The 141,163-nt window shown below is 44.4% G+C and overlaps 6 protein-coding genes across 9 annotated transcripts; 4 read left to right on the top strand and 2 right to left on the bottom strand.

Moving 5' to 3' along the window:
• The first annotated feature begins 5,338 nt into the window (after positions 1 to 5,338).
• On the top strand, positions 5,339 to 11,819 carry LOC135447510 (T-cell surface glycoprotein CD8 alpha chain-like). The gene is made up of 6 exons (XM_064712440.1): positions 5,339 to 5,621; positions 6,186 to 6,548; positions 7,102 to 7,188; positions 7,564 to 7,680; positions 8,973 to 9,003; positions 11,568 to 11,819. Exons 1-6 carry the CDS (start codon positions 5,576 to 5,578, stop codon positions 11,611 to 11,613), a joined length of 690 nt encoding a protein of 229 aa, XP_064568510.1. The 5' UTR covers positions 5,339 to 5,575; the 3' UTR covers positions 11,614 to 11,819.
• A 3,505-nt stretch (positions 11,820 to 15,324) lies between these two features.
• LOC135447509 (T-cell surface glycoprotein CD8 alpha chain-like) lies at positions 15,325 to 18,039 on the top strand. Of its 2 annotated transcripts, none has more exons than XM_064712438.1 (4): positions 15,325 to 15,425; positions 15,980 to 16,342; positions 16,907 to 16,996; positions 17,459 to 18,039. In XM_064712438.1, exons 1-4 carry the CDS (start codon positions 15,380 to 15,382, stop codon positions 17,635 to 17,637), a joined length of 678 nt encoding a protein of 225 aa, XP_064568508.1. In that variant the 5' UTR covers positions 15,325 to 15,379; the 3' UTR covers positions 17,638 to 18,039. The 2 variants fall into 2 exon arrangements, with proteins under 2 accessions (XP_064568508.1, XP_064568509.1); XM_064712439.1 differs by lacking the exon at positions 15,325 to 15,425 and adding an exon at positions 15,604 to 15,875.
• Positions 18,040 to 23,066: 5,027 nt separating this feature from the next.
• On the bottom strand, positions 23,067 to 52,356 carry RMND5A (required for meiotic nuclear division 5 homolog A). Its single transcript, XM_064711984.1, has 9 exons — positions 52,111 to 52,356; positions 47,438 to 47,580; positions 38,926 to 39,060; positions 38,669 to 38,769; positions 32,288 to 32,454; positions 31,464 to 31,629; positions 28,702 to 28,804; positions 26,249 to 26,403; positions 23,067 to 24,795 (listed from the first exon to the last, which is right to left on the bottom strand). Exons 1-9 carry the CDS (start codon positions 52,250 to 52,252, stop codon positions 24,732 to 24,734), a joined length of 1,176 nt encoding a protein of 391 aa, XP_064568054.1. The 5' UTR covers positions 52,253 to 52,356; the 3' UTR covers positions 23,067 to 24,731.
• A 5,432-nt stretch (positions 52,357 to 57,788) lies between these two features.
• RNF103 (ring finger protein 103) lies at positions 57,789 to 74,648 on the top strand. Of its 2 annotated transcripts, XM_064711990.1 has the most exons (5): positions 57,789 to 58,412; positions 58,732 to 58,987; positions 61,094 to 61,233; positions 70,491 to 70,606; positions 72,629 to 74,648. In XM_064711990.1, the coding sequence occupies exons 2-5, from the start codon at positions 58,762 to 58,764 to the stop codon at positions 74,193 to 74,195; spliced, it is 2,049 nt and encodes a 682-aa protein (XP_064568060.1). In that variant the 5' UTR covers positions 57,789 to 58,412; positions 58,732 to 58,761; the 3' UTR covers positions 74,196 to 74,648. The 2 variants fall into 2 exon arrangements, with proteins under 2 accessions (XP_064568060.1, XP_064568059.1); XM_064711989.1 differs by lacking the exon at positions 57,789 to 58,412 and having other exon boundaries at positions 58,661 to 58,987.
• Positions 74,649 to 78,353: 3,705 nt separating this feature from the next.
• Positions 78,354 to 91,982, top strand: CHMP3 (charged multivesicular body protein 3). The gene is made up of 6 exons (XM_064711991.1): positions 78,354 to 78,495; positions 83,164 to 83,224; positions 85,780 to 85,959; positions 88,317 to 88,438; positions 90,450 to 90,564; positions 91,474 to 91,982. Exons 1-6 carry the CDS (start codon positions 78,451 to 78,453, stop codon positions 91,608 to 91,610), a joined length of 660 nt encoding a protein of 219 aa, XP_064568061.1. The 5' UTR covers positions 78,354 to 78,450; the 3' UTR covers positions 91,611 to 91,982.
• A 1,718-nt stretch (positions 91,983 to 93,700) lies between these two features.
• KDM3A (lysine demethylase 3A) lies at positions 93,701 to 124,899 on the bottom strand. 2 transcript variants are annotated; one of them, XM_064711987.1, is made up of 26 exons: positions 124,883 to 124,899; positions 124,161 to 124,349; positions 121,528 to 121,677; positions 119,098 to 119,208; positions 117,470 to 117,572; positions 116,728 to 116,852; positions 116,173 to 116,245; positions 116,004 to 116,092; positions 113,805 to 113,956; positions 112,257 to 112,828; positions 110,881 to 111,082; positions 108,156 to 108,370; positions 104,586 to 104,738; positions 104,136 to 104,231; positions 103,678 to 103,805; positions 101,833 to 102,019; positions 101,208 to 101,377; positions 100,239 to 100,475; positions 99,658 to 99,829; positions 98,651 to 98,741; positions 97,898 to 98,028; positions 97,012 to 97,131; positions 96,786 to 96,925; positions 94,877 to 95,053; positions 94,661 to 94,795; positions 93,701 to 94,443 (listed from the first exon to the last, which is right to left on the bottom strand). In XM_064711987.1, exons 2-26 carry the CDS (start codon positions 124,329 to 124,331, stop codon positions 94,363 to 94,365), a joined length of 3,981 nt encoding a protein of 1,326 aa, XP_064568057.1. In that variant the 5' UTR covers positions 124,332 to 124,349; positions 124,883 to 124,899; the 3' UTR covers positions 93,701 to 94,362. The 2 variants fall into 2 exon arrangements, with proteins under 2 accessions (XP_064568057.1, XP_064568056.1); XM_064711986.1 differs by lacking the exon at positions 124,883 to 124,899 and adding an exon at positions 124,744 to 124,828.
• Positions 124,900 to 141,163: the final 16,264 nt, after the last annotated feature.

Below are 141,163 nucleotides of genomic sequence, written 5' to 3'. Positions count from 1 at the left end.
CCTTGTGCAGGGTGAACAGCTAAAGAAGATTAAAGTGCCCAGCATTAAAGAATGAGATAATTGGAAAATTAATAGCATTTCAGAGGAAATGGATGTGGGGTTTTGTAACAAATGGCTTCCTTAAAATGACACATTGTAATGAGATCCCACATTTAAGAATATAAAAATGACAGGTTTGGTTCAAACAAAGGTTCCTGCAGACAACCATCCTGTCTCCAGCACTGGCTGTGAGCACATGGCTAAGTAATAATGACAAGAAAATCACATATGGCACTCTCCCTTAATGTTCAGTCTATTTTTAACTAACTAGATTTCCTGAGCCTGTTGCTGTCCATTGAGTAACCCACAATGAGCCTCTCTCCCAAGCATTTGTCCAGGCCCTGCATCCACAGTGTCCTTTGTCAGGGACATCCCAGGGTGGAGGAATTATTTTGCTTTCAGCCTCATCCAACATCAGCTTCACCTGCTGCCCCTTCCTTTCTGTATTGAAAAAAGCAGGGAATAATCAACCCTTCTCCACTCCTTCCCAGCCACTCCTTACCCTGGAGGCCTTTGGTGTAAATCCATTTAAATCAGCTTTTCAGGGTAAAGAGTCCTAGCTTGACACACAAAATCCATCCCAGACCTCTGACCCCACATTTTGTCCTGCTCTGAACCTTCTCTTGCTCTACTATTCTTATTTGAGTCCCCTCTGTGAGATGAGGGGTGAGAAGAGCACACAGCATTCAGGATTTATGCAGTGCATTGGGCCATGCCTTGGCTGTGCATGGACCACACAATGGCAAAGCTGTGCTCTCTGCTTTATATCTGATTTCCTTCCTACCTGCTGACATCCAATTTGCTTTTCCTGCTGGGAAAAGAGTTGATATTCCCATGGTAGTACCTGTCTTAACCCAAATTTTATAACCAAGTCAGGAACTGGTTTTCCTTTCATGCAACACTTCATAGCCACCTACTCCAAATTTCACCTTCCCCTGTATTGTTCACTCTCTATAAAATCCTTCTGCAGTTCTGTATTTGCAACACATAAATGAAAACAAATTAATGTACACAAAAATAAAGTTTGCAGGATTTGTTTAGACATGATTTGCCATTTGTCCTCTGAGCCCAACACTCACAAACAGGGAGTGCAGTGGTGCCTGCAGGAGAACAGGCATGGGAAGAACAATCACACTCTTCTCTTGCAGTGCTGTTAAAAGTGAACTCAACACCAAATCTAGTTTGTGTTGTAATGGCAGGAGAGCATTAAACCAGCTGCTGCTTTTTGATGCCACCATCCCTCCCACCCTGCCCCTTTTGAACAGGGAGTTGTGGCTTAGGGCTGCACCTTACAGGTCTAAATCGACAGAGGGGGTTGGGGTTTTTTCAAATAAATGCAAAATTGAGAAGAAATAAGCTGTATAAGCCAGCAAACACTATTAATAGGACCACAAAATGGATGAAGCAAGTTGTCTCCAGCAAGCCATGGGTTTCCATCCTGCCAGTAGGAGAGGTGGAGAACAGAAGTGGGAACATTTCTTCCATTTCCATTAGCTGTGAGCTGCTGTGGAAATTAGTTCCCTTTCAAAGACTTTAACAGTAAAGATGCACAGCAATACTCTGCTCTGGGGAAGCCCTCCTGCACCACATAAATGGACCCACCACCTCCCTGAGGGTTCTCCACCAGGAATTCCTGCCCAGGATGGCTGGGGAAGAAGGTCAGTGTGCAGCAAAGGAGACCTGACATGACAACACTCTGGATTGGTGACAACAGAACAGCTGTGGGGATTGCACCAAGGCTATGAGAGCCTGGAAAGGAGCTGGACTCAGAGGACAACAATGAAACAGTGCCTTGAACCCCACAGAAATGTGATTGTGAGAATTGGAAATGAGAAAATGAGACCAGTTCATCTACTTGAACAGTTCAGACAAAAAAAAAAAAAAAAATATATATATATATAGATATATGTTAGAGCCAGTCAGAAAATTTACCTTTTCTTAAGTCTATATAGACTTAGAAAAACATAAGGTTCTTTTTTAAGTCTAGTTTGAATCTGTGGTATTTAGATTAAAGAGGCAGAAAAACCAGCCTGTTCACTGTTAACTGCAGCTGGGGCACTGGCACATTGTCACCAGCCCCCAAAAGACAACACCACAAATTGCTGATTTACTGAATGCCAGCACAAATGAGCTCTGCAGCATCAAGAGGGGAAGTTTCCCACGAGGAAAACTCACAACACATCCAGGTCTCCTATCAAACTTTCATCTGAGGTACCAACAAGCCTGGAGATTGTGGAGAGTTTCCACCCTGTGGTCAGTTAAAGGCTGCTCCAAGGAGAGGTGGGAGCACAGAGGGTTTGTGGTTTGCATTCTGGATTTTAAGGTAAGTGACGTGCACACAGAGCACCCAGAGCAGTGGGCAGCACTGGCCACCAATCTGGAAACCCTGGCTGCAGTGGAAAAACAGAGTGAGTGCCTGGCTGGTGGCTGTTGCACTTGACATTCTGCAAAGCCCTTTGAGTGCTGCAGCTTTGCAAAGAAAGGGGGGCAGCAAGGGGCTCACAAACCACAGCTTCACACCGGAAAAGCTGCGTGCTACAGCCTCAACAGGGTCTTTTTCCCTCTGTTCGAAAAACAATGCTGGTAATTTGCCACTAAATTTTGAGGTCTTCATTGAAACTTTCCATTCTTGGTTATGAAAATGGAATGGAAAATTTTAATGCAATCCTCCAAGGGTTAGGAACAGGAAGAGTGAGCGGTGCTGTGGAAAAGTCTGGTGTCACCCCTCAGTTGGCATCACTGACCCCTCACAGGGATCCAAGAGCAGCTGCTCATCCTCAGGAAGGTGGCATCACTGCCTGGCAAAGGGATGTCCTTGTGGAGCACTAGGAGATGCCATGGGCAGCAGAACACTGGGCACAGTCATTGTGGTGTTCACCAACCACGGCAGCGCCGCTGCCCCGTCCCCAGAGGAGCTCCAGCCTCAAAACACTGGGGCACATCCAGGCAGGGTCTGCTACGGCTGGCACTGAGAAACTGGAGAGTTCTTACCCCAGGAAAAGGTCCCTGAGAGCTTTCCACAAAATCAAACATATCCAAAGCTCAGCATGGTCTGGTGCCTCAGCTCCCTCTCGTTTCCCGTTCCTTCTCTGTCAAATGGATGTAAGGAAACAGAGAAAATGAATTCTAAATTCTCCTCCTGCTAGCTCTGATCAAAACCAGGTGAATCCTTGTTACTCTTCTCATCCCTGCATGATTTTGTCTCTTGTCTCCTTGCTCCTGTCTTCTACTAATTATTTGACTTTAATTAAATAGAGATCTAAGCTGGCCCTAGTACATAAATATAAACCTCAGTCATAACCAACTTAGGTTGGAGTGCAAAGCAATCAGAGTCCTGTAACCTTAGCTGTGAGAAAAATAAAACTTATATGTAGGTTTGGGAGAAAAAAGAAATTACTTCTACTTTCTAATCAAACTGTCTGGTCTCCTGACTTCTCTTACATGATGCTCTGCAGAAGTAACTGGTTGAGTATTTTTACTTTTTCCTTAGTCAAATCATACCAGTGACCCTACAACAGAAATTACTAACTAAATTACTAATAAAACAATGCTAGTGTTCATTGACTTGGCTTAAGTCCTCAGTCAAACAAGGACAGTCTATTCTAAAGTCCTGTATAGAGGACAAACAGGCCAACCAGAACATAAAAAATTAAGGAGGTTCCTTAATTAATCTGATTCCCCACCTTCTCCCCCCAGTTTTAGAGCTGGTCATCAGTATAAACTTACATTAACCAATCTAAATTACTTATACAGGTGTTGATTTTAAATCAGAGCTTTTTCCTAGAGGTCTTGTTTGTGTTCTGGAGCTTTTCCTAATCAAGTGATTGTCACTGCAACTTTATTTTTTGTTCTTTGTCACTATGCAAAATAGAAATAGCTTTGTACTACACAATGCCTTATCACAGAAATCAGTAAAAAAGCAATATGTGCCAGGTTTTGCCTTGCCTTTATAGGATATATTCATTAGCAGGGGAAAATGGGGCCTTGCCTGGAAATCAGCTCAGTCTGTGAGCAAAGAGGACTGAGATCAAGAACACCTCCACACAGAGGAGAGGAATATCTGGGCACCACTTTGGTACCCTGGGCTGAGTCATGTAAAATTTACTGTTTCCCAGAGACAAGAAAGAAATGAGATTTCCCTGTTAAGAAAGGCAGAAGCCCTTTCTGGATGAGCCTTTGAATGCACAGGTTCTGCCAGCACATCCAGCACCACATCTCGAGCACATGCACTGTGTGCTCACTCTGCAGCAGAGTGAGAACCCAGAACTGACAACATTTTTGTCCCATCCTCATTGGCCAACACATTCATTTCCATTTTACTTTTATCTACTTAATTTAAGGTAGACATCACAAGTCTCCCAGCCTAACAAAAGCATGAATTTCACATATTTCAGCAGGCCTAACAGTTTTCTTCACTCACCAACATGCATTGAAGACCAGAGAAATAAACCCAGTTCCTAAACTGTTTTCAGTGATTCAGCTCTGAGCCCCGTTAGAAACAGCATCAAACCCAGCAGCACCTACTTTCTGACAGATCCAGGTAAAAGGGGCTTTCTTTGCAGAGGGGTAATGGAAAAAAAATTAGAAAAAAATCAACAGGAAAGCCAGGAAGAAAGAAAGAAATCAGACACCAGCCCAGCCCTTTGCAGGCTGGTAAAACTTGTTGTTACTGTGTGTTTTTAAAGCTCAAGGAAGCATCACCCATCCCTATGTGCCAGTGGTCACCTGGAGGCAGCAGCAAGGGCCATTGAGGCACACAAGGGGATATTTTTGGCAGAGAGGAAACATTTGTGGTGAGAGAAGAGAACCACGAGTTGGTAAAACAAACAAAATGCAAAGCACACGCTGGACATTGGGTTCTCACACGAAGTTTCTGCTCACAGACCACCTGCCCTGCATGAAGAGTTTTGAAATTACAAGGAAGAATTAAACAAAGAAGAATTGCAAAGACAACAGTCAGGCACCTGAAGGACCCAGCTGTGTGCCAGCAGCACGTGTGCTTGGAGATGAATGATCTGTGTCTCTATGCCATGAAACACCTGTGTCCCACTTGCTGGGTAACAAAACAGCCTGGGCTCTGCCATCCACGTGAGACCCCTTGAGGGTGCTGAGGAGGAGGCAGAATCCCTGCCAAGAAAAGCAAAGTGCAGCCTGCACCAAAAGCATGGGACTCATCCATAACTCCTGCAGAGCTGCAGCTGCTGTGGGTCCCCGGAGTGCTGGGCAGAGCAGGCTGTGCTGGCTGGTCCTACCTCAGCCATGAGCAGCATCAATGGATCTCAAGGGAAGGCATCCAGCAAAAAGCCTTGAGGCACCATTAAGAACTGATAAGGATGTATAAACTCTGGACAATTAATTTCTTCAGGAATGTTTTTTGTCCTCGGTACGCCGCAGATGCCGAGCATCACCTCCCTACCCAAGAGGGTCCTGGTGACATCACATCCTCCCCAAAGAGTGACACAGCCTCCCAAGCCAAGTGACAGAGATCTCCTCAGCTGCTCTGCACCAGCCCCAGGCACAGGCGCCCCAGGGGAAGATGGACACGTCTCCTGCCCTGCTCCTGCTGCTCGCTCTGGGATTCTGTGAGTACGGACACGGGGCTCTGCAGCCCCTTCACCGGGAGGGACAAGGAAAACCTTTCTATTGAATCCAACACACTGGGGTAAATGATTAAGGGGGTAAAAAGCAAACCAAAAAGGCTGACCTTGAGGTGTGCTCAGTGAGTTTGGAAGGAAGGGTGGCATCACCTCAGCCAGCAAAGGGCAGCCAGAGGGGCGGCTGCAGCACCACCTGCACTGGGAACAGAGATGGATCCAATGAGGGCTTCCAGAGGGGAGGGAGAAGGGTGGGGAAAAAAAGGCTTTGCAAGAAGTGTAAATGGAGTCACTTCAGAGAAGCTGGGAAGGTGTCACGTCCCTGAGAAGACACTGGAAGGGCAGCACCCATCTCTCAAGCCCGGGATTGCTGAGCACCCTCCATGCACATCCCAGCAAGGACTCCAAGGAAACCTTCACACCTCCAGACAGTGAGGTCTTCCCTTCCCATTTGTACTCCCAGCCCATGGACAGGGAGGGAGGGAGGGAGGTATTCTCAGAGGACCCTTTGACTTTTCCCAAGTGGTTCCAGCAAGGATTTCTCTCCTGCAGGCTGCCCTGGGATCTATGGCCAGAAACTGGAGATGAAGCTCAGGTCTCCCAAGGACATGGGGCAGCTCCGGGTGGGACAGAGGCTGGAGCTGGAGTGTCACACTGACAGGAGCCATGGGGCATCCTGGATCCGCCAGGACAGCAGTGGGACCCTTCACTTCATTGTCTTCATCAATTCCCTGTCCCGGCCCACGTTTGAGGGGGGACAGAAAACGTCCACACGCTTTGAGGCGAGCAAAGACAGCACGATCTATCGGCTGGCAGTGAAATCTTTCACACCACAGGACCAGGGCAGCTATTTCTGCGTGATGAATCTCAACCAAATGCTGCACTTCAGCCCTGGCCAGCGAGCCTTCCTCCCAGGTCAGCAACTCCTTCCCCAGCCTCCCCCAGCCCTGCCAAAATGCCCAGCACCTCCTGCCCGTGCCCTGTGTGAGCAGCCATCCCTCCACAAACCCCATTTCCCTGCTGGCTGGCCCAGGGCATCCTGTGAGCAAGCCCTGCTCCTCCTGCCAGAGCCTCCCTGCTGCCCCCCTCTCCTCCTGCCCAAAGGCAAACATCACTGGGCTGCATCTCCCACCTTCCCCATCCCACCCTTGGCTCTGAGGGGAGAGCATTGAAGCAAAGTCCAGCACCACCCCCTCCTTCCTCAGCACACGCAGCTCCCAAAAGCTCAGGGGGCTCAGGCTTTGTGGGGATGGTGTCACAAAGTGAGAAACAAGCAGGCTGCAGCTCCCTCTTGGCCCTTGGGAGACCCTCCTTGGGGGGGTGCCCCTCCAGGATGGGCTCTGTGAAGTTCTCCTGGAGCTGAACTCGGGAGCACCTGTGCCCTGGCAGGGGTAAGAGAGCAGAAAGGCAGGAGAGATGTGTTCCATTGTATTTCCCTGCATGCTGAATTAACCCATTTCACTTACAGCCACCACCACAGTGGCACCCAGCACAACAGCACCCACCACCCAGGGCAGCACCACTGAGGAGCCCAACCTCACAACTGCTGAGCCAGGTAACCTGAATGCAGGGAGGGAGAGGGGAAGGGCTGGACCCTGCTTCACTGATACCAAGGGGGATCCTGCAGATATTTTGGGACTGGGAGGGAGAGTGAAAATCCACAGATCATCTTTATCTTTAAGGATTAAATGCTAATATTTCATTCAAACTAAGAATGGCTAAATATGATGTAAAACGTTTGAGCATGCCTGGGCACAGCAGGGGTATGGGGAGGGAGGGGAGAGCCTTGGTGGCTGGAGCTGCTTTTAGCCCCAGCAGGAAACAGGAGAAAACTTTTGCCCATATATCCTCCCTCGAGTCCCCAGGAAAACGCTGACACCAGAAGTGTCCTGAGCACTTGGTGGACATTCCATCTTCTCTCTTCCTGCAGAGGGAAGAATGCAGGGAGATCTGAATTTCTTCTGCCACATCTTCATCTGGGTGCCCTTGGCAGGTGCCTGCCTCCTGCTCCTCCTTGCCCTGGTGATCACCATCGTGCTGTGCCAACGTGAGGCTCCCCACACCCTCTCCAGACCCATCCCCAAACCCCTCCAGACCCATCCCTACAAACCCCTCCAGACCCATCCCCACACCCCTCTCCAGACCCATCCCCACAAACCCCTCTCCAGACCCATCCCCACAAACCCTCTCCAGACCCATCCCCACAAACCCCATCCAGACCCATCCCCACACCCCTCTCCAGACCCATCCCTACAAACCCTCTCCAGACCCATCCCCAAACCCCCCTCCAGACCCATCCCCACACCCCTCTCCAGACCCATCCCCACAAACCCCTCCAGACCCATCTCTGCTCTGAGCCCCCTGCCCTGCCCTCAGGGACATGGATGTTCTGGCACTCTGGGGAGGCAGCTGAAAATCAGAACACAGCCAATGCAAGACAAGGAGCACTGCTAAAATCAGTGTCTGCATTTTAATCCTCATCACTAGGGTTAGGAGGAGAAAGAATTATCAACTTAGAATAACACAGTCAGGAAATTATTTATGATGGAAAAGACTTTCAAGGAAGAAAAATAGATTAGAAAGAGACGGTACTTAACTCTAGCAACTGTCTGGGCTTATTTATGGATGTGTCACAGGTTAAAGTGCCAGAGCCTGAAACATTCTGACCTAACAGAGTAAATCTGCTCCAGCACATGCTGAGAGCAGCATCTCAAGCTGGAACCAGATGAGAAACTTCATTACATTATGATCAGTGAAAAGCCCTCAGCTGCAGGTAATTTCTGCAGCAATTGCCAAGCCCTTCAGGATGGATTTTTACCTTAGTCTAAAATTAATGACTGGGCCATAATGAAATAATGAAATAATGAAATAATGAAATAATTAAATACTTAAATAATTAATTTATTTGGCTTAATCTACCCCAAAGTAGCAACACAGAGGCTAGAATGGGGGAGAGCATTGTCACCTTGGGTGCACGTGATGTGGCATCACTGCCACTCACCTGCTGCAGAAATTATTGCTGCTGAGGAATTTTCAGCAATGTCCCAAAGTTACTGGAGACAGAAAACAGAAATAATTCACCCTCAGTGTTCCCAGGCTGACCCTGCTGCTGCTACTCACCTCAAAGATTACTTCATGAAAATGTTTTAAGTGCATTACAGGGGTAACACGAGCTGCAGCACCTCTCCCTGGCATGGATTTCCTCAAAAATAGGCTTGGTTTATCTGTTATTAAAGATATCAGCTGCAGGGGAGCACCAGCCCTACCTCACTGGAGTATTTCTTTCCTGACCTGTCCCTTGGCACCTTTAAAACTAAAACATTTTCTCTCTTTTCTTAGAAACCAGAAGACGAAGATGCAGGTGCAAGAGGTGAGTGACAGGCACTGGCATTTTCCTCTTTTCAACTTGGCAGCATCTCACCCCCAAGAAATGAAGGAGGCAGTGCCAAAAAGCAACCTAAAAATGCTTCATCTGATAGGAGATGGCTGGGAGGAGCCTGAGCAATGACTTAAGGGCCAAAACGGAACAGAAGGTTCTCCTGTTCTCTATTTTTGGTTTTGCTTGGGGTTTTTTATCTGTTTGGGTTTTTTCTTTGGTTTTACAACTATTAAGTCATTCAAATCATTGAGCTCTCACCCAGCAGCAGATACAAAACAGAAGGACAGGAGGTGTTTGTGGCAGCCCAGAAGCTTTGTGCATCACCCAGTGCTCAGAACTCACCACATTTCTGTGCTTCCAATGCACCATTCCCAACTCAACCATATTCCATCCCTTCCCCAAACCATGGCTGCCTATTCAGATGTGCCCATGGTTCCCATGTAAGTTCCTGCACCCCAAATCCCCCTCTGCACCATGCTGCACCAGGGTTCCTGCCTCAGTTTCCCCCCAGGCACTGAGGAGCAGCTGCTGCAGCCTCACAGGAAACCCCAGTGCAGACAGGGATGGATTGAGGGGTAACCCAGTTTCTGGGGCACACAGGAACCTTTTCTTCATGCCTTCCCTCCTGCCTGCCCAGCTCAGCCTGGGTGACCAGGAAAACACCATCAGAATGAGAATTGCAATGTCCTCGTTTGGGAGAGGAAATGCTTTTTGCCCACACACATTTTGCTTCTGCAAATCGACCTCCCTGCAGCTGGTTTGTCACTCCTCCTGCTCTGAATGAAACCACTTCTGCAGACTCCATGTGTTGTCATTATAGTGCAAGAGTTCTGTTGTCATTACATTGCAAGGGCTCCACATTGCTGGAGTTTTGTACTCCTTGATGTTTCTCATAGGCAGCTCCTCTGGACACTGACTCTTCCTTGTCCTCACAGCAGCCAACTGACTCCAATTCCCCCTAACCAACCAATCACTCTTTTATAACACTCTTCTGATTGGCCACAGCTGTGGCCTGTTAACATCAGGCCTGTTCCTAATCTTTAATAATTAACCCAGCTGCAACCTTTTAGGGGGTAAAATTACTTTCTATGCTACCTTTGTTTACCTATACTCTATTCCCCTACATTTGTGCACCCTGGGGCTTGTGGCAAGAGAGACACCAAGAAATTCCCATTACTGCCCAAAGGCAACCAGGGCTGGGCTGGTGCTTGGCACAGCTGGGTGCCCAAGAAGCATTTCCACACCTCTGGAGCCTCATTCTTTGCCAATCAAAGCATCTTTTAAACCAGATCATTCCTGTTCCCTGTTATACATCCATGGATTTTTTAGTACAAGAGGCAATTGCCATTTAGTTCTCCAAATTAATACAGTCCCTCCCCAACATTAGTAGGAAATGGATCCCTACAAATTTATTTTTCTTTCAAAGGCAGGTGGCATTTTTTAAACTGTCTGTAAAATGGAACAGACTGTCATTTTCACAGGGGATATTTATCACACCCAGAGCTTTCCTGATCCTGCTCTGCCTTTCCAGGGGAGAAACGATAAGGAAGAGCGCTTCATGCAGCCTTGTTTAGGAGAATGTTTGCATTTTTCACTTATCTCAGACCCTGTTGCCAGCTCTGTGCAAGGATGTTCTGTCTCTGTGGGGAGAAAAACACCCTGCAGAGCTCTCCCACTCTGCCCCGATGCAGAAATCTTCTCCTCAAGGACGGCTCTCCTTCAGCAGCCCTCAGCTTGACAGAGCTCTGGTTTTAGCTCTTGTACCGTATTTCAGTTTTAGCTATTGTACCGTATTTCAGTTTTAGCTATTGTACCATATTTCAGTTTTAGCTCTGTACCGTATTTCAGGTTTGATTTAGAGAGGAAATTCCTGCTGCTCTGAGCAGCTCCTGCTCAGTGCAAGGGAGCTCTGTGGAAGGTAACAGTGCAATTCATCCCTCACAAAGCTCCCCAGGATCTGCCCTGCCAGCCCTGCTGCCAGCACAAGGATTCATTTCCCACCACCAATTAATATCCCCCAAAAAGGGGCGCCCAGTGCCCAACTCATCAGATCAGCATAAAACTCTCACTTGATGGAGAGCAGTCATTTTTATCATTTTGGGTGCAATTTGGCTGTCTGGAAAGCCTCCTTTCAAACTTCTCTGCAGGCAACATGTTCCAACAAGAAAAAATCTCTCTGAAATTATAACACCCTGTCTAACTCAAAAAAACCCCACAAACCCTTAGCTCTTCCTTCTTCATTCTTTTCTGAATGTAGAGAAAGGCTTAATGAGAGGACAGGAGTGTGTAAAAGTCAGAGGTAAATTTATAAAAGCCCAATTTATTTATTAATTAATATAAGAATTGACCATCAGTGTATCTTGAGAATACCCTTCTGTTATCTGTCACTGCTTGAAATGGAGGCAGGCCTTTCACCTGCACAAGGAGGATTTAGGAACACTCTGCAGCCTCCTCTTGGAGGTCCCTGGCTGCAGCCCAAAGCTAAAGGAGCCTTGATTGCCTTCTTGCTCCTCTCTCTTTATATCTGAATAATCCAAACCCTCTTCTCTCTCCAGACCTGCAAACGGGAAACCTCCCACCAAACCCAGGACGCCAAACTAGCCCAGATCAGCATCTGCTCCTCCTGGCTGCTGGATCTTCTCCTGGGAGCTGTCAGCACAGAAATCCATCTCCTGCCTTATCCACAAGGCCACGGCACCTCAGCCACTCTGCCCTGGCAGGTCTGAGGAGACGAGAGGGAGCACGGACACACGGACACACGGACACACGGACAGGGAGCAGCAGTTCCTGGGAGCTGCAGGGTCAAGCACAGCTCCTTCCATACCCTGAGCTCCCCTGGGCAATGCCAGGGTCAAGCACAGCTCCTTCCAAACCCTGAGCTCCCCTGGGCAATGCCAGGGTCAAGCACAGCTCCTTCCACACCCTGAGCTCCCCTGGGCAATGCCAGGGTCAAGCACAGCTCCTTCCATACCCTGAGCTCCTCCAGGCAATGCCAGGGTCAAGCACAGCTCCTTCCATACCCTGAGCTCCCCTGGGCAATGCCAGGGCCAAGCACAGCTCCTTCCATACCCTGAGCTTTCCTGGGCAATGCCAGGGCCAAGCACAGCTCCTTCCATACCCTGAGCTCCCCTGGGCAATGCCAGGGTCAAGCACAGCTCCTTCCATACCCTGAGCTCCCCTGGCAATGCCAGATCAAGCACAGCTCCTTCCTAACCTGAGCTCCTCTGGCAATGCCAGGGTCAAGCACAGCTCCTTCCATACCCTGAGCTCCCCTGGGCAATGCCAGGGGTCAAGCACAGCTCCTTCCAGACCCTGAGCTCAAGGCTCTGTGTGATTTCCTCCCAAAATGCAGCCAGAGGTGCCATTTGCTACACAAAGCCATAGAAATAATTTTCCTCACTCAACACATCTTCTTGTTGTGGTGCCTCTCTCCTAGGGCTTTTGTTGTTTCATGTAATGGAATACAAGACTGCTTTGAGAAGCTAAATATGGATTCATTGCCTTACTTTTGAGGTTTTTACAGTCCTGGGGGCTAAGGTTCACTGCTCCCCTCACATTTGTTCTGCTGCTACCTCTGATCCCATTTCTGCAGGAGTTTGGCCTAAGTAAGGAAAGTGGGATTTGCTTTCTTGCTGAGGGAAATGCCTGAGTGATTTTAAAAAACAATTTTGTCACTTGCTTTGGTTAAGCAGGTTGTTTGCCATGCTGATATTTTGGGGACATGTTATGGACTACTGTTCTGTTTTTCTCAGATCTGTATTTCATGTAAATATTTCCTTAGAAAAACTGAGATATAAAATAAAATTATTCTAGTCAGATTAATGACCTTTATTTATTTCTTTCTTTCTTCAGTTCCTAGTCTCAGAAAAGCTAAAATCCTTCAGAAAGATAATAAAAAGGGGCTGAAAAAGTCTTGGCTAAGGGAAAAGCCAGTGATTAATGCACCATCCTGAGCATTAGGGTGCAGACTTCAGCTTCCAGCTTACCACAGCCCAGAATCATCTGAAGTTATCTTCCCAGGGATTTGTGATGGGCCCAGGAACACTCCCACATCCCAGGAAACTGCCAAGAAGGTGCCTGAGATAAAGAGTCTGTGGGTACTCTGGAATTCTTGTCACGGGGTTGATAAAAACCTGGCCAAAAGAGGAGTGGAAGAAACCCTTTGATAGTCTCCTGCTCTGTAAACAAGATGGGATGGAGAGAAAATCAAAGAAAAACAAAGTTCTTCCAAACTTACTTGTTTGTAAGAATGAAAAGAAAGAAAAAAATCAGGATTAGATAAGTGTACCTAAACAATAGCAAGCAAACACTGAATGGCAATTCCACAGAACTACACACACTGTGAAAATAAAAATAACAGAAAAGCTCTAACATTGAGGCTATGAGATCAATTTAATTATTGGGTGGTTTCTTATTGAATTAGTGGGAGCTAAAAATTTTCTCTTAAAAAGTTATAACTCCAAGTGTTTCTGCCAAACAGCTATAGGTCTTTCCTCATATTCTCATATCCACATTTCACATTACACATCACACCACGCTCCTGCAGCCCAGGCACAAGGGCAGGGAGCTCCTGCTCACTGACCCCACACCCAAGAGATGAAGGAACAGAAGCAGGATCTGTTTGCTCTGGGAATTGTTATTTGTTTCAGAGGGCTTGTTTGTTATTTCAGAACACACCTGATCTCCTTCAAGCCCAGTGCCCAACTCGGGAGGCTCTGGGAGGGCTCAGCACATCTGCACACTGATCCTGCAAGCCAGCTCTGCAGGGCACAGCTCACACAGCCCCAGGGACCCCCACACATCCCAGCAGCAGCTTCCTCCCCTCATCAGCACACTTTGATACAACCACAGCTCCCAAAGCACTTTCCATAACTCAGCTGGCGGCAGCAGCGCAAAGAGCGGCGCCTGTTTTCTGACAGAGCCAGGAACCAAGAGGCTTCTTGGCAAAGGGTTAGCAAAGAAAAAAAAAAGAAATTAAACAAAAAACCTTACACAGAAAGGTAATCAATAGGAAAGGCTGCAAAGCTCCAGAAATGTCAGCCTTTGCCCTGTGCCAGTGGTCACCCAGAGGCAGCAGCAAGGGCCACTGGAGCACACAGCGGGCTCGGGCAGGACGGAAGGAACCTGTGGTGAGACCAAAGAACCACAAGCAGATAAAACAAAGAAGCAGCAAATCACAAATTCTGGATTATAAACTAATTTCTTCAGAAATTCTTTTTTTCTTGAACGTTTTGTCACAGAGGCCAAGCACTGTCACTTTACCCAAGAGGGTCCTGATGATATCACATCCCCCAAAGAGCAGCACAGCCTCCCAAGCCAAGGGACAGTGACAGAGTGACAAAGTTCACCTCAGCTGTGCTGCACTGTCCCCAGGGACAGACACAGGAGAAGATGGCTGGGTCACCTCATGCTCTGAGTATCAGCCCCAACAGCAACTGCATCAAACTCAGCAGCACTTGGCTTCTGACAGATGAGGAAAAACAGAGCTTCTTTGCAAAGGTGTAATAAAAATAAACCCTCACACAGAAAAGCAATTAACAGGAAAGTTCAATCAAACACCAGCCCAGCCCCTTGCACTCTGGTGAAATGATTCTTTCTAAGCATGCAAAGGTCCAGGAAGCATCACCCATCCCCATGTGCAAGTGGTGACCTGGAGGCAGCAGCAAGAGCCCTCTCTGGTGAACCATAAAAGGGTTTTTTGAAGAGCAGAAGACCCTGTGGTTAAAGAAGAGAACCATGAGTTTTAAAAACAAAGAAAAGGCAGAACACTCACTTGTGCAAGGGGCAATCTCAACAGGTTCCAGTTCCGAAACCATCTGCCTTTCATGAAAAGGCTTTTGCCGAGCAATAGCAAAGAAGAGCTGAACAAAGAAGTGCAACAAGAACAACAGAGAAGTACCATCAGTGTGCCAGAAACCTGTGCTTGGAGATAAACAACACACATGGATCTCCACCAGGAGCACCTGAGCCACTGTGGGCTCTGCAGGCACACGGGACTCCATGAATGTGCTCAGGAGGAGGAGGCAGAATCCCCGCCAAGAAAAGCGTTCCAGGGCCTGCACCAAAGGATGGGGCAGTTCTGTGTCTCCTGCACAGAAGCTGTGGGGAGGGAACTGATCCCACCTCAGCCATGAGCAGCATCACTCTGGATCTCTAGGAAGATCATCCAGAAAAATCCCTGAGGCACTTCTAAGAAATGATGAGGTTAAAGGGACCCAGACTCTGGACTTGAACTGAACGCATGCTGGTGTTGGGGTCCTGGTGACATCACATCCTCCCCAAAGAGTGGCAGAACCTCTCAAGCCAAGTGACAGAGATCTTCTCAGCTGCTCTGCACCAGCCCCAGGCACAGGCGCCCCAGGGGAAGATGGACACATCTCCTGCCCTGCTCCTGCTGCTCGCTCTGGGATTCTGTGAGTACGGACACGGGGCTCTGCAGCCCCTTCACCGGGAGGGACAAGGAAAACCTTTCTACTGAATCCAAGACACTGGGGAAAATAATTAAAGGGAAGAAAGAAAACAAACCAAAACTGCTGACCTTGAGGTGTGCTCAGTAGTTGTGAGGGGAGAGGCAGAATCACCTCAGCCAGCAAAGGGCAGCCAGAGGGGCGGCTGCAGCACCACCTGCACTGGGAACAGAGATGGATCCAATGAGGGCTTCCAGAGGGGAGGGAGAAGTTTAAAAGTTAGTTTGCACAGGGAGCTTACACAGCTTATCACTTCAGAGAAGCTGGGAAGGTGTCATGTTCCTGAGAAGACACTGGAAGGGCAGCACCCATCTCTCAAGCCCGGGATTGCTGAGCACCCTCCATGCACATCCCAGCAAGGACTCCAAGGAAACCTTCACACCTCCAGACAGTGAGGTCTTCCCTTTCCATTTGAACTCCCAGCACATAGAAAGGGGGGTTTCCTCAGAGAAGCCTTTGACTTTTCCCAAGTGGTTCCAGCAAGGGTTTCTCTCCTGCAGGCTGCCCTGGGATCGATGGCCAGAAACTGGAGATGAAGCTCAGGTCTCCCAAGGACATGGGGCAGCTCCGGGTGGGACAGAAGCTGGAGCTGGAGTGTCACACTGACAGGAGCTATGGGGCATCCTGGATCCGCCAGGACAGCAGTGGGACCCTTCACTTCATTGTCTTCTTCAGTTCCATGTCCCGGCCCACGTTTGAGGGGGGACAGAAAACGTCCACACGCTTTGAGGCGAGCAAAGACAGCACGATCTATCGGCTGGCAGTGAAATCTTTCACACCACAGGACCAGGGCAGCTATTTCTGCGTGATGAATCTCAACCAAATGCTGCACTTCAGCCCTGGCCAGCGAGCCTTCCTCCCAGGTCAGCAACACCTTCCCCAGCCTCACCCAGCCCTGCCAAAATGCCCAGCACCTCCTGCCCGTGCCCTGTGTGAGCAGCCATCCCTCCACAAACCCCATTTCCCTGCTGGCTGGCCCAGGGCATCCTGTGAGCAAGCCCTGCTCCTCCTGCCAGAGCCTCCCTGCTGCCCCCCTCTCCTCCTGCCCAAAGGCAAACATCACTGGGCTGCATCTCCCACCTTCCCCATCCCACCCTTGGCTCTGAGGGGAGAGCATTGAAGCAAAGTCCAGCTTTGCTCAGTTGCCTTCCTTCCTCAGCACACGCAGCTCCCAAAAGCTCAGGGGGCTCAGGCTTTGTGGGGATGGTGTCACAAAGTGAGAAACAAGCAGGCTGCAGCTCCCTCTTGGCTCTTGGGAGACCCTCTTTGGGGAGACCCCATCCACACTTGGCTCTACAAAGGTCCCCCAGAGCTGAGGCCTTTGCTGTGCACAGGAACAGCCCTGCCCAGGCTGGAGAGCAGAAAGGCAGCAGAAATCTGTTTTATTTTATTTCCCTACATGCTGAGTTCATCCATTTCACTTACAGACACCACTGTACTGGCACCTAGCACTCCAGGACTCACCACCCAGGGGGGCACCACTGAAGGGGACTCCTGCCTGGAGACACCAGATCCAGGTAGCCTGGAGGCAGGGAGGGAGAGGGGAAGAGCTGAACCCTTGTCCACTGGTACCAAGGGGGATCCTGCAAATATTTTGGGATGGGGGGGAAAGTGAAAATCCACACAGTTTTAACAGAGTTGGAAGGATTAAATTCCATCATTTCATCCCCCATAGGAAAGGCTAAGGATGCTGTAAAAAGCATGAGCATATCCCATGCCTGGGACACCAGGAACATGGGGAGGGAAGCGAGAGCCTCAGGGCCCAGGTCTGCTTTTAAAAAGTCTCATCAAAGGACACAGGAAAACTTTTGGCCACGTGTCTGCCCTCCAGGTGCCAGGAAATGCTGCCAGCAGCACACCATCACTGCAGGCCCAGGGGAGCTCTGTGCCTCCCTGGCAGCTCCCCTGGCTCCACCAGAGCTGGCTGAAACACCAGCTCTGAGCACCTGGTGGACTTTCCTTCTTCTCTATCCCTGCAGACAGCAGAATGCTGAAAGACCTGGATTCCTTCTGCCTTGTCTTCCTGTGGCTCCCCTCAGCAGGGCTCTGCCTCCTGCTCCTCCAGCTCCTGGCCACCACCATCGTGCTGCATCAACTTAAGGTTGCACCTACTCCCTCTAGGTGCACCTCAGGCCTGAAACCACAGCCCTGTCCCTGAGGATGTGCTGCTGCTTTGGGAGGTGTGGGATAACAGGACACAGTGCAATAGTCACTGCCTGGACACCTTCCAACAAATCATCCTGACACTCCCTGAGTGCCCTTCCCCTCCCTGTCCAGCCCTTTCCCATGATTTTGTAGGAAGGAGGTGCAATGATCTGATTGCAGCATCAGGGGTTCCTTCCCAACAAAAGGCCATGTGTTTTGTATGGGAAGCATTGCCTTGAAAATATATTTTCTCTATTCAATGTTGCTGAATGTGACATGTGACACACACCAAATTTAAATGTATGAACATTGAACAGAAAGCTGCTCAGAAAACTGAGCAAAAGCATTCTTCTGTATTGCAATCCCTGTAAACTTTGTTGTTCTTCCAAATTAAATTACTACCTCCTGACCCAGAGATTAATTATTTATTGCCTGTTCTACTGCTTGGGAGCCTACAGAGGACAGTCCTGTGGGGAGAAACAGGACATGGGTATTTAAATTCAAAAAAGCATTTCAGTAAGATGAACACATTTACAACAAAGTCCTTGCTACTGCATGGAATGCTAACACAGGATAAACAGAGAAAAATAAAACCCCAAGCAATAAAAAAAGATATATTTGGGCATTGATACCTGACATTACTAATAGTGATGCTCCACTGTGCAGTGCTGCACTAAGATCCCAATCCTGAAGCAATATTGATCCAGGCAAGATTGATGCAGTGAAGAACTGGGAGAAGGGAATCTTTGGGTTTGGGGTTTTTTTGTCATTTTGTCAGGTTTGCTTGTTGGTGCTTTTTCTACAGTCTTTCATTTACATAGGAAATCAACCTCTAAGAAAGAATGACAATGCTGACAGTGGCAATTACCCCCCTGAACACAGCTCCAAATCCACTGCACAGTGAAATCTTCCCATTTTTGACATCCAGTAGCACTGTAACAGATACCATGAGTTAGCATAAGCCTGTAAGGGAAGGGAGTTGAAAAGCAAATCCAGCTCTCCACCTGTGGATTTTCAGTGGTCCTACATGTTTGTGGACTGCTGTCCATCCCAGGGGGTAAAACTTGTCCTTCTGTCTCTTACACATGGTTTTCTATCACTGAGCTCCTTATATTTTAGTATGTTTTACAAATACATCCAGTACACTGCACTGAACTGCTCTGATTCCACCTTGGCTGCAAAAGGCAGAATCCTCTCTGCAGCAGGTCAGAAGGCTGAGAGGAGCAGAAGAGCTTGAGGTGAGCACCAAAACAAAACCCTTTGGGAGCCACTGCCCCAGTTTCTCACTGAATACCCCAAAAATGACCAAGTTCACCACAGAAGCCTCCAGCAGAGGCAGTGACCCAGCACAGCTCTCCAAACCAACACTGACTCTCCTTTAGCTCTTCCTTCCACACAGTCCCCTGATCAGTTTGTGCTCCAGCTCAGCTCAGCTGCACCCAGCACTGCACCTTGCATTTAGAGGAGCCTGTAAAGATTTCCACCAACAGGTAGACCTGATGAACAATACTCTCTATAATCCACTTACAACCTGGATTTTCTTTAGAAGGCTTTGCACCCCTACTAATAAGGTACCAGTAGAAGGCAAACCCAAAACATCTCTTGCACTAAAATGTTAAGAAGCAATTGCAAATATGAGTGCAGCAGTGAGAAGGGAAAGTGCCAAGAGCAACCCCAGCCCTGCATGCACACACCTCTAGCAAATCATGCAAGTTCAGGGCAAACTGGCTGGGTTTGTGCTTGGGTGGCAATGTCTGGGCAAGGAGCCTGGACTGCTGCTTGCACTAATAAAAAGAGAACTGGCTGAGCTGGAGTGCAGAGCAGCAGCTCAAAGGTGTTGGTTGTCAGTGCCTGCAGGGAGCTGCTGTTGGACAGGCCCTACACATCTGACAGCACATGGAAGAGGCTCCAGTTCCAGCGAGCTGACAGAGCAGGGTGCAGGCTGGAAGCTGTCACAGGGCAAGCTGGAGTCTGGCATGGAGAGTGACATTCAAAGAGGAGCACAAGGAATGCATTTGTTCAGAGGGCAAGGTTACCCAGCTGCACACTTGCTCCAAACTAACAATGGAGTAGCTCATAACTCAGGATCTGAGGGGCTAAAGACAAACAAGCCAGGAGTTAGCACTTCATGGTGGGGAGAGCAAGAGCTGGTGCACAATTTAAGCATAACCTCAACTAATAAAGGAAAAAAAAAGAGTACAAAATGATTGCTGAAAAAGTCTATGAAGATGAGAAAGGCATCAGATGCCCCCAAAACAGAGCATCCAGAATTTGTTGATAGACCCCTGCTTTTAGACCAGAGCTTTAATTATTCAGTGAACTTTTCTGAGAGAGAAAGGATTTTGATAAATTAACTCCAGATATATAATACAGCCAAGATTACCCCACCAGAGCCAGTAACTGGACTGGTCACTTAAAGTCAAAAAGCTTTGTCTGTCCAAGTATTTACAGATGACATGTCACAGGGAAGTAACCTAAGCTCCTCCCAAGCTCCTCAGACTAATTCTGTGGTGCATTTTGTGCAAGTGCTTGGAATCCACCCCCAAAACCATGCCCTTGCTGCTGCTTCTGCAGCATTCAACACAGAAAAGCAAAATAAGGCAGGAAAAAAAGTACAGAAACCTCTGGAAGAGCAGCAAATAGGCAGTGAAAGAACCTCCCTGTAAGCAGGTTTCTTCCTTCATCAGAACATGCAGGGTCAGCACTGCCTATCCATCACCACATTCCCATCCTGAGCTGTGCTGAATAAATTGAATGCCTGTAAATTTTTGTCATGGGAGATCAACCACATCTGTTTGTGTTCCACATTCCTGGAAACCTCCCACATAACTTAGAAAGCTTGGAAAATAGTGGATTTGCTCTTAGTTCTGAGGAGAAAGAATTGTCAGTAAAAATAGCTATATTCATGTATTTATTTCCTCTCCCCACAGGCAAATGTCTCATGGATGATGCTCAAGAACTGAACTGAAACATTATTTACACCTTCCCCATCCCCTTTTTCTCCAGCCAGAGGAAAAGTCCTTGCCATAACCTGACATTTAGTAAGAAGAAAGAAACCAAAATGTCTGAAAATAAACACCAGGCAGAGGAAATGCAGGAGAAAAGGGGATCTCCTGTCAAAAGCCAAGCTCAGGGAAGGTTTGCTCACTGCAGCCCAGGTCACAGCACCCACCAGGCTTTGTTCCAGTCTGCACTGCTGCTTTCAAAAAATGAAAAGTTTTCTCCAGAAAGTGAAAAGTTCTGAGGTGGAATAGGAAGTGGACAACACTTCAGGGCTTTTGCATTTGAAAACACAGATACAGCTGCCCTGTAAAAATAAGTACAAGTCAGTGTGATGTGAAATCCCAGTTCCTACAAACAGACCCAGCAGGACTCAGTACGAGCTCACAGGAGGCTGTGAACAGCTCCAGTTCCTGTATTTCTCCACAGGACTGCTGGCTTAATGCAAACTTGGAGTCATGGAGAAAGATTAGGTCACTCTCATCTCACACAGGTACATTTTTGTAAAGCACTCATCCTTTTTACATATCAAGGCTTGAATTAAATTCAGAGTAGTGATGTAACACCACATTGCTGCTTTACTCACTACAAATCATTGCTGCCAGACTTTTTTTTTTAAATTTCATTTCAAAAGCTTCTTTCCCTACACTTCAGTCTCCTACTCACAGAAGGAAAGGAGGAAGGGGTGGGATGGATTAAGGACCAGGTTATCCCTCCCTGCCCCAGAGACACATCAACCTCTGAAGTGATAAGCACAGAAAGAAAAACTGTACCTTGCAGTGGGCAAACAAACCTTGCAAGCAAAATCTAACCCAAACTTACTGCCTTTACCTTGGCAAGCTGGCTCTGAGTGATAAGTAACTTCAACCTTGGATTTTAGCAGCAGCCATCCTGTAAAGCAACAAAAAGGATTCAAAGCAACAGGATGGAGACAGGTCTAAGCTAACAGATCAGAGATTCTGACTCATTACTGGGAACACACAGCATCCACTTCAGCTTCCCCACAGGAGGAGACTGAAATCAATGTTTCCACAGAGGAACATTGCTTTCAGGAGAAGATTGTTAGTTCATCCATGCCTAGCTGCAATGTGCAGTGCTGAGGTCACAGCAGGAAAGGCCTTAATTAAAAAATACTTCAGAGAGCAGACGAGCATCCAGAGTACTAACAGGAGGTGAGGACATGAACTTTGTGTAAATGACAACCAAAAATGAACAATACCTGTGAAGTTTAAAAGGTGCTACTTTCCTTTCCTACTCTTTTGAAGATTTGATAATGCATTATAACACAAGTTAGACCTGAAACACCACAAGAACACATCACAATACATTTCCTATTTAAGGTATTTGCAAAAATTCAAATCCAAGTCTATTAATAGACATTGAACTGACAGTGCAAACAAGCTGCTGGTATGAAAATCAAGTTATAAACACCCATTACTTTCAAAGCACCCATAAGTTAAGCTTTATATAAGCATGGTCAAACAATTCTTGACTGGGTGCCCACCCACAGCACTAAGTTGGGTGCACTTGCACAGGGAGGAGCAGCAGTGCCAGCCCTGCACAGCCCCAGCAGGACAGGCTGATCTGGACACAGACACAAACACACTGAGTGTCCTCACTCCCACCCTGCAGCACCCAAAGGCACCTGGCACACACAGGGCTACTTCAGGGACCAGTCCAAGGCTTCACAGTCTGCTCCAAAAGTGAAATGGAGACACATCACAGGCCCCACTGCAGCTTCCAAATCAAATCCATTTCTACTGTGGATATTCCCACCCCACTAGGGACACTGCACACGTACCAGATGCCAACTATACTTCAGGTATGGAAACCACAGAGTTTTGTTCACTCTTCCCCTGCAAGCCTGCTCTCCAGTTACCAGGAGCACAGCAGGCAGTAGCAGGAGAGAATCCACATCACCTCACAGGGCAAACTGGATTATTTGTGCCAGCCACAGTGCAGAACTGCTTCCCAAATGCCCAGCAGAGCCTCCTGCGAGGGTGAGCACACACACTCTCAGTACTGAACCGTGAGCAGCATCTGCTGGTGGAGCTGCACAACTGCAGGCAACGATTTTTAAGTATGACAGGGAAAGAATGGCAATGATCTGGTGAGAACAGAGTTTTTGAATTAGCTATGGATCCGTAACATGATATTTAATAACCAAGGTGAATTTCTACCCTATTTCCCATTTCATAGCTGTTCCATCCTTGGGCTCTAAGCTATCAACATTTACTGGTGTTGACACCAGTGCTAAAACACCATCAGTGTAACACAGAAAGATGCAGCACTCAAACTTCAGGCTGGCTGTGTGGGGGTTTGTTATTGTTGGGATTGGTGGGTTTTTAATTACTTCATGTGCCATTTCATATAGATCCAAAGCATTAAGCAATTCCAGTCAAAAGCAAATATTAAAAGCAATTTCAGCAAGACTAGGAAGCCTACATGGAAAATAATATCCTCACCCGTTTATTGTTGATTTCACCACTTGGTAACGCGGCTGTTTGGAACTCAGTGTGAATACAATGGAAGCTTTGCAGAAAATCACACACCTGCATTTTTTCACATGTATCAAACACATCTGAAGTTGAAAATGTGTGTGCCTTGACTCGCTCCTCACTTTGTAGGTTTGTCCATTGTCACTGATCCCACAAGAGTCCGACTCAGTCTCTCCAGTCAGGTGACAGACAAATTCAAAAGGTGGAGATTTTCCCAAAGATGGTCTTCAGTCTGTAGTGCATTGTGCTAGTGCATTCAACCAGTGTGTCAGTGTTCAACCACACAAGCTTGGGGTTGGTTGTTGCTGTTTTTTTAACTACACAATACAGAAATATAATTTTACATGTAGCTTTGCATGCCTTATGGCTGCTTGCCCTACTATAGGACAGTGCAATAAATACAAATATATGCACACTAAAAAAGATTTAACTGCCGTGATCTACGTCTCCTTTATGAGTACAAATTTACCTAGTCAACAATATGACAAATTTAGCAGAGAAAGTGGCAATGGCAGTAATATTCTACTACAAAAACAAGGCTAGAAGCAAAGTGTTCTCAAGCTACAGAAAACTTGCTACCTCCTAATATATGATGTAGGGCCCAGTTCTGCCAAGTGCAGAGTTGTGATCAGTAGATTGCATCAGAACATGCTTTTCCCCCCATTTAACAATGAATACTTCTACAATTTATTTGGTTTTGATAACTGTTTATAAATAGCACACTATAATGACTATTAAACTATACAGCAACATGACATTTATAGCCTAATCCTGAATACAAAGTTCAAAGAACATGACTACAAAGGCCAGAGAGCAAATGGCATCAACTAAAAGCATTTCCACTTCAGAATTTATTGAATGTTCTCTTACACAAAAGCTTGTCAATCGTGAAACCAGAGGAACAGGATTTCCTATTCCCTCTCTGCCCCAGTAGCAGTTTAGCCACACATCACCCTTATAAATTAGTGATGGATTTCAACAGGTAGCCCCTTGGGGCTATATATTTTATATACTTTATATATATGCACATTTACTTTGAATTCTATGTAAAAGTTGAAAAAATGTTTGAAAGAAAAACTCAGAATATATCACAGCATTTTCAGCGAAAAAAATACAAATTAGTTTTATAACGACTATTCAATTTATCAAACTTTTTTTTTCTGAAGTATTTACCTTTAATTATGTACACATTACAGGAAATAAAACTTTGTCCACAAACATTCTCTAAGATGACAGTTATCAATAAAATGATAGAATAATAGCAGGAAGAATATTAAACAAATGGGGGTGATCAATTTCTGCTTTTAAAAAGTAAAAAGTCACCATATAATTAAGTACAAAAACCTGCATTGAATGACAACTGCTGGTGTAGTAACTTGATCAGGTATGGAGACCAAGAGTATAGTAGAGCCCTATGGTAATAATATTTCTGTAGCATTTCCACTTGGTATGTATATACTAAATGTTGGCAAAGTTTCTGTAGCATTAGCTTATACAAACATAGGAGTCCTCAGTCTGCTGCATAAAAGGGAACAAGAGTGTTTTACTTCTCCTGAAATGCACCTGAAATCCAGAGTGTCACTTACAAACTGCATAATGTAACTTTTCTTCAGAAAAATATCTGTTTGGCATCTCCAGGGCTCTGTTCCATTGGACAATAGGGGCATTTTAACCTGGGGACAAAGACAATGTGTTAGAAGTGGGGCAATGGGTGACACCAGAGCATTAAAGGTACTGAGTTTTCCCCCTGCAGCAGGAAACAATTGCACTCCTAAGCCACAACACTTTACCTGCCTCCATAAAAGTCACCTTTAGCTGAGAGAGACCTTACCATGCTTCCCCTTCTAGTTACAGTCTCTCACCTTTCACCCACAAGCCCCTGAATTATTAAATTATCATAAAGAGCATTTTCTCTGTAGTTATTATTCCTATTTGTGGATTTGCTTGTTGCATTTCAGAATCACAGAATGGTCTGTGCTGGAAGGGACCTTAAGGACCATCCCATTGCACCCCTGCTGCCAAGGGCAGGGACCCACTGCACCAGACCCATCCAGCCTGGCCTTGCAGAAATTTTCAATCAGCTGGTGCCTCTCACTGGGGCTTCCTCAATATCCAGTTCATTTTAGTGGCTGGTTCCCAAAATGCTGTGATTTTCCAACCCACTTAGATCAGCTCCTGCAGGCTCTGACTGAAGGGTCAGCCTGCTCTCCCTGCTGAGGTCTCTCATCCAATCCCACCTACCTACAGGATTTTTTCTTTTTGAAGAACCTGATTCTATTTTGAAGCATTGATCCATTTTGCCCCCCATCTCCTACATTTGGGCATTTTCCCTTCTCCCCCCACCCACCTCTCCAGAGTTAATTTGTCAGAGCTGTGCTGTCAGTAAACTGATCCAGGAAAGCACCAGGAATGAGTGACCAGGGACAGGAATGATGCAGCAGCAAGGTTACAGCTTCAAATGGCAAAAGTCACCCCAAGTCACCCACAAAGGCATAGAATGCAAACATCACTTGACATTTTCATTCATAGCCTCACTTATTTTCACACTGGATTTCCCAGAATGATTTAGAGCTCTCAGTTAAGCTGACAGCCTCCACAGCAGCTGTATATTTAATCCAAACTACTGTTCTTCCTCAAGAAAATCTGTAGAGATTTGTCTCTCCCATTTCCTTCTCTCCAAAAGCCTGGAGCACCCCACAGATATCTAAAGAGGAGTATTTCCACAGTTATAATTCCCCTCCCTGCTCAATTATTAAGCCATATTTCCCCTAGAGGTTTAATTTTAGTTTTCAACAGATTTTTCATGCATTACTAACCTTGCTCCCAAGGAAAAACTGTGTGTGTAAAGCCTTGCAGTTTGAATTTAAGACAACACAATGGTGGCAACAAAGTGAAAAATTACTCTGCTTGCTGCATTCCTTCATGCAAGCTCACTTTCAACAACATCACAGGGTTTATTATGTTTTTCTCCAGTGCACCAACCCAGCTTATCCAGTTTTCAAGCCATTCTCCAAGATTAACAAGCTTCCACCATAATTAAGAACTCAGTTTTCCCAAAACACATTATTCTAGTCTTAAGATGTGTTCTTATCTGTATGTTGTTTGAAATAAAAGAATGGTACTTACTTGCTGCCATTAAACATTTTATTCAAAGCATCTCTGGATATAATATGACCACAGACTAATTTCATAGGTGGATTATTATCTGTTGTTTGCTGACGAAGAATGGGACAGGCAAATATTGAATGATACCAGCACTTTTTACCGAGGTCCACTTCAATCTGTGAAAGAAATGAACATAATTTATCTCAGGAAATTACATTTCTAGATAAAACCCCTTTAGGTCATGGCAGTTACTTAACAGATTTCACAATTCAGCTGTGAAAGCAACAAAATCCATTGTGTGGATGCCTGACAATTTCCCAGCCAAAAATACTTGATTGTGATCTTAAAGTGGTGATTTATGTTGGGGATGGGGAGTAACAACAAAACAGCATATTCTGCCAAGGGACAAGTGCAAATTTTGTTGTAAATCTATGCTCTGGCAGGAAAACTGAGCTGGTGAACCATCAAGCCTTTCTGGAACTCACTGGCTAGAAAATAAAAAGTCATTTATAGATTTCATTTTAGGGGGAAATTAAAATAGAGAAAAACTCTTGGATTGACTATATTCATGTTGAACAGCTTCTTGAAAGGCTCTGCCAACACCTTGCTGTCATGTGAATAATGAAGCACATCACAATCACCAATTTTCAGTACCAACACAGAAGATACTTGTGCAGCACAACTCTTGCCATGAGTTATTTCAAAATTACTTCAAAAAGGGACATGTAACAGAGAAGAACAAGTCTGTGACTTCAGTAATTAACTGAGAACTGCAAAAATCACACCAGAGCTCACCTGGCTCTGAGCAGTCCTCTGTTCAAAGGTTTAACCTTCAACAAAACCTGACAATGTGACCTTTTCATGCTACTTAATCTGTCTTTGTACGAGGAAAATAAGGTTTCCCACCCCCATACTGCATCAGCAGAGGACACTGGAGACCCTTCAGTTTAAAATGCAAGGAGACACACATGGATTATGAACTGATTGGCATCAGACAGGAATCTTTTTCCAAATGCTCCCTGGCTGGACAGCAAGGCAGGAATCTGTCACACTCCCAGCATTACAGAAAACACAGCAGGGACAAAACTCAGCACTCCTTACTCTAGAAATGAATCTCTTCCAGCTGCAGTGCAAGAGGCTAACTCAGTTCATGCCCAGTTTGCACTAAATAAGTTTCCTTTCCAAATCAGGAGCAGGTCACTGGAGAGCTGCACACGCTTGGCAGGAGCTATAAAGGGAAACTGGGGTTTCATAACAACTGAACTTCATTTCAAGTGATCTAAATGAGATGTGCTGGGAGCATAATGCACTGGATCCCAGCTCCTGTGTCCCCAGATGCAGCAGTAATTCTTTCATCTCCTGTCTGCCTGATAAAGAGCCAGTGCAAAGCAAGCCCTGAGCTGAAGCCCAGCTAGGGGAAGTGAATGTGTCTCTGTGGGATCCATTTTCTTTCCAGTTTTACAGAAACATCTCTGGGAAAGTGCAAGGTGAGAGCATCAGTTTCTTTAAGGTCATTTATCAATGACCTTTCCAATCTGAAAGGGGATAACAAGTGAAGGGAGGGGCAACAAACAAAACTGAGAGGCACAAACCTGATGGATAAAAATAATGGAGATAATAACAAAGAAACAACCTTGAGAGGTCATCAAGAAACTGCAACCTGTCACAGACATTTCTTCATAGAAATCCTTTCTTTGGGATTTGTCCATCTTCTGGGAAGCAAAGGGCCCCAGAAGAAGAATGTAAACAAATTGTTATGGGCTGTTGTGAGATGTGGCAGGTGATCCTGTGATTGGCTCATTTTGCATGTTTCCAACTAAGGGCCAATCACAGGAGCAGCTCAGGGGAGATTCCTTTGTTATTCATTCCTTCTATTCTATTCTTGGCATAGCTGCTCTCTGCAAGCTCTCTCTTTATTCTTTTTAGTATAGTTATAATGTATTATATATTATATATCAATAAATCAAGCCTTCTGATCAAGGAACAAGATTCTCGTCCTTCTCACCTCTCGTCTAAAGTCACTGCAATAGCAACCAAACCTGGACTTTGCAACAAATGTAAACCTGAGGGTCTCTGAGGAGAGGGGATCAGTAGAACTAAAAAACTGTAGGAAGAAAGTGCAGGGGAAGGAGACTGAGGAGGAAAAGCTGGAAAAGGGGGCTGGGGGGTCGTGCTGTAATTGAGGATCCATGAGCACGTGTCTGCCTGTGAATGTGGAGTCTGTGCTTTCACTGGTGAATGGCAATCACTCCAGCCAAGGAGCAGGAGGAGATCCTGGCTGTACTTGTGTTTCAGGCACTGCTGTGCCTGGGACAGCCTCTGTGGCTGCCTGGGGGTGTCTGTGAGCCCCAAGCCCCAGAGCTGCTGGAGGTGGTGGCCATGTAAAACATCCTCGAACATGCAGCACAAAAGAAACCTGAAAACAGCATTTGCCATCAGAAATCTGCCCCAGGGGTAGCTCAGCCCCCACTCACCGGGAGTTCATCCTTCTGGTTCCACACCCCTGTGCACTGCCTTTGCTCAATTACTGCCTTGATGTTGATTAGAGCTGGTAATGCTACACAACCTGCTGAAAAACTGCAGAAAAAGGCCATGTTAATATGAGGTGCATGTTAGGAAAGCAACACTTTTCACATTTCTATTTTAAAGGTTAACTGGGAGACGAGGTTGTTGTATTTTTTCATTTACACCTTGTTATACCTGAAGGGAGCTTGGAAGTACAGACAAGCAAGAGTTTTGGGGCAGGTTATCAGTTATCCATGTGTTTTAGGTACTACATTCTGGACAGAAAACAACAGTTAATCCCTACTCTGAGATTCACATGGAATTGATTTCTTCTACCACCCACTTTGATTTTGAGCTGTACAGGAGGAAGACATCACATTAATTACATTAATTGATACAGGAGGTTGCTCTCAGCTATGGTGGAGCATGTGCAGCACAAGAGTTTCCATGTAACCCACACACACAACCCATAATCCTTTAATTATATATAATTATCATGTAAAGAAATGTGTCTTTCCACCCTCCCCTTAAACCAAGAAAAGAAATGCAGAAAAAGCAGGTAGGTAAGGAAAGGCAGGAAAGCAGGGCCTGTGACAAGAACAGCAGTATAAAACTGCCCAAAGGCTGTGTCCCAACAAACAGTTCAGCCTCCTCTGGCATTTACCCACTACCAGAACTTAGCACATTATTTGGAAATATTTCAGTATTTTACAAAAGAAAGTATGACAGAGTTTGCCATGAATTAACAGATGAGTTGATGGATTTAATTCAAATGACAGTACTGGAAACCACCAGCAACAGAAACAGGATTTGACCTTGCTATCAAGCCTGCTCTGCTTGCTTGGCAGATTATTTAAGTATTTGTGCAAGTTTTATTGTCTACATAAGTCATGCCTTTCCTCCATGTGAAACCTGTGGATCTCTTGCCTGTGCTAAAATATATATATATATACACATATAAATACATACATCCATATATATATATACACACACACACATATATATATATGTAAATTCTATCTCTCACCTCCTGGCTGTTTTAACCCTTACACTTTGCTTTTTTATTAATTCAGCCCAGAGTAGAAGTTGTGTTAACCCTGTGAGAAGTCTAACAAATAGCATTTGTGTGAAAACATCTCTGAAGAGCCCTTTCAGAATATAAAAACTCAAGTCAATAGTAAATTCAAATTCCTGTAGTCCTTCAAGACCCCAAACCACAACCTCCATACCACAGGAGTTTTTCTGCTGTGTCCACACTAAGTTAGACCATGAGGTCTGTACAAGGAGAAGCCAATCAGCATCAAGAAAGTGCCCTCTACTCATGTTCAATAAAGCAAAATATTTTACAGCAGGGATTTCACTTCAAGCTTGTTTATTCCTAAAGGATCTGCAGCACTCCAAGGTCACACCAGTTGAGAACAGTTCTGTTTATGACAAAAGCATCAACAGCACCTACACAGTAAATACATTCCAGCACAATCAATTCCACACCAGGAGCAGAGCAGATGTCCCACTCCAAACATCAGGAACAGGGATTTTCCACAGCACCAAAAGTCTCTTGGCCATTTCAGTGCTCTGAAAACTGCATTGCAGCACCAGTGCATGAGCAATGAAAATCTAAGGGAGTGCTGGTTATTTGCATGAAACAAGAGGAAGATGAAAAAAACCATTTAAGCTCTAAATACCTATAAAATACTCCAACTGAAACTTGAAAGATTATTGTAGAAAAATAATGAGTCTGAAGTGCTCCCTTTGTTGTTTCTGTTGTATTTTGTGACTGAGGTACAAACAGGAAAAGCAAAAGGCTTAACAATGTGAGAGCTCTGAACCAAGCACATGAGTCTAACAATAGTGAATGGAAACAGTAAAAAGAAAAAAATAAACCCAAAACAAACAAAAAAAAACCCAAAGCAGTGAAGCTTCTGCTAAGTACCAAATCCAGCCTAGAAAGACACATATCATTTATTTTCTGTTCAAGGTTTTAAATGAAAATGAGAACATCAGGAGAGTGTGCTGGGGGAACTGACATGCAAAGGCTAAATAGCAGCTGATCTGTTTTATCTTCAAAGAAGCTGGAAGGAGATTAGGTTGGGTTTTCTTCATATTTCCAACAGCCTCCTACAGATTTGCATTTTGTCAGATTAGCTACTGAGTTTAAAAGTGCCTCTTTCTTCTTTGCAAAAGAGGCCCAGCAGACAATTTGGAAATTTTAGCAGCTGAAACCACAACATAACTGTTAAGCATTCTTTTTAAGAAGATGACTAGTAATGTGTGGAAAAAAAAGCCAAAAAAACAAACAAAATTATCAAATGCTGATGGAATCATGGCCACATTTTCAGGGCCATGCTTTCATGGCCACATTTTCAGGGCACATTTTTCAGCTGAACAGCAGGGACAGCTGTCACACATTTGTTGTGGGAATAACTGGCTGATGGCCATCCCCATCTTTAGCAGTTATGTCTAAGCTATGGAAGATAAATTCCATCCAGGAATGCTTCCTCTTGAGGTGCAGGGTAAAGTCCAGCACACAGGAACCTCAGGTTTTTAATTTTGCAGACTTGTCAAGACCAGCACACAGGAACCTCTGGTTTTTCATTTTGCAGACTTGTCAATTGTAACTCTACCCTGCATTTAAAGCAGCTAGTCAAAAAGTCATTTCTTTTGTCCTTAACAAAAACCAGGAACCAAACCAGGCAGTAGCTGTCTGAAAAGCAAGAGAAAAGCAGCATACCTAACACTGAGAGGGGATTCCACAGAGAGCCCCAGGAGAGCACAGGCGTCCCTGGTGAAGATGTCACAGATGTCAGCCCACTGGTTGGCATCCAGGAGGTGAACGTAGGGCGAGTTCTCGATGCCCTGCCGCAGGTACACCAGGCTGCCCATCAGAACCTGGATATCTGCCAGGGAGCAGCAACAGCACAGTTTGTGAACAAACAGGAGATGGGCTCTGCAGCTGGAGCATCACATGGAAAACAGGCAGATACACACAAACAATGACAGCCATGACAGCCAGGACAGCTCCACTCCTGCTGCTTTTTGGCTGGGGAGTTGCCAGGCTGTGCTGCCTGGGAGTTTGCTTCTAGCAGGTTTGGTTTTTTGTAAGCTTTCTGACACACACAGTACCCTAAAAAATAGGCTTTGTTGGATTTAGCTTGAGATGGTTCATTTAACTCACATGATCTCCATTTTTCAAAAGTTTAATTTCTCTTTGTATTACCCCACGCAGCAGAAAATAGCAGATGACTATTCCAAGAACATTCCTCTGCATTTTTAGCACTTGACTCTGGCAGCAGGCCTATTCTAGATGTAATCTACATTTTATTTAAAGAGTCAAAAACCTTAAATTTAAGCAAATGTGCAATCATTCAGGTATTATTTCTGAGCCCTCTTAAAAAAGACAAAAGAAGATAATTGTAATTGAAAGGATCTGGGTTATACATGATAAATCCAAAAAGAAGCCTTTAACAAACGGAAAATAATGGAGTAAAACATATTTGGAACACGTTTTACTCCGAGGTGCCATATCCCAATGCTTCAATGTGACCACAAATGTACCTTTCTGATGATTCAGGGCAAAGGGCTGGAAGTTTTTGGCATACTGCAGTGCTTCTCTTTGATTTGCTGTGCCACCCATCAATAAACTGATGAAATACAATCGGTGCAGTTTGAATTCCAAGGAGCTGTTCTGTGCCATCAGCATCTCTCTGTTGGAGACCGCCCACCTGCAGGAAGGAGGAGGCACAATGGGATGTGACACCTGAGCAATTCAATGGGAGCCCACAGCACATGAAATCACTGCAATTATCCATTAGCCACAGCTATTCCAAGGAAAGTGGGACTGTTCCTGAACTTCTGAGAGCCTCCACAGAGCACAGAAAATGGCAAGGCCCTTTACAAGGGATGGAGCCACACAGGGTGCACAAAATGTGGACGGTGTTAATGCTGGTGCTGCTGTAGAGGTTGAGCACTGCAAAATTCAGTGTTCACTGCTTGAAAGACAGGACTAAATTAGGCACAATGTAAGGCAGAAATAGCTCAAGTCTATTGTATTTCAATTAATAGTACTCTGAATCTTAACAATGACTGACAGCTCTTCAGCTGCACGTCAAGAAGTTGGACCAAGAACATTTTCCAACATCCTCATACACCAAACACGTCCAAGGCACTGTGTTTGTGTGTGCAGCTGCTGCCCTGGAGAGGGAACTGCATCTGTGGGACCACATTATCAACATCTCACAGTGGGGGAAGGAAATCAGTTTAAATATTACACTTTACCCTGCTTAAACTTTGCTTTCTGAGTTATTTTCAACTTGGATAATAAAAATATTTCTCATTTTCTGTGTCTCTTTCACCATGACAACACTAATGTTTGGCTCCTAAATAACATGAAAGAATTCTTAAACATACAGAGAGTAAAATGAACTGAAATTTTCAAAGCATTTTATGCAAGTTTTTCTTTATTATTTAGAATTTATCCATCCCTTTCTTGGTTTTTTTTAGTGGTGTTTTTTTTTTCCCTTGATTCCATTTAGCCAGGCCTAAATCAATCCAATCTTTCTCTTAAGAACCTCAAGTTTCAATGTCCTCCAGTACATCTGTTTCTCATTAGTGTTAATTAGTTCTGCTATTTTCACTGTGGGGGCCCTATTAAGCAAAAAGCTTTTCACTTTTTAGCAAGGAAGTGAGGAAGTCTGTGCTCCTTAAAAAAAACCAGGGTATGTGAGGCTTCTTTTCAATCAATAGGAAAATGAGAAAATTAAGCATTCTTACTGTATTGGGAAGGCTTTCAAAGCAAGGCAGCCTCCTGCATTAGGATGTAGCATTAATGAGCAAGGATCCACTTGCAGTTTGTAGTGGTGGAAGTGTCAGGAGCCTGAATTCCCTGGCAAGGCTTTGGAAAGACACAGTGACCTTTCAGTAGGGAACAGTGGAAAATGGAGCCTTTGAACTGAAAACAAGCCCTACTGTCCCCAGCTTCAGGCACTTTCAGATTTTCCTGCAGCTCCACCAGGAAGGAGTGTGTGGGATCTCAGGATCTGAGTCCTGAGGTGCCGAGCCACCGAGACCACCCTTGGGGGGCTCGGGAGTCCTGGAATGTTCCAGAAGTGTCTGGTGGCTGGACTTTGATCCTACACAGGAGACGACACCTGTATGAGGATAGGAGGGTTTCACCGGGGTGAATGGTGAAGGGATTGGTTAATTAGAGGGTGAGACACAGGGTTTAGGATTTCTGTACAGGGGGGTTTAGAGAAGTAAGATGGAGGAATTGGGGCGTGTCCTGTCCTTCTTCTTCTTCTTCTTCTCCTCCATCTTCTTTGGCCATGGTGGCACTTTGGGATTGGTCATTACTGAGAGTGCACCGAGTAATAAGAATAAATGGTATTGGGGAAAAATGATAAATATTGTACACGTAACCATGGGTATAAAGATAGGTGGCTGCCCCGGAGGGCAGACAGTGTGCTCATGGCTGGCTGCTGAGCAGAGCTCTGTCGGGGTGAAAGAAAATCTTTTAGATAAACAATTAATAAACATAAAAACCGAAAGAAGAACTGAAGCCTCTTCTCGTCCTTTGATACGCGGGCTGCCCCAAGGCCACTCCGGGCCTTTCCAGGCCCTTCAAACAGCCGAGATAACCGGACAGAGTGAAGAGCACACTCACCAGCCATGGGTGCTGAGTGGTTTTGGGGTGCTTTCATAAGTTGGGGGTATATTTGTATTTTTATGATCAGTGTGCACAGTTTAAACAGGATATCATGGCAATAAAGTACAATGCCAGCTACAAAAACAAGAGCCTGAGGTTAACAACCATAGACTAATAAGCAGATGAAGGACAAAATCTATTATAAATAAACACTAAGATTAGTCCACAAAGAGATATTAATCTCTATTACATCAAAAGAGCCTCCATCCTCTCCCTGCCAATATTTGCACCCACATGACAGAGTGCTTCATCTTGCTGAGGTCCAGTCTATTTTTCCAAATTAGCTTTTAGGCAGGCTTTCCATTTTTAGGTCTTTGAGTGGCAGCACAAATTTGTATCAGAAGAAAGCAACCCCAGAGGCAAGGCCTGAGGTGCTCAGTCTGGGACATGCTGTTCCTATTTCCAACAGAAAAACAAAAAACCAGCAAGGGAGGTTTAAAACACTCAATCCACAGATTCTCTACAGCTGCCCAAAATTATCAGTAATCACATCACCTGTCTTCCTACCTCTTCTCAAAATGACACCCAGTCATTTTCACTTCTGAGACTCAAATCCATCTGAATTTTTTTTAAGTTTACATTGTGCTTTGCAAACCACGGGTACACAGGATTCCCTTCAGCTCCCACATGGGATTTAGATGTTAAAATGAATTTAACAAAGCCTAAAGATTAAATTAAGTTTAAATCATACCTCAAAGGACCCAGCAAATACCAGGACCTGTGCAACTTGCTGTTTACAGGCAGAAGTGAAGAGAGCATCTCTTTTCCAAATTACAGCCAAATCTTTGAACCTCCCAGTCATTTCACACAGAGGCCCAACCTGGGCTCTGAAGGGCCAGAATACACCCTGACAAATAACTGCATTTCTTTTCCCATCACCAAACCACAGTGAGAAATGTCACTGTTAGTTAATGGCACACAGAGATTACACAGCTCAGAGTGCAGGGCCAGACTAGGCCTCTACAAAAGTCAACTTCCACATCCCACAAGGGAAAACAAAAAAGTTATGGCCAGTCACATTCTATTTAAATCTGAAAGGTCCTATTTTGAACTGCTGAAATTTGTATTAGAAAGAAAACCTGGATAACAAATACTGTTAGGGTCTTTTTTTGAGACACAAATACTAATTTCCATCACCTCAGCAGAGTTTTGAAGTCCTTTTGAAAAGTCATTAATCTGACAATTCCCTTCCCATGGCAGTGACCAGGAGCCACCTGTGTTTGTTTTGTTTCCAGCCCTGAGTGAAGCTGAGCACAGACAGAGCCAGAGAAACTGGTTGGCTTTTAATCCCAGCTTTTCCCAATTTTGCATGGATAAAACCTGCTATACCCCACTTCCTGCTTCAGGAGACTCCAATTAATCATCCTTGTGTGCCATTTTGCCTCAACACCACTGTGAGCAGCCTGACCCTGCAAAGGGCCAGTCTGGGGCTGTTCCAGGCTGAACTTTTATTCACTGGTGCCAATTTTAGCCCAAGGAGCACAGTGGCACTTGCTGTCACATGGAGGCCATTCATTCACACAGCACTGCTTCCTATCCCTCCCCTGAACACCTGTGTCTGCCAGGAAATGAAAGGGAAATACCTTCACAACATCAGCAGCTCTGTAAAATTGGGAAAAGCTGGGATTAAAAGCCAACCAGTTTCTCTGGCTCTGCCTGTGCTCAGCTTCACTCAGGGCTGGAAACAAAACAAACACAGGTGGCTCCAGGTCACTGCCATGGGAAGGGAATTGTCAAATTAATGACTTTTCAAAAGGACTTCAAAACTCTGCTGAGGTGATGGAAATTAGTATTTGTGTCTCAAAAAAAAAAAAAAAAGACCCTAACAGTATTTGTTATCCAGGTTTTCTTTCTAATACAAATTTCAACACTTCAAAATAGGACCTTTCAGATTTAAATAGAATGTGACTGGCCATAACTTTTTTGTTTTCCCCTGTGGGGTGTGGAAGTTGACTTTTGTAGAGGCCTAATCTGGCCCTGCACTCTGAGCTGTGCAATCTCTGTGTGCCATTAACGAACAGTGACATTTCTCACTGTGGTTTGGTGATGGGAAAAGAAATGCAGTTATTTTGCATGGTGTATTCTGGCCCTTCAGAGCCCAGGTTGGGCCTCTGTGTGAAATGACTGGGAGGTTCAAAGATTTGGCTGTAATTTGGGAACCCCCTCAGCCAGAGAGCTCAAACCATGACACTGTGTCACATGCTGATTCCTCCCCACAGCCATGGGTTCTGAATATTTTGAATTTTGAATCAGAAAATTCAGGATATTATGGCAATAAAGTACAATGCCAGCTACAAAAACAAGAGCCTGAGGTTAACAACCATAGACTAATAAGCAGATGAAGGACAAAATCTATTATAAATAAACACTAAGATTAGTCCACAAAGAGAATATTCTGAATATTCTGAATATTCTGAAGGGCCAGAATACACCCTGAAAAATAACTGCATTTCTTTTCCCATCACCAAACCACAGTGAGAAATGTCACTGGAAGTTAATGGGATCTTGCAGGCATACAGAGATTACACAGCTCAGAGTGCAAGGCCAGATTAGGCCTCTACAAAAGTCAACTTCCACATCCCACAAAGGAAAACAAAAAAGTTATGGCCAGTCACATTCTCTTTAAATCTGAAAGGTCTTTTTTGAAGTGTTGAAATTTGTATTAGGAAGAAAACCTGGATAACAAATACTGTTAGGGTCTTTTTTTTTTTTGAGACACAAATACTAATTTCCATCACCTCAGCAGAGTTTTGAAGTGCTTTTGAAAAGTCATTAATTTGACAGCAGCACCACTATAAATAAGGCCCCTCTGTGCCCAGCAGCAGCTTCTGCACTGTCCAGCTGAAACAGAATAAACATTATCCACAGAAATAAGATGGGGAGGGGTAGGGCAACACACAAACTGTGCTGACAATACACCCCATTGTCTGCCCATGCAGCTGGAAAATAAAAATTCCTTCGAGGGACGACCATGCCTTCTCCTTTGTTTGAAAAATATTTAACACATTGCAGAAACTACAGGATACAAGTCAGTAGCAATGAGTAAGGCCTAAAGCACTGCAAACTGGAGCTGAAATGAATTTAGAGATTTCAAGGGAACACTCACAACAGCAAGTTACTGTTCCTCAGGGATTACCCTTCACAGCTCTGCTATTATTTGAACTACAAGATATATGTGGTGTAGCTGACAGTAAATCTTGTTTTAGCTGTAATATCAGTGTTGCTTCCCTTCAATTAGCCAATTGAACAGCAATAAACCACCCCAGCTCTCCACCTGGGTAACTAGATTCAAAGCCCAACTATTTAGGTCAAACTTTGCATGACCCAGAGGCATTACCCAGGATTTAGTCAATGAACACCAGGGTTTGGATATCAGAGTGTCCCTGCACTCAGTTTAGATGCCAGCAAATGCTCAGTTAACACACCTATGTTGGCTCATGTAAAAGGGAACAGAAAATGTTCTTATGAAAATGTGCTTAACTGAATAATGCAAAAGAAATCTATCTCAAGTATAAGATCTATGCTCTGGAATGAAAGACAAATTCTGAATTTATTTTGGTTTCACTGTTTTTATTTCTAAAAGCTCACTTTAAAGTCGGTTAGGTTGTTTTGTTTGGTTGGTTGGGTTTTGTGTTTTGATTTTTTTTTCTTACTTTTGAGAGCAACCTAAGTTTAGAAAAGTTTAAAAAAAACAGGATGAGGGGGTTTCAGAGGGTTTCTTATTGTTTTTTCAGGAGGAATCTCATTAAGAACACCCCAGGCTCTTCCCACCCTCTGGCCCCTTGTCTGGAATGGGAGGGTGACTGAAGGACAAGAGAACTTTGTTCTGCTCACCCCAAAGGCTTCATGGTACCCAAAACCTTTAATAAGTCCTGGTATCCTTCACAATGGGACCCCTTAAAATAAGGTTACTAATGATCCAACAGAAAGTCAAGCACCATCACTGGCCAACAACTTTTCCTCCAAGTGATGTTTCTTCCTTAAAGCAGCACCACAAGTGATTCAAGTGAATCCTCAATCTAAGCAAGAGACCCTCAGTTCATCACTTCCCATGGGGAGTGACACAGAGGGGATGGAAAAGGAAAGATCCACTCAGTAAATTCACTCACTACCCCTCTCAAAGGACAAGCAGGGACACATCAGAATATGCTAAAGAGAGGATTGCAAGTGAAAAACTAAAGAACTGTTAAGAGCATTCCTTAAAAAACATGAGGAAAATAAATGAGTGGACTCACTCTAGTGCAGGTCTCAAAACTCTAACTTTTAATGCCTCCAATATTCGATTTAACTCCACAAATGGTTCTTTTTGACTTTGATCTACTGACAGACCAGATTCCTGAAAAGAAAAAACAAAAGGGCACTTTTTAGTTAAAGCATAAAAAACAATGAGTTGGCTGACAGTTTAAATATTCATCTGAAACATTCAAATGAGGAAGCTCAGACAAAGCTTCATTTTCCTCAGTGGCCAACCTTCAACAGCCACACTTGTTACCTGACAGAGCTCCTCAGCCACATCCAGCATGCCCTGCCTGAAGAAGTGCTCCACCATCACCTCATTGAGGATCCTCTGGCTGTCAGCCTGCCAGCAGCCATCTATCCCCACGCTGCTGATGTCCGAGTCAAAATTCTGAAAGGCACAAATTCACAGTTCATAGGCAGCAACAAACCTGCCCACAGCATTTCTCTTTAATCATGCAGGACACCTGTGGCTCCACCCTGATGCCTTCTGCCTGTTACTCACTCGGCCCTCAATTATCTCCAAAGTGAAATAAATACATGGCAGCTTCCTTCATTACCTCCTGTGTAGGAAGAAGAAGAAATCTTTTAGCTTGCTCCTTTTCAAGTCTGAATATTATTCACTACAAGGAATTACAGCAACAAATTACAAGTTTAACTAGAAAGTTAGAAATCGAGTTAGTTAATAAAGGGGTTTGCAGTCCATGTGGATTTCTGAAGGAAGTATCTGTAGAAATGGCTCTTTCCATATATGAAACCTGAAAATGTTTAGAGAACAGAACACAAAATCACCTACATTAGAATCAAGACAGAGTCATCAATGCATCTCTGTCAATTCAGCACACCAAGCTGCAAGTAATGCTTTAACTTAAGGATTTTTACATATCTGGGAACTAAGCAATGCTGAAAAAGCAAAAAAGTCACTTCTCCCCACATCCAAACAACGAAATCCAAATCTCTGATGACCCCAACACCCCAACAACAGGATGAGCTTTGAAGATCCAAGAGATATTTTTTAGAACTAACCCAGCTGATCCCAGAGCCATGTATTTTTAGGCCAGTGGCCTAGGGACATATTCCAGGAATAACTGAAGACATTGTCACGCTGGCTCCTTGGTAGCACTTGGCACTGCTTGGCACTTTGCCTCTTGGCAGCAGGAGAGCAACATTTATTCTAATCCAAGATACAAACCAGGATTTTTAACTGCTAACATGTTTTATGATCAGGGCAAGCAGGTTAATTTTAATAAAAATCCTCACCCACTGCTTAAAAGAAGCCTCTTGCAAAATAAAGAGTCTAGAAGGCAGTGCATTGCCTGCTGCCTGCTCTGGTGACCACAGCTCTGTCCCAAGAAGGAGCTTCAGAGGATGTGAGGATCCACAGCCCTGCACAATGGGAACAGCAGCCTCTCACAAACACAGGTTTCTGTCACAGCAGGCAGGGCAGGTAACACCCAGCTGGTACCAGCTACCTTCCCATGCACAGCTCAGCTTCACACTGCACCTTCCTGGTACTTGTCGGATCTCAGGATCTCAGTCCTGAGGTGCTGAGCCACCGAGACCACCCTTGGGGGGCTCGGGAGTCCTGGAATGTTCCAGAAGTGTCTGGTGGCTGGACTTTAACCCTACACAGGAGACGACACCTGTATGAGGATAGGAGGGTTTCACCGGGGTGAATGGTGAAGGGATTGGTTAATTAGAGGGTGAGACACAGGGTTTAGGATTTCTGTACAGGGGGGTTTAGAGAAGTAAGATGGAGGAATTGGGGCGTGTCCTGTCCTTCTTCTTCTTCTTCTTCTCCTCCATCTTCTTTGGTGATGGTGGCACTTTTGGATTGGTTATTACTGAAAGTGCACCAGGTAATAAGAATAAAAGGGATTGGGGAAAAATGATAAATATTGTACACATAACCATGGGTATAAAGATAGGTGGCTGTACAGAGGGCAGCACAGCGTGCTCATGGCTGGCTGCTGAGCAGAGCTCTGTCGGGCTGAAAGAAAATCTTTTAGATAAACAATTAATAAACATAAAAACCGAAAGAAGAACTGAAGCCTCTTCTCGTCCTTTGATACGCGGGCTGCCCCAAGGCCACTCCGGGCCTTTCCAGGCCCCTCAAACAGCCGAGAAAACCCGACAGGTACTCACCACTTCCTAATTTCCTTCATCAGCACCTCTACATCCCCTCTGATGCTGCTCTGTGTCACCATGAACAAGGGACAGCCTTTGCATCCCTGCCCACACAGCTCCAAAGGCACTGCTTCCTTCAGGGCTCTCAGTGAAACATTAACCTCAGCCTGGCAAACTGACTTTTCCACCTTTCTGAGATGGTGGAGTGAGGTGAGCATTTAAATTATTGCCATTGATTCATGGCACACATTAATAACATTCTCACTTGGGTGTCTTAACCTGTAACTCCTTGTCATGCTGTTCACCTCTAAGCTGTATCTTGAAAAACTTAACACCTTGCAGACTGAGTAATGCTGTTCTTATTTGTGCCAATCAGTCAAATCCTCAAAGGTTCCCCAGCTTTGCTGACTCTGCTCTCAGTGTCCAACCACCACCAGCAGGTAACACAAATAAATCCACTAACAAAGCACTGAAGGATATCAGACAGAGTTCAGAATGCACAAGCTTGCATTTGTTACCTCATTTCCAGGGTGGAGATCATCTTTAATCTAAAAATAATTGACCAGAAGTTATTCTTCATGCAATTCCAAGTCCTAGCAATGACAAAATCCCCTAAGCAGAAACTGGACAGTTCTGGGCAGTTACCAACCAGTGAAGCTGCACCTCTGCCTCAAACATGATCACATCATTCTCACTGCTCAGAGGCAGAGATGATGAACTAATTACCTCAAAATGCTCATTTTCTTTTGAAACAGCAACCCCACCATTAGATCTTTGCAAGCCACATAAAGTTATCAAGTCCCATCATTAACCTGAGGACCTCAGTCATTCTCTGACCAACTCAGTCTTGGTCAGGTTCTCATTCCAATAATCTTTTTTTTTCATTTGTTTTAAACAATTCTGAGGTATTAAATGTGGCATTCTACAGCTCTGCCTCCTCTGGGTCCCGAGGAGCTTTAGGAACTGATTGCACAGATCACAGTGAGTGACTGCCACATGTCAGAAAAAATTATCACTTGCCTTTGGCTTCTATATTTCACAACTGTCAGGCATGAAGGATCTGCTGGTGACTGCAACCCTGGGTTTTGTTTTGTAAATGCTAACAGTATGCTAACTGACAGCACGTGGGGTGTAATAAGATTTCAACAGTTCAAAGCATTTCTGCAAGTTAAAAACTCCAGAAAGCTTAAAACCCAAAAAACACAAAGTAACCCATGTGTCAGTTAGTATTCCTGAGGAACACATCTTTTTTTAAAAGCTTAATTTGCAAGCCTGGGGCCAAACTGTACAGAATTATGTGCTAAATCCACTAATGATACAATGTACAGCACATTACCAGTAAGTGCTAGAATGTGATGACTTCAGGATGCTCACAAATACAAGCTGGACCTTTTCAGCCAACACACAACCCTCCATGTTACTCAGAACAACAGGATATGAGGGAGGATGATGATTAAGGAGTTTGATTCCTCAGTTATTTATTGAAGATTACTTTGTGCATTCCTCCCTTCTGAATTCTTACCCAAAATACAAATAAAAATTTGTTTATCTTCTCTGTTCAATCTGTTTACACATAATAGAAAGTTCAACTTGCAAAGACTGTATTGATGTAGCCCCATTTTTCACAGCACCACAATCAAATGATGTTCAGTGAAGGTTTTTAGTGTGCTCCTACACAAGTTTTTACATGAAATGAACATTAACTTAGGCAAAAGGCTGCTGTCCCAAAACAAAGACTGGATTAAAATGTTTGCCTTATTACAGATATAAAATTCAGGGGGGAAATGGAAGGAACTACCCTTTACTCCACTTACTCCCCTAAATGAAGGCATTTAACCACTACTCAGAGTGCTCCTAGAGGGAAAACATTTACCAGCCTATCAAACTTGCTTGGAGATGAATTCAAACCGTTCCAAAGTGCCTGATTTACAGGGACACTGATGAATGAGCCACCTGATAACAACTGGCTGAACAACAGTGACCTGATGAGTTCTGGAAGCAGAGCAATTGCCAGCACAGTACAGAAAAACCTGGATGCAAACATTTCCTTTCAAAGGAGGAAATGCTCTTTGGAAGACAGGGTAAGCTTTCATGGATCAGAAGCATGCAATCCACACAGGACTGCCCTGAAAAGAGGTTCAGCTTATTGGATCAACTTTCCAAACAACACACAAAGCTCTGGTGTTGTAATCTTTGCTACAGTGTTGTTCTTGTTTTTTTGTTGGGGTTTTTCTCTATTCTCTGCAGTATACTCTTTTTTTTCTTTTCAGGGGTTCTTCTTGGGCTCTTTTCTATTTTCTGTAGCACAGTTTTTTCTTTTTTTTCAGGGGCTCTTCTTGGGCTCTCAACTCACTCTTATTTATTTCAGTTACTTTCACGAGTTACAGCTGCTGCTCAACTGAGGACTCTGCAGTTGCAGCTCGTTTGGAGCAACTCAGACCCACACAGGTCTCACAATACAACATATATTCAGGCCCCCACACTCTGGCATTTCAGAATTTAATGTATTTGATGCCAAACTTGAACTTCATTTTGCTCTAAGGGTATCTGTTCTCAGAGGGAACTCTGCAGGCCCAGCCAAGTTCACAACAACTCCAGTAACTTAAAAACTGACCAGACCAAACTTTTTATGTATAACCCTGTCCCATATGGGGAAAAAAAAGAAATGTAACCTGAAATTGCCAACGGCAGACAATAGTGCCAATGGCAGCAAGTTCTTTCACAATCCAAGCTTGCTAAATAGGAAGTCTATTGACTCTGCATGCAAGAGCAGCTGCCATGTGGCTGTGTCACACAGTGAGCAGCAGGATTAGCACATTTCATTTCCCAACCCCAAACCAGCCCAGGCAGCTGGGCCTGAGCATGCCAGGCCATGAGCACTGGTTTGGAGATGTAAATCTGGCTGTAAAATAAGTGAGGATTTACATGTGACACAAACAGAACTCCACTCTCATGAATCAAGGCAAGGGCTGTGCTCCCTTAAACTCTCAGGAGTGTTTTGGTTTGGAAGCAGCAGGGTTTTGACCAGAATGTGCTGAGAATCAATTCACTACATCAATTACACTTAATTACCACTACTGCTTTAAGCTTAAGCACATTATGGTGAAGGGATGGGGCAGCAATTCCAGTTTGGGACTCTGGGGCCAACAAGGACTTTGCTGGCAGGTTCCAAGTGTGGCTTCCAGCAGCTCAGGGAAATTGCATTAGGTACATATGGAAGATTTGCTTCCATTGTTACAGTCAGGGAAATGCTGAATTTCACCTGGATTTAAACATTACACACATTCATCTGACAAAAAGGCCCAGACCTTGGGGTATAATTTAAAGTAGGCCCTTTAAGATACTAACATATTTGGCAAAATTAAAAAAAATATTTTCATTTATATTGATATTTATATTTTATATATAATTTATATTTTTATATCTTTATATGGTTATGTTTATTCCTAGCAGCACAGGGAAAGTGCATTAGGTACATATGGTAGATTTGCTTCCATTGTTACAGTTCAGGGAAATGCTGAATTTCACCTGGATTTAAACATTACACACATTCATCTGACAAAAAGGCCCAGACTTTCAGGTATATTTTAAAGTAGGCCCTTTAAGATACTACCATATTTGGGAAAATCAAAAATATTTCTTTAATATTTATATTTATTTTATATTTATATAATTTATTTATTTATATCTTTATATTATTATGTTTATATTTATATTTACTTTATGTCCAGCAGCACAGGGAAATTGCATTAGGTACATATGGTAAAATTTGCTCCAAATGTTACAGTCAGGGAAATGCTGAATTTCACCTGGATTTAAACATTACACACATTCACCTGACAAAAAGGCCCAGACCTTGGGGTATAATTTAAAGTAGGCCCTTTAAGATACTACCATATTTGGGAAAATCAAAAATATTTCTTTAATATTTATATTTATTCTATATTTATATAATTTATATATTTATATGGTTATGTTTATATTTATATTTTATGTCCAGCAGCACAGGGAAAGTGCATTAGGTACATATGGAAGATTTGCTCCAAATGTTACAGTTCAGGGAAATGCTGAATTTCACCTGGATTTAAACATTACCCACATTCATCTGACAAAAAGACCCAGACTTTAAGGTATAATTTAAAGTAGGCCCTTTAAGATACTACCATATTTGGGAAAATAAAAAAAAAAAATTCTTATTCTTTTATACTTATATTGATATTTATATTTTATAGATAATTTATATTTTATATCTTTATATGATTATATTTATATTACTTTATATCTAGCAGCACAGGGAAATTGCATTAGGTACATATGAAGCTTTGCTCAAATTTACAGTTCAGGGAAATGCTGAATTTCACTGGATTTAAACATTACACTATTCATTGCAAAAGGCCAGACCTTGATATAATTAAAGTAGCCCTTTAAGATACTACCATATTGGAAAAATCAAAATATTTCTTTATATTTATATAATTTATTTATTTATATCTTTATATTATTATGTTTATATTTATATTTACTTTATGTCCAGCAGCACAGGGAAATTGCATTAGGTACATATGGTAGATTTGCTTCCATTGTTACAGTTCAGGGAAATGCTGGATTTCACCTGGATTTAAACATTACACACATTCATCTGACAAAAAGGCCCAGACTTTAAGGTATATTTTAAAGTAGGCCCTTTAAGATACTAGAGTTGGGGAAAACCAAAAAAATTCCACCAAGCACATATTTAAGGAGCAATCCTAACCTGTGCTCTGAACTTCCCAGAACATCATCCTTTGTTATAAACAGAACTGGGGACTGGTGCAGCTCCCACTGCTTTTCATATTTTAATGGAAACACCCCAGACAAAAAGTGAGACTGAAAATGCAGAGGAACAAGCACACTGCACAGAGCCAGCTGAGCTCATTCTGAGACCTCACTGGAAAAGCCCTTCTGACACTCAACAGGAACAGAGCAGATTCATGAGATCCTTTCTACTATTTTACCATCAACATATTTGAAATTTTACAAAATGCTTTTATTCACATCTCTTATTTTTTAAATAAAAACACTACATAAACTTAGAGCAGCAGAACAGAACACTGGAAAAACTATTCCCATGACAACTGAAGCAGTAATTTGGAGATTAGACTCAAGCCTAAGCTTCATTATGCTTGTAAGCATTTTCTTTGGCTTATAAGAAATTCCCTCACCAATTTCCACTGAACACTGACACCCCCTCCACACAACCTGGGGCTGTTCTACCTCAGAGGATTGGAATGAAAGTATGGCTAAAGCTGGAGGTGTATTTGTACACAGTCCACCTGCTAAGGCTGAACTGGAAAGTTTAAAAACTTAGGACAAGATTACATAGATTTATTTCAGGCTTCAAGCTGGTAATAAGGATGGAATTTTACTCTAGTTAATTGGTTTAGATACTGCAGCAAGGATTTGAGACAGATGAATCCTTAAGCTTTGGATAACAGTGACGTGTGGATTAAAGCTTTTAGTACAAAGTTTGAACTCTCCAGGATGGTCAGTCAGACATAAACAAAAAACACAACTTTCATGGACATTCTGCCTAATAATGCAGCATTATGTCCTTTGTTTCCTCATCTCATTATTGTTAAATTGTGCTTTAGCAGATTATCATTACTACCAAAGTTGAAATGAGATTCCCAAAGGATAAATCAGTGCTGAACAAATGTTTAGACCCTGTCAGAGACACAATCTGATGTGAAGCTACCACAAAATGTGCAAAACTGCAAGTATCAGACTCCCTGTACACAGAACTAATAATTTATATATTATATAATATATATTCTATATAATATATAATAAAAGTAATTTCTATATTACTTTTATATAAGAGAAGAGGGAGAAAAAAGCATGGCCTGAAAGTATACATTTCAATATAATTCCAAAGAATTGTGAATATTTACCTACAAAACCAGGTACAATAATATTCACATCCCAGTTATTGCTGAACCTGGAATTCAGATGTGTCACATGTAAAGCACCAAAGATTTGCTGCCCTATCTTATTTAGACACAGAGACTGAAATGCTGAATCTCCTTTATTGCTCATTAACAGCACTGCTATAAAATTAAGCTCCCAAAACCAGTAACACCCCTGTAAGAGGTACAAAATGCCTTTCTTAAAAAATTCTCTGGTCTTACAGGATCACAGAAGGTTTTAGGTTGGACCTTAAAGATATCTTGTGCAACCCCATTGGACCAGACTGCTCAAAGGTGCTTTGAACACTTCCAGGGATGGGGCAGCCACAGCAAAATGGCACTTTGGAGTTACCTGCTGCTGACAATCAGCTAGAAATACATATACACACATATATAAAAACTAACAGTATTTCTTACTGAGACACACATTGAAGAAAACATTTTGCTAAATTGATATAACACAAAATATTTCTACATGCTGTAGGATCTATAGGGTCTGTTCTGTGAGAAATCAGATTTGAGCTGTCCCAGAGGGAACAGGTTGGCTGCAGTGAGTTCTGAAAGCAAATACTGTGCTGCCCACTGGCTTGCCTTTGCTTCTGCAGCTGACAGAATATTTAGTTCAGATTAATTGTAGGAAAAAATCGAAATGTTGTGTTATATTGTGATAATGCAGTCAAAGCAGAAAACAAATACCTTATCAATGGCTTTTCCAACTCTGGATACACTGCTGTGGATGTCCTTGTGGTCTGAGGCCAGCTTCTGCACTGTGTCTTTTATTCTCTTACAACACTGGGTCATCACAAGGGAAATCGTCCCCGACAAGTCCCCATCTTGATCTGGACAAAAGAGAGGAAAATCACCAACTCTGTTACAGAAAAACTGGAATATCAAATCTCTTAACATGCAACAACATCAACAGACAAAAAGTGGTATTAAAGAAATGCAATCTAGAGAGTATTTGCAAAGGAAGATCAGCTTAACTGCAGGCAGATGTACAGGAATTCACCTGCATGAAAACTCTCCCCTGGAATCAGGAATCCAGCTGGGTGCACAGCAACACTGAACAAGTGCAACAGTTTAAAAATTTAATGTAAAGGTCTCCTGTGTCCCAGTGCCAGCAGCTGAATAAACATCTCAAAGTAACACTCAGCTCCCAAATCTCTAAGCACAGAACAGGAGGACACTGAAGCTGCTGCAGGATCATTTTCTTTAGACAGCCCCTAAAGGGACATGAGAACATCAAGTTTAACTTAACAGGGTGCAGGCAAATGAGGATTAATGATGGCCCAATGAATTCCTGCCCCACCAGCCACCCACTGCTACTGGACTGTGTCTGAGCTGGGTGAAACTGCAGAAGCTCTGAACAGTTCCCAGCTCCCCTCAGTGGATGAGGTGTCCTTGGAGGACCTGTGGACCTTGTGATGAGATTTATTCTCTAGAAATATTCTCTGTGACATTTCTGAGCTGATGTCCAACAGGTTCACTGCTGCATGACCCACTCTGGGAAGGAAATAACAAACAGGACAGGCTTGCAGGCCCTGACCACATCACAGCTTCCACCCTTTGTGCCTCCATTCAAACATCACTCAGAAGCTTGAGTCAGAAAAAAAATTACTTTTTTTTGGTGCTTTACTTCAGTTCTTTCTTCCTACAAAAAAATCTCCCTTCCAGTCTTACCTCTGAAGGTCTCTCCTTTCTCAAAGTTGAAGAATTTTTCCTTTAGGGACACAGACTCAGCAGCCTTCCACTGCATGGGAAGGGTAATTTCAGTGGGAGAGGAGCTCAGAAATGTCTCCCTAATATTCCACACCCAAAGCCTTCAGGTGAAAAAACAAAATCACCAAAATACCTCTTTAGAAGGATTTGATGGAAAACATGTTCACTTTTTAAGTTTGGTCCTTTTTGATTTCATGTTTTAACACATCATTGTGTTCAGCAGCGTTAGAGCCCAGTTTCTGCAGAGAGCAAAGAATCCAGAAAAAACTGCAATCATAGGGAGCAGATAAAAACTTCACAGCCATTTTTCTTCCTTCCTGCACCCTCTGAAAGCTGCTCTGGCACTGTCCCACACTGAGCCACCCCTGTGAGCAGCAGCAGCTCCTGCCCAGCCCCACCAGGGCAAATTTCCACAGCATTTCTGCATTAGCCACAGGTTCTAAGAACAAAAATCACTTTTACCATGCCTTTTTCTCCCTGCAGCCCCATGAAGCCAAGGATCATCCCTGGGCAAAAGGCTAATGGGGTTCTGTGGCTTTTTTTCTAGATGTGTGAGGAGTAATAGGACAGAACAGTTCATTTCATGGATTGTATTCATCCCAAATTAAAAGTGAAAATTCCACTCAACTATTCCAAAAAGTTCATCTCCCAAAATTACTTCAAGAATAATCATTATTTCTTTGTTGCTATTTAAGTTTTATGACAAACACTTGAAATAACATGAAGGATCTGTAACTTTGTGGGTTTTTTCTAGATGAGTGAGGAGTAATAGGACTGAAACAGTTCATTTCATGGATTGTATTCATCCCAAATTAAAAGTGAAAATTCCACTCAACTATTCCAAAAAGTTCATCTTCCAAAATTATTTCTTTGTTGCTATTTAAGTTTTATGACAAACACTTAAAATAACATGAAGGATCTGTTACTGTCTCATGAATTCTGCCATGGCCAAATGAGCAGCCAGAGATTTCTGCAAGCAAAATGGAAATGCTCATTCCCCAGGAAACAGAAAGGCTGAAATGCACTTTCTGAAAGCCATTAAGCCAAAACCCAACCAACCCACATGGGTTCCTGCTTTACCCCAAACAAAGAAGTGAATTATTGGTCCCTGACACTGTAGCACAAACCCAACTGCAGCAAAGCAATGGAAATGTCTGCAGAGGAAAAGCCAGCAGAGCTGCAGAAGGTTTTCCCTCTGCTCCAACCAAACTCTGAGATACCTGCACTAAATCAGCAGGAGGAAATCTGCAGCCATTCCACCTCTCCTGGTAATTCAGGGTTCACAGGACTGAGAGCTTCTCTCTGCAATGTGTGTGCACAGTCACAATTTAAAAAATTCAATGTATTGGCCCACAAGCAGCAAGCACAGAGCAGAGGGCAGTGCCGAGTTTACTCAGGCACACACACTGACACCATCCAAGAACATGCAACCCTTGGCCACTCCAGAAGAGAGATTTATCAGGAGAACAGAGAAGGAAAACAAATTTGTCTTCCCATTCACAGGCCTGAGCATAGGGCTGGTCTGCCCTTGGGCTGTAACATGAAATCAGCCCAAGACATTTTAATACACTTGTGGTGGGGGGAGAAGGAAACCAGTTTAGAGGTTAAGGCAGTTTCTAATAGTTTCTTCTTCTCCACCCACTTCCTTTTTTATCCAGTGCCTATTTAAGGTCTTCTCATCCATCTCTGCTCTCAGATCTTGTCCTAACCTCTTCTTCAGCACTCAGGGCGTTCATTTCTCTTTCCTTTTTCCTTTGAAATTACATCCAGGCGCCAATTTCTGCAGTTCATAGCCCTGAATTAGACTTCCACATTAAGGTGGCTGGCTGCTTTCAATTCCAGCCATTTTCAGAAATCCTCAAGATAGCGTGTAAAAGCTGAAAATACCTGTTCTTTTCAGAAAGTTACAAATAACATGTTAAAGAAAAGAGAAAATAGTAAGAATTTTGACCCCTATGAATGCAGCTCACCCTCAGATGCCAAAATTGGAGTCCCTAGATGTCTGAGGGTGCATTAGCAAAGCACTGGCTTCATTCTAGAGCACTCACTGAAAGAAAGCTCAATTTGGGATGTGCATCACTTGGTAATGCTGAAATTATTCACTGCACAGTGCCAAATCCAACCTGGATGGAAAACCCAATGAGGATCCTGAAGGAATCACACACTGGAAGCTTCTAAATTCATTACAAAGGGAGTAAAAGCTCTGGGGCTGCCACAGGAATGTCACAGCCAAACCTTTACAGCCCAACAAAGACCAACACAAGCCTGAGGGTGACACACACAGCTCTCCAGCAAGGTCAGCACCTCACTTTGTGAAGACACATGTTTTAGTGACTGTCCTCAATGCCCAAGCCCAGGCTGTTCCAAACAGCACAAACAATAGTTACTGAAACACAGTTCAGAACAATGCCAAAAACACCAAGCCTTATTTCTTCCCAAATAAACCCCTCACAATCAGAATTCCATGTTTGCTCTCTACAGAAACTTCTGGGTACACACAGAGCAGCTCCAGCACGCTGGTGCTGGTGTTCCTGGAATTATCCACACTCCTGAGCGAGCTCTGCACCTGTATTTGCACAGGCAAACAACGGCAACCACGATGCCCCCCAACCAAACAAAAACAAAAGCAGAGCAGCAGCACAGTTGGTCACAGTTTGCTCTCAGGAGCCTGCAAGTTCCTATTTTTAATCCCTGAGCCATCACCCGCTTCCTGCATGGCCTTGGGTAAATCACTTCAGCTGCCTCTCCACTCCCTCCCACTCCAGCGAACACGGCGCTACCTCCGTGCCCGGGATTTCGCAAGCCTTAAACGCCCCGTGTTTACAGCTCTGCAAGTGCCCGGCATCAGCCGTGACACACACACCGGCCTTGTTTACCTCCTGCTTCACCGCCAGAGCCGGCCCAGCAAAGGAACACAGCTCAGGGACACAGGAAAAGAGACAAAAACAGAAAAGAAACGGGGGCGGGGAGTGGAGGGGGGAAGCAAACAGGTCAGCTCTGCCCTATTTCCTCTGTATCCCCCCGGGATGAACAAGCCCCCAACAGGGGCACACCAGGGGAACAAACAAACCTCTCCTGGAGGCCCGGGAGGGTGAGACTGATCACAGAAATCTGGAATACGCTGAGCTGGAAGGGACCCACCAGAACCAGCCAGTCCGGCTGCTGGCCCTGCACAGGACAGCGCCAACAATGCCACCATGGGGCTCAGAGCATCGTCCCAAACCTCCCTAAACTGCGCTGTGACCACTGCCCTGGGCAGCCTGCTCAGTGCCCAGCCACCCTCTGGGTGAAAAACCTTTTTGTGATGTCCAACACAAACCTCCCCTGCTCCCACCTTTAAAATGTTCCCTGTCAACAACGCCCCAAAGCTCCGGGGGCTGCGGGGGAAGATCCCCAGTACAGAACCCTCAGGATGGGATCCCTGGAACCCGGGCTCTGCTCAGGATGGGGGTCCCTGGAACCCGGGCTCCGCTCAGGATGGGGGTCCCTGGAACCCGGGCTCTCCTCAGGGGGGCTCCCAGCCCACAAAGCCCGAAGTTTTCAGGGGTGTCCAGCCCACAACGCCCCCAGTCTAGGGGTTCCCCTCGCCGGAGGGAGGAGCGGGGCCGCGTCCCCTGGGCAGAGGGGGTTGCGGGGGGGTCTGCACGTACTCTCGGTCTGCAGGATCTCCCTGCGCAGCCCTCCCGCGTACTGGATCAGCTCCTCCAGGCTGCGCTCGCACAGCTGCCCGTATCCCGAGAACTTCTGCAGCACCTTCTCCAGCTCCCGCTCCACCGTCACGCACTGGTCCATCGCGCCCGGCCCGCGCTGCTCCTCCTCCTCGTCGTCCTGCTCCTCCTGCTGCCCCGCGGCCGGGCCCCCCGCGCCGCCCGGGCCCCCCGCCAGCCCCGGCCCCCGGCCGGCCCCGGCCCCGCTGCCCCGCGGCACCGTCACCCCGGGCCGCCGCACTTCCGCGCAGGCAGCGCCGAGGACACGCGGGGACCTCACGGCGCTCCGCGCAGGCAGCGCCGAGGACGCCTCAGCGAGGGGCCTTGGCGCAATGCAGGGCGGAGCGGGGATTTTCGGTCAGGCGGCGCGGAGGGCAGCTCGGGCGCGCCGCCGGCGGGGGGGGAGGGGGGCGGGCGGTGTTTTCCGGTGTCCCGGGGGGAGCAGGAAGCGCTTCCCGGTCAGGTGGCGCGTAGGAGTCAGCCTGGGGAACGGGGATGCTGTTGCGGTCAGGCAGGGAGATGGGCAGCTCAGCGCGGGGGCCTGAGGGGCGCTGTTGCCATGGCGACGCCGAGGCCTGAGGGGCGCCGGGCCCCGGACGGTCCCTCCGGATCTTGGCTGTGAAAAATGCGGATTTTATGATTAGCTTTTCACACATATTAAAATTAATATGATATGTTTTATGTTGGAAAGTTATGCTGTATTAATTTTTGAAATAGTTTGTTAAGTATCGTTTTAGGTTATAACATAATGTTAAAATAGAAAGTATGTGTGTGGGATATTTTTTTAAAGAAAGGAATGAGGAACTCGCACCAGATAGCAGGCACAGGACACCTAAATCTTTCAGAGAAAAAGAATTTATGGCTCTCTTATCAGAAGAAATGAACTTCTTCCCGCCTTGCTCAGCCCTGAAGATCCCATCAGGATTCAGAGGAAGAAGCTGACACTGCCCAGACAGAATCCTGTGTTTGAATGGGATTTATGCATCATGGATGAGCTGTATGAATGTGCAACAGGCTATTTAAGGGTTAATCCTCTGTTAATGTGTGTCCTTTTTTGGGCTTATTTTGCCCAGAAAAAGGTACCCAGACCATCTGTAACTCCTTGTTTCTATTGTCTCATATTGTCCAAATTATTATTACTCTAATTGTATTACTATTTTTATAACCATTTTATTACTATTAAACTTTGAAAATTTTAAAAACGAGTGATTGGCGTTTTTCACAAGGCTGAAGTGGCAGCATTGGACTGGCAGCAGTTTATAAAAAAGGGCTCAAAGAGATGGCTCAGATGGAATTGCACTTGGTTAACACCAGCTCCAGACAAATTCAGAGGAGATCACCAAGATGAGAGGGATGAAGCACTTCTGTGGAGGCTGAGAAAATTGGGATTGTTCAGCCTGGAAGAGAGAATACTTTTTATTGACCTAACTGTGGCATTCCTGGACCTGAAGGGAATTTACAGAAAAGATGGAACAAGACTTGACAAGGGCAGGTAGTGACAGGACAAGGGAGAATGGCTGCAAAATGAAAGAGGGAAGGTTTAGGTTGGATATTAGGAAAAAATTCTGTACTGTGGGTGTGGTGAGGCCCTGGCACAGGGTGCCCAGGGAAGCTGTGGCTGCCCCATCCCTGGAAGTGTTTGAGGATAAAGCTCTGAGTGACCTGGGCTAGTGGAAGGTGTCCCTGCACACGGCAGGGGCTTGGAACTGAATGGTCTTCAAGGTTTCTTCCAAGCCAAACCATTCTGTGATTTTATGCTGATGGCTCTGTGAGCTTTGGGGTTTGGAGGCAGCAGCTCAGGACACACAGGACTCTGTGTTTTGTGTAGCACACTATAAACAAAGCTCCTGATAAATTTGGACAAAGTTAACTGGAAAACCAGCATTTGGTCTGAGCCTGGGGTAGTGTTGCTTCATCTGTGTCCACAGTGCTGGGCAGGACAGGAAAATCAGGAATTCAGTATTCTCACAAGCACAGAGAACTTGTGTGATGTGCAGTGTCAGTAACTGGTCACATTTTGGCCCAAACTCCTGCTTTTCTATGTGTTTGCTCTTCATCTAATCACAAATTATGCTTAAACACAAACACTATCTTCTGGTTTTTTAGGTCATCAGCACAGGGGGTTTAATTTGTGAATTTCTCCACTGCTGTGGAAAACAGCACACTCAAGCAAGGCCTCCTTACTTATTTATTTATTTTGGATGTTAAACAGAGCTGGTCTTCTCCAAGGGGGCAACAAATAACTTTTCACTGGTACAAAAACAGAAAATGCACACTGCCTAGGAAAAAAGTGTCTTTATTTGTAGCTTTAATTATTTTATTCTGCTCCTAAGTTGGTTTGCCCTGACTGATGTTAATCACTGTGTGTTTACAGCAGGGGGTGACCATCCTCTGCCCACAACACAATAATAAATAAATAAGCAGCCTCCCCAGACAATAATGTCTGGGCTGCTGCAATCTTGCTTTGAGATTCTCATAGAAGCTTCTGTTATTCAGCATCAATTACAAAGAGGCACAGTTGCCTATCACATTTAAAACATGTCAAGATGCACCCATGTTGATAAAGAAGCACATCAAGAATTTCTGTGTTGGGGAATTCTCAGAAATTCACAGAACTGTAAAATATCCTGAGTTGCAAGGGACCCACAAGGATCACTGAGGCCCAGTTCCTGTCATCAAAGTAAATTGTATTTGCAGAGTTGGCTCTTGGGAAAACTCAGGTTGTTTGAATATTAGTTTGCTAAACTGTTATCTTTATAAACTCATTTAAAAATTGTGTGATATTAACATGGTAAAGGATTGAATTAAGATGTTTAATCCCCTGTTTTATGGTCAATCCTCTGTTTTACTGAGTGCAAAATGACAATACTTTTCTTATGTTCCCCCCAGAAGTCTGGAAAGTGGATTATTGTGTGTATTCCCAGGCTGCACAGTCAGCACCTGCCCGTAGGAGAGGATGGGGGAGGAGAGGGAATCCTTGCCATTTACCAAGGGACAGCAGATAAAAACACTGCAGATTTAGCTGTCTGACAAGGAAAGGTGGCTGTCCCAGTTCTCACGATTTCAGCTCATTAGCTCCTAAATGATAGCAAAATTTTTGTGCTGCCAAAATTATTTAAAAGCAGATCCTTGCTTTGAGCTTTTGTTTAAAGGTGGAATTTATATTCTCCATTCTCTTCACATTTGTAATATTTGCTCTGTGAGCATAGGACTGACTGACTGATGACTGTTTAATGATGTTAATTAAGTAGTGTTAACCCTGGGGTCTTTAAAAATGCCAGTGTGTGTCATCCTTGTGTTCAGCCCCAATGAATTTCAATTCACTCTTAAGATATTTAGATTTTCCAGATAATTAAAACTCCCTGAAAGATTGTTTGCAGGTGACATGTCAAAGACATTCTGAGCTGGAACTGGAAACCAAATGACAGCTACATCTAGAAAATGGAACATTTTCTGGTAGGGTCAGCTTAGTGCAGCAGGGATGCAGAGGTGGGGAGGGAAGAGAGGACCAGAGAGCCTGGGGGAGGCACTGGATCCATTTAGGTTTGCTCTGCCAGGCCTTTGGTTAACTCCTCACCTGCAGTTCTTGGTTGTATCCTCCCCTCATCCGGGTGCTTCAGTGTTGACAGCTGCTTTGTTTTGGGTTGTTTTGGGTACTGGCTTGAAATATCATTTGTACTTTTCTGAAATTACTCCAGGGCTTTGAGTTGTGGCAGATGATTGGCTTTGTCTCTGCAGGGGCCTCATTGAGCTCAGGCCATGAGCACTGGGAATGACACGCTGGTGACAGCCTCCCCAGCAGCTGGTGCTGCAAATAATTCAGCTGTGAGCTTGGAGGAGTCATTGCTGTGAGGTGCCTTCCTGCCAGGGAAGCCAGGGCACCCCGAGGAAATTACAGGGGAGAATCAAAGGAAACTACTGGAGCAGGGTCTGAGGTGCTCATGTAAAACAAAGGAAACAAACCAAACAAAAAAATCCCACCACAAACCCAACAATGTTTTTTAAGTAAAGTTAAATATACGAAGTCCTTCTTCAAACTCCCACCCGTCACTTCACACAGGTGGGAGTGACTTCACACTCACTTGAAACAAAAGGTAAAGAAATCAGGCAAAAGTGGCAAAAGAAACCGGCCTTCACAAAGCTTCTGGAAAAGAACCCCGTTCCTGGGGCACTCCAGGGCTCAGAGCCTGCCTGGGGCCCTCAGACAGGTGATGGGAAATGTTTTATTGACTGTTCTTGGCTCCACCAGCTGCAGGGACAAAGCCACTCCCTTTGTTTTTGCCAAGGGCAAAGGATTCATCTTCCTGATGCTTTGCCACCTGCTCATTAGGGGATGGGCCCTGGCTGAGGCAGAGCAGGTTTCCCAGGCTGGGGAGGAGAGAGCAGCACCTGGCTCTGTGAGCCCCTCCATTGCCTGTGCCTCTGGAACCTTCTGTCCCACCTGGCTCTGTGAGCCCCTCCCTTCACCTGCCTGTGCCTCTGGGACCTTCTGTCCCACCTGGGCTCTGTGAGCCCTCCATTGCCTGTGCCTCTGGAACCTTCTGTCCCACCTGGCTGCACCCAGGATTGCTGGCCTCTGGACCTTTGTCACCTGGCTTGTACCGCCTTACGGCTTGCTCACCTTCTTCCAGCTGGGATGGGCCCTGCTCACTGGGTGCCATGATTCGCCATGGCTTGGAGTCCCTGCTTCTGAACCTTCTTCCCTTCAGCCGCCCATTGCCGTGTCTGGAACTTCTGGACGAGGCTTGTGAGCCATGTCACCTGGGACTGTCCCACCTGGGTTCTGTGAGCCCCTCCACTGCCTGTGCCTCTGGAACCTTCTGTCCCACCTGGGCTCTGTGAGCCCCTCCATTGCCTGTGCCTCTGGAACCTTCTGTCCCACCTGGGCTCTGTGAGCCCTCCATTGCCTGTGCCTCTGGGACCTTCTGTCCCACCTGGGCTCTGTGAGCCCCTGCCTTGCCTCTAAACCTTGCTGTACCTTGATTTACCCAGGACTTGCTGCAAACCCAACAGAGCTGCTGAAATCCCTTTGTATTTAACAGATGTTGAAGAATGAAGTTGTATATGACTCACAATGGAAGGGTACAACATTTACCAGCCCATAAGAGCTTTGTGAGTGGCTACTTCTGCAATCCCTCCACTCTTCCCCTTCCAAGAACCAAAAGGAGCCCATTCCTGAAGAACACAGTATCATGAATTTTCTTCTGGAAGAGGCTATGTTGGCCATGTCACAGAATGAGCTGAATGTGGATTGTTGGGTTTTTTCCTTTAAAAATTATATCAACACACTGAGAAACCTTTAAATGTGTTTTAAAGGCTCTGAGGAGTACAATGATTTAAACGCTTTTTTCCAGATCAATATTAGTGTTCCTTTTTGGAAATGGATAGTACAGAATTACAGCATGTACACTCTGGGGGGTTCTCAGTGCTTTTAAATTTAAGCTGTGCTATTTTTGTGCTCATCTGTATGAGCTGCCAATTTTCATGCAAATTATGGATTCTTAAAATAACTGAATATACAGAAGCACTGTTGAGTTTCTTTCAGAGGAGAGCCTTCCTCTCAATGCAGTAACTTGATTTTAGTAGGTTTTTTGTAGCAGGCTAAATTGTATCTTTGCAGGCCAACACTTCTTGTAGAGCCTGGCACGGTTCTTGGAAGATCACTTCAGCGGGGATGCACGCTGTGCCCCAAAATGCTTCCAGTGTGAGCACAGCCCCAACTCGAACCCCTGTCCGAGGTCGGGGTGCAGCTCACGCTTGCCTTTGGCTGTCGCTTTGGCACCAGCTCTCAGTGCCGAGGCCAAGCCGCAGAGTCCCAGCTCCGAGCCGCGCAGATGAATCTCGCTGAGGAATTTTGGAATTTGCTTTCAGAGCCGCGCAGATGAATCTCGCTGAGGAATTTTGGAATTTGCTTTCAGAGCCGCGCAGATGAATCTCACTGAGGAATTTTGGAATTCGCTTTCAGAGCCGCGCAGATGAATCTCGCTGTGGAATTTTGGAATTTGCTTTCGCGCCAGCCGAGGGCTGGGAGCGGGGCTGGCGTGCGGGAATGAGGAGCGGAGGGATCATCCCCACAGCCAGCAGCCCGAATCCAAATAAACTCTGTCCACTAAGCTGCCCCAAAACTGCCCGAACACATCGGCCCTGCAAATACCGGCCCCTAATTCTGGCTCTGTAAATATTTTTCTTTTCATGAAAAGCGTCGGCCGAGTCGGATCCTGCCCTCTCCCTCCCCGCTATCCGAGGTATTTATATATTATTTTTCTCGCAGCAAAGCGCAGCCGCAGGGTCCAAAGTTGCAGCCGGGGACAGGGACGCGACCGCCCCCCGAGCCCGGGGGTGCGGGGTCGGGCCGCAGTGCTGAATCACGGCGGGGGGAAGGAGAAGGGGAAAAGGGGAAGGGGAAAAGGGGAAAAAGGGGCAGGGGGCGGTGCCGGCTGCTCGCGTCACTGTTATGTCTCCGCGGCTCCGCCGGGGCGGGGACAGCGGCAGCGGCGGGCGGGAGGCGGGGGGGCCGCGGCCCCGCTCCCCTGACAGCCCCCGCTCCCCTCCCTCCCTCCCCAGCCCGGCCTCCGGCTCGGCGCTCCCGGGAAGATGTGGGTGAAGCTGTGCTGTTTGCTGCTCTACTTCCTGGCGCTCTTCGTGCTGGCCCGGGTGTTCGAGGCCGTGGCGTGGTACGAGAGCGGCTTCCTCGCCACGCAGCTGGTGGACCCGGTGGCGCTGAGCTTCAGGAAGCTGCGGACCATCCTGGAGTGCCGCGGGCTGGGGCACTCGGGGCTGCCCGAGAAGAAGGATGTGCGGGAGCTGGTGGAGAAGTCAGGTACGCGGAGCTGCCCCGTGACCCGGGGGACGGACGGAGGTCGGCGCCCGGCCACCCCCGCCTGGGCTCCGGCCGCCCTTGGATGGAGGCGCGGGCGCTGCTTCCCTGGGCAGGGCGGGTTTGGGGAGCGAGCTGGCTGCCCGCGGCAAGGGCAAGGGGGTGCATGGGGGGAGCCCAGGGATCTCGGGGGTGACGGTCACGGCGTTGTGAGCCCGAGCGAGTGGAAGGCCTGCGCTGGACGGGGCACCAGCGGCGGCCCTTCCCTTCCCTTCCCGGCCCGGCCCTCCCTTCCCCGGGAGTTCCGCTGCGGGCGCTCGGGTCAGTGCGGGTGGCACAGATAGGACCCGATGTCGTCTGCCGTGAAAAACGAGGAGGAGAGACTCCGAATAGCTGCAGTAGGATAGTGTTTACAGCTGGGGCCGGCTTGTTCCCGTGTATGCCCAGCCGAATGCTGGGTTTATTACAGGTGCGGTTATCAAGATGGGCCCCAAGGAAAGCGATGATTTCATAGCTGAGGAGAGCAAGGGATGGGTACCCAGGGTTGAGATGGTTTTATACAAGGGGAGCAGAACTAGTTGCTGCTTACAAAAATCAGCTCGGAAAAAGGCAGGGAGGCATTTCAGAAGTAAGGAGAACCAGGTGAAGGAGATGGACTTCTCGGGGCTGGTGAAGAGCAGGGGAGATGGAAGAATGGCAGAAGTGCCCTGAAAGTAAGGATGCTGCCTGGAGCAGCCGGAGGGAGCTGGCCCCAAGGACTGGGAGATGGGGCTGATGTAATAGCTGTAGTGCCAGCCAAGCAGGAAAATGTGAGTAGTTGCTTTTAAATCAGTGATGGAAGGGCTGGTGATCCAGGCGAGAGAGAAATGCCAGCAGTCAGGATAGGCAGTGAGGGTCTCTAATGTCTGGACAGAGAAGGATGTAAGAAATCATGAAGGATTTGTATGGATGTAGTGCCTGCCATATAACCTTAAAAATGCTTGTTTAAATAATTTATATCAATCCTGGGCATTTAAATCTATTTTGCTGTTGCTGTTCATTGTTTATTTATGTTTTTATGTTGTTTATTGGCTTTGCTGCTCCAACAGCAAAAAGCATTAGGCACTTTCACTTTTGTTTCCAATCACTTTCACTCCTTGGCTGTCAGGTACTTTAATGATGTCATGATGTTTGGGTTGCATATGCTGCAGGGAAGTGTTTAACTCCAAACAAACTGTATTAACCAACTTCTTCAAATGTCATGGAAACACTTCTCATACCAACAGGCTTTGCAGCATTTTTCTGTGGTTGCGTTTTGTTGGGGTTTTTTTCCCCTCTAAATTTTATGAATATTTTTGCAAACCCCTAAAGGGTTTCAGCTGTTGCACTTATTTTCATATTTTTAAGAAAACTGGTTTTGGACAAGACCTCATTTCTTAAAGCTTAGTAGATTAGTTACTAGAATGCAGGTTGTCATTAACAGTGTTTGTAATGATTGTGAAACAGAACACGAGAAGGAAATGAGATTACGAAGGAAACATAATCAGATGATTTTACCGTGAGCTCTTTATGTCGCTGCATTTGGAGTTCATGGGAACTTTTCCCAACTGTGCAAACAAAAGCCAACAGCTAAATTATTCTGTCTGAGATTTTACTAGCAACAGGACCACAAACACTGGGTTTTGGTCCAGAATTAATGATTGAAATTCTGGAAGTCTGTTTGAATTATCAGTGTTAAGAATTTGCTTGCTGCAAAATTGCAATCCTGTGAAACGAAAGCAAAGATGTACAGGCTAAAATTGCTCTCAGCCACTGAATGTTGTTATTTGCAGAGAATGAGCCTTAGAAGATGTTCTTTTATTCCTTTGTGTGCTCGTGCATGTGTGGTGCATCTGTGTAATCAGAAACAGAGCACTCGTGTCTGCTGTGGTCTGACCGAAGTCAAATTGTTCACAGTCACGTCACCAGAGATAGAATTATAGTATCAACTTGAGCTTTAGCTACCTTTGTACTGAAAAGGTTCTCTGAGCAACCATGCAAATATGGTTCGTTAAACTGTTACTAGAAATCGTGAAGTCATCTTTCTCCAGTGCCATTTTAATTGAATTTCTCCAACTGTCTCTTTTTCAGGAGACCTCATGGAAGGAGAGCTTTATTCAGCTCTCAAGGAGGAAGAGGCCTCTGAATCGGTTTCCAGTACAAACTTCAGTGGTGAAATGCATTTCTATGAGCTTGTAGAAGACACAAAAGATGGGATCTGGCTGGTACAGGTATATAAATTTGACCTTTTGTTTTAATATATATTGATCACACCCAAAATGTGTTTCAAAGGAGGAGTTTATGAGGGTGGTTAACTAGTTGTAAAAATGTCTAACGGGGAGATGGTGACAAAGATAAACTTCATCCAGGAGGTGAGGAATAGAGAAATAAAACAAGAAAGGCTGGAAGTGCCAGAGTTCCTATACAGACAGGAAGAAAAAAAAAAAAAGCTTGTTATTCTTTGGATTGCTTTTTGAAAAGCAGGCATTTTAGAACCAGGAAACAAGCAGAGCAACACACACTGAAGTACCCAGAGAATGCAAGTCCTTGGCCCTGGGTTTGTGAGAGCCTTGTGATGTGTGAAGGAGGTGCATTAGTACAGATGCTCCTGCTGCTGCTCCTCCTTTGGTTGCCTTGCATGCTCAGACCCAGCCAGTTTAAGTTTCTGCTTGTCTGAGGGGCTTAGAGCACTTGTAAAATCTCTGTGGGCTCCTCACAAAGGCAGGAAGGATCTCAGTCTGCCAGCTTCCCAGGCTAGCAGGCTGCTTCTGCAACATATTCCAGTGGCTTGAAGTTAACTTTCTCCCAAGCCTTTTGTGCCCAGCAGTTTTGCAGTCTGTTTTCCAAGGGCTGCATGAGAACAAGGGATCATGTAGGAAAATAAAGACAGACTTTTTTCCAATAGGATTCTGAAGCAATTAATCATCATTCCTGAGATCATAAGTAACCTAGACTGAAATGTAGAAGTTATTTTTCTGTGTCAACTTCTCTGTTGACAAGAGGGTATTTTTTAAGGCATAGTTTTCCTCCTAACACCCATATTAGATGGAATTCACACAGGTGAATTCCCCACCAGGCAATGAATTAATTGTTCCATTGACAGCTCCTACCTGGTTTGTCTGGTCTCACTTCATGTTTTCTATTGAACAGGAAGTCATTAAATCTTGATAAGCTCTTTATTACACCTGTACTGTCACCACATCAGATCTCATCCCAAAATAGACAAGAGGACAGATTCCCTTCAGACTCGGAATGGCATTTATGTTTTGGGAAAGATACATTTGGAGTTTATTGAATCCAAGTTTGAGGTTTAAATCACACAGGAGGGTATTCTTCAAGCAGAGGGAGAGTGTTGAAAGGCAGTTTACATGTCCCCAAGCTAGCTGACAAATACAAGCATGAATATGCTGTGAAAAACCTTCCCTCCTCCCTGTGCAGCTCAGAAGGGTGAAATATGATAGTTCTCTGTTGTCTCTAGCTTACAGGATTTTATTTGTAATGGATTTTCCACTAGCATCCCAATAGCAGGTCAGATAGGCTGTGTTTTGATATCTCCAGTGTGATGAATGTTGTCATCATTCTGGGAATATTTGCACAGCTATTCAGTTGGTCACAATAGCTGTGGGAAAAAAAAAATTAGTGGAATTTACAGAATAATTTACTTGCTGAACACTATTTGTCTGTTTCTCTACAATAAAAACCACAAGAGATGTCAAATTTCTATTTTTCATTCTTGCTTTTCGAGTTTTCATCACTTGGAGTTTTTCATTTGCTCCATTCCCCAGCACAGCTCCTGTCTGGGTAACTCCTGTGCTGGATTCTTCATGTCCTTTCACAGGATTTCCCACTCTTGTTAGACCTCATCTGTGCAGAGCTGGTTTTTGCCATCATTTCCCAGTTCTAGCTCTTGATTCCCTCCCTTGCCCATCCTCCTTTGCTGTTTGCAATCCTGTGGAAAGTTTCCAGCTAATTAAGCAGCTCGATGCTGATGCAGGGGAGCGAGGGTGGGTTTGGTGACCATGGGCAAGGTCAGAGATTGCCCTGCTCTGTTGCTGCTGGCTGGGAAGCAGAAGGGATCCAGATCCTTCTCTGTATGCTGAGCCCTGAATCCCTGTTCTCTGGAGCAGTTCTGCCTCAGCTGGCACAGTGGCTGCTGCCTGAGTTGGTTTGAACACTTTGTGATGGTCTGTGAGAGGGCTTTGAAGATGATTTTTATTTTCCAGACGAAATTTCTGGTGTGGCACAGGCTGGGAGTGTGATAACCATCGCTGTAGAGAATCAAAGGAAGAGAGAGGAAATAATTATTATTTCTTGATATGTTTGACAAAAATTGAGGTGCGAGTTTATGATTTGGAGTCAGCCAGATGAGTTCCTTGAAGAAAGTCAAAGTCAGTACACAGGGAATCAGTGTTTTGTGGCTTTGTTCCTTTATTTTCTGGAAATCCACATGCAAAGCATCCTGCTCCAGTGGTAATTTGTTTACCAGTGGAGCTGTTCACAGCTCCTGTGTGGCACTTCCACAGAGCCACAGACAGCAGCATGTTCTTTCTCCTATTAGCTCATGATCTCATCACCTTTCCTTTTATGTTGTTCTTCTTGCTTGCCAGCTGCTGTTGTGCACTTCTTTGGCTGGCAAGGAGGGTGAATTTTAGTTTCTGGAGCTGCTTCTCCTGTTGGTTAGGGGAGTTATGTGTAATGTTCTTTCTTTTCCAGGCTCTGGTTAGTCTCTGGAAGCCTGTCACATCAGTATTGTAGCCATTATGGCTTTTGAAAATTATCTACAGAAAAAAATCCTCTCTGAATGAAGTTGAAATCCAAATGAATGTATATTTTTATTACTAAAGTCTCTACTATAACATAGTGGCAGAGAGAAGGAAAGGGAACATTTTTCTTGGCATTGAAGTACGAGGACAGACATTTTGATTGTGTCTGGTAGAGCTGCAAAGGCCATTATTATGGATATAAAACTCTGCAGTCTGTTCTGCATCTCAGTTTCTAGTTCAAGTGGTGTAGTCACAGGGCAAGGGATGTGCCTATAGCATTTTGGTGGTGATGGTTTGTTTGTTCTTCCTTTTGCTTGCATGTAGGATGAGTGATTTTCATATTTATTTGCATTCTGAATTTTGCCAGGTGATCAGCTCATGTTGCTAAAAAGAAACAAAGCAGAAACTCTTCTTTCAAAATACATAATTCAGTATTTGTGTCTTTCCCAATAGCCCTTCAGGATCATTTACCACAAGATACCTGATTTTAAGCTTCAGTTTTCTTCTTGAGAGGCTTCATATCCAGTCAGGGGTGCAGAATAACATCAGCTGGAATGGAACAGTCCTTGTACAGCCTCTGTATCTGTGTTAACTCATTGCAGAAGCTCATTTATTCTCAATCTCTGACTTAAGTGACAGCATAACTGACTGTGCAGATCAGTGCATAGGTCACCTCACCTCCCTGGAAAAATTGCACATAACTTTGAGGTGGTTAATTTTTGTGTGCTGTGATGGATGTAGTCCTTGCCTGTTTGGATGTGATTTCTCACAATCTCTTTCTCAGAAAAGAAAGACAAAAAGTCTCCAGATATCTGCAGTCCATATGGATGGATTCTGAATGAGTTGTGAGTTCTTAGGAAAGAGTCTAAGTGGAAATTCAGTTCCATTAACACATTGTCAGATAATAAACAGAAAGTGAGATGTCTCAGAATTAATAGAAGTGCAGACATTCATGTAGAAACTTACTGACATTATCTGGAATAAGTGAGCTTTTTTCCAAGCTTTTAATAAGTAAATTACCAGCCCATTTATAATTAATTGTATTTTTACATCTGTTTTATATATAGAAGCAGAGTTTGTGGCATAGCTGTTGATGAAAAAGGCTTCTATGAGTGGAGTTTTTGAACCTTTTTATCTTTGTGGAGCCCTAGAAATCTTGCAGGTCATGCATGGAATCTTTACAGTAATATTGAGTTTCCTCTGCTCATTTACCCTCTGCAGTCACTGTGCAGGAGTGTCTTAAACTGGAAACCACTGAACCAGACAGACAATTCTCATGTCCATACAACCTTACCAGCTCATTAAATGAGTTACAAATAAGTTTTGTCTTTGGCAAAACTACACAGGCTTTTTCCAGTTGAAATGTCTGTATTCCTTATGTGGAGAGTGACTTTGTGAGGCTGCCTGAGACTGACTGCTCTGGGAGAAGCCCCTGTGTGTGTGCAGCACACAGGGAATGGTGTCTCTTGTTTAATGGGGTTTTGTTCTTCCTGGTGGTGTAGAGTCTGTCAGTGCCCAGAGCTGAGGAGCACTTGGACTCATGGCCTTTGTGGCTGAGCTGTAAAACCAAGCTGTCACTATTGCTGTGGATTGGAAATTGTGTGCTGTTGGTGTGAGCAGGTGTGCCTGACACTCGCTGTCCCAGCTAGAATTGGTTAAAATAATGAGGGCTGGAGCACATGAGGTGTTTGTTCTGCTTTTGCCCCTCTCTGACTCACTGTCATGCCTTGTGATATTGAAACACTTTCAGTTGTGAGCGAGCTTCAAAACTTCCTGAGAACAAATCTTGTTCCTGTGACCTGCTTTGAGATCTCTGCGTACCTGTGTGAAAGAAACTGAACAAAATCTGATTTAAATGCACAGAAAACAGGACAATGCCCAAGTGAGGTCGTTATCATGTCATGCTCAAGCTCTTCAGGGGTACCAGAAAAGGTGTTTGTCTTTGCATATTGCATTGCTACAGCAAACTTTAACATCAGCTGGGCTTCCTCAAGCCTCTTCAATATCAGTTGTATTTTTACTTGTGTTTTAAGAATCTATGTTTCATAAAATAATCTTTAAAATGCTGAATGGTACTTGGAATTTAAGGAGCAGCTGGATCTGTGATGGTTATAAAGTAGCTACTGCAATATTAATGCACCTGCCCAATACACTTTGGGTTTGGATTAGGCAGGAGAGGCAAAGTGCCTTCCTGACTTAGTCCTCTTTTTCCAAGTGTTTGTGTCTTTCTGGCTCTGGGATATTTGCTCTTTGAGTCTGTTCTTTAATGCCATAACTATGACTACTTTAACATATAGATAAAAATATTTCTATTTTTCTAATTACTTTCTTGATTGAACTCTTTGAGGGTAATTCTGTGTAATTCAATGTCATGAGAACTCTTCAATGCAAAAGCTCCCTGTTCCATTGCCTTCTGAAATCACCAGAATCTCAGCATTTACAGTATTACAGAGATGGTAATTCAGACCTGCTGCTCCTCTGGCCTGGGTTAGGTGTGGGTTAGGGAGCAGATCCATTCTGTGGTGTGAGCTTGTTAAATAGCAGGGTTACTGTGATCCTATTGGATTCCCTTAGCCCATTAAGATGATTAATGGATTAATTGAGTTCCCCTCATTGTCTTACTTGTCACTCTGACATGTGATATGCCACAGATTGTGAACATAGCTAATAATAAGCAAAGCTGAGAGGGTTTGTGCTTCTCCAGGCGTGGTGTTTGTTTCCCATCTGTGTTAGCTGATCTCCTCGAAGGTACCTTCTCCCAGGAGCTTGGGCTTTATTTCTGTAACATTAAACAGAGTGTGTGATTGAAAGGGACCTTTCTGATGAGCTAGTTCAGCTTTCTGCTAGACTGTAGAATATGTGTTCAGAAAATATTTTGCTGTCTCTCTTACACTGTAAATTCTTCAAATACTCCTGTTGACTGTTTTCTCTTGGAAATGTGTGTCTGACTTCTGGCTTGGTGTGTATTCAGGGCTGATTTGTTCCTATTGGGCATAAACTGACATTGCCCTTTAGTTTCACAGTGTCCTGATGTCAACCACGCTCTTCCCAGTAAGGGAGGTCAATCACCCAGTTTGTTTTGCCAGGTCTGCTGTTGCCTGCCTTTGCTTGTTGTGCAGCCCGTTGCCATTGATGGCTGCTGTTTGTTTCCTTGTGGAGCAGCTGATGGCCCCGAGCGTTTCCAGCTGATGAACTCCCCAAGTGTCCTGTTCATTACCCAATTCAATTTCGTGTGTGACACTCTGCATTACAAGATTTGTGCAGCTCTTCCTGCATGCTGTTGTAATCCTCTTTCCCACATAGATGTGCTTCCCAGTTTTATGTCTTCTACAAATGGCTTTGGGAGAGTTCAGGTTCCCACAGGAAGGGCATTAATGGGAATATATGCTGAGCTGAGCTCTAAGGTAAATCTATTAAGTCTGTTAGCACCTTTCTGGCATTTTGCTGTCTTGCTGTAGCCAATTTCTTGCTCATTTTAAAATTTTCTTTTTTTTTTTTCACTCACTATAAAAGCCTATGTGTAGCTCTCATGTAATTTTTCCATGTGACACAATACATGACACACTAGCAAACTACAAACAGGGTACTGCATTCCCTTTTTCTCTTGAAACTCAGCTCTTTTCCTTCAGGGAAAGTTTCTGTCAATCAGCAATGATACATCTTTAGTAGCTGCATGCTGGAAAAAGGTGAAAAATGCAACTGTCTCTGCACCTCTAAAACTTCTACAGTTTTGCATCCTATTGAAATCAATCTGGTGGGAATTTTTTTTTTCATTTGCTCTTAAATATAGCTACAGACTTGTTACTGTCGTGTCAAAATGTGAATTGGTCTGACAGGGGTTTGCAAGAAATTTTCACAGGTTCACCTGTGATCCTGTGTGCTTGTTCTAGGATGGAGATACCCTGCTGACTCTGATTTAAGTGCATTCAATTATTTGAGTTCTGCTTTCACATTCAAGTGATGTAGTTCTTCCCATAAACTTGCTTAACTGGTCCATGGCCAGCCACCTCTCCCCTTCACTGAAAACTGAGTCATGGTATTAATTTGACTATAAAAAGAAAATTATCTTACATTTCTGTCCTATCTTCATTGTTTGGTGATCCTGCTGCTTCTCCCCCTCTTCTATTCTTATTCATATGACTGAAAAACCTTTTGGTACAACTTGTAATAGTCTTTGTGTGACCTAACTTGAATAGCTCATTTTTCATTACTTTTTTTTTTTCCTTGCATATCTTTCTTTGATAGCTCTTCTTTTTGACCTTTATTTCAATCCTTGTGGATTGTCAAACTATTTCTAACCTCTCTTTGGAAGTGATTGCTAGGAAGGAGTGCAGGACTTGGCAACCTTTTTTTTTTCTTACTTGAAATATAAAATCCTGATAGCTTTAACACCATGGGCTTGAAGAACTTCCAGGCCTCTTCCACATTCAAATTCCCAATCTCCTCAGTCACAGGTTTTTAAGCTAAATTTCTTAACTTCTCAAAATTCACACTTTAAAAATAAAATCTGTTACAAGTGTTTGCAGGTTATTTTTAATTTAAACTGAAGTACATTTTGATTGCTTAACCTGCAGTGTTTTTTTGGACTCCTCATGCACAGAGGTGGTGACTGCTTTCCAAAATACAAAGCCTTGCCTTGGCATGGTGAACTCCCAGTGCTGTAAGTGGGTGTTGTCTGCAAGGAGCAGCTGCAATGGACACGTTTATTTGGATTTTTTTTCCATAATGACATAAAATAGCACGAGCCCAAAATATTTAATGAAGCTTCAGTATGCAAAACCATAGCAGAGTTCCTCTGTGTAGTTACAAAATACTGACTGCTACTCAGGTCATTGTTTTTCAGTATAAATAACTTTCTCCAGGAGAAAAGACTTTTTCATAAGAAATTAATTAAGCTGGTGTTAAAATATAATGGTGTAAAATATAATGGTGACTGTATTTGCAACAAATTTTTGTCTTGACACTTAAAATGAATGTTGTGGTGCCAGGCAGAGGAAACAGTGAGCAGGATCTGTCCTCCTGCACACATTAACATTCTCTCCTCACTGTTTCTCAGCATGCACACAGAGTTTTAGGAGATGCCAATCTCTGAGTAGTTGTATCAATCCAGTCACCAAAGTTTTACTTCTGTGTTTACTAATAAAACACAGTGGTTCCTTGCCATGTTGGGTGCATTTATCATGCCATAGTAGCTCTGAGGATATTTTAAGGATATTTTATGGCTTTATGGTGTCTTTAGGAATTTGGTCTCCCTTGATTGAAGTGCATGAAAAGAAGGAATTTAAAATACCAAAGCTTCAGTCACATTGAGTGATGTAATACAGTAATACAGTAGATTTCCCAGCTGGTTGTCTCAGTGTGTGATGGTTTCATTTATCTAATCAAAAAGGCTTTTCTATATGATGTGTGTGTTGTAAGAATAACTTGAAGGATTCTTACCTAGATTTTCACCTCCAGTGTTATTTAAACATTTTGGGCTTAGTGGAATAGGAATGTAATCTGTGAGTTCAGTTTGTTTCCCTATGTAGAGCATTCTGCTTGGTGAATTCTTCTATTTTAAGATTCTGTGAGGCTGCTGCTTACCACAAAGCAGATAATATTTATGAGTCTCAAAGGCTGGACACGCTTTCTAGGCTGAATCTCAGCATGTCCACAGAGAACTGTTAATCATGGTGACAGCCCAACTTCCAGGGGCAAGCTGGCATTTGAGGTTATTAAGTCAGAAAACGATTGGGATGAGTTTAATGGCGGGTAAACAAATATCTAACAAATGGAAGTTTCAATATTTAATTTAAAAATATATTTCAAGTGGCTGCCAGTAAGCCTGCAGAAGCATGTGAGTTGTTTCTAAAATAGAAAATGTGATGGCTTGTGGAATAGTGCATGATCAGTCATGTCATTCAAAATTACCTGTCAGCTGGCAGCAGGCAGAGTTCTCTGCTCCTTGTGGGTTTTTCCCCCTCCCTGTACAGATAAAAGTCAGAGGATGAATGCTGCTTCTTTGTCATCTGTGTCAGTGGAAGCTTACAGTGAGGTAACCTGAAGTACAGCTTTAATATACTGGGTTAGAGCAAATTAAACTTGGGATATATCACAGCAAGTGATGGTCCTGAAATGGCAGATGGGACACTGGGGTTGGTGGAACAGTCACATCAAGTTGCAGAGTGAGTCACAGGCAAAGCTGGAAGGAGTCAAGATCCTTAGGCATTATCTGGGGGTTTAATCAGCAGTTTCCACTGCTCAGGAGTGGCTGTTGGCAGTTTAATCTGGTACCAGGTACATGCATTCCCACTGCTGCTTGCTCTGAGACAAGGTTTCTTTGGTGTGTTCTAAGTTCTGAGGGAGAATTGTAATGAAATGATGGTCCTTTCTTATTGCAAAGAAGAGGAACCTGCTGCACCCCTCTCCTTTCTCCTCCACTATGAACTGGTTAATGATAGTTCTGTTATTTTACCAAAGTTTTTGTTAACTGCCACTGATTTTGGTATCTTAGCATGTACTTAACAGGATGCTGCGCTTCTTTCTCTCTGCAGAACCACATTTCCTAGTGCTTCACTCTCCAAAGACATTTACCATGACTCCCAGTTGTACATTCATCCTCTGTGCCCTAAAAGAAGGGGAAGGACTATCAAGCATGACCAGCACTCTGTTTTCTTGAAACTTGCTGTTTATTTCAGGAACCAAGCTGACTGTGATACTAAACTGGTATTTCCTTTTGGCACTAGGTCATAGCAAATGACAGAAGCCCACTGGTGGGTAAAGTCCACTGGGAGAAAATGGTGAAGAAAGTCTCGAGATTCGGCATCCGTACTGGCACTTTCAACTGCTCCAGTGACCCCAGGTATATCCTTCAGGGATTATCTCAATCCCAAGAGTATCTTAAGGCTCAGCTGTGTTCTAGCAGCAGGGCTTGCTGTGTTGTAAAAGTAGCTGTGACAGAAGGTGGCTTTATTCATGTTTTTATCTCTGCTAAAGTCTGCTCAGAATGCTCCATTACATTATTTATCAGCTCTGCAGCTTCCTAAAGCATCGTGTGGGTAATGCATGATTAGGCTGTGGAGAGCATAATACAGCAGTGGAGAGGAATGAGAGAAGAGTTTGGCCTTCCAGTTTAGGCATTCAGGGAAAGGAACTGTGCTTGCTTAGGACAAAGCTGGATAGATCAGTTGGAGTTGTTATATCACCATCTGGAAGGGGAAAGCACAGGTTAGCGTGAACCTTGCATACAGTGCCTGCCTCCCAGAATTACTGACAAATCCTGTTCCCTGACAAATGTGTGTTTATATATAAACTGGCACACACCCTTGGACAACACACAGTGTGCTGTGCAAGAGTCACTGTGTTTGCATATGATTTCTAACCAGGAAGAAGAGCAGAGCCAAAGAAGCTATTAATAATTCTCTGCTGCTGTAAAAAGAGGCTTTTTTTAAACATTTTGTTGGAGGCGTTTGCTTTACATGACAGGAGACTTTGTCTAGAATTCCAGTGGCATGTATGGATACGCACATCTTATGCAGCTTAAGTCCTAAATGTTTACAGAAATCTCAATGTTAATCATAAGAGGAGAATCTTAAGCTTTGTAGTGCTTATGCAAAATAATCTTGTATTTGAACATCTTAAAAATTTGGCAGTGTTTCTCTTTGCATGTCTCCTAAGTAGCCTTCATGTTCTGATCAAATACCATGTTTTAAATGAATTCATTTTTTTAAATACAAGAAATGTTTTATTGAGTAAACCCTTGTGAATAGTTTTCATCAGGTTGCAGCTGAAACTCAGAAGAATACTACATGCTGCAGTAATGAGGATACCTTTATTAGTAGGGAGGTATTCTATGGCTCTTTCTAAAAATGCTGCATTCAGATTCCTGGCAAGGGGAGTTGTAATTGTCTAAATCCATGTTAACAGACCAAAGGCACAGAGGAGCTAGGTAAGATGGCTGGGGAATGAGGCTGGTGGTCCCAATGTGCAGGGTTCTCAGACAGTGCATACCTGTTGGCTCTGTCATAGTTGGATTGTTGAAGCTTGTCAGATATTTCCTTAAAGGAGGACTAAATAATTGGGTGCAGTGATATTGGTGGAAAAGACCCATGAGAGAAGGGATCTTATGAGAGTTACTGTGCTCTGGACAGTTCAGCCATGAAGAGCCTTTTCTTTCAGTTTTGGATTTGGGGTTCATCCCATCTGCCTGCCAGATACAGTGTGGGTATTTTTTTAGCCCAAATCATCCAGCACCATGTGTGTGCTTCCTGCTCTGCTGGTTTTGTGGCCAGCTCTCTCCCCTCACCCCTTAGCCTGTCTGCATCTTGACAGAATGGTCCCAGTAGGAAGTAGATGCTTGTCAGCTTCATTAAAGCAACAGTGTCTGCTCAACTTCACCCCATGGTGGTTTGGCCAAACCAGGATGGAAGGAAGCACTGGGGAAGCTGTGGGATATTGAGTTACAATACAGATATTGAGTTACAATGGGATATGGAGTGGTTTTCTTCTTGCCTGGAAGGCCAAGGAGAAGTAGCTTTTAATACTAAAGCTTTAAAGCAAAGAGTTAGCTTGTGTATTATTGAAATCCAGTTTACAAAGCATCAATGGCTGCATGGCTTTGTTTACTTTAATGACCTGTGAAAATTAACACTATTACTCTTTCTGTTTTATGAATGCATATCTCTTTACAATATTCCTGTAAGATATAAAAGTATTGTGATAATAAATACACTTTGGCAGAGAAAATTGGGTACCTTTATTTCCTGCTATTATATTATAAGGGTTCCCAGGTGCTCAGCATGTCTCATTTTTGGGCTTAGAATAGAAATGTAAGGACATTTCTGGGGTTATGAAAGTGGAATCTAACCTGCCATTTTCTTTGTAGATACTGCAAGAGGAGGGGTTGGCTGAAATCCACCCTCATTATGTCTGTTCCACAAACCAGCACCTCCAAGGGCAAAGTGATGCTGAAGGAATACAACGGGCGCAGGATCGAAGTGGAGCACATCTTCAAATGGATCACAGCCCACGCTGCCTCTCGCATCAAAACCATCTACAACTCTGAGCATTTGAAAGAAGAATGGAACAAAAGTGACCAGTACAGGGTGAAAATTTATCTCTTTGCCAACCTTGACCAGCCTCCGGCCTTCTTCTCTGCACTGAGTGTAAAGTTTACTGGGAGAGTAGAGTTTATTTTTGTCAACGTGGAAAACTGGGACAATAAAAGTTACATGGCAGAAATTGGTATCTACAAGACACCATCGTATATACTGAGGACTCCTGAGGGGATTTACAGGTATGGAAACAACACTGGTGAATTTATATCACTGCGTGCCATGGATTCCTTTTTGCGCTCGTTGCAGCCAGAAGTTAACGATTTATTTGTTTTAAGTTTAGTTTTGGTTAATCTGATGGCTTGGATGGACCTGTTTATTACACAAGGCGCCACTATAAAGCGTTTTGTGGTTCTTATAAGCACTTTAGGGACGTATAATTCACTATTAATTATTTCCTGGCTCCCAGTGTTAGGTTTTTTGCAACTACCCTACTTAGACAGCTTTTATGAGTACAGTTTAAAACTCTTCAGGTACTCGAACACAACTACTTTGGCTTCTTGGGTGAGGGCAGATTGGATGTTCTACTCCTCTCATCCAGCCCTGTTCCTCAGCACGTACCTTGGCCATGGTTTACTAATCGATTACTTTGAGAAGAAGCGAAGGCGCAATAACAACACGGATGAAGTAAATGCCAACAATCTGGAGTGGCTCTCGAGCCTGTGGGACTGGTACACCAGCTACCTGTTTCATCCCATTGCTTCTTTTCAACACTTCCCTTTTGACTCAGACTGGGATGAAGACCCGGATTTGTTCTTGGAGCGGTTGGCCTTCCCCGATCTCTGGCTTCACCCTCTGATACCAACTGATTATATAAAAAACTTGCCCATGTGGAGGTTTCAGTGCCTCAGCGCCCATTCCGACGAGGAAACGCTGGAAACCTTTCCAGACAGCGAAAGTGACTCTGACAGTGAGAACAGAGAGGCCTTCAGCAGCGACAGGGAGCTCTCGGAGGACGATGAGCTGAGCACGTGCCACAGGTGCCGTGAAGGAGGTGTGGATGCCTGTTCCTGTGCCAGCCACTCTTGTCACCACGGGCCGTGGGAGCGCAGAGCCAGGTCCTACAGCTCGTACAGCTCCGCGGGCGACCTGGAGCCAGACTGGTCAGCCTGGCCCTCCGGCATGTTGCACTGTACGGAATGTGTGGTGTGTCTAGAAAATTTTGCAAAGGGCTGCCTGCTGATGGGCCTGCCCTGCGGCCACGTGTTCCACCAGAATTGCATCATGAAGTGGCTGGCGGGCGGGCGGCACTGCTGTCCCGTCTGCAGGTGGGCGTCCTACAAGAAAAAGCAGCCATACACACACCCGCAGCCTTTGTCGAGCGAGCCCCCGTCTTAGCTGTGTGCCCCTGTCTTTTGTAAGCTTTCAGGATATTACTGCTTGCCTTTTCAATGTTAGTCACTTAAAAGATTACGTGGTTTGAAGTTTTAGTTTAAATGTTAGTGCAGTGAACTAAAATATACATGATGCTAATGTTAATGACAGAATCATTTGGTTGCCTTGTATGTTGAACTGAATGCAAACTTACCTTACAAATAATTTGTTCTCTTCAACATCTGAAAACTTGATGCTGTTTTTGTAAGCACAAAAATCAAGCCTACAAGAGAAGCGTATTCCAGCAAACATTTACGAGTTGGGATGTGGGTGAAATTGAAATTCTAATCGGAGACAATTGCTTAATTTAAGTGTTTCTTATTTTAGAGTCTGTTCTGCACATTTTTGTTGAATAATGTATGTTGTAAGACAGTACCATTTAAAAAGAAATCGGTGAAATAAATTATTTTAAAAGGAGATTTGTAATGTTAATTGTTTTGATAAATATTTTGTGTGTATGGTTACGGATGTCTTGCTGGCCTGATTTATCTGTGAAGACAATAAAAATATAACACAACTCTTGTGACTAATAAATCATCTCCTAGGGATGCAGGAATTCAGTGCTCTGAGCCACTGGCCAAGGAGAAGGCAGTGGTGTTTCACTGGCAACTGTTTCCTTCCTAAGTCTGCTGTGTTGAGGTGCTTCTCTGCTGGATGTGGTTTTGCAGTTGATTACAAGCTGCTTTTCCAGATGGAGACCCTCTCCTAGCAGCTGTCTCTGCAGTACCCTCATCTGCAGCCATCTAGGAAGACTTTAGGGCAGCTCCCTCTACAGCCTCAAAGTAAACTGTTGAGAAGGAGCAGAATGTTGTCATGCAGTGACAGAAGTGGCTTGTAAAGGTACAAATTGCCAGCTTCCAACTGTGCTGGTATTCTGAAGTGATTTCTGGTTTCTTTGATAGTTCTTTGGAGCCATAAAAAAAAATGAGTCTTGTTTTCTTGATATTTCCATATGAAACCCTGATTTTGGTTGTACCTTTCAGAAATCATTTGGCTGAAAGTAGAGAGGAATTGTTGGTTGGAAAGAAAAAAGAGAGGGGAAGAGCAGGAGATTGAGTAGAGGAAAAGGCTAAACTAGAAAGATATTTTCAATTGTCTTATTTCTTTCCTAAATCTTGCCTATGTGATATGAAAGGAGGATAATGACATAAAGATGATGATAATAGGAAATTCAAACACAGCTCCCCATTGCAGTTGCAATCCATCTCCCAGTGTCTTTATAGAGTTGGGAGGATGATGCTCACAGAGCTGCTGACATTGTTTCATCTGTCCAGGGTACCTGGCCATGCTCTTTTTTATTAACAAATGTTTCAGGGCTCTGTCACCAGGTGTGTTCCCAAGAGGATATTCATGTAATTAGCAGAAGAGCTGTTTTTAATTTACTGAGTCCTTTTTTCTCTCTCATTTCCTTTTTCCCAGGGCAGTACTGAAGCAGAGAGGTACAAGGGGCACAATATCAGCAACTCTCCTGTGGTCCAGAAAGTCATTTTTATTCTAGTTGAGACCTGCCAGTACATGTCCTGTCTGTGTCATTACAGCCTCAGCAGAGCAGCAGAGAGGCGTAATGAGGGCAAAGATCATTTCTGCTTCCAATTTGTGCAGCAGCACGGCGTATGTGCTTGTCATGAATAGCTGAAATCCACATTGTTTCAGGACTGTTTTGAAATCTGCACTGAACTGAGGCCTTGCCAAGGAAAGGAGAAGTTTTGTGAGTATAAATAAGGCTGCAGCTGAGGTGCTGACACACACAAGTGAGGTGCTGTATCACAGCCCACTGCAGCCTTTCGCTGGTACCTCGGCACTTTGCCAAAAGCTGTGAGTGCTGAGCTGGAGCAATGCTGTGTCCTTGGAGCACTGAGTGCTCGTGGAGTGCACTCTGCTGATGAAGGCTGACCTCCTCACCCTCACACACAGCCCCAGCAGCTCTGCTCCTGTGCGCTGGCTCAGCCTTGTTTGCAAAGCTTTGTGCACACCTGTTAGCTGAAGACTTGTTTTAATGGCCTCAGTTGCTGCACTCATCCTGTTCTTTTGATGGATGACCCAAACTGCTGGTTAATTAGCAGGAGAGCCACTGAGGGCACATCCACAGGAGCAGGTAATTATGACCAGCAGGTAGCTGTGGAGGAAGGTTTAGTCCCCTCGTGTCTGGGTTATATAAATTGTTGTGATGCAGTTCCCAGCAACGCATCTGTTACAGAATCTTGAGCAGCTGGCGTAGTGTGTGGAGAGTCCCAGCAGGACAGCAGAAGCAGTTGGATGTGTTTATTTTATGAAATGCTCGTGTCAGTAGCAGCAGAAGCATCCAAGTAACATTGTTTTCTACAGTGCAGGATCTCAGACAGCCCTTCCCTGACACATTGACAGTTGAACATCCGGAGCAGGGAGCGAAGGAGCAAAGACTGTGCCTGTAACAAGGTCAGCGGTTTCGCTGCTCACATGTTTTGCCTCGCAGGGCTGGGTTGTGCTGGTGCTTGTGAAGTGTCTTAACTGAGATGCTAAACATTCCTAAAGCATTGTTTTATTCTCTGATGTCTCGTGCCTGGAAGCTGGAGAGCAATTGTAAACAGCAAATGTCAAAGCACTGAGGTGAGGGTATTCACTTGTTTGTTAGGTTTAATAAAGGCGATGGATGTTTGGTGCTGCTATTACAAAGGATGGATTTAAATAATCTCTGAAGCTCTTTGTCTCTCGATTTCATCAATTATTGCTTTATTAGTACTGGTTTTCCCACTGCTGGTGCTCAGTCCAAAATGAGAGCTCTCTTTTCCAAAGCTTCTTTAGGTATTTTTTCTGCATTAGATTCTGGAGGGAAAGATGACCAAGGTGAAACTGTACATTTTTGTAACTCATTAAAAAGTCTGTGTCTGGTAATTAAATAACGAGGGTAAGTATAATCATAAGGCATTAAAGAGTTAGGTTAAGTTAATAGCACCTTTTTCTTCCTTTCTTTTGCACTCTGTGCCTCACTGATTTATTTCTAATGCTCTCAGTCTCAGATTGTGCACCGGGGTGTGAAGAGATGGACTGACTCTCTGGAGCTCCAGCAGAGCGGCTCCAAGCTGTCCCTTCATTTCAGCCAGGTGACCCTGCGGAGAGGAGGGTGAGGATGAGCCAGCCCGGCCTCCGGCATTTCTCCCGAAGAGCCCCGGGGCGGGGTGGCCATCGCCGGTATGGGCCCTGCCCTGGCGTGTCCTGGGGAAAGGCCGGAGTGGGAGTCAGCCCTTGCACCGAGACATTATGGAGATGGCGGAGTTCCAGAGAAGGGAGCGGAGCTGGGGAAGGCTCTGCAGCACGGGGGAGATGAGCACTGAGGGGGCTCAGCCTGGGGAGGATCAGGGGCACCTTATTGCTCCCAAGAGCTCCTGACAAGAGGGGCACGGTGATCCCCACCCTTTATTGCTCTCCAGAGTTCCCTGACAGGAGGGCACGGTGATCCCCACCATTTTTGTTCTCTACAGCTCCCTGACAGGAGGGACAGCTTGATCTCCACCCTTATTGCTCTCTAGAACTCTCTGACAGGAGGGGCAGGGTGATCCCCACCATTATTGCTCTCTACAGTTCCCTGACAGGAGGGGCAGGGTGATCCCCACCATTATTGCTCTCTGCAGCTCCTGACAGGAGGGGCAGGGTGATCCCCACCATTTTTGCTCTCTAGAGCTCCCTCACAGGAGGGGCAGCCGGGTGGGGATCAGGCTCTTGTCCCAGGAAACCAGCGACAGGACGAGAGGGCTCAGCCTTAAGCTGGACCAGTGGAGTTCAAGTTGCGCATTAGGAGGAATTTCTTCCCATTGGAATGGGCTGCCCAAGGCGGTGGTGGAGTCACTATCTCTGGAGGTGTTTAAGGAAAGACGGGATGTGGCACCCAGTGCCACAGCGGTGTTCGGTCGTGGTTGGAATCGAAAATCTCAGAAATCTTTCCCAACCCGACAGACCCTTGAATGAGTAACACGCTCAGTGCGCAGGGCCAGCGCTCCCTCAGCGCCCGCCCCTCCCTCAGCGCCCGCCCCTCAGCGCCTTCCCGCCCCTCCGCGGGGGCGGGGCCGTGCGCAGCGCCGTGCGCAGCCCCACGTGACTGGCGGGAAGCCGCGAGGGGCGGGGCGAGCCCGTTCAGGCCCCGTCCCCCGCACGGGGTGGGCGGGGCGTGCGGCAGCGCAGGCGCAGTGCGCGCTCCGGCCGGCCCGGCTGCGGGGAGCCGGAAGCGCCGGGCGGGGCGGCCGCCATGGGGCTCTTCGGGAAGACCCCCGAGAAGCCGCCCAAGGAGCTGGTGAGGGGCCGGAGCCGCCGCGCGGGCCCGGGGGCTGCTGAGGAGCCGGGAGTTTGAGGGGGGAGTGGCGGCAGGGCCGGGTGGCGTTGCTGTGGCCTCGGGCGGGGACTGCGGAGGGGCCGGGCTCGGCCTGGCTCTGGCGGAGGCGGCACCCGGGCCGGGACCGGGCCCTGAGACCTCAGAGAGCCTCCCGGTGTCTGGAGGGGCCTGCAGGGAACCGGGAGGGGCTCTTTGTGAGGAAGTGGAGTGGCGGGACAAGGGGTACAAGTTGATAGAGGGGAAATTCAGGTTAGATCCTGAGATGAAATTCCTCCCTGCGAGCGTGGTGAGACCCTGGAACGGGTTACCCATGGAAGCTGTGGCTGCCCCATCCCTGGAAATGTTCAAAGCCAAGCTGGATAAGGCCTGGAGCAAGCTGGTCTAGTGGAAGGTGTCCCTGCCATAGCAGAGGTTGGAGCTATGTGGTCTGTAAGGCTCCTTCCAGCCCCCTGATATTCTATGATTCGATGATTTTAGCTCCTCTTGCAGACACAGCTTTAAAGTTTGGAAACAGTAGCTGAGATGTTGGGACTTGTGGGGGGAAGATGAGTCTGTAGATAAACCGTGTGTCCAGGAACAGTTTTCTGCTGTCACAGTGGAATGAAATAATCAAGTCACTGGTGGATTTCACTGTTGCCTTTCATAAGTAGCTATGAATGAGTTAGTGAAAAAACCTGCTGTTTGCTGAGAGGAAGATCATACATTAGAAAAGCAGCAGGGAGAAGAATGACAGGCGCACAAGTTGAAGTTTATTCAAGCTGCAGTGTCACAGATGTTCCCTGGTGCTTTGTAGCAGCTGAGTCCAGGGGAGCAGGCTATGCCTGTTGCTGGTGGGGTGAGAGAATCAGATGAGGAATGTGCCTTTGGGAGTGCCCTTCCCCTCCTCCCTGCCTGTGGCAGAGCTCTGTGTGGGCTGGGTCAGAGTGCTGGGCTCCTGAGGGTGGCACAGGAGGAGCTGGGGCTGGGGGCTGCTGCTCTCAGGGTGGGTGAGCTGTGGCACCCACACGTGTGCTTGTGCTGCACTCAGGGGTTCTCACCTCCTGCCTGAGGGCTGCTCTTGCTCTTTTGCCTTCCCTCACTGCTGAGCTTGCCATGTTCTCCAGTAGCACAGAGCCTGTGGGGATCTTGGAGGATGGTGCCAGCCCCCTTGAACCTTCTTTTGGTGCACAGCAACAGGACAAGCAGCAGTGGCCGTAAAATAAACCACAATAACTTCCACCTTTACATGAGGAAAGGCTTCTTTCTGCTGAGGGTGGAACAGCTGTGGGGTCTCCCTCTCTGGAGCCATTCCAAAGCCACCTGGACACGTTCCTGTGTCACCTGCTCTGGGTGACCCTGCCTTGGCAGGGGGTTTCATCTCCAGAGATCCCTTCCTAAGCCAATGATTCTTTGCAGAAAACCCTGCAAAGGCAGCATGGGACAGGTGGAGGGAAGGGTGACAAGAGTCCTCTTGCTGTCATGAGCACTCCCTGGGGGTGCAGGCTGGCATTCACAGGCCTAACACTGATACTGAGACACCCAGTATTAGTTAAAAATTCCTTTCCTCCTGTACCTAAGTGCAGCTGATTTTCCTAACTGCTTTTTCTTTCCTTTTAGAAGGAAGAAGCAGTAGCTGTTTGTGCATCCTGCTGGAGTCTGCCAGCAGCTGGGCTCAGATGCAGTCCCTGAGCAGGGCTAGGGGAGCCATCCAAGCACTGCAGGAGGGGGATGAGGAAGGGGTGAGATTTTGGTGATGGCAATGATTTGCCCTCAGTTCTTTTGTCTGCCCACTCTGGGTGTGAGATAATTTATTTATGATCAATACAAGGCAGATATCTTCAGCCCTTGTGAAGAGCTGGTGATGCACTCCAGCCTGTCTAAAGCTGGGGATTTGTTGTACTTTTAATGCCATGTCTGGATTGTTTGAAGTTAAAAAGTGGGTTTTCCTCCTGTGTGGTGTGAGTTCAGCTGGAGTGCTTTGCTGGCTGATTCTGGAATGGTGCAGTGCTGTGAGGGTGATGTTTTTGTTTAGATCAGGAGTGGAGCAGAATTGTTTCATCAGCCTGGAGCTGTGCTCAGGGTAGTTCTCTCTGCTCAGCTGGACCTCATACATTGCTGCCTGTGCCATGGTGTGTGCATGTCCCTGGGTGAGGTGGGCAGTGTGGCTTCCTTACAGCTCAACACACCGCTGGCCTGGAGCAGAGTCATGGGATTGCCTCCTCCTCTCACACAGAGCAGGAGAAGGGAAGGCACAAACACCCAGCTGTGCCTTTGGGGCAGTCAGGTCAAACCCCTGGCAGTGCTGGGGATGAGTTTGCTGCTGTCAGAGTGAGCAGGTTTTGATGCCAGCACACAGCCAGTCTGATTTAATGGGGTGTTTGTGCTGGGCTGGGCACCCCAGAGACAGAAGCTGCAAATCCTGCTGTGGTTCACTTGGCAGTTGCTGATTGTGCTGGTCCATTGAGGTTTGTTGTGTGTTGGTTTGTTGTAGAATACAAGTTGTGGAGCAAATCTCTGGCAGGTGTGACCTTTGAGGCCAGCCAGAGCTCTGTCGTGTTTCTCTCAGTCTCTCCCCTCTGCTTTTTCCCTCTCCTGTAGTCCACACTCTAGAAGGGACCTTTTCAGCTTTCTGTCAGGCTGAGGAGTGACTCTCCATGATGTTACCTCCCCTGAAGGTAACATCTGAAGAGCAAGAGGGGAGGCTGCACTCAGTTCTGGGTTTGGGGCTTTTTACCTGTAAACCCAGGGTCTAACTAAAGGTACAGGAGCTTTGTGAAACCTGCACCTCTGCAGGGTTTTGGGTTGTATGTGGGGGTTTTTAAGCTGATTTTGTGCTTGGGCACCTCAAATGATGGTTTTTGTCTGCAGTCAAAACATAGTCCTGTCCACCATGACCAAGAGAAAGCCTTTTGAGACTGGTGAAAGTCTAATAAATCTGTTGCTCTGCTGGGTTTGTGCACCAAAGAGAACTTGCTTTACAAGTTTTCATTGCACAAGTTCTCCTCACTCTCTTCCCTGGATGGTCAGGGCAAGTGGAGCTCCCAGGGTGAGCCACAGGATCTGGAACAGAGAGATCTTGGCAGGTGCCAGGAGGGAGCTGCCAAAGGAGTGGCTGTGTTTGAACAGCACCAAAGGCAGGGGAAGGGAAGCTGGAGGGCAGAGAGACCTGAGCAAGGGGGAGGAACCAGCAGGAACCTCAAAATGTTGAGCAATGCAAGACTGGGAGGGATGTGCAGCCTGGGGCTGGCTGGGCACCAGCTCTGCAGGAAGGGATCTGCTTTCCCATGGATAATAAATGAGTTCTGAGCTCCCAGTGCACCTCTGCAGCAGTGAGGGCAAACAGGGGGTGTTGGGGGGCTGTGGGCACAGTGCTGAGTGCTCTGTCACTGTGCTGCTCAGCAAAGAGGCCACAGCTGCACAAGTGTCCCAGTGTGGGCACCCAGCTCAGGGGGGATCTCTGCAAGCTGGGCAAGGGTGGCAGAGGCTGCACAAGTGTCCCAGTGTGGGCACCCAGCTCAGGAGGGATCTCTGCAAGCTGGGCAAGGGTGGCAGAGGCTGCACAAGTGTCCCAGTGTGGGCACCCAGCTCAGGAAAGATCTCTGCAAGCTGGGCAAGGGTGGCAGAGGCTGCAGAAATGTCCCAGTGTGGGCACCCAGCTCAGGAGGGATCTCTGCAAGCTGGGCAAGGGTGGCAGAGGCTGCACAAGTGTCCCAGTGTGGGCACCCAGCTCAGGGAGGATCTCTGCAAGCTAAGGAAGGGTGGCAGAGGCAATCAGGATGGAGGAGGCTGGAGCCTGTGGTGCAGGAGGAGTGGCTGTGGGAACTGGGCTCATTTTGGCTTGGAGAAGGTGGAGGAGGGAAGATTTAAAGCCTCTCACTGCCTCTCTGGGGTTGTGGCCAAGGCACAGACAGGTACCTCTGGGGTGGGGGGCTACAGCCACAGCTGGCCAGAGGAGGGTTTTGAATGGAACGTGAAAGGCCAGCTTGGATGGAGCTCTAAGCAATCTGGTGCAGTGGAAGGTGGAAATTTCACTGGAAATATTTGGTCTTTAAGGTTCCTTCCAAGTCAAACCATTCCAGGATTCTCAGAGGAAAAGTCTTCACCACCCAGGAGTAATTTCAGTGCATCTGCTCAAAATGGCTGTGAAGTCTCTGCCCTCAGACAGTGTCAAAACTCCATGGGTGAGACCTGAACAACCTGTCTGAGCTCTGAACTTGATCCTGCTTTGAGCTGGGCTGGCTTGGAGACCTGCTGGAGATCTGACTGAAATGGGCAGTGGCACCCTTGGGGCTGTCTTGTGTGCCAAAGTCTGTCCCTTGTGCTGAAACCCCCTGGGGCAGTTCCCTGTGTGAGCATCTGACTCCCAGCTCACATCCTGCAGTCATTGAAGAGTTTTGGTTGGAGGGGATCTATAAAGGTCCTCCTTAACAAATTGTCTGAACATGAAGAGCAGTGCAGTAATTGATGGTATCTCTGCAATGTTTGGGGGTTTTATCATTTGAATAATGAAATATTTTAACATCACTCATGACTTGCAGCTCATGCAATTTGAAGTGCTGCTTTTGATACTGAATGTTTAAGTTACATGAAAGTATAAAAGCATAGTTTTGAAGTTGGAATTTCAAGTAACTCTCACTTTCTCTTTTTAAGGTCAATGAATGGTCCTTGAAGATAAGGAAAGAAATGAGAGTGATAGACAGACAGATCAGAGGTTTGTACTTGTGTCTCATGTTCTGTTTTTACTCTCCTTGTGTGTCTTCAAGGTTTTTTTTTTACTTTAATTGAGGCAGGCTGTGAAATTTAATAACTTGGGGTAGCCTGTCACATCTGGAGTAAAGGAAGATAAATGTGATCCTGGGCCAGACTCAGTCTGTGTTACAAAATGATGTTGCTGTGAAATTATCCTAGGAACATTTTCAAAAGAACGTGAATATTTCATGCTCCCAGTAACACATAATGCTCTTAAATCCCTTTGGATAACGTGTGTTAGACTTATTATCCAGAATTTCACCAACACTGATTTAATGAGTAGTATCATGTGGTATATAATTCCACATACAGACAGTTCAGCTGGCATGTACTGGTGTGAAAGTGCACATGCCAAGCAAAAGTAGCTTGCTGTCAGCTTGGAAAAATTGCAAACAGAAGAAAAGAAGGAAAAAAAAAGGATTTTCTGTGTGTGGGTGTTTTGGTATTAAATAATGAGCATTGCATCTGCTGCACTGATAATTGCCCATAAAATAAAGTACAGAATATCTTGGTGCCAGGATTTCATATTTTACCGAGGGTCACCTATGGATTGGTTGTGCTGGACACTTGCCAGGCTAGCAGGCTGCTCCTGAAGGATGGCAGCCAAGAGCCACAAAAGGTTTCCTCAGAAGTTCCTCACTGCAGTTGGATTCTGCCATGCCCTCCTGTTCCACCTGAGCCTGACACAGGAAATCCCTGCCATCTCTAAGGAAGGATGCTGAGCTGGAACCTGTTTTGGTTTCCTTGGGGAAAGCTGTGCTGGATGTGTTTGAACAAGGCAACACTGGATCCACCTGGGATGAGCTGAGTGGGCTTGGATCACTTGAGCACTTGGCTTGAGAGTCAGCAGAGTTACTGAAATAGCAACACACTCTCTGAAACCATCTGTTGTGGGACTCTGGCTGCTGTAGTGATTTCTCTTTGGGGTAGGTTGGTTTTCAGGGCCTGGAAGGTTTGGAGAGATGAAAGGTATCCTTGTTACTTCAGAATTGAAATTTTTGAGTAGATAGAGTTGGAGTAACACAGTAACTTTGTGTTTTGCTGAGCTGTGAGTCCCTCTCAGGTGCTTGGGGCTGTTTTGTGCCTCTTGTGCTGCAGAGGCACTGGGGAGGTGACTTTGGCTCCCTTGAGGAGTGTGGCTGGCACTGCCCTTCAGAGATGGAGTTGGCAGTTCCTGCATCCTTGTGCCACTGATCCCATACCCAGCACCTGCTGCCAGTGAGAGCATTGGGGCAGGCCCTGCACAATCCTTGGGCTTGTTTTCAGCCTGCCAGAGTGAGTGCTGTAATTCTCAGTGCTGCTGGGTTCTTCTGGTGCTTTCTGTTTCCTGCTGGAGCACTTCAGCCCTTTCTTACCTGGGACTCAGTCCCATGTCTGACACACAAATGTCTTCAGCTTTGTGGTGTTTCTGAAAATAATAGTGGGAAAGCAGCAAAGGTTTGTTTTTCTGATTATAATCCTACAGCTTTCTGCCAGTCCTTTAAGGTAAAAAACCTCAGTGAATGATACTGAGAGAATGACTGGTCTTGAGTACAGGGTGCATCAACTCCCACCTGAGCAGCTGTGTTGAGGTCTCCAAGTTAGCCTGAGCCAGAAAGTGTGTGTTGGTGCCTTTGGTTTTATAAAAGGGCAGCTTCTGATTCTTCCAATGTATAACTTTGTCTGGCATAAGTCAAGAAGACTCAAAGCTAAATCTGAGCAGAGGCTTTCTTTGAAAAAATTGTTCTTGTGGTCATTTCAATCAACTCTTTGCAGGAAGGTGAGGAACCCTTACTATCTGAAGTCTTTATTTACTTTAGGATAATTTTTCTTGTGGACTCTGAGATCCACATTTCATCAGTGACTAATTTATTGCTGAGTCTGGAAAAGAAAGGAGATTGATATTGTCCTGCTTACTCTTGCACTTTTTACTCTGGGCTTTTTGGATTACCTGGCTCCTGCTGTTCACAGCCAGTGTTACCTGGCAGGGCAGAACTGTCAGCAGTCACACCAGATTTGCTGGAGAAACCACTGGTATTTAAGAATTTTAATAGTTCAAATCCAGCCATGCTGGATTTGCTCTTTGCTCATGCTTAGTTCAGTATTCCCATTTAACACACTCTTAAAAAAAAAGCTGTTGAACAAAGCTGGATGCCAGGAGAGTTTGAACAGGAAGTTATTTTGAAGTTGTGAGTCAAGTCTTCCTCTCAGAGTGCTGTGTTCTTGCAGGACCTTTTTGCTTTGTAAGCCCTTAGTCAGCTCAGCATCATGGACTGATATTCTCAGACAGTCCTTTAGAGCTCTCTTGACTGCAAAGGAAATTACAGAGCTGGGTGTTCAGTAATGAGAATTTTCCTATTAAGATTTAGCTGAATTAATCAGCTGACATGTAAATCAGCCTAGAACAAGGCAACAGAGGGAATCTGAAATCAAGCAGAAACAATTCTTTGCATTAGAAACACAGCTCAACAAATGGCTGATTTCTCTTCTATATCCTTAGGAGTTGGTCACTGTTTGCTGTGTTTCTCTGTGCTCCAGATATCCAGAGGGAAGAGGAGAAGGTGAAGAGGTCCATAAAGGATGCTGCCAAAAAGAACCAGAGGGATGTGTGTGTGATCCTGGCCAAGGAGCTGGTCCGCTCTCGGAGGGCTGTAAGCAAACTCTATGCATCCAAAGCTCACATGAACTCAGTTCTCATGGGCATGAAGAACCAGCTTGGTAAGAGCAAATTCTGGGCCCAAGCACTGCTCTGGCAGTAGAAGTGAGGTCTGAGGTTTCCTTGTCCAGAACCAAAATTAAATGCAGGCAGAGCTTGAATGTGGGAGCAGCTGTGCTCCTGTGGAGAGCAGCTGGTTCCTGTGGGCTTCAGGAGCCTGGGAAGATCCTCCCAGAGCTGTGAGGCTGCTGAAGTTCTGCCCCCTAACCCCAGCAGGCACAGGCAGCCACACTGTCAGAGCAGAGCCTTTGCCCCAGCCCATAAACACACACAGCTTTCACTCACTCTGAACAGCTCCACCTGCAGAACACACACACAGCACACACAGCAGAGCAGTTGTTCCAGGAGCTGCTCTCAGATGCTCTGTCCAAGCTGGCCAGACCCCTGCTACCTGCCCCAGATCTCCTTCTCTGCCTCAACTGCTGGTACCTGGCCCTGCAGGCCCCTGAGGTTTGTGTGTTCCCTGATCCACTTCAATCCTTCCCCAAACTACCTTTGGTCATTCCCCTAAGAGTCAGTTATGTTCCTGCAATCCCATTAAATATCCATTGCAAGTTTTCCCCGTGTCCAAACATGCTCTTTTCCCCTCCATCCCTGTAAGGAATCCTGCATCCCTGTAGGCAGGATTGAGTCTGCAGGATGCTCTGAGGCTGCTTCTCCAGTGCCCTGCCTGGATGGGTGTCCCACCCCGGGCTCTGAAGAAGTCAGGGAGCTCCCAGTTTTGGTTTTTGGGGTTCCTGCCCCTCATTGTCCCCTGCATCCTTGCTGGTTCCCTGTTTGCTGGGATGAGCTGCTCAGCAGATGATGTGACAGCTCTCCTCAGAGCCTGAGGGTTCCAGTGGGGTGAGAATCACATTGAGCTCACAGCAGCTGGGAGCACATTCTTAGTGTGCATTTCTAACAGTTGGAATGCATTCCTGATACCCCTGTGTCCTGGTGGAGCCTGTGTCCCTGATTGTGACAGGATCTGTCACAGGAGTAGAATTCTCTTCATCTTGTAGATGTTGCTTCCCTAGCAAGAGTCTGGGGGCATTCACCAACACCTGCATGGGGATGGGGCAGCAGTGCTTGATTTCTTAGTCTGGATGAACCCTTTTGCCCCTTGACTTAACACCCATGTTCTGTAAACCCTCCCTGGTCCTTTGTGTTCTTCCAGAATCAGCAGATTTCCCTTGTTCCTTATCCACATCAGAAATCTGTTAAAATATATTTCCTGCAGAGTTTTCCATAGCTGGAAGCAGTCCAGCCTGTAACAAGCAGAGCAGAAAGCTGTAAAGACAGGAGAAGACTTGGTGGAGATGAACAAGCTGCTGAAATGTCAAAGCATTTCCTCCACCCCAGCATCATCCCAGTAGGTTTTAATGTTGGATGAGTGATAAAACAGGAAGTCACACTGTAAGGGTAATTTTATGATGCTTCAAATGTGGCTCCCCGTGCACCTCACTCAGGAAAGGAAGGTTGGACCATCCTTGCACCTGAAGGTGTCCCTTAAAAGGAAAAACTCAAAACTGCCTCCTCCTTATCACCACTGCCAGCATCTTCATCTTCCTGGGAGTGTTCTGATACACTTAGATAGGAAATATGCAGGAATCTAGAATTCAGTCTGGGGTTTGTTTGAGAAATGACCACTCAAGGCAAGGTGTCTGTTAGTTTGTTACAAGTGTAGCCCTTTTAAATTACTAAAATGAAAAATAATATGTGCTGTACCTTCATTTTGCTTCATTAAGGAGTGGCCATTTTATATCCAAACAGGTAAGTTCTCCATGTCCAGGAAGCTGCAAAGCTAGATGGCAGAATTCAAAAAACTTCCAAGCACCCTTAATTACTGCTTTTTGATCTTGGTATATCAATACATGTGAGGAGAGCTTCTAAGTTAGAATAAGTTGGAAAGAGTATTGTTAAATTCAGTTTAAACAAGCTTATTTGTGGCTTGTCTGCTTCAGTATTAATGTTGTAGTTTACTCTTTGCTGTGGAACTTTGCAGCAGAACTTGTGCCAGGGCTGGTTTCAGTGGCTGTGTCAGGCAGGAGATCCTGGTTCAGCAGTCACTGCTGCTGAGGGGCTGGGCAGGAGCAGCTTTTTCCTCTCTTTGCTGACCTGGGTGCAGCTGGGGTGAAATCTCTCTGCAGGCCACCTGGGCTCCTCATATAGCTTTGCTATAAATGGGACTTTTCCAGTGTGGGTAGAAGTTGGGCTTTTCCAGGAATTTAGTCAAGAGTGAAGAAATGCAATGCCTGTTTATTTTTTTAAATTGAATTGCCTAAATGTAAACAAATTTCCATGTAGAGATGATATAATTTCTCTGCTTTCAGCAGTGCATGAATTATTCTTCAAACTGTTCTGTGTCTTTCCTTCACAGCTGTCCTCAGAGTAGCAGGTTCACTGCAGAAGAGCACAGAAGTCATGAAAGCTATGCAAAATCTAGTAAAAATCCCAGAAATCCAAGCAACAATGAGGGACTTGTCCAAAGAGATGATGAAGGTAAGGTCTGGCACATGAATCAGCTTTGGGTGGGCACAAAATGTGGCTGTCCCTGAGCTGTGCAGTCCCTTGGGTGTCCCCTTTGTCACAGGGGGCTCAGGACACTCTGACTCCATGGCCAGCCTGGTGGCACAAAGAGTTTCTGGACCAACATTCCTAATAACAATTTTGAGTCAAAATTTGCAACATATGAGGAATTTATTTGCCATAGACATGTTCAAAGAAACAACAATTTTCAGGCATTTATATACACTATAACAGCCAAGATCTTTTTAACAGGCACTCCTAAAAATCTGCCCAATTTATTGCATCATGGTAGAGGTGTTTTGTTTCTTTTAATTACTAGCAGAACATCTCATCTGTCTTTGTTTAATGGGCAAGCTGAGTTTTATCCAGCTAACAGTGCTTTATTAAATGTGCTGTCCTGCTTAGACAATTACTGTTGATTAAGTTTTCTGGGGAGTACAAGCCTATGAAGTGGTTCCTTACTACATCTGCAATGTATTAATCAGATTTTCTGGGATGTATAGGCCTCTGACTCCTTAACTCTCTCAAGATACCATTCTTGTTCTATGACATCTAATTAATCTCTGGTTATATGATAACCATTAAACAATTATTTATTGAGTTTTGTTCTTCAGCTATAGATTCTCTAAGGGCTCTGGGTCCATAGAGTTCCTTTCTGCAGGTGCAGTGAGGTAATTTCTCAGGGTTTCCTACTGACACTTAGCCAATACAGATCTAAACCAATACCAGCCAAAATAACACAATCAAACATTCCTTAACTAATTAAGCTTATTACAAAATTGTTAAAGAATCACAAAACTCCTGGCTAATTCAGATATAACTCACTGTCAGTGGTTTAAAGCATCTGGCTGTGTCTCCATGTGATGGGAGTGCTCTGATTTGAAAGCATTCCCAGTCTATGTTATGACTCTTAAATCTTCAGCTACCAAAGTTGTTTTGCTTTTTCCCTTCTTACCACTCTAGACTGTTTAGTTCAAATAAGTTTATTTCTAAATAATTTTATCATTGTGCACCAGCATGGTTTGGCCATATCTAGCTTGCAAGGCCTGCAAAGGAATGATTTCAAATGCAGGTACAAAAACCAAGCTGTGTCAAAGAGCAGCTTTACAGTGTGCTGCAGAGTTCATGCTTACACTTGTATTTCACATGCTTGGAGCAGGCTGGGCTCTTGGTTTAGATGTGCAACAGCAGTAAATAACCATGGAATCATGGAATGGTTTGGGTTGGAAAGGATCTTAAAGATCATGTAATTCCAGCCCCCCTGCCATGGAAGGGACAGGAGCAGGCTGCTCAGAGCCCCATCCAACCTGGCTGGGAGCACTCCCAGGGATTGGGCATCCACAGCTTCTCTGGGGAACCTATTCCAGCTCACAGGGAAGAATTTCTTCCTAATATCTCATTTAAATCTCTCCTCTTTTGGCCACCATCTCCAGAGAGGAGAAGGTTCTCGAAACCTGGGAGGAGAAAGGGGGTGATTGACTGGGCCCAGGGAGGAAACAACTTTCACTTATAAGGGAAACCAGGGGAGGAGCAATTACACATCGGCAACTATGAATAGCAGTTGCTATAGCAACTTAGCTGACAGGCTGGCACTGGCGGGAAAAACTGGGGGAACGAAACCATTTTCCACATAATAGGGGAGAACAATACATAAATTGGGGGAATAACACAAGAAACTTAACAGCACACTACAACAACTGGGCATCCACAGCTTCTCTGGGGAACCTGTTCCAGCTCACAGGGAAGAATTTCTTCCTAATATCTCATTTAAATCTCTCCTCTTTTGGTTTAAACAACCTGAGGTTTTCAAAGTGAGAACAGGTGCCTTTAATCCTCAGTTTTCTTCCTGCTTTTCCTCTGCAGGAGAGATGTGTGCTCCTGTTACATGCCTGGATAGGCAGAACCCCATCTCCCAAGGAGAAATGAGTTTTCTTACTCTGCTGTTTCCAAGGGCATCACACGCTGCCTTGTTTATTTCTGCTAGGCTGGGATTATAGAGGAAATGCTGGAGGACACCTTTGAAGGCCTGGAGGATCAGGAGGAGATGGAGGAGGAAGCTGAGGCAGAAATTGACAAAATCCTTTTTGAAATTACAGCTGGTGAGTTTGTGGGTGCTGAGAGCCAGGTCCCTGCTCTGATCAATGAGCTGCAGCAACTGAAATCTTCATCTGTTCTGTGCTCTCCCAGGGGCATCTCTTCCCTTGGTGATGGGCAGAGAGCTCTGACAAGCTGCTTTCTCAGGGAATTGTGCCTGAGGAGGCCAGTGGGGCTCAGCAGGGCAGAACTAACATCCATCAGCTGCTCTCTGTGCACTTATGTAATTGAGGCTCTCACAGATCTGTGTGTGGCTGTGCACTGAATCCTCTTAACAAGGTGGGACTTACATGATTGGCTGGGGGTTGTTATTAATGAAACCAAGAAATGATTGTTATTAATGAAACCAGAAACTCTGCTGCACTGCCTTGAGTCAGAGGCTGTGTTGTGAGTCCTGGCAGTAACATGCTGTGTTTTGTTTGGGGGGGAAAAACCCAAAACAAACACAAAATCCCTCTTAGAGCCAAAACCACAACTTCTGCCTTCCAGCTCATGAAGTAATAATGATTTACTGGTTCAGTTATTTGACTTGGAGGATGCTCAGAACGCTCCTTTCAGCTGGATTGCTGTGATGTGGTGTGACAGAAACAAGCACGGGGCTGCATTCAGCTGCACCTTGCCCTGGTCTTTCCCTCATCCTCATGTGCTTTCTCCGTCCTGTTTCGCTGCTCCCGAGCAGCAGGGGGAGCTCCCGGGCAGCAGCAGGGTTTGGGGGAGCTGGGAGCCTCCTGGCAGAGGGGAAGGGGCACAGAGGCTGAGCTGGCAGGGCAGTGCTGCAGGACAGCCACCAGCCTGGGCTGGCCCTGGCCCTGCATTTCCATGGGCAATGACTGCTTGGGTTGTGTTAGGTGTCCCCAAAAGCCACTCATTATGACATGAAGCCCTGACACTAATGAGCCTGTTTGCTGTTGCAGGGGCCTTGGGTAAAGCTCCCAGTAAAGTGACAGATGCTCTGCCAGAGCCCGAGCCCATGGGGGCAGCAGCGGCTGCCGTGGATGAGGAGGAGGACATCGAGGCCATGCAGTCCCGGCTGGCCACCCTGAGGAGCTAGGCCCACCATGGATGTGTACAGCTGGCTTGATTTTATTCTGTCCTACCTTCAAAATGCAAAACTTTATGTATTCTTACTTATGTAATATATATATATTTTTTTTTCTTCCTGAGGATTTTTTCCTCCAAGACACTACTGTAATATACTTCTTGCAGTTTTCTGTTCAGCCCATGTTTCCTGTGGTGACATGGCAAGGGTGGTGTAATGTTATGTATTTTTAGACATAAAGTCCTGAAATATATTCTCATCTTCAAGCAGCATTTCTCTCTAACAGGCACTTTGGTTTAATCTGCTACCAAAAACCTCCAGCACTGTCAGATCTGTGTTTTCCTGAATCAATACAAATTTTATTAAAGCTGCTTCTAACACACACTGCCATGGCAGCAGTTTAGTTTGCATCACTTTGGCCTTTCACAAACAATACCCCCATCTTAACACCTCCCTTTCAGTTTTATTACACCTTTCTTTAGCACATTTAGGGCCTTCACTGCATGGTTAGAGAGAGGTTTTCAGTCTGTTCCAGCTCTGTATGGTCACAGGAGAGCCCGGCTTTGCCAAGGCCTGGCACAGTGAGGGCAGGGCAGGTGGCAGCAGTGGGAGGGGGCCCTGACTCAGCAGGCTGCTGGCAAAGCTTCCCTTGGCAGTGCCAAGGCCTCTGTGCTGCTCCAAGAGCACATTCCAGGCTCACAGGAGAGCTGTGTCTCCTCCCAAGGATGCCATGGCTCACAAAAGGCTGTTTGGAAACCAAGAATCTCTGACCCAAACCTGTCACTGCCACAGCACCTCCCCAGCAAAGGCCAGAGCTCTTCATTTAAGGAAGCCAAGTCTCTAAATAATTGTACCCTAACAGCAAGGGTAGAAAAACACACAAGGCCCACAGAGAGCTGGATGGAGCCCAACACCTCCCATTTTCAGCCATAAAAGCATGGGAAGGGCCAAGCACTGCTCACCTTTGTGCTGGGGGAGGCAAAGCACCCCCTGTGCTTCAGGGCTCTGCAATTCAAGTGTCATCTCCACCCCAAATGCAACACAAACAGCCAAGAGGGACAGATTGTTTCTTGTGCTCTTAAAAAACCCAGAAAGGACAGGTCAGAAACAAAGTGGGTGAGAGCTGCAATAAAACAAGACTGAACAACAGCACGGTGGTAAGAGCTCAAAATGCAGCTTCACCAATGAATCTGTTCAGATGTGTGCACACACCCAGGGTGTGTGAGGTCAGTGTGACTCAGCTCCCTGGGAGGGATCTGCATTCCAGCTGCTGCCAAGGAAAGCAATGAACCTGCTCAGTGTCATCTCCTTCAACTTGGCAGTTCAGGTGAGTGTTGTGTTTGAGCACACTTGACAAGTTCAAGCACAAAACGCCAATTCAAGGCACCTGAAGTGACTTGAACATTTATTTACTGTCAAGAGGTGGCAGCAAGTGAAGGTGGAGGAAAGCTCTCACTGAATACAGTGAGGGGCTGGTGTGTGGGCAAACCTTCTGTAAATCTGCTAAACTCTTACAACAGACTCCTGCACACACTGCAGCCTGTCCCTCTCCTGAGGGAGCCAGCAGGAAATCCCTCTGAAGAACAGAACCCTGTCACCCAAACCAGACTCAAGAGTTGCTGCTGGGCACAAACAGCAGGTCAAGTACTACAGGGAGAATTTTCAGAGTTGGCTTTGTTGCATAAGCTCAGGAAAATGAACTTGGAGGCCATCTGGCCTCTTTCAGTGCTGGGAAGGAACTGATAGGTGAATTTTGTCTCAGTGTATCAAATGAGAGATTCGGTTTTCCATTCATAACCTCTCTTCCTGTTTTAAGTTTTACAATGTTTTACAAACAACTCTGTGTGTACCATTTCAGACTGAAGCTGCAAAGCTCCTGTGACACAGACCACAGCAGCAGTGTCAGCTAAGCCATGCTTGGGTTAACCAAAAATAACTATAAACAGATCTGCTGCTAAATTCCATAACCTGAGCCTTCAAATCCTTCAATAAACAGTATGAACCATTTATGATACACAGTTTTCTTCTGCATTTCAAAGTACTGCATCAAATTAGTTACATTTTAAACAGTCAACTGAAGAAAACAGGCAAGGAACAGTATCTGAAATAGAAGCATTTTTATGTAACCATTCAGTGTTAAAAACAAGAGAATCAAACATCAGTTCAAATTAAAGAGCAGTTTCGAACAGAAGACATTTGATTAAAAGTTTTTTTTAACATTTAGAAATTTAAATACATTTACCTAAAGATGGTTAACTCCCATCTCTATGTTACTATACAATAGCTTAAAGCTAATTTAAATGCTAGTTCTATGTTAATGTGAAATTCCAGAACTGCATTCTTAACTTTTAATGTAAATTGGTTATTAAACTGAGTGATTCCATACTTCCTCCCACCCCAAAATAAATTTTAAAAATTGAAGCTTTACAATGCCTTGAATAATATTTTTTCAAAGGAGTAATTTGGAATAGTTCCCAACAGTTCTATAGGAGGTATTTTGTACAGTTTGGAGAGCAACTCCGTATAAAGTTCTATTGCAACTGAGCATTCACAGTATGCCACAGTCCATACATATTACTACATATACATATCAGGTTTGTAAACATTGGAAGAATACACAGAACATAGTACCACGATCCTCTGGTACTGCTGAAAGGAAGATGAGGTAACATTCATATAATCTCAAAGTCCACAGAGGTCCTGACTGAGTAGGTAAAACAGCTGCCAACGCTTCTGTTTCATAGTGTGTGGTTAAGGCTCTACGTCACGGTCTGCTAAGGCTGGACTCGTTAGCTCTCAGTATCCCAACTGCATCCTTAACAGCGTGGTAAATGACATTCTTCACCTGCAGGAGCAAAGCAAAACGTGCTTGGTTTTACAGGCAAACAGCACAGAGAGTTTTCCAACTTTCCCACTTAACTTCTGCTCACCCTGTGCAGGTCACTTCAGACACACTCATCTGCCCAGCCTTCATGCAAATCACAAACTTGGGCAAACATTTGTTGTATTTTAGGGTTTTTTTTTTGTTTAAAGTTCAAGAGCACTGAGCATTGGGAATTTACCTGCAATTTATCTTCATGGTTCGTATGCGTATGTGACAGATATCTAAATTCCTGAGTGAGCCAGAAGCAGTGTTTGACGTGCTCTGGGGATACAAAGTCTTCTGCAACTTTAATACAACTGTACAAATTATGAACCTAGAGAGAACAAACAAGCATTAGGCACATGCTCAAGGGTTTGCCCAAGCAGACAGACCACTCCATGTCCCTGACACTTGCCTGGTGTGGAGCTCCTGCTGGGATGAAAACTACATCTCCTAGAAACTGTACAATGGCCCAGCCCTGAACTCCGTACTCCTGGTGAAGGCGTTTCCTCAGCGCTCGGTCCAGGTACCAGCTCTGATCGTGAATGGGATCGTGATCTACAGGGTTTTCTTGGCCCTGCTCTTCTGCAACCTGGCAAAGTGACAACAGCATTTAACACACCAGTCTGACTGGACAGTCGAGCTGTACCTGTGGTATTCCACAAAACGTGTGCCAGAGGACTTGCACCACGTGTTCAGGTAGGAGAGTGACACAATGGCACTTTGGATCTTCACTCAGACCTTTGTCAAGGTTTCAGCATTGCTCAGGTCCCACTGGCTTCAAAGACATTGCAAATGTGGATGTGGAAAATGCAAGTAATCCCAAGTGCCAGTGGCAAGGGAAGCTGCCTGTGTTCACACTGGGAAGCACTGGCACACATGGAGCCAGTGTTGTGGCACTACTAATGCTAGAAAGGGACTGTGGAGAAGGGTGTGAGGGACAGACAGGGGAAATGGCTTTAAAGGACAGTAGGTTTGGATTAAGGAAGAAATCAGGAGGAAACTCTTTGCTGTGAGGGCAGCGTGGCACTGGCACAGGCTGCCCAGAGAAGCTGTGGCTGCCCCATCCTTGGAAGTGTTCCAGGCCAGGCTGGATGGGGCTCTCAGCAACCTGGCCAGGGGAAAGAGTCCCTGCCCACTGCAGGGGCTTGGAATGAGATCTTAGAGCTCCCCTCCAACCCCAGCCACTCTGAGATTCTGAGACTCCACAGGCTGTGACTGGAGGACACCACCACGTGTGGAACTCAGCAGGTGCCTGCCTTGAGGCCACCATCAGTCAGTGTGTGCTCACTGACCCAGAGGATGCAAACCAGAGACTGGCAGGCACAACAAGCACTTCAGGACAGAAGTTGGAGGGTTGTGCAGAGAGAATTTCTGCAAGAAGTTGCTGTATAAATCCAACTTGCTGCAGCAGCCATTTACACTCAGGACTGTAGCCCAAAAACTCATTTGGGAGGAGATAAACAGCTTGATTCTACTCCACTGAAAGCTGCTGAAAGCCCCACACCTGCCAGCAAGTGTGATACAAGGGCTGAGGTGTGAGACACAGATGTCAAGACTCCAACTGCTAATGCTTATCAAACCCAGCATCATGTTTGATCAACTATAAGATTTGTTCTTTGTTAATATTAATTCAGCTGTTGCAGCCTCTCCCAGCTTCCAGCAAGAAAGCCATAAGCCTGACCAGGCCAACAGCTGTTTAGATAATCCAATTTATCTTTTTAAATATCAGCATATTGGCTCTTTCCACTTTTAGAGCACCAAAGAAGTTTCACCTTTAAGACCACAAAGAACTCTGGACTATCTGAAGTAAATTTGAACACTGCAACAAGCCCTTTTGGATGTGGAAGCACATCTCTACTAAACCCTTAACTCCCATGAAAATGTGACAAAATACCACCCTTAATTCAGACTTCATCAAGGTAGGGAGAAAAAAAATGTAGTAAGAGAACGAACAAGGAAAGAAGAGTGTTATGTACCATGTACTGATCTGACATTTCTCAAAAATGTCTCATATTCTTTGAAAAATGATCAAATTAAACTGCTTTGCCTTAAATCTAAACCAGCTGTGTTCTTGTTCACTATGTAACATCACTGATCCATGAGCAGAGTGGGCAGAAGGAAATCTGCACACAAGGTACCTGCAAGCCTCAGCTCTCCACCCTTCACAGGCCCTACAAGGCTCAAGGCACGGAAGTTTTGTCTTGGTACAACTCCAGTTTTTTGTTTCCACACTAACTGGGATATGAAGGAGGAGAAAAGCCCCAAAGATAGAGACTTGCAAGCCTCCAGAGGCAAAGCTGAGTTTGTGAGATTCAGCTCACCTTCTTGAGGAACTCGCGGATTTTCTCCGTGTCCTTGGCAGCGTAAATGTGCCACAGAGCGCCGGGCTTCTCCCGGCTTTCCGTGAAACGCTTGATGGTCAGCTCATCAGAGTCCCCATCCTGGATGGTCTTCAGCACTTCTGTGGAAAGCAACAGCAGCACTTACACCACAGGATCTTCCCTCTGGCCACAGAAACATCCCCCACAGCCACCACTGAAATTTTACCTTCCTCTTGATCAGCCTGGCCTTTGGGGATGCCCACGTAAACCATGACGTTGGCGGCGTCAGACACGTCCAGGTGCAGGTTGGTTGTGCCGTATTTTCTGTCCTCTGGTGTTATTAAGCCTGAGGGAGGAATCAAAGGGGGGAAAAAGGAGCAGCAGATCCATTAGTAAGAGAAAGAAATGGCACACCACTGCCAGAAGCACTTTCTGAGAGGATGAGAGTGCTTGTACTTCTACCAACAAATGCTTCCAGAACGGGAATTTGCTTTCTATCCAGGACCTTGCTCCATCTTGTGGCTTCCCAAGAGATCTGCTGACAGGCTGACATAGACTAATGTATTTCTGTCTAGCCTGTAGGATATATAAAAGTCATGTTTAAGTCCTGCTAGGACAAAGCATTTTGAGAAATAGTCTCTTTTTCACTCCAACCAGCAGCTGATACAGGATTTACTATCCACCATCTCTCTACTGGCCATGATGCTGCTTCATTTTAAATGTCTTTTGAGTGACAGCAAATAAACCAGACATGGAAAAAAAACTGCTCAAGGAGAGATTAAAAGCTAAATGATACAGTTCAAAAAGGAGAACAAAAGTAATACAGCCAGAAGCAGCAAAACAACAAATAGATGTTGCCAGCCTGTGGAGCAAGTTGGTTGGAAGTCTGGAAATAACTATTATTGGCTTGAAACCACCTGGACAAAAATATGTTGAATAAAATAAATTATATCATGCTCTGGACATCACTGATACCCATAGATGAGCCAAACTCGGTTTTTCTGATCCATGGGATTAATCAAACTGTCTACAACAGCAAGGAGTCACAATCTACAATAAATTTCAAGAGGAACATGTGGTCAGTGTGACCTTTAAAGTTAAAAGTTCCTTACCATAGGCATTGTACATCTTGGGGCCCAAATCTGGTCGCACAAAATAGTTGGGAAGTCGAGAGGCGAGGTTGAGCTTGCCCCCTCTCCTGGTATATTCTGGCAACGGGATATTTTTCATCAAATCATCAAACCTAAGGTAATGCAGCAAAATTTAACATTAGGTACTGATAAAACCAAAACCAGGTGAAACAGACTGCAACAAAAGCTCTCTTCAGTTGAAGAAATGTACTCTTTCCCTCAGGGGGTTTTTGCTGGACACCATGAAAAGGAACCAAACAAGCAAGGCAAGGCACAGATATACAGCAAATAAATTTAACTGCTCTGGGGTAATGCTATTTCATTGTGTAATTATCTCAAGAAATATCAAATAGCTTAAATCCAAATATTTAAAAATGTTTGGCCAAAACGTAAGCTTCAACAGAACTTCAGATTTCAAAGTGATCCAGGCTTTTAGGAGCAGTTTTAGCTGCTCACTTCACTTAGCAACAAACACAATGAACCACATAAAAATTTATCATGAAACTTGTGCAGGATTTCCATTGATGTCAGGAAATGGAAAACAGAAACTGTTCACATGAGTTCTGAGAACATGTGAACAGTTCTGAGAACATGTTCTGAGAAACAGAACTGTTCACATGAAATGAACTGCTGCCCAAAGCTGAGGCAGGTATGAAAACACAGCAAGATTCCTAGAGTGCATTATTTTGGGGCTGTGCCACAGAAACAATGAACATTTCCTCTGGAAATTCATACCTAGAGGGCATCATATCCCTGAAGTCCTCTCCTGGAGGCCAATCCTTAAGCTTCAGTACCATTGGCTCTCCCTCCTCTGTTCTCAGGCGACCTAATTTGAAATATTAACAAGTCTCAGTTTTCAACGGTTGTACAACTCAGAATCTGAAGAATTAAGATAAATAAATCTTTATCTCAGTCTAAAACCATGTTCATTCCACAACTTTCCATGTAGAACTGAAGACATACAAGTTCCTCTGACACCAGAGTAGGGTTTCACTCATGACAAACGTGTTACAACAGATGTCAGACAGACAGACAGACAAGCAGCCCTTACTGCTTCCCTGCCCAAGCACTTCCCAGTTTAACTCAGAAACTGCTTGGAGGCCAAAAGCAGCTGATGAAGCCAAACCTCTTCAAAGCTAAGTAACAGAAAAGAAAGGTGTGAGTCTTCCACTTCCCACTCTTCCTGCCCTAAGTACGAAACTCCCTAAGCTTACAACTGATTTACACAGTAAAGCAGATCCTCAGATGTGTAACAGACACACAAAGGAGAACCCCAGAAGAAACAGCAACTGTTAATTCTCCTGGAAAACCTCAAGCTCACTTCCCCAAAATATATTTTTATACAAAGTAACTTCAGTTCCTCAGTACAAAGTAGTACCTTCGAGTTAAAACAGCAGCACCCATTTAACCTGTGAGCATCACCCCTACCTGGGCTCTTCTGCTTCACTCAACTGAAATAAAAGAAAAACTGGCAGATACTGACTTGCTAGGAAGATCTTAAATTTCCTTAGAATGTTTCCCCAAAAGCCTAAAGGCAGCCAAACATACCCCTGAAGGAGAGCACTTCATGGGAATGAGTTTTTATCCACAATCCTATGAGCATAAATGCATCCCCAACAAACTGCCCAAGGTGAGGAGAAACCCTTGAACATCTTGTACACTGCTTATGGATCACAAATCTGTGCCAGGACAGAATTATTGCTGCTGTTTTACCAGCTGGAACAAGGATTCCCAGTACTTACTGGAAATATCTTCAAAGCCATCCCAGAAATCCCCCACAGTAGCTCCAGTGATGATTTCATTGGTCCTGCAGTTCACCAGATCCACCTCCTGTTGGCCAAACTCCTTCCTGAAGGACTCTGGCCTCCAGAGGTCTGCATTTAACTTGTGGTGCACTCCTGACACCATCACAGGCTAGAAAGCAAAAGAACACATTTTGAAGAATTATTAAACACCAAAAATTCTAACTACAACAGGGTAATACATAAAATACATGGAGCGTTTGAATGCAGGCATTTTGCAAACTAAATGCTCAGTATGTTTTAACAGAATTCTGCCTTACCATGCATCTGAGCATTGTTTCAAACTGAGGCAGCTTTTTATATAGAGACCAAAGCTTTTTATATAGACAGCCATAACTGCAGCTCTGTGCTCAGAAATAGATTGAAACAGTAAAACAGATCCTTAGGTAAGGAAGTGTAAGAGTGCTCATGGCACACATCTGGTGAAGGTTTAATGCTCCTCATCACTGCAGTGGTGAATAGGACAAACTGAAGGACAAAGCAGATGAATTGCAAATGGAGAGAGCAGGGAGATGGGATACCTGTCCCTGCTTCCAGCACTCCCTGAAGACGTTCCAGTTGCTCTCATTGTTGGGGTCCTGCAGGCACAGCAGGCGGTTGTCACACAGCCAGTAGTGGGGGGTGTCAAAGCCCATGATGGTGGGCTTTATGGTCAGCCCCTGGGCCTTCTTGGGCAGCTCTGTAATGCCTCTGTTCTGCACCAGGGAGGCAAAAATGTCATCAAGGATTTTGGGTGTGCTCTTCAGTCCATTGTCTGTCTGATAAAACACATGAAAGAACAACAATAAAAAATTAGTGCTCTTTTCTGTTGCCTTATCCTGCAGGTTTTGAAGAAAGTATTTGCTACTCCTAAAATTTTTCACTTGAGATCCAATTGTGCAGAGAAAGCAACAACTGCAGAATTCTGCTGTCTAGAAATGCACCATCATTAAATGCCAGTGCCATTTCTTACACTTTATCTACAGAATTCTAACACAACAATTTCTGCTGATTTGCATCTCAGCAACACTGCAGAGACCCAGAACAGGACTTGCTTTATATTAAAAAGCAGAAATTCAGTTTTAGCAAAGGACTCTCAAGGCCAGTATTTCTCCCCACCACTCTGTAAGATCAGACAAAGCCCAGAAACATCTGAAGTGAACCAGGCTGCAAATGAGGTACAGTGAAGACACCACAGAAGGTTCTTCCCTCCATCTGCAAGTTCATTGGTGCTTCTTTTTTGAGTGTAAAAGACATCCCAATCAATGCAGCTGCCAGACTCTACCCTGAGGAGGTTAATCTGCTTTATCCCTTAGTTCCCAGTTCCTCACCAAGACTTAGCACCACTAAGCTCCTCCTAACTGAGCACTGAAACTGAATTAGTCCCTTTTCCCAAATGAAAACAATTTTACTGTGACAAGGAAAACTGCCTGTGGCAGCTGTTCACAGGTTTAGAACAGAATCTGAGCTTGGGATCAACTCAAACTTGTAGGACAGAATTTTTCCTGTACCTTTCCTGCAGAAGAGTTCAACAGGTTCCTCAAGAAGCCCGTGTTGTTGTTGCTCACAGGGGTTAATATTGCACTGTTGAATGTCTGCAGGGCTGCAGCTGGCTTGGCTAAGCTAGGGAGTGTCTGAAGAGGTTTATTTTCATTCTTGGAAATTGGTATGAGAAGTTTCTCTGGAATGAAGAAAGGAAAACTGTGAGAATACTTTGACACCATGAAAATACTTTCCAGTTTTTTCAAGACAATATTTTCCTACATGCATACATGTACATATGTACATGTATACACATATATATAAATCTCCTCCCAATACATGCAGATAAAATATTTCTGTCACTTAACTTTCTTCAATAAACCAACAATTTTAAAATCCCACATTCTAAATAAAACCCAAAAATCCAGAACCCCCAAACAACAAAAATTCTCAAACTGGATTTTCAAGAATACTTGCATCAATGAGATTTTAATCCAGAATATGCTAACCCTGCCAGGTTTTACTCCAAGCCACTGAACCCTCATCCCAGCAGGCCAATGGCATCACTCTCAGCACAAGATTTTGCTGGGTCTGACCTATATTCTTCTGACAAACAGCCACAGAGGGGTTGCTCTTCACTGGTTCTGCACATACCTTTGTTTTCTTTATTCACATTTCCACTGGTTAGGTTTGAAAACCAATTTAGTGAAGGAGAAGTATTTACAGAAGCAGCTTGTTTGCTTCCAAGTGCTGACTTTAGAGGAGGATCATGTGTAGTGACTTGTGGGCTCAGGACAAAGCTGCTGTGTTGAAGGCCAGGCCTGTCCCCTGATGCCAAGTGCTGAAAAAGCAAAGCAATAACTGGTTTAGACACAAACCCACTCCACACAAAGGGAACACAAGCAATAGCATGTCCAAACTCATCCTTTCAACAGTAAAATGGTTTGGCCCCAAAACGTGTGATCCCCACCAGGGGTCAGCATTGCAGCTCTGCAGGGTTTGGGAGCTCCCGAATCAGGAGCAGCCCCATCCATCAGCCCTCAGCCAAACACAGAGCCAACCTTCCCAGGGGCAGCTTCTGGGATTGCTTTGGGAGCCAAGGGCAGTTTGAACAGAGCTCTCACATCTCCGGTCACAGCTGATGCTCAGGCCAGGGCTGAGCTGCAGCTCCAGCTCAGAGGACCAGAACAGACATGGAGCATTCCTAAACTTTTCTCTTAAGGTGCAGCAAAGGTGCACTCAGCTGCAGGTGTGAGCTACCCCTGGCCTGGCAGGCAGAACCCAGGCACAGGATTGTCCATGTCCTGTGCAGCTCATTTGCCATTTCCCTGGGCTTTTGGAGCTTCTAGAACAGACTAACCCAACCACAGCTCTGCCCTGTGATTCCTGCATGACTGGTGACATCTCCTCTCTCTCCTCAAACAATTTCCAGCTAAGAAACTCTGCTTTTTTGTCTGCCCATCATTACATTCTCTGTTTCACCTCTCTCTGACTGCTGATGCTTGGCAAGGATTCTAAACATGACATAATACAAAATGCTTCAACCTTTAAAGAGCTAATCCTCTTTTACACAACCAGTGCAGTAACTAATTCTATAAAGATGTGCAGATGAATTTAATGCAGCTCTTTGTCCAGAATCACAGGAAATCTGGATTCAGAAGACTGAAGCCAAGTCAGTTGAATGCTAACTTTTGATTCACATAAGTATCTTCCACACTTGTAACAACTGAAATATTTTTTGTCTCTTCTGTTCTTTACTTACACCAAAATCAAGTCCAACTGCTTCTTACACTTAAAGTAACATTTATTTCCAAAATAAGGCTATGAATAAGCATCTAACAAAATTAAAATCACTTCATTCACCCCATTTCTTGTGAGATATTTCCAAATGATGCTATTAATTTGTGCTCTGTTTTTAAAAGCAAAAATATACTACATCCATTTATAAATATGTGTATCTTGTGGACTTTCCTTTATTTTGTTTTTTTTTTTTTTTTTTAATGCAGAGAAGCAAACCTACCAGATTGCCAGAGAAATTAGTGAATCTCCACACTCCTCTAAATCTCAATATTTTTGATGTTTAGTTCTTTTATGAATCCCAGTGCTCTCCCACCTTACTCACTCACTCTTTCAGATGCTGAATGTATTATATCTCAGGACCCAAGGAATAGCCTACACTTCACAACCATTCCCACTCATCTGTTTTTCACATTTTTCTCTTAAGGCATCTCTCCATCTAATCCCATTTTTGCTCTAAAAATCCTCACTGAGCCTTTTTTTAACAACCAGTGAGGGCTCAGTGTCAAAGGGACACAAATGAGATTTCCCCCAAACTGAGAGCTGGATCAGAAAGATGAACAGTGAACACAAACTGTCCCTCTGTGGTGGGGTTATCACACAGGTCAGGGCTGGCACCTGCAAAGCCAAATCAGCAGTGGCTGCAGGAACATGCAACAGACTGACACAAACTTCACTGCACAGACAGATCAGCAACAATACCTGCTTGGAATCCTCCTTCAGAGCTGGCTTGGACAGTGCTTTGAACTGCTTATTTGCACAAGGACAATTTGCCTTTATTCCCCACTTTGTTCTCACAGAGTGAACAATGTCACCAACATCATAGAGAGCTGAAGGGAGAGAAGCACAAATGAGCTCACAATAATCACAACATCCAGCAGTCACCAGGACTTTTACAAAATTGTGTGTGTTGTGCAGCTAAACACTAATGTGTGACTACTGTTCATCATTAAACAAGAAGTTCTGCTACTTCTTTGTAAAGGTCAAAGATAATAAAATAGTATTAAACACACATGCCATTCCTGTCTTTGGATAATAAATGTTAAGCTTTTACTAACTGTACTATTAAAATCAAACCTCACTAAGTACAATATCAACAACACACAAAAGACAGCAAAATCCTACAGCACATTTTGATGTTAATTAAATATTTCCAGTACCTTTTCCAGGAATTATTTGTGTAGGCATTAGATTCTCTGGTTCATGTGCCTGCCCCTTCACACATTTAAACCAGGAGAAAGTATCAGAGTCATCATCTGTAAAACAAAACCATGACAGTTTTTTGTTACTCATTTGACTATTACTGATACATCCAACCACAGGCCTACAACACATCCTTTTGTTTGGGAAGGCTTTATTTTGTTAATTTTTTTTTGGCTCATTTCTTACATCCAACCACAGGCCTACAACACATCCTTTTGGTTGGGAAGGCTTTATTTTGTTAATTTTTTTTTGGCTCATTTCTTACATCCAACCACAGGCCTACAACACATCCTTTTGGTTGGGAAGGTTTTTTCAGCTCGTTTAAGGTTACCATTGACTTCCAAGTCCACCACAGATTTTATTTCCCCTCTTCCCCCTTTGTTCCAGGTAACAATAAGCACTCCCACCTTCATGTGAGCTTTTTTTCCTCATCCTGTAGCAATCCACACACACCCCAAAGCCACACTTGGAGCAGACCCAGTGCAGGTTGAAGATGGTGGTGTCGCACACATCGCACATCTCGCGCACGCCGCGCACCGCGCGCTTCCAGGCCACCTGTCCTGCAGGCAAGAGGGGACAGTCACAGTCAGTGCCAACAAATTCAGTGTTTGCTTGCTAAATACATGTGGGGGCCTGAATATATGTTGTATTGTGGGATCTGTGTGGGTCCGAGTTGCTCCAAACGAGCTGCAGCTGCAGGGTCCTTAGCTGGGCAGCAGCTGTAGCTCGTGAAGGTAACTGAAATAAATAGGGGTGGGTTGAGAGCCCAAGAGGAGCCCCTGAGAAGATAGAAGGGGCTGTGCTGCAGAGAATGGAGAAGAGCCCCAGTAGAGAGGCAAGAACAACGCTGCAGTGAAGATTACAACAACTGGTGACCCCGACGTGATGAAGAACACTGCAACCAAACATTGAAAGAAGGTATGGAATCCCCCGGACAGCCGAGAGCTGTGGCAGCCTGAGAGCTGGGACTGTAGAATATAATATGGCCTTTGAATTAAGGAGCTGTAGCAGCAGAAAGCTGTAAGAATATGGCCTTTAAGGAAAAGAGCCTTGGAACATCTAAGGACAGCCGAGAGCTGTGGCAGCCAGAGAGCTGGGACTGTATAGGGATATGTATATATTCTATGTATGTATCTAAAGACAGCCGAGAGCTGTGGCAGCCTGAGAGCTGGAACTGTATGTGTATTGTAATTGTATAATTGTTAAAAGAAAAGGGGGGAAATGTGGGGGCCTGAATATATGTTGTATTGTAAGACCTGTGTGGGTCCGAGTTGCTCCAAACGAGCTGCAGCTGCAGGGTCCTTAGTTGGGCAGCAGCTGTAGCTCGTGAAGGTAACTGAAATAAATAGGGGTGGGTTGAGAGCCCAAGAGGAGCCCCTGAGAAGACAGGAAGGGCTGAGCTGCAGAGAATGGAGAAGAGCCCCAGCAGAGAGGCAAGAACAACACTGCAGTGAAGATTACAACAAATACACCCACTTCAGCACAGCCATGTGACTCACACTTGTTCTTGTGTTGGGACACCAAAAAATGCTTTTGTTGTTACACAACAGCTCCTGCGCAGCACCAACCGCAGCTTTTACTCCTGTCCAAGTTAACAAGCACTTTCCTGATGTTCTCCTAAGTGGAAATCCCACACACACTCCAGCAAATAAATTCAGGTAAACTTAATGTGTAGCTTGCCACAACCAGCTTATCCTTGCTCTCCATTCAGCAGCACGGTGGGCTTTGGGGAGTCTGCCTTTGGGGAGGTTTTATCTGTTTGTTTGTCCGACCTCCTCAGAACGGTGAATTTTCTTTGAAGCACTGACTGCTGCTGTCCACATTTCCTATGTACCCACTACATTCCCCCTTCCTTATCCCAAGCCACTTCTGTCCACTCAAAACATCCCAAACATTGACAGTATCTTGCAAAAAATTACAAGCCCTTCCAGAGCTGTATAATTTTTCAGTGAATCTGTGATTATGCAAGAATTATTTTAGTCTGATCTCCACTTCCTTATGTTGCCAGCTAGAAAACCAGACAAGACAAAAAGCACACACCTGCCTCCTCCTACCACCTTCCACACTTGGAACTTCTCTGAAACTTCCCTGCCCACAATGTTTCTTAATTTTAAAAGGAAGTTATGAGAGACCATGTCCTGATGCATGCTAAGAAAACCAAGGCATCTGCTGCTCTTGTTCTGAATAATGCCCATTGACCATGTATGGAACAACACTGGAACAGCTTAGCACAATTTGTTCTTAAGTAGGAGGTAAAAATTGTTTGACTGCTTCAGAATTCTTCCAAGAGACACAGGTCTAAATATCACCAGCTCCATTCTTCTCTGCCTTTAAAAAACATGCACTATATTTATCATTTTCTAGGTCAACTCTCCAATTTCCCCCAAACAGGATGGAAGTTTTTTCTTATCTTTTGAATGAAATTTCCTATCTTTTCTGAGTCTTCTCTCTTTGTACTTCTCCTATTTTTTGGTTCCTTTCTGCAGTTTAATCCTGCTTCCTTTGGGCATTTGGTAGCCAAGGAACAATGTGACCAAACAAGCTGTTCTTCCTACACTAGTCAATCTTTTACTTCACAGGGAAAACATTTAAATTTACCATAACTTCAAGCCATGGTGACAGAAGAATCTCCCTTTTTCCTGTGCTGACTGAGCACACTCCCACTGTATTATTGTTCAAAGAACACCACATATTCAGCCTGTAAATTACTTCTTTCCTGCCCAGGGCATTCAAAATAACCTCCATATTAATGAAAGTGTGTTCCCTTCCTCTCACCAGTCAGGGCAATAAAATCAAAGATGAATTAACGAGATTTTGCTCCTTTCAAGCCAATTCCAGAACTCACATTTGTCTGTGTTTTTTAAGCAGAGGATGTTTCTGGCAGCTATGCCAACAGATGCATCCTCTGCTAAAAGGAACACCACAGCTTCCCTTTGTTTCATGAATTCACCCAAAGCTTCACTCTCCCAAAAGTGTTTCTGTATTTCAGCCCACACATCTCACTCTGGTTTCAGATAATTTGGTTCCACAGACCTGAACATGCTGCAGGTCAAGAGAAGAGCAAAGCTTGCAGATTCCAAGCAGCCCAAGGTAAGACCCCACAGTGAGAATTTCTGGAATAACTCAAATCTTTCCCCTGCTTTTGAAGGGCATTCAAGCTTGTTCAGCTTTTTTTCTTCTTTCAGAGCAGTGGAGTGACTGCCAAACTGAGAGGATCTTTATCTAATGTCAACACTCAAACACAGCAGACAGTGACATCTCCTGAACTGTGCTGTACCCTGGTCATGCACTCAAAATCCAGAAAACAAACAGAGTTTTAGAGTCATTCTGCTCCGAGAAGTGATGATGCAAGGTTGTAACTTCCCCATTTGTCTGCTCACATTTGCTACAGAAATATTTTGATGTGGCCAAACCCCTGTGGTTTTGGGGTGCTAAGTTTGCCCTGTTTACACTAATTAATCTCCCCAATCAGTCATCCCATCACCAGCTCTCCTCTGGTCTATGCCCAGTAGGGCTGCACAGAATCACTTCTAAAAGTGCCACTGGAAACTTGCAGGGGGAGGAAAATAAAAACAAAACTCTTTTCCTGACAGACAGCATTAGGTCCATGATGCAGTTACAATAAAACAGGACCTGTGCAAAGTAAAATCTTTATTTCATTTTCACACCAGGAACAGATTTTGTTGTCAGCTACCTGGTAGTTTGATTTTTTTCCCCCTTTGTAACAGGAGAAGTAATTTGATGAATTGAGAAACAACTTCTGACGAAGAAGGGTGGAATTGCCCTTCCCTTCTCCCTCCCTGTGAGGAGCAAAGAGTTGTTGACACCAGTTCACAGTGGCTCTTAACCATTCCCTCTCTGAGAGACACTCAAGACTTATATATTTCCAAATATCCACAATTAATTTTCCCACAGAAGCTCAAAGCTTCACATAAAGCTGTGAAAACACAAATGATTTCAATACAAGTTGCTCTTACTGTGTGGTTCAATGGTTGACATGACTTCCTTTTCAGATATCACCAGCTGGCAGAAGTGGTCTCCAATGTTGGCCAGGATGTATTTTGCTGTGTCCAGATCCAGACCCACAACATTTTTGGATAAAGGCAGCCACAGGCTAATGGCCTCAGGGTCGTATTTATTTGGAGTTAAGAAACCTTCCTCACGCAGTATTCCATGCTTATTAAACTGCAGCCTGGTGAAAAAGGGGGAAAGGAGAAAAAGCCTTCATCACCTCAAATGTGCACTGGTTTAAATTCACCCCAATCAATCCATGCTTGAGTTGCAAGTGTGTGTACTGTATGCCAATGAATTTACTCAAAGGTTACAACAGACATGGGTAAACACACTGGTCACTGGCATTAAGCACGTTCAATGCACTGCTTGTTTTAAAGAAAAAAGACTGAAAATATTCAGATTTTTAGTTAGGAAATCTGCCTTACAACAAGTGGCTCTATTCACACAAAACCAAATCAGATTTACAATTTTTAAAATGCAGTGGCATTAAGGCCACATCTAGAGATGGCAACAGCAATAATTTTATCTTCTCAAGAGAAGTTAGAATGCCTTAAATATAGAATATATTTCAAGTAACAATTCACTTGGAAGCAGCTGTCAAAAAGCATCAAGCAAAATTTGAGTAAGATATATTCTTGAGTGATTCTGAGTAGGTGGAAAGAATGAGATCTATATTGTTAGTAGTGTCTTAAATGGAAAACATGAAGAGCTCTGTTCAGGAACCTTTTTCCTGAATGCTGAAGGAGGAAGGTGACTTTTGATGACAGTGTGTGCTCACTGCAGTGTTAGGTGTGCCATGAGAACACAAGCTGGCAGCTGCTGTGCTCAGACAAATGCCATCTCCAGATCTGGCACATTGCACATTCAATGAAAATGGATAACTCCATCAGTTCCAAGTTCTAAACCAAAGGATTCATGTGATTTGAACTGCACTGCAAATCTGGATTGTTACCCTGAGAGGATGAATGAGCATACTCTGCTGTTACTGCAGTCTCACACATCAGATTATACAAAGATTTATTATAGTAAAATCTCTAATCTGAGGATAAATAACAGATTAGTAACACATTTGTATTTTTTAAGATGTTTAGCAACAAAAGTGAATTCCAGTGGGTGCAGAGATTAAACACTTCCATGAAAAGCTTAAATATCCCCAGCTGAAAGCCCACAGGCACTTCCTGCCACCCTTCCATGGCTGTGGGCTCATGGCTAACACTGCAGGTGTCCAACCACTAAACTCTGGGAAACCTGCATGGAATCCACCCTCTCATTAGGATCTCAATTTTACTGAGCTGTAGCACTCAAACTAAACTCATGTTATCCTACTGGCACTCAGCCCAGAACAGCAAAATAAAGAGCTCCAAGTCCTGCCAAAATATTTTCTGCTCAAATGAAGCACTTGTACAATTTCTAAGGGCTAAAAAACCCTTGGCAGCCACTCATTAGTTGGGTACATTGGTCTTATAACCACACACCAGCATTAAACAGCTCAGAAACAGAGACCTCCATGAGCTCATTCTGGGGGGCAGAGTGTGCACAGAGTGTGATACCAACAGACCTCTCTGAGTAAAAGCACAGTCCAAGGAGCTTAGCTACTGGTGATTAAAGAAATGCAGTCTTCACTGCTGTGTGGAAGTTGATTTACTGGCTATAAGTGAGAACAAGAACATATCCAATAAATTTGAAATGGTCAGGTACAAAGACAATACAAAATTGATAACAAGAAAACATGCGTGACCCGCAGTCCTTATGACATTGAGAACCAGGAGAGAATTATTTCAGCATTATTCTCTGAAGTTGAGGATCAACACCTGACCAGTGCCAGTACTTCAACATCCACATGGAGCCACCTATTCTTCAGTAAAAGAAGAATGTCACTTTTTGATTTCCTTCTTCCTGTGGGATCTCAGCATCTCAGTCCTGAGGTGCTGAGCCACCGAGACCACCCTTGGGGGGCTCGGGAGTCCTGGAATGTTCCAGAAGTGTCTGGTGGCTGGACTTTGATCCTACACAGGAGACGACACCTGTATGAGGACAGGAGGTTTCACCGGGTGAATGGTGAAGGATTGGTTAATTAGAGGGTGAGACACAGGGTTTAGGATTTCTGTACAGGGGGGTTTAGAGAAGTAAGATGGAGGAATTGGGGCGTGTCCTGTCCTTCTTCTTCTTCTTCTCCTCCTCCATCTTCTATGGTGATGGTGGAACTTTTGGATTGGTCATTACTAAAAGTGCACCGGGCAATAAGAATAAATGGTATTGGGGAAAAATGATAAATATTGTACACGTAACCATGGGTATAAAGATAGGTGACTGTCCGGAGGGCAGCACAGTGTGCTCATGGCTGGCTGCTGAGCAGAGCTCTGTCGGGCTGAAAGAAAATCTTTTAGATAAACAATTAATAAACATAAAAACCGAAAGAAGAACTGAAGCCTCTTCTCGTTCCTTGATACGCGGGCTGTCCCAAGGCCACCCCGGGCCTTTCCAGGCCCTTCAAACAGAAAAAAACCGGACATCTTCCTATATTTTATATATGATTTCTGAAATCGCAGAATTCCAAAAAACCACCTCTGCATGTGTCACATGTCTAACACAAGGCAACAGGTACCACAGCACCAATTTACAGTAAAGGCAAATGCAACAAGGAAAGAGCAGGGATGGTTGCAGGGGAAGAAACTGGGCTGCTCTCACCTCCTGAAGTGGAAGAAGCGGCAGAAGACGGTGGAGTCCCTCTGCTCCTTGTTCTTGCGGTAGCTGTCCAGGCGGCACTCGCGGCACTTGTGCAGGTGGGGGGCGATGCTGTTGCAGGAGCCGTCCTGCACAAAGGCCTCCCCGCTCTGCTGCAGCTTCCTCAGCCTGGCAGCGTCCGCCAGGACGGACTTGCGCACCACGACTGCGGGGAGAGCGGCCAGCGTCAGAAAACCGCGGCTTTTCCCCCAGAAAACTGCAGGGTTTTAGTGGGAGTCACGTCAACTTTTGCTGGGAGTTTCATGCTACACTGAGACCAAGTTATGCTAAAAATATTTGCAGTTGGCAGAAAGCTCTCCTCCAGTCAGCATCTCAAGCTGCAGCTCCAGTGAAGCCACACAGATTCTTGTGGAACCAAGAGCTCCTTTCACTTTTTCACACAGGAGCATTTTGAAACATCTGTTTTTAAAGGAAGTTCTTCAGCCAGAGCTGGAGCCCTGAGCAACTGTATTTCACAATGAACTGGGACAGAGTACAACCTGGCCATTTCTCAGTCCTGTTTTCCCCCTTCATGATGCAACAGCTTTCAGCATCTTACAGTAACAGATGCCAAACATTTCCCTTCCTCCTACGCTGCCAGGGAGGCCTTGCAGGGGACACAACAGGGACTGCTTGGCTGCCTGTGTATCCATGCTAATTATGGAACAGCACACGGCAATCCAAGACCAAGCAACAAGAGATAGAAATAAAAAGGAGGTGGGTATGTAGGGAATTCCCAGAATCCTGAACAATCAGCAGGACACACAACACCAGGAGTCCAGCTCCTCAAACAAGCACAGCCCATCCCCTCCTGTCCCATGTGAAAACCACCAAATGGAGAAGAAGAACAAGGTGGGTGGTTTGGGGCTGAGTGGGTTTTAATTTTTGGTGGTGATGGGTGGGTTTGTGTTTGTTTTGCTCTTATGAGAGTTTTTAAATCAAAGCCCCTCTTGAACAGAGCTTTGTTAAGGAAAACTTCCATCCCTAACCATGTTTGTAAAATTCAGGACCATTGCTAAAAGGTAATCTCATTATGCCATCAGCATCTGTATTCCACAAGAAATTGATTTTGTAACCTCTTTTGCCATTCTGTTCTTGTGTATATTTTGTAACAACTTATTTCTAAATATTAATGATTAGTCCTTTTCCTTTATCAGGAAAAGGTGTTCCTCCAGCTTGTTGCATTCCTGTCTTAAAAGAACACACAAATGACTCAAATTCCTGCTTTGCTCACACAATTTAAATTACTAATTTTGCACATGTAACAAATTACCTACTTTTAGTAGTTAGACAGAAATTACAAGGATTTTCAAGTGACAGGAAATTTTAGGAACACTTACTATTATCCTGGACCTTGGCACTTCCAGTCCAAAAGCTTTCACTTTCACTTCTGTCACAAAGAATCTCATTTGAATTTCTTCTGATGAAAAACTCCATGTCTGCAAGTTCCTCAATCTTGTTTCCTTTGTGGCTGCTGTGGCTGTTGCAGCTGCTTTGTGATTTAAGCCCACACTCACTGAAGGACAGAAGATGAGCATCTGAGGTTGAGGGTCTGCAATCCAAAGTTCTCTGCAGTTCAACTGTGCCACTGCCTCTGGGTATTGCTATGGAAGGGCTGGGATGCTGCAATTGTTTTATGGAAATGCATTCCTTGGGAAAGTTTGTTGTGGCCTTCATGAAAGGTTCATTAGCATTCTTCAGGTTGGTTCCCTTTTCATTAGCTGAATCAGTTAAAGATGAAGGTCTTGAGGTTTTCAAAGAGGTATATTTACCATTTTGCTCACTGGGGTTTTGTGTTTGTTCTTTAGACATAAAGCTCACTTTAGGAAAGGCTGTCAGCTCTTCTGTCAATGGTTTCACTCCAGTACTGAGACAGGAAGGATGAGTTTCTGGCAGGCTTCGTCTGCATGTGCTGAAACACAACATGCAATCATTAGGAAAAAACCACAAATGTGTCAAATAAATCAGAGCATCAGCTGCTCAATCTAGCCACACTCAAAGCTTGAAAGAAGAAATTTAGTTATTTAATGATGGGCTTTGAGTTCTGATGGGTGAGTATTTTAAATGGGTTTGTGTTTTTCAGGTGTTTTATCTGGGTTTGATTTTTTTGTTAAGTTAGAACAATAAAACTCTACACCCATGTAGGCAAATACACAAATGTAGGTATTTGCTGCTACTCCACTTCCTTCTCTCACAAATAAATAGTTGCTTTCTCATTTCCTCCAGGCAACTGCTGAATAACCAAATGCATTTCATTTGCATGTCTGTGGCAGGATTCTCAAGGAACTTCTGACTGGCACCACCAGTCACTATGCTGGAGACTGTAAAACCTCTCTCAGAAAAAACCTTTTAAAAATCATATTTTCCACATTCAGCATGTGAGACAAAACTAACAGAAAAACCCCTATTAGCACTTCAAATTTGGGTTTTCCTGTCACACTATTTCTACCATCACATCCATTTTGTGACAGAACTGGGGGTAACAAAAGTCCAAAGGCACTGGTGTGTTATACAGAAATATAACTGGGGACCTGGAGCTGGTCTGCAAGGAAGCAGACACTGCCTGAACAGGTTTGGTTTTCCTGGGGACAGGGAGGGAATGCATTTGACAAAGCAGGCACCACACCTGGGTATCCTTTTACACATGGGGACAATGAAACAGTGACAACAGCCCGGGACACTGAAGGGCCACTTCCTTAAAGTTAAGTAAGCCCATGCCATTAGGAAGTAAATTACATATCCAGGCAGGCAAATCAACACTCTCCTATGCTGGTTTTACAGAAGAGTAGCTACTACAGCTCTGGAAAATAACCTCAGTTGGTTGTGCTAAGAATCAGAATTCCTTTTGGAGGTAAAATATCTGTATAAGCATAAACCTGCTTCCTTACCCCTGAGGAGTCTCTGCACCAAGGTTGGGTGGTGAGCTGGCTGCCAGGGGCAGGCCTGGGTGCCTTTGGTCTTTATTTGCAGGAGTACAGCCCAGCAGGGCTTCTCCCAGCACAGTTGGCACTGACTGCACGTGGCCCTGACTGGGAGACACCTGCAAGGGAGATTGCAACAGTTAGGAAAACTCAGGATAACAAATTATGGCTTTGTAGGGTTCAGCCTGAAAGGAAAAACAGAATAATACTCTTCTTACCATGTTTAATAAAGTCAATTAAAGAGTTCATTCAGTTCATGAGGTGGAAAGACTTTAAAATGTCCTTTAAAACATTATAAGTTCCATGAAAGACTGTTCATGTTAATTCATTTCCCCCAATTAACAACTAACTTTTTTGGGGAAGTCTATTAAAAAGTGGAAAAAAAGACAGAAAGCTCTGCTCTTTCTAACTGCCAGTGCAACAATGTTTCTAAAGTAATTGCAGTAATTGGCAGTCAGAAATAGATTTCTAATCTCAGCTGAAAATCCCAGTGAAAATCAGAACTGTGAAGACTGACAGCATTACCAAAGATCTAGATGTGAACTTTCTTGTAGCAAGAAAATCTTTGCAGCAGAATTTTAGGAAGTGTTAAGTACAGAAATCCTACATTGATTAAATCACCATCCTAAGAAATCTATAATTCATTTAGAAATACAACAGGCCTATCAAATTACCAGGTGTCTTTAGGACAGTGGCTTTTCTGTGGGGCTCCTTCCCCAGCTGGGAAGTTACACCACAGCTCCAAAATATTTCCTTTCTGCTTTGGTATTACACAGCTGTCAGGCACCAAGTCAAGCTCTCAGAAAAATGCTGCAGATAATTAACTCCACACAAGAAATCAGTACTATCATACATTTATTAACACAAAATATGGCTTCAGCTAATCACTCCCACATAGTGCCATCCACCAAAATCAGAGTAACAAATAGCTCCTGGTTTCCTCACTAGAAGCACACTCACTGGAACCACTTTGAAATAATGGTTGCAAGGCATTTCCTAAACAGTGTAAAAGTGAAAAATGATCCAGTCCTCTGAAGGAAGGTAGACTGGAAAATGAGAAGTAAATAACTTCACTACTTTAAGGAACAACTATGGTAAAGCAAGTTATGAATTCAGATCATGGTAATTCTTCAGCAGGGGCACTTGGAATGTAAAACACAGCCCAGCTTTGTGTGTGTCAAGTACAAATTATACAGAAAACTGAAGAAAGGCAAACTGAGCACCAAAAGCTGCTCAAGGTAGCCAAGCACAAGCTGTGGAAAGCCAGGACTGCAATCCCTGGCTACTCCATGGTGCCCTGCTGCAGTAAAGACTCCTGCTCCTCCTCAGCAGCAAACACAGGACAGGGCTCTGCTCACTGAGCTCCTGTGCTGGCTCTGTGTGAGGCTGCCAAACACCTGCACAGCTCCCTCTGCTCAGGACTGACTGCACAACCCTCTCCTCCCATTCCAGAGCTTCCCCAAGTCTGCTACTCCTGCCTAAAATGCAGGGTTTGGTCTGAAATACTGGGGTAAAATTACAGGGGGCAAGTTTTCTACAGCCAAGCCATGATTTTTCATTTTTGCATTTCTACACTGAAGTTACCAGATTGTCTTTTGACCTTTGAGAGTTGATTTATCTCTCAGTGATACCTGGCAGGTCACTCACAAAAGAAATAAAAGTAGACATGAGAATAGCAGAAAAGTCACATCTCCTTTCTGTACTGGAACAACCTTCAGCTGCTGCTGGAATCCTCAAAGCATCCAAGGGCAGCTGAAGGTTTTGGGTTCAAGTACCAAATAGTTAAAGAAAGAACATGAAAAGCAAAGGTTATAAACCTCAGAACTCCTTTGTGTTTTCTCCTACTGCAAGAATACATGGCCAGGCAGACCAACTCTTAAGCAAAAGGAAGGGGCAAAAAGTACAGTTAAAAAAACCCCAAACAAACAAAAATTGAACCAACAAAAACCCCAACAAACCACCAACATTCAAGGCTTAGTAGCTTTTGCTCCAATGATCACAAGGCAAGATGTTCAATTCATGCCCAGACAAGTTTGAAAGAACTCAACACACCCTCCAAGGGATTATATTCATCATTCTACTTTCCAAACTAATCCTTATTTAAGATGTTTTGAGAAGTGACATAATGATTATGTAACAGCCATATATAACAGAGCAAGACATTACCTCAGGAGAAGATTTTGTGTGTTTAGCATCAACACTTCCACTGCTGTCAGATGACTTCCTTTTCACACCCCCAAAGCTTTTTGATTTATCTGGAAGAGAAGGTGATCAAGATTAGTCGATCACAAATAACCTGCTTAGTGCTTGAAGGACAAAAAGCAATAGGTCTTACCACATTTTCCATTGTTGTCATATATGATTTCAACATGAATTAATTCTGGATCAAGAGTTTTTAAAGCTGGAATCTTGAGAAAGACAGGAAACACAAAAGCAGCCATTTAGAGAGGTGAAACTCTATTTTAATATATTTATCTTAGATGTGGTGGTATAGACTAAGCTTAGACACAACTTCTAGGTTCTTGGAATACCAAGCTGAATTTAACAACACACTGTGTGACACTATCTCTGCATAAACACACAAACTGATGCTTGAGAACACAAACTTGTGCTGTCTGCACAGCACAGAGAACAAAGAAACCAAGATCCTGTTTGCTTCAGTCTTAGAATAAAAATTCCAGGTCTCCCTCATTTTTCATTGAAGGACATTTGTTATTTAATAACCTACCAGCAGCATAAAGAAACACTTTGGGTTATATTATTCTGCCCAACACTGACATTCATGTTTAAAGATTACAGTAAAGACAGAAAAAAATTATTCTGGTGGAGACATAAATAAAATTTGCACTTATTCCCCATATCCATTTGTAAACCTGCAGCTGGTTCCTACCTCCTGACAGTTGACTTCCAGAGTTCTTGTAGCTGGATTTCCATTGACAACAACTGCTGTGAACCACTGAGTAGAAGGGTCCAGGCTATAAATCCTAATTTTTGAACCAATGATATTTTTTCCACCTACAAAATTGGAGAAAAAAAGAAAAAGAGTTTAAAGATAAAGGAGGTATGAAGATGACCACAGTTATCAAAATGAATTCTTCCTGTTCTTACATTATGGGAAATGAAAACTGTAAGATGCAATATCTACCTTTTCAAAAAGGTCACTCCCTGCATGTGCAAGCACATAAGTACAAATATGCTGGTGTGAACCCAGTAATTAAGAATTTAAAGCTGGCAAACAAAACAATTTTAGATTTAGCTAAAAAAGGAAGCCTCTATACAGCACCCTGGAAGTTTTCATAAACAAGCAACAAACTGGCAAAAAAAATCAAGTTGCTTGAAACAATAAGCAACTCAAAATTTTTGAGAATTGCTACAAGTTTAATCTATTTCACAAGTAGCAGGCCATCTATATGTGCCTAAATTACATATTCACTCTTTGAAAAGAAATACTTGAAACTTTAACATCTACAATCCTTCACATTTTGCATTCACTGCTGTGAGAGTAAAATCAGTAATTTTAAAAAGCTTTTATCCCCTAGAACAGATTACCAATTAATTACACCAACACTGCAAGGATTTCCCTTTGGACTTAGGCATTTATTGCCATTTTCTGCTCCACAGAATGCTTGTACCTTGGACCAAGCGTGTCTCATCAAGGTGCTTCTTAACCAGAGCCTGAATTTCTTCATTTACATTTTGATCATCTTTAAGAGAAAGCCTGGAACCATCCACATCCTATTTCAGGAAAAAAAGAACAGAAGTTTGCATTCAGGATAATGCTTTTAACAAAATCCCACAATATTTAAAAACCAGATGGCAGAAATCCACACAAATCCAATTCTCATTCATCTGTTCCCCAGCAGTTTTAGGTTGTTGGACTGGAGACAGGTAATTTTTTATCACTAATTCACCACAAGAATCTGCAACAGAGTCTGAAATGAGCTCTCCAGGTTTACTTCAATATTGTTCTGAAAACAACCCAGTTTTGTAATACTACATTGCTAATGAGCAGTAAGTTTAATTGAACTGTCCATTCTTAACTTTGGATTTTAAGTTCCCAGAAGCAGCAGCATATTTGTCCTCAGCAGATGGAAATGAAAATATTTTATGTTTCTATTTATGATAATGCCAGGATCCAGTCAGTGTCAAGACAGCATTATAAAATGTTTATATGAATGAAAACAGAGTCAGCTACATCTAAATTATTCATCATTCTTCAGCATAATGTACGTGTATTATTTTTTCCTCTCAAATTCTTGAATGAGAATTGATTCTGAAATGGAAAGGTCACAGCAAGTTTCCACCCAAGGCTCAAAGAGTGCAAATAAGAAAGGGATTTGGGATTGGGTTTTATCTTTTTATCCCAAGCACTGCTCTGATATTTGTAAGAGGCAGGAGACTGAAGAACTAGAAGTCAATAAACTGTTATTCAAGATGCCAGGAAAGCAATCTTTCCCACTGCAGTGCTGAGATAAGGCTTCTGCATAAAGAGATCTCAAGCCTGCTGCTGAGCCAACACCAGCAACTCAACTACCTACAACTCAAATTTGGCTTTCAGTGACTCTCCTGTCATCTGCTCTAAAGGATTTGTACATTTGCTGACTGTTAAAAGGTCTGAGTAGAACAATGATGGCACTACTTGCAGTCTCAACACAGAACAACCATTACTACTTTTATTTCAGATTGTTTACAGAGTCTAATTTCCTAAAAAGGCTAAATCCTTTATCTTTAGCAGATACTATTCTTCCAAACACCTGCCCAGGGACAATAGTTTCAACCCACCTGTACCTAATTTTCACTAACAAACTTTCCTCTGATGCTCAGTAATTCAATCACCTCATTTCCATTCTGCCCAATTCCTCATTTGTTTAGGATTAGCAGTGATGTGCTTCTGTTAAATAGCAAGATTTATGCCAGACATTCCTGAAAATCCTTGCACAAAGTTCATGTGTAAAAGAAGAAAGGGAAACTATTCCAGGTTATCCCCAAAATCCACACAAAACTGCTGTCAGCTGAGCTGAGTAAGTGTCCTAGCACAGCCCCTCATCCAGCTCTCCTCAGTGACCCTGTCCTGAATTCTCTCCTGAGGGTTTTCAATCAGATATGTTAAATTCAGAACTGATATTTATGAGTTACAGAAATAAACACTACCACAAGTTTTTACCCATCTGAACTCTGCATTGATTACATCACCCTGATGCATCCTAAATATCAAGATAAGAGATTCATCTTTCATCTTTCCAAAGCCAGTTAAGGTTACCTGGATGGGTGTCAAGAGGTCTTTAGAGAGGAAAACACATTTCTCTTCACCCAGGTAGCGCACTGAAACCAGGGATCCCATTCCAGCTTTGTCCACTAAGGACTTGTAGGTCTAAAAAAAATGATAAATATGTTCTCAGAAACAGAGCATCTCATCATTGATCATTTGCATTTAAAAATTACTTTAATTTTGCTTCTATTTCTCTGTTAAGTTACTACATCTACATGCAACTCTTGAAAACAAAGCATGTTTCCAATAGAACTTCTAATACACACCTAATGAAAGTTATGGACTTCATTTGAAATTAATTTCATATATCAGCATGAATTAGGAATTCAGTACAGGTGGCTATCATTAGCAATTAATCATTCATGTCCACATGAAAAATTTATTAATGTAATAATTCTAATTGCACATATATTACTAATAAACCTCTTTATGGCAGACTGGGGAAATAGATAGCAAATCAATCAATGTCTGCAGCATAGTTTACATGGAAGTTCTCAAAACTTGTGCAACCCTGATAACACACTGAAACCTTTATTTATGCACACGTGATGCTTTGGACAGCCTCACAGCTGTTGTAACACTGCAGTTCAGATAAACCAAAGCTTTAAGAACAGACAAGAAACAAAAATTTCCTTTAAAAGCTTCTGAACACTTCCTAAAGTGCTCAAAATTAAATTTAGTCCAGTGGCAGTACCAGATCTGAGAGGACAGGCACCAGGAGCCTGGAACAAGAGAAGTGGCAAGAGTAACTCCTCCCTACCTGAAAGGTGTAACTGTGCCTCATTTTATAAAGGAAATCATTCTGACAGGAGAAGGACTTTTTTTGATCAGTCCTCCAAAAACCCAACCAGATATTTGTTGTCTTCACCTCAGTAAGGACAGCTCTGGCAGAGGGACAGGATCCCCACATGAGGGACAAGAGTAACTGGGCATCACCAGAGCTGCCCCATTTGTCACAAACACACCCTCCCATATCCTTCAAACAGTTCAAGTTTCAAATAAATTCATCCACACACCTCTTTTGTGACCTCTGCTTTCCTATCCTGTGTGATGATAAAGGCAGAAAAAGTCTTTTTTTTGCCAAGGCAAGATCCAGGACTGGCCTACATTTGATCCTTTGCTAAATGAGCTTTGGAACATGCACCCTGCATGAACTGATGCATCAAACACTTCAGGAGGAAAACCAGGTAGAACTACTCAGATACTTGGAAATGGACAACAGCTAAGTTTAAACATGAAGGTTTTCAGAACAAGCTGTCAGCAAAATCTACCAGAGGAACTGCTGATATTAATGCACAGCCCAGGAAATAAAATTAAGGATTTATATCTCCATTTCCTCTCCCGTTCTATTGAGTCCTACTTGTAACAAGTATTGCTTAGATTGGCTTTGTTCAAGAAAGAAAATCCAGCTAAAATGCAGCAATAGGAATTACAATGCACACTTCATACCTAGCAAAGTTAATAGTATTAAAACACAGAATACATGTTCAGCAAGTTTACATGTTTGCATTTGCACTTATCTCACTACTTTCTTGAGCAGCAATATCCAAAGTAGTCAAGCACAGCTACCCTGGCTGAATACATTGGGAAATGTTCCCTGTTCACCTCCCCTGGCTAATTTGCCTATTCAGCCATGCATGGCAGGTACAGAAAGCTCAGTTCCCTCCTTGGACAGTGTACACAGCTTTTTGTATGCAGAAAATCTAAATCTCACAAATCACTTGTACCAGGTAGGCATCACAATAAAGTGATCTGAATTATTTTTGTCTCAGGATCAAGAATCACCATAGCATTAGCTTGAGGCAGAGTCAAAAACTTAAAATAAAAACACAGGCTATCCTTAGAAACCTATCATTTACACTTTTTCTCTCTATTTTTAAGAGGAATTTTGTGGAAGATGAAACAAAAACACAAGACTAGAGGAAGAATTAATTAACAATGTACAGAACAAGAGGACACAGTCTCAAGCTGTGCCAAGGGAAATACAGGCTAGAATTAAGGAGGAAGTTTTTCACAGAAAAAGTGGTCAAATGCTGGAATCATCTACCCAGGGAGGTGGTGGAGTCACCATCCCTCGAAGAGTTTAAAAAAAGACTGGATGTGGCCCTTGGTGCCATGATCTAGTTGAGGTGTTAGAACATGGGTTGGACTCGATGATCTTAAAGGTCTCTTCCAACCTAGAAATTGTGATTCTGTGATCCTGTGAACAGGGTTTTGAGAGAGAAGCAGTCATAAAAACACATCCTTGTGTCCACCAACTTCAAATGCTGCTGAGCTGTCAGCCTGAGCTGCACAGAGAGATTTTCTGCCTCCCCAGGACAGCCAGGAGTGAGGCTGCACTGGGGGAATTCTCCCTGGTGACAAAGCTGTCCCAGAGGTGGAAGTGCAGAGCCCAAGTGACCCAAGCCAAGGTGTACTTGCCATTGCAGGCCACTGCACAGGAGGCATGGATTGGGTTTTTCTTTCAGCCAGCACCAGCTTTTGCTCCACCAGGAATGCTATCATCATCCTGCTGTAGACTTCTATCCATCTTCGCTTCTCCCATGATTCATCATCAAATTCTACACAAATCTACAGAAAGGAAGCAAAGGCAGTGAGTGAGTGAGTGACTACCTATAAAGTTCAGACATATTCAACATGGAAAAGATAAACCCATCAATTTACTCAAAAATAAAATAAAAACATTAAATGTACTTCTAATTCCAGCATGATTATTGCCTGTCACATATTCAAGCAATCACTAAAGCATCCAAGGTTGACCCGGTATTTTATAAGTGACAGTCAATGTTAATTGGTTTATCATCATTACTGTCACATAAAATAATAATATTTACATTTAACTTTACAACTTCCCATCTCAAAAAGTGTAATGCTGCTTAAAGATAATTAATTATGTTAACACTGTCACTGGTGTTTACAAGCAGGGAAAAATACATATTCCCCCCCAGAAAAATCCAGTAAAGCTAAAGGACTGCCTACAGTAGTGGCACATGGATTTTCCACAAACTCTAGAGCACTGGAACAAACAAGTTGGGTTTTTTTCAGAATTATTTAAAAAAATCTCAATCCCAAAGAGTAACTTCAGCCAATTTATTGAAAGCACAAATGACAGGAGGACAGGCAGTAAAGGTGATCAAATTATGTAATGTGAAGGTCACTTCTTGACTGCTCTAAACTGCTATTTATCCTTGTGAATTACAGAAAAAAATGCAGATTTTTCAAGAAGAAAGCAATTTCGTGGCAAAAATATGATGGTTTGACCAATGTGTTTGGGACAGCATTACCCTAATTTCAAAGGCAACATGGGAGCTCAGCAAGTTATTGGGAAAGACCACAAATACAACTTGGCCTGAATACAGGAACTGGAACATCTTGGTAGAGGACTCTACCCTTGGAAAAAAAAGCATTTTTCTCTTCCCAAAGAATACAGCAATCCAGCTTAACTGCATTTAACAAACAGCACGAAAAACTCAATTGAGTGAACCTGAGAAACATTTCCTGGAGTTTTATCATCCCTCTCATGGGAAAGGCAAGTGAAAACATGCACACAAACATCATTACCACAGCCAGGAGTCATCGAACTAATGGGTGCAGAAATGAACTTGGTAATTTTGAGGTGCACAGAAACTATGAAAGAGATAAGCAAATAACAACCAGAACCAGAATGGCTTGTTCAGGCTACTGCATCACTGCACACACAAGAAAACACGGTTGAGAAAAGCCTTTTAACAGTTTTGAGATTCCATCTATACAAAACAAAAACTGAAATAAATAATTCTACTCTTTTACAGGAGAAATACTTAATCCACCCTCTCAGTCCTTCATTTTTTCGGGTTTATGATGCTTGTACAGAACTAAGAGAGGAAAGGAGATGGGATTCGGTACTAAGCTCTCCACACCTCCATTGCCCATTCTGCAACCTCTTTACATTTCAGCTGGAGAACACATCAAGTCAATCGCTTCTGGCAGAACCGTAAGCAGCTCCAAAGCTCCCAACAGAGACCCCACTGGCACCTGCTGCTTCTCCTTGGCGGACAAAGTCCCCAAGAGCTTCCTGCACCAGGAACCTGCTCCTCGCTCCCAGCACGGCACGGGCACAGCCCCGCGCCCAAACATGGACAAAGCTCCACCCCTGCCGCAGCCACAACAACAAACGGGTAACAAAGTTTACGCTTTCAAGAAAGAGTTGGAAACATCCCAAGCTTCGTTTTGTTTGACAAGTCAGTCAGGTAATCAGAGGTCTCAGCACCAAAAAAGAGTTAAGGAGACGGCAGAAATGGGAAGATGGTGCTGTTCTGGCTGTCACGGGACAGCCATGGAAGCCTCCTGTGGGAGCAAGCACAAGATGCCGCTGCTACAATGGAGTTCTGTCCTTGGGGAGCAGCGCTCAGTTCATACTCCAGTAAGTGTCCAGACATGGCTGAACACTTCCAATGTCTACAGCTGCCAAATAAAGCCCCTTAATAACTTCACAGCCAACCCGTAAACTGAGCTTGACTCCCACACAGAATGCACAGCTAACCAATTACACCACGCCTGCAGTAACCATGCTACAAAAACCATGCTTGGTAATCATTAATAAGACGAGGCCACCATGCAAGAAGAGTCTGAAAGACCTCCAGCACCAGGCAGGAGTTTGGTGTGACTTTAAAAGCCAAGTAGTCGCTCCAAAGAGCAGGAAAGGAAAGTCACCAATCCCAACAGCATTGGAGGGTTTCGGTTTCAACTCTGGGGGCAAAAACCTGTTCACAGCTGGCAAAACCTTAATTTACCTTTAGGAAATAAACCATATGCACAGAGGCTGCGGTAAAAACCGGCTTTTCAAAATGCCGGTGGAAGAAAACACATTTATAATTAGTTAGAGATAATTTGCGGCATTAGTACGAGCACATCGGGGACCTGGGCAGGGGCGCACGTTCCCAAACGTGTCGGCCAAGCCTCCGTGTGCTCTGGCCCCGAGAGCAGCGTGTGCACACACGTGTGTACACACAGCCACACCAACTTCCCCGGCCACGCTCCGCATTCAGCGGGTCTCCCGCAAAGTTCCCGGTTACCTTCAGGTCCTGTTTGGATATGTCCGTGTGTGACACGGCCCGGATCCTGCCCGCCTTCCAGGGCCATTCCGAGATGAGGCTGGCGTCCCACGTCCTGTCCTCCTCTTCCGACAGGCAGAGGAACCTCTTCCCTACGAGCAGCGACCAGCTCCCCTCGAGCCTCAGCACCATTTTAACTCATCGGGAGGCCTTCAGCGAGGAAAGCGACGGAAGGAGGAGAGGAACACACAGGGCAGGGCGGTGAGCGCTTCCTCCTTCCTCTCCCGGCCGCCCCCCCCGCTTCTCCAAGCGGCTCCAGCCGGACCCTCGGACACCCACAGGTCGCCCCCCCCGCCACGGTCCTGTTAATCACTGCTCGGCGGGGGTGGGGGGAAGGAAACACCAGAAGGTCTTTCCAGAATGGCTGCAGCGCAGCTCCCGGCCATTCCCACCCCCGCCGCCTCTTTGTTTCCTCCTCCGAGGAGTCAGAGCGCCGGGCGGCAGCCGAAGGGAGGGAGCAGGCGACCAGGCCAAGCTCCTTCCGCCTCAACAACACCCCGGCCTGCCCACCCGGGCAGACCTCCAGCCCTGCCCCTGCCCTCACCTGCTCCCCCCCGGCCCCGCTGCCGGCGCACCCCGCAGTCACACCGGGCACGGGTCCCGCTCCCCTCCACCCCCCCGCGCCGACCGCCGCCGCGGCCAAGCGACACTGTCGGAGCCGCGCCGCGCACACGCCCCCTCACCCGTGCGCGCGCCCCCGTCCCGCGCCCCTATTGGCTGCGCCTCTCTAGCGGGGCGGGGCCGGCAGCGAGCCTCCCGTCGCGATTGGCCCGGAGGGGCGGGGCCCGCGGGCCTGGTCACACCCCCGAAACCGTTGCTCAGCAGATGGCGGATAAAAAAATAAAAATGATGTATCCTTCCGCTTGAGCTTGGAGGGAAGGAGTCCCTCGGGGCCAGCCCGCGGAGCGCCCACAGCCGAGCCCCAAGGGAGGCACGAACGCGCTCGGAAGGGCCGGGGCGCCTCTCTAGGGCCGCGGTCCCGCCTCGGGAGCGCCCAGCCTCCAGTTACTGGAACTGCCTTTAGAGACGGCGGAGGGATCGAAGGGAGGCCAGAGGGCGTGATACGGCCCCTTATACGTGCGGCTCGCGGCGTACTCAGATATAGCACAGGGGGCGGTGGCACCTGCGGGGCGTCTCTGCGCATGCGCGCGGGGCGGGGCCAGCACCTGCGGGTACTCCACGGGCCGCCATCTTGTCATGCTGAGGGAAATGGGGGCACGTGGGCCCTGTGGGCCGGGAGATGAGGAACAAAGTGAAATATCACAAAATAACAATGTGCCCGAGGTTCCTGGGGAGGACAGGAGGCTGTGGAGGCGCTCCAGTTGTCGTTGATGGAGGTTGTGTAGTTGCATCTTAAAGCAAATGGCTTCCACCAGCTCACACCTTTAACATGGCACCTGTGTGTTCTTACAAATAGCAAGGCAAGGTTACAGAATCTGCCTCACTGCCCTCACAGGGAAGAATGTAATCCTTCTATCCAATCTAAACCTACTGCCTTTAAATTGAAAGCCATTCCCAATGAGACCTAAGGAGTTAAACAGAGAATATGACACAATCTGGGTGGTGGTGTTCAGCAGTGACCCAAAAAGACACATGTACTCCTCTACTGTAAGACTTTCCCACCAGAGCATGTAGGAGGAAAAGACCAAAAGTGCAGAAAGTACCCAAGGCAAAGAAGCTGTTGAGTCATCCAGTTTACTGAGATCTCACAGTGCTCAGCTTGTGCTTTCTCCAGGGTTCTTTCCACCACCAGAGATGTGTTAGCTTCAAAAACCCCCATCAGAGAACGCTGCGATATTCCTGCCATGTTGTGGCCTCATCCTCCATTTTCTCCAAGAATCCATTTCCACACTTAATTTAAATGTATTTTTAAAGTCTTCCCCACTAATTTGCTTTCACTGATCATTTGTGTACTACATTTAAACAAACACATTAATGTATGAAATCAAAAGGCTCAAAAAATTCCTCTTGTGCCATGATGAGGAAATTGCTGTCTACTCCATGGAAATCAGACATTACAATTTCTTTTACAACTGTAAGGAATCTCCAAAGATTTCTATCAATGAGATAAGCTTAGTAATTGCTACAATTTTCAGCAGGGAGAAATAAAATAAAAAGTGAATAATAAAAAAATGATAGATCAGCAACTGTGTGCAGTCTGAAGAGCCACTCATTAGCTGGCACTGAAAGAAAAAACAAGTATGTTTGCTTCTCACATTTAAATGTTTACTATATAAGCCAGACCTGCAAGGTGGAATTTATGATATCACATAAAGCAAGCTAGATGTGAAACTACCAAATGATTTGTTTCATTGTAGACTTTAGGCTGGTGTAGCACTGGCTGTACAACTGACACATCACACCATGGAGGTGTTGCATAACCTCATTATTTAAAGCCCTTGGATTTTCTGCAGAGAGAACACTTTGCCTCAAAGAGTGGATGATTAATACATGCAGGAAGAGGGATGTCAGGCTATAATGAAGCAATATTAGTCAATGTAATAGATCAAGCTGTTGGTAGCACTCCAGTTGCCTAATAGTATTTTTTTTTCCCATTAGCATCAGAGTAAAGGAAGGCTTTAAGGAGAGATTTGAATGACAACAATGTGAGTTTAGTAAATGAGCAAAGAGTATGCAAAGAGGAGCATGGAGGTTGGTCAAAGATGTTTTAAATTTAGTGTTTTGGGTAGGTCCTGGCCTGGGAGGCTGAGAGTACAGAGTGACATAGTCCATGAATGCCCTTGAAAATGAACTTATATAGGAGAGGATGCTAAAAGATGATATGATCAAAAAGCAGCATTCTGAATGTGTAAAACAAAATAAAATGAATTGGCAGAGACCAGAAGAGAAGATGGGGAAGCAAACAGAGCACAAGTTGACAGAAGCCTGGACAAAACTCAGTCATGCATGGTACAAACAACCTTTCAAAGTCCTGAAAAAATAGAGGTATTCAAACCTTAATGGCTAAGTAGAAGCCACACAACTGAAGAGGCTTTGCTTTTGAAACAGAAAAAGTAATTAGCTACTTCCTTCCATTCCCTAGGATTCTTCATTTCTTGAAATTAAATAAGGACCAAATCTCTTTCTTAAATTATCTTGCTTCTTTAAAAGTTGTAAGTTTAAAGGTAACCAGTAAAGTCTTGGATCAAAAAGTGAAACACATAAAATTTAAAATTATTACTCTAAACATACTCTGAGTTTGCTGCATCATTTAGGAACTTGTTTTTCAGTGTGACCACCACACAATACAGGAAAAAAAGTGGTGTAATTGTAATTGTAGTGTTTGTAATTGCTTTTCTTAACTGGTTATTTTACCACCACTTGCAATAGTCTCCACAAAAACTAATGTCTGTTAGAAATATTATGTGTATATTTGCCCACCTTCAGTGTGTCAAGAGAAACATCAAAATGTTCATGAATAAGTTTCAGGCTAACCCTATGATAATGGCACAGGTGCAGTTGTCTCACTCTGCATTATTTACCTCTGGCAAACTCAATGTCTGTTGAAGTACCTGCAAAACAAAGCAGTGTAGTAAATAAACAGAACTGATTCAACCTCAAAAGAGCACATTTCAGCCTGTTCTTCTGCCTGCATGAAGTCTTGAGAATATTTTTTTCCAGCTGGCCCTACCTACTGGGTTGAACTGGTAATAGGTAAGCCTTTAGCTCCTATGTGAGAAAGAAATAATCTCTGCAAACAGGAGCTCTTTAAACAGTAACTTCAGAACACACTTCAATAAATTCTTCCTTTCAACCACCATTAAGTAACAGAAAATCTCTCTTGTGTGGGGTATCACTAGGAAAAAGAGCAGAAGAGGCTTTGAGGTTTGAATTTCATTATTTGAATTTAACAGTTCAGTCTAAATTGGAATTTAGCAATAAAACTCAATAGCCAATTTTATGCCTAAACAATTGCACATTCAGGCATTTACGCCTACCTCTCTGCATATAAAATCTGGATGTGCTATTCAAATATTTGTGCTTGAAAATTGGCCTCCCACTACCTACAAGTATTTGATGTCACAGACACTTTATAAGAAAGGGACATTTCAGTCAGAGAAGGGGCTGTAGATAACTGTCTAGATAACTCTCCTGGCACTGTGTTCTCCAAAGATGATTTCCATACAAGGGAGCAGATTGTTTTTCAGGGCTCTCCTGCATTTCCAGGTTAAACCTACCAGTGTGTTTGCAGCTACAACAAGCAATGATCAGTGCAGGACGTTATTAAAATCTGGTTTTTAAAATCTTTACTGTGGTGACATTTAGGGGGCTCCATTCTCAATCAAAAGTTCTCTGAGTAGAGGGCTGTACAAGCACAGAAGAGGAACATGGAGTTGTAGAAGCAAAGGGAGACGACCCATCCTTTGATCAGCATCGAACTCCAATTTATTGATCCAACATGCACATTTTATAACCGTGTTAATTAAGTTCATACATATTGCAAAGCCCGAGCTCATCATTGGCTACAGAACACACACCAACCCCTCCTTTTGTTTTCAATACCTGTGGTTTGTTATTGAGACCAAGACTTGTTTTTCTCATCCTGTTATGAATGGTTCTCAAGGCCTCCATGTTTGTCGCTCTGCTTTCCCATAACTATCCTAGGACAAGGTATTTACTTGTTGTTAAAAAACAAGCCTGAGAACTCTGCTGTTGTAATCTTCGCTGCAGCGTTGTTCTTGCCTCTCTGCTGGGGCTCTTCTCCATTCTCTGCAGCACAGTCCTTCCTGTCTTCTCAGGGGCTCCTCCTGGGCTCTTGACCCACCCCTATTTATTTCAGTTATCTTCACGAGCTACAGCTGCTGCCCAACTAAGGACCCTGCAGCTGCAGCTCGTTTGGAGCAACTCGGACCCACACAGACCTTACAATACAACATATATTCAGGCCCCCACACTCTGCTGTTTACAGAAACGTGCCTGAGAATTTTGTTGTTTACAGGATCAGGCTTGAGAATTTGCTGCTTAGAGCTGCCTTTTACTTTTCCATCAGCTGTATATTTTCATGGCCTTTTTTTTCCTTCAAGCCATGTCTGAGCAAAATTCTCCAACATGGAGTCCTTTATATTCCAGTGATTAATGATGGATGTGTGGGGATGTGTAAGTAAAGTTGGTCAGGCCATGAACCACCAGCTGTGCTGACAGCATGGTGCCAATAGCACCAGGCTGGGGGTTTGGTCCTTGTATGGGACATTCACTTAAGAGCTGCACTTGGTGATCCTTGTAGGTCCCTTCCAGCCCAGAATATTCTGTGGAGTATAACTGGAAGCAGAGCTTTGGGAGATAACCCATTAGCTCATTTCTCCAGTATGTCTTGAGATGGGGTGCTGAAGAATGAGCAAAAACTACCAGAAACTTTCTTATTCAGTAGCACCAAACTGATGCAGTTAAATAACTCCTTATGCAGCTGATGTGGATCAGTCTCTGCTCAGATCCAACCTGGCTCTGGCTCTACTTAGAGCAGGAAAAGAGAAAAGCTCCTTGCTCAGGTACAGCCTGGTTACCTCAGCACACCCCACCTGCATCAGCTTTGCAAGAGTGGCAGGACTGGTTCCAGAGCCTTTTTTCAGTCATTATCTCTTTACCATAACTTAAAATAATTCATGTCATACATCAGTTAATATTTTCTCACTGTCTGCAGCTGAAGGAAGCGCATGTTTTGATACAAAGTACATTTTAATTTTATGCAATTAAGTTGACTTGCTGATGGAAAAACTGTGAGAAATCTGACCTCTTCTTTTCCACTCCCATACCTGTTCTGCAGTGGGGACTGTCTTTTGCTGGTGATGAGTTAGTGGGACTTCAGGTTTTTATCCCAACTGTAGAAACAGGAAATCATGAGAGGACTCTTAGAATGATAAATCAGGATCAATTTTTAAATTTTAATTGACTATTAATTTAACATTTAATTATTTAATTCTGTGTTAAGTATTACCTGGGGATTGGAATTGGATTTTAAAATTTGCAGATTAATTCTAAAGTTAAATTAGTATTTATAGATAGAGTGATGCAATAACCTTTACAAAGTAACCATGAGCAAACATTATACATAAAGTGTGGTGAGTAATTCTGTGCTGGTTTTGTTTTTCTTTATATGCTTCAGAGGAAGATTGTTGTGGAAGAAAAATGCCCTTTCCCCTCAGGTAATAATACATTATCAGTTAATAATTCAAAGAGGTTGGGGTATCATTCTTTAATAAAAGAATGCAAATCAATATTATCTTGATGGATATATTTGAACCACGTTGTAGAAACCACCACCCCAGCAGGAATGTCTTGGTGGTGTGCAAAAGGAGACATTGAAAGGTGGGTGAAAAGATACCGTGAACTTTAAGCAACATTGTTTAATGATCTGAGGAGAGTTGTTCTTTGTTAATTAAGCTAGCCCCCAGAAGCCTCACACCAGAACTGCCAACAGAACATGTTACTCATATTTTGCTACTTAATTATGTCCAGGCTCTTCCATCACTGAAACAACATAACCTGGCTTTGGCAAAGTCAGACTTCACACCATTTGCTGCCGGTGCCAGAGAGATTCTTTCAGCTGTTTCGAGTCCCTCCTGCTCTTTATTTTAAACAGATCTGTTTTGTGGTAGAGTGTCCTCCCTTGGGAGCAAACTTACACCTCTCTCTTGTGGATCTGACAGATTCCTGCACTTGGGCTGCTGGGCATGTGCAGGTGTCAGGTCAGTGAGTCCTACACTGGGGATAGAAATTGTTCTAATTTAAACTCAAACTAAACTGCCCTCCTATGTACTTTTCTAAGAACATTTGGACTAAATTCACACTGCTGCTTTTGATTATTCAAATCCACATCTTGGAAGTTCTCTTTGAGCCTCTGTAATTTAATGCAGTTTTTGACAAAGTAGTGAACATTTGAGGAGTGGTAATCCTCGAGTTACGAGTTTGTGCAATTTGAACAAGAACTTTGACTGTTCTTGAATGTGTATTCACTTAAAAAGAGGCTCAGGAGGGAGGACACACTGGAGAGTGATCTCAGGGGTGGTTGTACGTGCATGGATCTCATTGATGGACTGCAAATCCTCCCACCCCTGCAGAGAGCACCAGCTCTCTTGGCTCCACTTCTCCTGTCCTGTCACTCACCAACTCGCCCTTGAACTGGAGCAATGAATGTATTGTGTGCTTTTCCTGCTACTGCAGTAACTGATTCCAGTGGGAAAATGCAAGGGTCAGCTGAGAAATAATTCCCTTTTTTTTTTTTTATTCTATATATTGTGCTGACATAATGTTAACAAAGCTAATGTATCACTGAAGCTAAAAATAATAATAAATTGAAATATTAAGAAATATTTAGATATTGGTGAATATAGAACTGGGAATATTTAGAAGTTAGATATTGCTAAATGTGACCTAGTTGTTACTGCACAGAACTGGGAGGCAGATCTGGAATCTAACACTATGTGTGTCATAAGGCAGATCATTTAATTCACTTCATTTCTCTGTAAATGGGGATAACAATAATCATTCTTATGAATTGCTTTGTGTTGTTCACCTGAAAGATGATGAGTCTTATAGCTGGTAATTAAACCTTCTTTTAATCTTCAAATTTACTTTCCCTGTTAAACTTTAATAAGTGTTTATGTTCCCTCAATGCCAGAGAGGAAAAAAGGCATGATTGTGAAGCAGCTGCTAAGAATTTCTCCCAGAAGATATTTAGTATTAAATTGGGATTGAGTCATCTGTTTTAGATAAAGGGGCAATGCAAGAAATAATATGTGAGAGTTGAACTTCTGAGTAAAATATATTCCAAGCAGAATCAGCTGACACCATCACACTGGCTCCCACCCCCAGTACCCTCTGTCCAGAAATTGGAAATAGGCGTCGTAATTTCTCTTTAGCTTAGAGCAAATGTAACAACATTGCTTAAAAACAGTTCCAGCTGTGGGTTCCAGATTGTTGCTGTTGTTCTCTCGGTGTCAGCTCTCCTGCCATGTGCAGAGGTCTCTGCAGCTCCAGCCCTGGAGAAGGAGGCCCTGGGCAGTTCTGGGAGCACTGGGATTGCCTGCAGTGCAGCTGGGCTTTGGTAATTATCTCACTCTCTGCATTTGTCACTGTAAACCACTTAGTGATTTTCTGCTCCTCTCTGTAAAGTTCTCTAAGTCAGCTCCATGTCAGTGAAACTTTGGAGTGTCTTTTCCCTGGTCTCTCTTCACAGCTGTCAGAGACTGATGGCTGCTCTCCAAAGCCTGGGCTTTGATGGTAGAGGTTTGTGTCTAAAATTAAAACTGTGGTTCCAAAGCAGATTCCTAACTCCAGTGAAACCAGGGGTTTCATCCACTGATTTAAGAGATCATATGTCAGCCCTGTCTTCTTGTAAGAGAAAGATTGCAATGTCCTGTCTCTTGTCTCTTCTGAAAAGCACAGGAAGGTAAATTTGAACTTTTCCTGCTTCCCAATATCTACTGCCCTAAATAGCACAATTGCAGGTTTTTTTTCAGAAATTGAAGTGACATTTTCCAGTTTCCTATGCAGAGGAACTTCTGCTGTGGCATAGATTTCTATTGCTGCTTTTTACTCTTATTTCCTATACACAGTTTATCACACAATACAATTTACAGCTGCAATTTTCTAATGAGAATATAAGAAACATATCCAAGTTACTCCAGGCTATCTCTGTTGTTTGACAAACTTGGACACATAAACAGTGAGGAGTAGCTTAAAACCTGTACAGGTTGGGGTAACTGGAGACAGATTTGTTTCAAAAGCAAGTAGGGAAATATTTGAGGTGATTTAAATAATTAACAAGGCTGAAAATGAGGTATTGGGAAAAAAATGGAGGAGATGATTGGAGGACTGAATTTTAGCAGGCATGGTTGTGTGTCGGGTGTTGGGTTCCCTGCCTCACTCCATGGCATGATCAGCACTGTGCCTCTGGTTCCAGCAGAGGTTGGCTGTATCTCACTTTGTGTAACATGTAGGTCACAGTCTGCCAGCACAGAAAATATGCATTTAATGAACTTCATCCACCAGCAGGCATCTCATTGTCTAAGCCTGCTCTGCAGAGAGCGAAGAGAAGCATCTCCAGAAGGAGATTAATACTAAAATAGATGTCTAGAATAAGTGGGGCAAATTATCCCTCAGAGATGTGTGATCTTCCTCATTTGCTGTAGAGGTCTCTAATTATTGGTTTATGTTCTACCCTTCCTGCTAGAGTAAATGCTGAACAAGATACAAACATGGGGTTGGGTGGTGTCTGTGCCTCTCTGGTTTACACACTGTTGCCCAAATTAAGCAGGCACTGAAGTTCTGGGGTTTTTTTCTTTGTCAGAAGCTGCTGCAATGAGTGCTGGTGTGGGGCACTAATGAGCTGATGAGGAGTGCAGTGTGTGCTCAGCTCTCACAGGGTTCCTGTGCTACAGGTGACCTTATGATCATTAGAAGAATAATGTCTATAGACAGGAATGACAGGAATTGGTTGTGGGTTTAAAGGGTCTTTTAAAGAGGGAGAAAAATGAAAGCTTTATTCTTCAAGTTCATTATTTTATCAGACTGTTTTAAAGACATACAATGTTTTTACACAAAGAATGCAAAATCACGACCACAAGTTATAAAAGATACATGTAAAAGTTTACAGATGGCTCAGAATGTTTACATTTACTATTCCATTACAGTGTGTTAGACATGCTCCAGTGCAAAGGAAAGTACTGTAGGCTTTTTTGCTCCCCAGATGTATTTGTGTAAGGTCTTTCAAAGTCAGCAAAGCATAAGTAGTGAAAATGAAGCTTTAACTGGCCATGGAAATGTTGCTTTATAGGCAGCCTGTTGGCATGGGAGAGCAGGATGTGCTGTGGTTGTTGGGGCTTCATGAGCAGGTTGTGCCAACCTGTGGCTCCAGGAATGCTGTGTTAAAATATCTGGGAATGGTGCAGCTGGTTCACTGTGTGAACCTGTGTTATTACTTAACCCCTTTGCACTTACATGGTCATCTCTGGGATTAACAAACATTTACCCACCTTTGAAAGGTGCCTTGTGTTCTTCAGAGAAGTGCTGAATAAATACAGGCTGGTGTTACCCTCAGCAGCAGGTAATCCTGTTAATCTAACATACACTCTCTGTCCATGGTGAATATGTTCCAGGCTACTTGATCATTGCAGTTAGATTAACAAAGGATATTACAGGGTTTAACTCATAAGTAGTGGCTGCAGCTGCCCACCATGTGTGTTCACTATAACCCAAAGGCAAGGTTTGAAATCCTCTTGCCTACAGCAAAGAGAAGGAATGCTCTTGACTTTTGCAGAACCAGTTTTCCACCCAAAAGAACAACATCTTGACCTGAGAGGTTGTAACACAACCTGTTGCTCTCATAGCTGCTGTGCTGCTGGCACCAGGGGAGACAGCCTCAGATCTCTGCCCACCCCACCAGTTTTACAAAGCTGTTGTACAGGTAAAACTCATTTTTCACTGCACTGCAACAGGTGTGTTACAGGTCACAATTTCTGCTACAGGTCACAGATTAATGTCTAGACTACTTTATAAAATATTGTTGGAGATGAGGTCCTCCCCAGTGTCATGCAGGCTCAAAGTTGGCCCTGCTTTCAGCTGAAATTTGGACACAATGGCCTCGGTGGGTTACTTGTAACTCAGTTGTTGTACAAAGCCAGGGGTAGCTAAGCAGCATGGAGCTTGGCATGAGTTGAAAATCTGTCACAGACATTTTTTCATAGAAATCCTTTCTTTGGGATTTGTGCATCTTCTGGCCCCAGAAAGAGAATGTAAACAATTGTTATCAGCTGCTGTGGAATGCAATAGGATGCACCTGGGATTGGTTCATGTGTACAATTAAGGGCCAATCACAGGACCAAGCTCGAGGCAGATTCCCTGGACACAGAACTTTGTTATTCATTCTTTTCTATTCTATTCTTAGCTTAGCAGCCTTTGCAACTTCTCTCCTTATTCTTTTTAGTATAGTTATAATGTATTATATATCTTATATCAATAAATCCAGCCTTCTGATCAAGAAACAAGATTCTCATCCTTCTCTCACCATGGAGACCTCCTCAGGTCGCTGTAATAAAAATCATCCCCAGGGCTCCTGAGGACATTCCTGTGTCTGTGTCACTACTGCAACCCCTTCAGCAGCAGCACCTGAGTGGTGTCAGGGCAGCTGTGGGAGCACTGTGGGATGTGCTGGCACACTTCCCTCGGGATGGAGACACACCTTCACTGCTGTTGGTCACTGCCTCTGGTTTGGCCATTTCATTTCAGTGGCACTTGGGGAATCTCTGGGCTCTTAGAGATCTGGAATGTATTTTCAACAGAGGATGGCTGGGCTGGGTGTCTGAGGGAGAGGAGAGCACAGAAATCACTGCATCTCCATGCATTGCAGTTATGAGCCTCTTACTGGAGTATGGAGGCAAGCATGTATTTGTAAATGCTTCATTTAGCACTTTGAGAGGTTGGGACTTGCAGTTTTCTGGCTGGAGACTGCTATGGAAAATGGGGCTTGAGGAGAAATGCTATTTTAAAATAATTATGAAGATGCTGATTTTTTTAAGCAGTTTTCTGTTATGTTTTTATCTCTTTGTTAGAGTACATTGTGATATTGAAGTGTAGACTGCTAGGAGTCTAAATTTCAATTTCAGGTGTAGCCTTTTCAAATTCTGTGCTAAGCAGATGTAGTGGATCACTATTTGTGGGGAAAAACTACTATTGCTTTCCTCAGACAGGCATGCATGGTTCAGAAATGTGTCAGAATCCTTTCAGTAGCCATAGGAAGTGTTGGGAGCTCTCTGTTTGCAATGCCCACAGCTCTCACTTTGACCTCTGTGAGCTGTAGCAGGTACCAAGCCAAGGAACCATTATCTGGTGGCATTAAAGTGAGATATTGTGAGGCTTTAGAGGGGAGTAAAGTTTATAGGGATGGGGGGCCTCTATAAATAGCCTGTAAAAGGTAACTTGAAAACTCTTATCACAATGGATGAAGTTTTTTCTTTGTCTACTTTTGTTTTGTTTTGTTTTTTAAGCCTCTAATTGTTTGGTTTGGATCCTGGGATTTTTTCTGTTTCCATTCTGGAACGTAGCCCTTTTTGTCCCAGGGATGACAATTAATTCTTCTTCCTACTGCCACATAATGAGAGAGAGAGAGAAGCAGGATGATGCTGCAAGTTTTTCATGTATCCTGACTGCAGAGAAAAAATTCAGTTATATAACTTGTCCATAAAAAGAGGCCTCTTGTCCCTGTCATCCCTTTTACTTTTTCCAGAATGGAATAAAACTGAAAGTAGCTTGGTGTGGTGGAATTTCATGTTCATGAATATACAGTGTGTGAGAGTCTTACAGTGTAAGAGTATTTCTCTTTGCATTTATAACTGAGGACAAAACAGTTAAAAGGCAGTGAGTGATTTCCACACCTTGACAGGAGCAGAGCAGGGCACACATGGGGGATGCAGGTGTATTCTGGTGCATGGGAGGAAGAGAAAAACCTGGCAGAAGTCTGAGAAAGCCCCTGGAGAGAGGAGAGCACTTGCAGTGAGGTTGCTGCTCACCTGCCAGTGCCTTGAGCAGCTCCCATGGGAAGGAGCTTTGCCAGCTGTGCCAGGGCAGCTCGTTCCCATCTGCCTCCCTCAGGGCTCCACACACAATTGAAACCATACCCTGCTTTCTGCTGGGATTTAAACTGATCCAGAAGGTCAATAGCAGCCCTCTAGTAAAATTTACCATTAAGTAGTATTTATACAGTTGTTAAAACAGGTTTTTATGCTGCCAAATTCGCCTAGTAATTGCTTGGGGGGTTTCATCTATGTGCAGGATGCTGCTAAACAGAACAGTGCTTGGGATACCAAATTAATTGGTTAAAGGTAATTCAGCAAGGGGTGGTGAGAAGCCCACTTTGCTTTCCTCTCTTCCTGCCTTCAGCTCTTTTATTACACCAGTCTGTGAAGACACTCTCTAAAAACTGCAAAGACCCATCTGCAGCATTCTCCTGACATAATTATGGCAATGGACAGCCTCCTGCACATTCCTCCTGTTTCCTTGAAGGAAACCTCTCTTTGCTCATCAGAGGGGCCCCTTTTGTTATTTACAGCCCCTTGTTATCATTTACATTCCTGTTTGCACGCACTGGCGCCCCAGTGAAGCCTCAAGGCCGTGCACTGACCGTATTTCTCTCAATACCTCTCTTGAGCAAACCTCATGTTCACACTGGCACTTCATTGCCTGCCTCCTTTAAGGTCAAGAACATGGTCAAGTCATCCTTCAGCACATTCATGATTGTTACCATCGTTAAACACTGCACAGTAATAAAATTCAGAATAATCCATCCTTCCAGAGCAGGAATGTAAGGACTGACCCACTGGATCCAACCAAAGCTCTGCACATCTCAGTATCTCCTTCCTGAGGTAGCTGATAACAAGGGCCCAGAGCAAATTTGAAGAGAAACCTTCTCTAGTTTTGACTCAGTGTTCATCATCCACAGAAGCTTGCCATGGCCATTAAATATCCTGTTTTAAAGCTAAGATAGGCTTGGTTTCACAGTGGTTTCACGTTTTGACAGTATGCCTTTTTATTATCCAAAGTCACAATTTAAGTGGTTTTGGGGTTGGTTTGTGTTGTTGTTGTTGTTTGGGGTGGTTTTTTTACTTATATGTGTGTGGGGAGAGAGGTTTATTGAACTGTTTCCATTCTTCTCATATTTCAGTTGTTCACTGTTCATAGCAGGGTGTTTAGGATGTAAACAGTAACAAATAGCAGCTAACAAGGAGCAAGGAATCTAACCTCAGTGTCAGAAGTACTGTAATAACAATGGTCATTTATGAATGTCTTTATTGACTTTTAAGCCTGAAAAAGTAATTCCCAATCTAAAATACTCTTTCATCAATTTATAAAATGTTGTAGATCAAGCATTTTCTTTGTTCCTTATGCGTCCCTTTTATCTCAGGATATTCTATGATTCTAGGATTCTGAGCAGTATAATGGAAAACATGCTGAGCTAGGATAATTTCTCGTGGAGCTGGAGGGTCTGCAGATACCTCAGAACCACTAATGGGTTAATATAAAACACATGGATTTATTTCAAGGCAGAGGAAGCATCTTACAACATGTGAGTTACATGTAGCAGGACAAAGTTACAGAAAAGGAAAGTAAAGAACAGACTTCTCATAAGACACTTTTGATGCACAACCTGAGGTATTCAGAGCTTAATATCAGAGATACTGAGTATCAGTGGCTGAGATCTGTGCTGCAGAGTTTTATATTTGTTTATATTTGGATAACTGGGGCTAAGCCCTCTTATTTTGTTTACCTAAAGCCAAATGATACACTCAGACACGCTGCTCTCCAAGTTTTCCCCAAGCTCTGGTAGTGAGTCACTGAAACCAAGAGTGTTTCTCAGAAATTGCAATTCCCAGTGCAAATGCCAGACCACACCCCCACTTTTGAGACAAAATAGGCATTTCTTAATCTCTCCTTGCTAATGGCCATAGCTCTGAAGCAGTTAATTCAATAATAAAGATGAAAATAGCAGCCAGGAAATGCTGAATGTCTCCCCATGCTGTAACAATCTTCCCCATGGGTGGAATTAACCTTTTCCTGTCTACTCCATATTTGTTAGTAAAGCTGTCATTTCAAAAGGGGCATTTCTCATTACTGTGTTCAGGAGCTGCATTCTTCTTGGATTTTTGTTCTAATTGTCCATGTTACCCCATTAGGTTTTCATTTATTTTGTTTTGCTTCCCATGTAGAAATCAGGAGATAAATGCAAGGAATCACCCATTCTATTCCAGTGGGTGGAACACCAAATATTTATGTTTATAATTATAACACCAAATATTCAGGCTTTCAAGAGGCTGAATATATTTATCTGTATGTGTGTGTGTGTGCATTCCTTGATGGGATGCAGACTATTTATTCCTGATCAAACTATCTTTCTTCTCCTGATACTTTTTAGGTGCTGTAATAACACTGCATGATACATGTGTGCACTATGGGTATATGTAGTTTATATATTTTTTATATTCATTTTTGGTTTTGCCACATGAACTTCAGCACCCAACTCTCACAGATTTTCTGTCTGATATTTTTCTCTGTTCCTGGCTCCATTTCTTGGCTGGGTTGTCTGCACTTCAGCTGTTCTCAAATGCCTCTGGTGTAGGTTTGATTCATTGGAGGACACAAGAGTTGTGTGCACTTGCTGCTTGCTGACCTTTTCTGGGTTTGGTAACAGAGCCCTGTGCATGTATGTCAGTGACGCTTTTGTTCTAAAAAGCTTGGCAGTTGTTGTTCAGCTGTGAGGCAGAGATCCCCTTTCCCTGAGAGGAATGACTCTGATTATAGCAGAGCTCTTGGGGGGTCTGACTTTTCCATGGCTGTGAACTTCTTGGAAAAAGTAGTTGCTAGGAGAAGACTATGTAGTATTTACAGCAAGGGTGGTGGCTCTGCCTTCAGTAACAAAGCTGATTTGTTTTGTAATTTAGGAAACAGAAATCAGACCATCTAATGGTGCAATCTGGGTAGGATTTTCCACTGCCAAACCTTCTACTGCTAAAGCAGTTCCAAAATGTTCCATGAGCATTGGATGGCATTCCTGCTGAGCTGGCTGTATAAATTAATTCATATCTGCTCCTACGCTTTAACTCTTCTGGTTTTTGGGAGTATTTTTGTTTGTTCGGTTTGGTTTCATTTTTTATAGACTGGATGGGGTGGTTTAACAGCAAAGGGAAGACTTTCTTCAAGCAAAGCCTCTTTCCAGGATGCTTGGGATGTCACGTGCAGAGCTCATAGGCACAGAGCTCTTCACTTGATGGCATATGGCCTGCCTTTTGATGGCTTTGACTTTGGGGAAGAATTTTTTTCTTTTTTAAGTTTCCATGCCATGTCCCTCATATCTTCCCCTCCAAGTTGTGTCTTCCTCCTTGACTTTTTTCCCTGCTTTTGCAACATCTGTCAGCTTAGTTTTGGCATGTTTTGGTTCTTTGCGCTGCAGCTCATTTCCTCAGAGACCATTTTTTGAAGACACTAACTCTCCCGATTTTCTAGGTTTTTTTGGGTTTTTTTCAATTGCATTTCATTTGATCCTATCTCCTTTCCAATGCCTTTGTAAGCCTTTCTTTTCGGGTTCGCAAGAGTGTGACTTGTCCTGAGACACAGCCCATGAGGAGTAGGTAGGGGGCATTGTCACCCTTCCGCTGGTGACTCAGTGGAGCTGAATGTCTTTCCCTCACCCTCTGTTTACCAAACAGCTGTTTCAGTAAAGCTCCCTGTATTTCCTTAGGTTTGCCATCCCCAGACTGCCTTGTTAACCATCTGTGTACATTTGAGGCTTAAGATCAGTCATCGGGCAATGATTGTGCCAGTTGTGTACAAAGCAGCAGCACAAGAAGGGTCCATGTCCTGCTTACCCCTCTCAGAGATTGCTGCCAGCCAGAAAAACAAAAAATCCTCTAACCTTTTTGAGGTTTGCTGCCCAGAAAAGAGCAGTGGCAACTGGCAGGAGCTGCAGGGAACATGGTGAACTGGAGGAGGCAAGAGTGAAAGAAATTGGTTACTCACACTTACATGAGTTAATTAGGAGTCAACAAATACTAACCACAAGCCTAAGAAGCAGGATTCGCCTTAGCCCTGTCAAGATAAGAGAAGCAGAATGCACCTTGGCAAGATAAGAGAAACAAAACCTATTGTCAGCAGAAAACGCTGAGCCAGCCAGTCAAGGACTGTGCATGCTTCAGAAAGAAAGGTGAAAAGGGCAGAGTGAGGAAGACTGCCAGCCTTCATCAGAATGAGCCCCGAGGAAGACTCACTTGGAGCCTTCCTACCAGAGTACACTGCACTTGTGTGTTACATCTGCTAAGGCTTCCAAATTACTTCTGGGAAGTAATTTGTATAAGCACTCCTATCCCAAGGAATGTAATGAATATGCATTGAATTTAACCATAAATTGTGCTGTGTAAAAGGGCTGGATGTATTTATTAGGAGGAGTGATCCCCCAAATACCCTCCTCACTGAGTTGGTCT

Source organism: Zonotrichia leucophrys, chromosome 4 (assembly GCF_028769735.1).
Source record: "Zonotrichia leucophrys gambelii isolate GWCS_2022_RI chromosome 4, RI_Zleu_2.0, whole genome shotgun sequence".
In the NCBI taxonomy this organism is placed as follows: Eukaryota; Metazoa; Chordata; class Aves; order Passeriformes; family Passerellidae; genus Zonotrichia; species Zonotrichia leucophrys.
The sequence above is the reverse complement of the archived record's forward strand: the minus strand, read 5'-3'. Positions and strand labels throughout refer to the sequence as shown.

What these genes read in the sequence shown, in the direction of transcription:
- LOC135447510 (XM_064712440.1), top strand. Translation starts at nt 5,576, where the DNA reads ATGGACACGTCTCCTGCCCTGCTCCTGCTGCTCGCTCTGGGATTCT. An exon ending in CCAGCGAGCCTTCCTCCCAG is followed by an intron (nt 6,549 to 7,101) that starts GTCAGCAACTCC and finishes TTTCACTTACAG; the next exon opens with CCACCACCACAGTGGCACCC. An exon ending in CACCATCGTGCTGTGCCAAC is followed by an intron (nt 7,681 to 8,972) that starts GTGAGGCTCCCC and finishes CTCTTTTCTTAG; the next exon opens with AAACCAGAAGACGAAGATGC.
- LOC135447509 (XM_064712438.1), top strand. Translation starts at nt 15,380, where the DNA reads ATGGACACATCTCCTGCCCTGCTCCTGCTGCTCGCTCTGGGATTCT. An exon ending in GCTGCTCGCTCTGGGATTCT is followed by an intron (nt 15,426 to 15,979) that starts GTGAGTACGGAC and finishes TCTCTCCTGCAG; the next exon opens with GCTGCCCTGGGATCGATGGC. An exon ending in CCTGGAGACACCAGATCCAG is followed by an intron (nt 16,997 to 17,458) that starts GTAGCCTGGAGG and finishes CTATCCCTGCAG; the next exon opens with ACAGCAGAATGCTGAAAGAC.
- RMND5A (XM_064711984.1), bottom strand. Translation starts at nt 52,252, where the DNA reads ATGGACCAGTGCGTGACGGTGGAGCGGGAGCTGGAGAAGGTGCTGCAG. An exon ending in TGCCCTGAATCATCAGAAAG is followed by an intron (nt 31,630 to 32,287) that starts GTACATTTGTGG and finishes GCTCCCTGGCAG; the next exon opens with ATATCCAGGTTCTGATGGGC. An exon ending in GAATCCCCTCTCAGTGTTAG is followed by an intron (nt 28,805 to 31,463) that starts GTATGCTGCTTT and finishes CTTTTTCTGCAG; the next exon opens with TTTTTCAGCAGGTTGTGTAG.
- RNF103 (XM_064711990.1), top strand. Translation starts at nt 58,762, where the DNA reads ATGTGGGTGAAGCTGTGCTGTTTGCTGCTCTACTTCCTGGCGCTCTTC. An exon ending in ATGGGATCTGGCTGGTACAG is followed by an intron (nt 61,234 to 70,490) that starts GTATATAAATTT and finishes TTTTGGCACTAG; the next exon opens with GTCATAGCAAATGACAGAAG. An exon ending in AACTGCTCCAGTGACCCCAG is followed by an intron (nt 70,607 to 72,628) that starts GTATATCCTTCA and finishes TTTTCTTTGTAG; the next exon opens with ATACTGCAAGAGGAGGGGTT.
- CHMP3 (XM_064711991.1), top strand. Translation starts at nt 78,451, where the DNA reads ATGGGGCTCTTCGGGAAGACCCCCGAGAAGCCGCCCAAGGAGCTG. An exon ending in GGGCATGAAGAACCAGCTTG is followed by an intron (nt 85,960 to 88,316) that starts GTAAGAGCAAAT and finishes TTTCCTTCACAG; the next exon opens with CTGTCCTCAGAGTAGCAGGT. An exon ending in TGTCCAAAGAGATGATGAAG is followed by an intron (nt 88,439 to 90,449) that starts GTAAGGTCTGGC and finishes TATTTCTGCTAG; the next exon opens with GCTGGGATTATAGAGGAAAT.
- KDM3A (XM_064711987.1), bottom strand. Translation starts at nt 124,331, where the DNA reads ATGGTGCTGAGGCTCGAGGGGAGCTGGTCGCTGCTCGTAGGGAAGAGG. An exon ending in TGACAACAATGGAAAATGTG is followed by an intron (nt 116,093 to 116,172) that starts GTAAGACCTATT and finishes CTTCTCTTCCAG; the next exon opens with ATAAATCAAAAAGCTTTGGG. An exon ending in CGCTTCTTCCACTTCAGGAG is followed by an intron (nt 108,371 to 110,880) that starts GTGAGAGCAGCC and finishes CTTTTTCACCAG; the next exon opens with GCTGCAGTTTAATAAGCATG.